Source organism: Lissotriton vulgaris, chromosome 1_1, assembly GCF_964263255.1.
Source record: "Lissotriton vulgaris chromosome 1_1, aLisVul1.2, whole genome shotgun sequence".
In the NCBI taxonomy this organism is placed as follows: Eukaryota; Metazoa; Chordata; class Amphibia; order Caudata; family Salamandridae; genus Lissotriton; species Lissotriton vulgaris.
In genome coordinates, this window is record NC_141685.1 from 1,870,607,177 (window position 1) to 1,870,751,355 (window position 144,179).

Below are 144,179 nucleotides of genomic sequence, written 5' to 3' on the forward strand. Positions count from 1 at the left end.
TGAATGTTTGCCTTTCTGAAAAATTAATATTTTTTATATATGTATATGTAAAAGTTGATGGAAGAATAAATGGTTAAATAAGTGTCTAAATGGATGTTTTTTTTAAAATAAATTGATTGGTTAACTGGCTTATTAAGTGTATCTTAGTGAATACATATATTAGTGAGAAATGTTTAAATATTTAAATATATGTATTAGTGTTTCACTTTGTTTATAAGTGGCTGCATGGGTTGGTGAGTAGCTACATGTGTAGGTATATAGGTTATTAGATGTTTTTTTTAGTATCAGTATGAGTGTTTATATGGTTTCGTGGGGGTATTACTTATCACATATATGCATGAATGACTGACTCTCTCTTTGTATGTGTTTTGAAGACAGCATATGTGCAGGACTGTATGGGTGTATGAGTGTGTATATGTGTGTGTTACTGAGTGAATGGCTGTCTCACTAGTGTCTTTATCAGTAAATACATATATTTTAATCTAGTATATGTGAAAATTGATGTATATAAGTGAGTATATGTGAGAGTAAGAGATTGTAAGAGTTCCTGTTTAAATAAGTAAGTGTTTCTATAAGTGATTGTTTAAGAGAATAAGTATGTGTAAGTTTCCTTAGAAGTAAGGTGGTAGTGTGTGTTTAGCTGTATATGCAAATAAATGGATATTCTATAGTTTACTTGCATGTGTAAGTATGTGTGAGAGTAACTTTTGGATGACTGTTGGTGTGTAACAGGATGTATAGGTGTATCACTACATATGATGAGTGAGTATATGTATGAGTGACTATATAGATCTGTTGTTGAATGAGTGGATGTGTATATAGATGGCGGAATTATTGAGTTGGTTGTTGTAACTGGTATGTGTATCTCCATTTTTTTGAAAATGTTAATTTCTATTTTTGAATATGTGTTTCATGGGTTACATTACACTGAAAGGAGGTCTGTTACTCTGTCACAAGGTTGATGTCATCAGTGATGTCATGAGTGATGTCAATGACCATGTCATGAGTGATGTAATATGTGACGTCATCAGCAGTGCAGTGCACGCGCAAGTTATAGTGAGTCCATCTAACTATAACGTGGGAATTTCAATGGTTTATGCAAGTAAAACTTCCAGCTAACTATAACTGGTGTGAAACCTATGGTTTTTTCAGTGAATTTAATAGGTTTTTTAAATGCTAATTCCTAACTATAACTGGTGTGAAACCTATGTTTTTTTCAGTGAATTTAATAGGTTTTTTAAATGCTAATTCCTAACTATAACTGGTGTGAAACCTATGGTTTTTTCAGTGAATTTCATAGGTTTTTTTAATGCTAATTCCTAACTATAACTGGTGTGAAACCTATGTTTTTTTCAGTGAATGTCATAGGTTTTTTAAAAGCAAATTCCTAACTATAAGTCTCACTTTATAAGTAAGACTGTTAGCGCTCTAGTTGTTCTTTAGAACACTCTGGTACATTCTGTCATTGGGCTACAGTTGGGCTACATCTAGCTGATATTTGGGCTATATTTGCTTTTTTTGTCTCTGGTGGCCATCTTTGGGCTACATTGGGCTACATTGGGCTACATTTGGGCTACATTTGGGCTCTAACATATATATAGCCCAATGTAGCACAATATATATTTTTTTCAAAGTTAATTTTTCGAAAAAACCACTTGAGAATAGCAAAGGCACATTGGGCTACCAATCCCTACTATTTTTCCCAATTTCTTTTTTTTTTTTTGCTATGGAGCGCTCCCGGTGCGCGCCCCGGGGAGCGCCCCGAAAAGTGTACTTTTATAAAGCTCCCCGGGGCGCGCTCCGGGGAGCGTCCCGTAAGCGCCAAAATCGCGAACGAAAACATGATTGTGACGTATCGCGTAGCCGCGTCCGCGTGAAACGCACGGCGTAAGCGCACCCGGAAGCACTCGAGCGAATACGATCGCGCAACGTAGACGTCCGACGCGCTTACGCGACGCGCCCCGGGCGCGCAGCGTAAGCGCGTCGGGTCATGTGACCAGAAAATAACACTTTTCATTGGTTCATAACAGTTTTGGTTTCATAATGATGAAGCCCCTGCTCATGTGACCAGAAAATAACACTTTTCATTGGTTCAATAATTTTTTTTTTCTAAATTTTGAGAAACCTACCCATTTCTCTCACTATTGATTTGCACTTGGAGAGAGCAAGAGGTGTTTTGTGAATTCTCTACTCATTAATTTTCCTGATCTACAGCAATGGCTGCAAGGGAGTCATCCAGCAGTGATTCAGATGGATTTGTGCAAGAGGACTCTCCTCACCAGAAAACAAAGAACCACTTTATTTGGAAATTTTATGACATCCCTGAAGGACAAAAAAAAGTTCATGCAAGTAAAGTAACTTGTAAAATATGTGGCAATATTTTATCCAGAGGCAATCCTCTAAATAAATATAGCTTTGGAAATGCCAATTTATTTAGGCATGTCAAAAGAAGACACCCCAAAAATTATTCCAGGGAGAGTGTCAGGGAGCTGGCAGAGAATGCACGAAGAGATGGCGGCAGCACCTCCACTGGTGGAGCAACACCTTCAGGAAGAACACGTGCAAGAATGGTCCCTAACGTTCAGCCGGTCTTTGCAGGCATAAAATTTGTATGCGTGGACTGTGACGAACTACTTTGTTATGGAGAGCAGAGCGTTGAACTCATTGCAGTGAAGAGACAGGAACACCGATGCTCTCCCCGTCCCTAAATTTTCTCATTTTTTTGCTCCTGTTGAGCAGTTTTTGAATCCCTGTTTTTGTTTTTCCCCTGAAAAAAATCCAAAAAAAATATAAAATCGTTTTAAAAAGTATAAAAAAAATATAAAACATCAAAAACAAAAAAAAAAACTTTTCAGAACTACCTCCAATTTATAAAAAAAATCTATTTTTTTTTTTAAAAGTGTCATTCTTTTTTCTCCATGGTCCGCTCCCCGGTGCGCGTACCGGGCGCTCCCCCTGCGCAAATCAAAAAAAAAATTGTTTTTTTGCCCTGTGGGGCCCTTTTATGACCCCCACAACAAACCTAGGGGGTCAGGGGGGGTGTACCCTGCCCCCTTTTGCTCATTTCCCCCTTTGATTTTTTCCACCTCAATCCTACCGAGGTACAAGATGGCGGCCGCTGCGGACTGTTTCGAATGTTTACAGACACCCGAGAGCCAATCAGCTTTCCGCGCGCAAGTCGCGTGGCGCGCTTTGAGCGTTCCCCGGTGCGCGTACCAGGGCGCGGCTCTAGATATGTATATTTTTTTTAACCTAAATTACTAAAAATCCACTGGAGCACATATCTTAAGACATAGCACAGGCACATCGGGCTACCAGTCCCTACAATTTTGCCAACTTTGGTGGAAATCCATTCAGCTGTTCGGGCTAAAAGTGAAATCGACCGCCCTATGAAAATTAACATGGGGAAAATGCATTTTGGGACCCCCCTTTTATCTCGGCTCCCGCTTGACGCATCCCCCTCAAACTTTCAGGGAAGAACCGGAGCGCTGCGAGGCCATTTTGAGGAAATTTTCAGGCAGATTCGTCAACCGGCGCCAAAGTTATTCCAAATAGAATTTTGAGATTTAACATTGAAAAAAATCCTAACTATAACTACCTACTGGCGACCGCCAGTAGGTAATATATATATATATATATATATATATATATATATATACACACACACATATATATATACTAGCAGCCCGTCCCGACGTTGTCCGAGAGCAACAGGCTTCCCCGACCCCCGCCCGCGCCGACATTGTCAAGTAGCTCGGGCCCCTGCCCGGCCCGTCCCCCGCCTGCCCCGACCCCCGCCTGCCCCGACATGGGTCCCCTTACCTCAGCCGCCGCTCCTCCCTCCTGTCCACTGCTGATATACTGTTTTAAATATGTCTGTTCTTCTTTGCAGATGTGTACAGCTGACCAATCCGTTCTACAGAGTGTACATTGGCTGGGAAAGCTTACATCATAGCTAATCTTTTTGGCCTAGAGGTGTGTTAATGATTGCTGTTTCACCATAAAAACACTGGATCATTCTGCTTTCTCCTGCAGCCCGGACCACTGCCCAGCCCGTCCCCCGCCTGCCCCGACATGGGTCCCCTTACCTCAGCCGCCGCTCCTCCCGCCTGTCCGCTGCTCGCACCGCCGCTGACCTGTCCGCTGCTCCTCACGTCAGCGCTCCTCCCCCACGCCATGTCCGCCGCTCCCTTACCTCAGCCGCCGCTCCTCCAGCCTGTCCGCTGCTCGCACCGCCGCTGGCCTGTCCGCTGCTCCTCACGTCACTGCTCCTCCCCCGCGCCATGTCTGCTGCTCCTTGTCGCGCTCCTGGACGCCGCTCCTCCCCACGCTCCTGGCGTGAGCACGCACGTCGTGGCCGGCGCTACTTCGGAGGGACTACTTTTTTGTTTACTGTACATTTTTTAAATAACGTTTTTTTTAAAAATGTATATAGCCTATAACCATCTACACACCCTGACGATTCCAACGGTGTATCGGGTGTGTGGATTGGCGCTGTGGTTCCCGAGTTTACCCACCTCAAAGGCTGAAAGTTCTTCCTTTATTATAGTAGTATAGATATGTATATATATATATATATATATATATATATATATATATATATATATATATATATTTATATATATATATGTGTGTGTGTGTGTGTCTAACTTAGAAATATTAAGAATTAGATTAAAAAATAATAAATAAATTATCAAATAAATAAAAAATAAACAATTTAAACACAAAAAACACAATTACAAAAACAGAGCATTTGTTTTAAATAATTGTAAATGTAAAGGAAATAATATAAGATTTTAAAAAAATAGTAGAAATAGAAATAAAAAATAGATGTAACCAATAAAAGTATTGTCTTCTGGTAATATTTATTAGATATACTATTCCCACTCCAGTCTATGTGACAGCAAGGGAAGCATTTGGTCTTCGGAGGGGTCAAACTTATTATTTCCATTCCAGTCGAAGGAACAGTATGAAAGCATTAGATTTTGGAGATGTTACATTTACTATTCCCATTCTAGTCAGCATAGCAGTAGGGAAAGTGATGGACTTTGGAGGGGTTACATTTACTATTCCTACTCCAATCAGCACAACAGCAGGGAAATTGTTGGACTTTGGGGAGTATGAAATAAGTATTCCCACTCCAAACAGTACAACAGTAGGGAAAGCGATGGACTGTGAGTGGGTTAGATTTACTATTCCCACTCCAGTCTATGCAATAGCAGGGAAAACATTGAACTTTGTAGGGGTTACATTTACCATTCCCACTCCAGTCTAGGTAACAGTAGGGAAAGTGTTCGATTTTGGAGGGGTTGCTTTTACTATTTACACTTCAGTTAGCATGACCGTAGTGAAACTGTTGAACTTCAGAGGGTTTATTTTTACTATTCCCACTAGAAACAGTTTAATAATAGTGAAAGTGTTGGACTCGGGAATAGTAAAATGTACTATTCTACTCCAGTCTATGCAAAAGTAGTGAAAGCATTGGACATCGTAGGGATTAGATATACTTTTTTGACTCCAGTCTAAGAAGCAATCAGGAAAGTACTTCACTTTCAAACACATTACATATGTGAATAACCTATTTAAATTAGAAAAACGGTTAATGTATTAATATGAACATTAATAATTATCATTAAAATATATATTATTTTTTAATAAAAAACAATTAAACAATTTATATAGTTAACAAGCAATTAAATAATTAATTGTCAATACAAATCATTATTTACTATTTTAAAAATAATGATTTACTATCTTCCAAAAATAATAATGATAATAGTAGCACATACAATTAATATATGAACTAAAACACAATAAAATAATATTAATGTTTTCACAACCATATTACAGAAAACATTATTAAAACAGCAATATTTTTAAAAACAATATTACTTACCTAACAAATAATATTCTTGACAACTATATTTTTTTCGCATTATGAAATTAGTGTGCTGCGAAATTTTATTTCTGATACTTTTATCTCTTGATATTTGCAAATGAATATTTTGTCCTTACACCTCTAAATCCCAATAACCCTCAAAGTTAACGCTATTACATGTGTATGTGGATGCTGTAGTCTCTATGAAGACCTTAGAAATGTGGTTGCTGTAGCCTTCTTGTTCTATTAGTTGAAGCTGTTTCATAGGGTTAAACCATAAACGTTGCAAGATAATTTGTCTACTGTATGCCATGATACAGGACTTAAAGAGGGACAGATCCCTGTGCTACAGATAATTAAAAATTCCAAGAAGGTTCCTGAAAAATCTTGTATGACCCTATAGACTTATCATGTGTACTAGTTGTCTGTATTTTCAACGTTTTGCACTTCGTAGGCTTACCCAGAAATCTTCAAAATAATAGTTTAAGACCTATCTGCTTGTAGGACTGTGTAATTGGCAGAAATCACTGTTAGCATGAGTTGAAGCCATTTTGTTATGGCATCCATTTTAATGAACCATGTGTTAGCCATGTGCTCCTTACGTCTTCACTGTTGCCTGCTTTACTATTCTGCCTGAGTCATCAACTATAGTTAACTCCTTCAGTACTGAGCCAGAGCATTGCGCATGCTCAGAAAGGCTTGTAACTGTTAGAATGTGACTGTCTTAAGTGTAACTGTCAGACTATTATCAACTGATGTAAGCAGTTCCGTTACCCCTTCCACTTTGTTGACTAAGTATTTCCTACTTGTCCATATTTGTGAATAGCTATTCTTGTGTATACTTGTACTGCCTCTTTTTGAGTCTCCATGCTTACTCTGCAACAAAAGGTGAATTTAAGCACCATGGCTTCTGTATTCCATGTGCTGCCTCATACATTGCCTGAGGGTTCTGTATTGATGTAGTCCCACTCACTAGTGATAATAAAATATTTGTTTGATATTACAGCTTCCTTGCCAATCTCTATTTTGTTAGTCCACGGACTTGAGGACAAAGAAGGGAGAACCCCTGCACTGGTGGGCCTCTAAAAAGGCTCACTCCCACAGGACGTTGAGGTCACAGAGCAAAGTGTAGCAGTTAGAACCTCTATTTAACAGAACAGCCATGATGACCGACATTGGAATAGTCTTAATAAATAGTGTAGGACAAACAGATTTGCGTTCCTAGACAGGTATAAACTACTGGGGTCTAGGTTGTTCATTTTGTGGTTCATTGACCATAAATATGAAACAACTGAAGTTAGCTGATGTTTATTTAGTTTTTTTAATAATTGTGGATTGTATGGCTTTTGAGCTTTGCCATGTGCCCATTCTACAAGAAACAAAAGGGGTTGGTGATAAACGGAGCATCTGAACCAATCAAACACTCACACCCAGTCAACAGATCTATGTTGAATCCATCACCGTTCTTTAGCCCACTCTGCCACAGCAGTTCAGACATGGAGATATGCAGATCAGTCTGACCCTGTGCTTCATGGGAACATTCCAGCCCGAACTGCCAAGCCATGCTTTCCCTGGACTGGAAACAAGCTTCCTAGGACCGGTTTCTGGCATTACAGCCGTCTTCAGCCAGGCTTGCTTGAATCCAGTGGCAAAGTGAGCAAGGGACTCACGTCTGAGCATACCCTGCCAACTTATGGCGAACAAAGCGGTACAAAAGGGGGTGGTGATGGACGGAGCATCTGAACCAATCAAATACTCACACCCAGTCAACAGATCTGGGTTTAATCCATCACCGTTCTTTAGCCCTCTTTGCCACTCCAGTTCAGACATAGCCATATGCAAATCAGTCTGACCCTGTGCCTCATGGGAACAGTCCAGTCTGAACTGCTAAGCCATGCCTTCCCTGGACCTGAAACAAGCTTCCTAGGACCGGTTTCTGGCTTTACAGCCGTCTTCAGCCAGGCTTTACAGCCGTCTTCAGCCAGGCTTGCTTGAATCCAGTGGCAAAGTGAGCAAGGGATTCACGTCTGAGCATACCCTGCCAACTTATAGCGAACAAAGTGGTACAAAAGGGGGTGGTGATGGACAGAGCATCTGAACCAATCTAACACTCACACCCAGTCAACAGATCTGGGTTTAATCCATCACCATTCTTTAGTCCACTCTGCCACCCCAGTTCAGACATGGCCATATGCAAATCAGTCTAACCCTGTGCCTCATGGGAACAATCCAGCCTGAACTGCCAAGCCATGCCTTCCCTGGACCAGAAACAAGCTTCCTAGGACCGGTTTCTGGCATTACAGCCGTCTTCAGTCAGGCTTGCTTGAATCCAGTGGCAAATTGAGCAAGGGACTCACGTCGGAACATACCCTGCCAACTTATGGCGAACATAGCGGTACAAAAGGGGGTGGTGATGGACAGAGCATCTGAACCAATCAAACAATCACACCCAGTCAATAGATCTGGGTTTAATCCATCACCATTCTTTAGCCCACTCCGCCTCCCCAGTTCAGACATGGCCAAATGCAAATCAGTCTGACCCCGTGCCTCATGGGAACAGTCCAGCCCGAACTGCCAAGCCATGCCTTCCCTGGACCGAAAACAAGCTTCCTAGGACCGGTTTCTGGCATTACAGCCGTCTTCAACCAGGCTTGCGTGAATCCAGTGGCAAAGTGAGCAAGGGACTCACGTCTGAGCATACCCTGCCAACTTATGACGAACAAAGCGATACAAAAGGGGGTGGCTTGGCAGTTCACGCTGGACTGTCCCCGTGAGGCACAGGGTCAGACTAATTTGCATATGGCCATGTCTGAACTGGGGTGGCAGAGTGGGCTAAAGAACGGTGATGGATTAAACCCAGATCTGTTGACTGGGTGTGAGTGTTTGATTGGTTCAGATGCTCCGTCCATCACCACCCCCTTTTGTACCGCTTTGTTCGCACAAAACAAAGTGGGATGAGCTGCGCCAACAAAGGCCAGGGCTCTCCAATGGTGTGTGAAGTGACTGTGGCTAGGGTTCATTGTTATGTGATATGCTGTATTGCGCTATGCACTCACAGCCATCTCTGATACGTCAGGGACAGAAATTTCTGGCTTGATTATGGGTATTATTAATAATACTGTACCTGGTGCATGGCCTCTCGTTTCATTCTAATAGTTTTTCGAAGGGCCCTTCATATAGTGAATATTGCATGGTTGGCTGAGTACTCCTACCACATATTATTTATTTATTTTTTTTTTTTTTTTAATGTGATTTTCTATAGCGCGATCATTACCCGAAGGTGTAAGAGCGCTTTACAAAAGAACCAGTTGCGATACATAAGGACTTAGGATTACATGACTCACATAAAAGGTACAAACAGGAAAAAAAAATTGCAAATGTACAAGTTGTAAAGTCACACAGGGAAGAGATACAAATAGAAAAAATTGCAAATGTACAAGTTGTAAAGTCACTCAAGGAAGAGATACAAACGGATAAACTCTAAGAATCACATAGGAATAGTAGTGAGTACAAAGGTCGACTACATTTACTAGTGGTTAGAGTTATCTCTATATACATATATATACAAATAGTAGATTTTCTCAGGATTCCATTTTACCAGCGATTCGGATTGGACAAGTATATATCACATATTTACAGAGTGACAATAGAAATAAAAATTAAAAAATACAATAAAATTAAAATAAAAAGGGGTAGAGAGCGGAAAATGGAGGAGAAGAGTTGGAGGCTGAGATAGGTGAGAGGAGAGGGGGGACCTGAGGGGGAGAAATGAATAAGGCAGTCCAGCGTAAGAGAAATGTCCGAAGGTCAGCAGGATGGAATCCAAGGGACCAAAGGAAAGGACAAGAATCAACAAAATGGCGGACCCGGATCGTGGGCATCGATGGAAACCATCTCAACTTGGCAAGATGCACCCAGGGCAAGAGCGACAACAGGAGAGGGTCCCAAAATGGCGGGGCGCACACAAGTTCCAGTCCAAAAGTTACGAGGGCCAAGTCCAAAGAAAACCAGGGAGCCAACCCAAAGGAGGAAGAACAAGAGGGAAAAAGAAGCCAGACAGTCAAAAGGAGGAGCATCTTCAGTATTTGCACCTCCTTTCACCACTGCTGCACACACATGATCCCTGGTCTAAATGCTCCCACGCTTTTGTACTGGGCACCACAGTCCACGCGTGTCATTAGCTGGAGGAGTGTTAAAACAAATCCCCAGGTCTCCACCCACCTTTCATGCTCGACAAAAAGCCATTGTCTGTCTTGGCTCTCCCAGGGGGGGCGTTAGCAGCTTCGTCATATGTAGGGGGTGAGCGCTGTAATTGAAATCCTCTCTCAGTCGTGTAACCTGTCCCGCCCGTCCGCTGTGGCCACGGGCCCCCATGATCCACACACTGCGGTCAGGCCACACAGTCGGATGGAGGCTGCAGATCCAGCGATCACTGGCTGCACCAGCTGTGGGCGCCCGCCGGGGAAGATGAAACGGGGGCCCGTTCCTGATGTCGCGGCCCCCGCATTGTTACCTCATAACGTGGGTCGGTTTCACCACGGCCCTCCCACTTCTACCTCCGTTTCACCTCGGGTGCCATCTTGAGGTGTCGCCAGGGGTGGATATTGCCGATATCACGGCAGAGCAGCCGCTGGAAGTATTGGCGGCCCCAGCGGCAGATGCTCCAGATCATCCGATTTTGGCATTTGGCCTTACAGATAATTTAGTGGGGCTTGGAGGGCCGCGTTAGGATGTTGTGCGCGGCGTTTCCACTGAGCTGAAGCTTCGGGCAGCCATGTTGGAATTGGATCCTCCCTCCAGCTCCGTACAGAGTGGACCTGTAATGTTCTTCTAGCTAACAGCATGGCTATGCTGCTGATTATATTCATTTGAGATTAAGTCGATAATTTCAACAAAGCACGTGTTGGCTACTTTGACTCCTTGAAGACCTACACTTGTAATAAATGACATATGGAGTCCAAACTTGAAGGAGAATAAGAACTGTGGATTGCATTATTACTTCAAATCGTCTACTCATTATAAATGGAGTGTGCCAATTGGGAATCTGTTTTGTTGATGGATGAGGGCAGGGAGGGGCTGGTGAGGAAGCCAAGGCGTTCCACTTTTCGGGATGGGTCAAGGCTCATTCACAGAAGAATGACAGAAGATGTGGGAGCATGACACAGATGGCTCCCTGTAAGGCGTGGTCTCTGTTTTGGGAGGGTTTACAATGAATTCATGCGAACGTACCCCATTTCCTACTGTCAACCTTGACATAGCAAAACTTCAGAAGCGCTGCTGAGACACGAGTTATTAGCCAGCATGGTGTCTGCTTTATGGCGGGCAGGACTCCCAGGCTGGAATTCCAGATTGCACGAGAGGCATTCCTCAGTAAATGTTAAATTCTTATCTCAAAGGAGTGGTCGATATTTTTTATTACCTCCTGCCCAGACGCACAGCATGACAACCCTGCCCTGAGAGGATGGGCCTCGGCAAGCTATCGATAGCTTTGTATCGCCATCACAAGCCTTAGCTGACGCTCCCTGTGATCGCCGCTATACATTGAGCGAATATGTAAACTGCGAGACCTCACTAGAACTCATATCTTTACAACATTTCACCTGGCAATCCCAGCGTGGGTATAATCGTGGTGTTACACAAAGCAGACACGGGCGGGCTTAAAGAAGAGATGTGAACGGTGTAGAAGCGAGGTCACTCTTTGAAAGGATTTTGCATCAAGGTCAAAATGTCAGCGATGGGCCCGTGGCAAATATTTCCCTATGGAAAAGTTCAGAGTCTCAAAATATTAATTAACACAAAGGGTACAGTCGGTATTGTTTGGAATGTAAAACGTCTCCATATATGTACCAAATGCGTATTATCACAGCAGCAATAAGACAGCAATGGTGGTTTTGCTCTACGCACGGGTAGCTTTCACTGGTGCAGCAGGTGCAGTGGCACCGAGACTCGGAGGCCTGAGGGAGCCACTGTCCACGAATCATAGCTGTTCGTGACTGTTCAAGAAGCGGGGGTGCATTTTCTTCCTCGCACTAGGGCGCACGGCACTCTGGCTAAGCCACTGACTGCACGTGAAGGGCTTGCACTGCTCGGGGGTCTATGGTGCAGACATTAAAAGCCTCACCCCACTGCCATCTTCTTTTTTTGCTACTTTAGGCTCGGGTGTGTCTGTGTCGAGCGCCCTTTGTCATCCATCCAAAAGAAAACGAGGACAAACCCTGGAATGTGTCCAAAAGCAATCTTGCCTCGGGACACCTCCTCTCTCTCTCGGCGCTTTCCACAATGCTCTACCTTCCTTTCCCAGATCACTTAAATTAGTCGTCCCTGCTCTTCTGAAGGCTCAGCACAGCTCCCTGCAGCGCCCGGAGCAGCATGTCTGGTGGCAAATACGTGGAATCCGAGGTAGGGCGCCCGCTCGCGCTCGCTGCGTGTGGTGGGTCGTGGCAGTGGCATCACTGGGGTCTGAGCCAGTGCAGCCCAGGTATGTGCTGGCTGGCACACGCTGCACCTATCACTCACTGCCAGTGTGCTCTGGGAGGAGCAGGGCGTGCACGGACGCAACCCCCGGTGGCTCGGTTCCCTCGCTGGCTCTGCTGGGGGAATGCCGCTTTCCAAGGGTTCCGGGTCCGTATTCCTGTGTTGTTTTAGCAGCGCTCGTCTGAATGGGGGAAAGTGCCAATTTAGAAGCCCCTCACCCCCTCACACACTCTAGGGTTTCCCACGTGGCACACATGCCCGGTGTGTCCACCTTCACGTATCACCTTTCTGCAGTCACCCTAGTGGGGAAGCTTGTTTTGCGTGGAGGGTGAGTGTACCAGAGTACGTGGGTGTGCGGGGTGTGTGCGCTTGCCTGAGTGTGTGTGCATGGTACGGGGCGCTGTCTGTGGGGATGTTAAGCGAATGTGTGAGCTAGGTGTTTGGCTGTGGGCGCACGTGTATGCCATACTTATCTTTTTCTACAGTACTGACAGTATGCTTCTACGTGTGGGTGGGCTTAGGGGCTTTGCGAGTGTGTAAATAATGTGGGTTCGTGTATTTGTTTGTAGATCTGGGTGTACTTGTGATCGTGCGACTGACAGATTCGGTGGGTTAGGTTCTCATATGGGGTACAGGGGGAAGGTTCTCATATGGGGGTGCTCTGCGAATGGTGTGCTCTTTGGGTGATCTGGGCTTGCTTGTCTCTTTTGCTCCCAGTGTGAGGTGCTTTTAAACCGGGCCATGCTCTGTTGGGAGGTGCTCAAGGGGCAGCGGTGATGAAGTCTCCACGGCACGGGGTTTCCCTCTGAGCTAGTGGCGGCACTGGCGGGAGGGACCGGGCTCCACTATGGAGAAGTGTGGAGCGGTGCTTTGTCGGTGATGTTCTTGTAGGGCTCGAGGCGCTTCTTCGTGGGTGAGGTCGTTTGTGGAGAAGTTGCTCCTGGCAACGGGGTCATCCGTGGGGAAAATGAGTGAGAGTAAGAGGTGCTGGGGCGGGGTTCTCTTTGAAGGAAGTATCCTTGTAAACGGGGCCTTCTTAGGGTCGATGGGCTGGTTGTGGGGGTTGGTCCTCTCGACAAGAGGTGCTTGTGGGGTGTGGTCCTCTGAGGTGAAGGTTCGGCCACGGCCATCATTGCGTGAGGTGCTGGGGTGGGGTTCTCTTTGCAGAAAGAGCCCCTGTAAATGTGGCCTTCTGAGGGTCGAGGGGCTGGTTGTGGGGGTTGGGCCTATAAGCAAGAGGTGCGTGGAAGGGGTTCTGTTTGGAGAAAGCACCCTGGGTGCCCCGGGCTTTCTGCGTGTTAGGGATGGTTAAGGTTATTTGTATATATGTATATGGAGATAACTCTAACCACTAGTTAGATTGCTACCTCATGTATTTTGGTTGCTCACTATTGTCACTTTTGATTCATGTAACTTAACGTTTGCTTTTGTAATTTGTTCACTTGTAATTTTCTCCTCATGTATCATTACTGTTCCTATTGTGAAGCGCTCTGACACCTTCGGGTAAAGTCCGCGCTCTATATAAAATCGCATAAATAAAATAAATAAACAAAACTAGTATATGTAGTAGACCCTTGTACTCACTACCATTCCTATGTGATTCTGAGAGTTTATCCATTTGTTTCTCTTCCTTGTGTGACTTTACAACTTGTACATTTGCAATTTTTTCTATTTGTATCTTTTATGCAACTCATGTAATCCTAAATCCTTATGTATCCAAACTGGTTCTTTTGTAAAGCGCTCTGAAACCTTTGGGTAATGTTCCCGCTATATAAAATCGCATTAAATAAATAAATAAATGATTTTATTTTTTTTTTTAAAGTAGAGGTGCTTGTGCGGAGCCGGCCCCTCCCCTGTGAGCGCGTTGCTGCTGGAGCAGGGGTCTTCTGTGCGTGAGCTGCTCGTGGGGTGGGCGTCCTCGATGGGAAAGGCGGAGGAGGGAATCCCCTGGAATGCGGAGTCTCCCTGCTCTGAGCAGTGAGAGCTCCGCTATCCGCTGACCCCTGGTGGTGCGAGCCTGTGCTCTGGTACCGAGGGGTGTGGTGTGTCTTCATTTTGTCGTTTAAAAGGCAGCCCACTGCGCTCCCTCCCAAACGGACTGCCCTGCCTCCTGCGCTCTGCTGCTTGCATTGTGGTGAGACGCCTCTCCTAAAGCTGCTTTTCTTCCCTTCTTCCCGGCCGCGCGCCACGCAGGGGCTCCTGTACTCGTCGCCCATCAGGGAGCAGGGGAACATCTACAAGCCCAACAACAAAGTCATGGCAGACGAGTGCATGCACGAGAAGCCGTGCCGCGACGCCCACACCAAGGAGATCGACCTGGTGGACAGGGACCCCAAGCACCTCAACGACGACGTGGTGAAGGTAAGGGATGCACTGCGGCGCGGGGGCGTCGGGGGAGGGGGGCTCCACCTGTACAGAGAGAAGCAAGGTAAGGGGGGCTGGGGGGCTGCGGGGGGGGGGGGGGGGACACACCTTTGTGCACAGTAGAGCATCCCGAGTCAAGGGCAGTTCGATCGACAAACTCTGCGCTCACAGTTTTACAATATTTGTGGGTGAGCTTTTCGCGCCAGCCTTCCACTTTACATCAACCACACACGGCCGCGCATTTAACAAACGGTCCCTGTAACTCTATGTGCAGCATAGTGGCACGAGTCTAGACTTCTCACAGCTGGGTTTGACTAAGCTTCCGAGGTACCTTTGCGAAGCCACCAGGGCTGGGCGGGAGTCAGTCACCTGTGCCTGGCACACGAGGGGCGCGTCTTTCTCCCACCGGTGCAGGGGCACCCAGGGAAATACCACGCTCGCTAGGTTAGTCCACTGGGGACAACGCCCTGCTGGCAGTGCACTGTATAAAATGTCAGAATTTTACAGGAAAAGCTGCACCGAAGCAGCCCCAAACATGGCAAGTATCGCTTGCAGTCCTATAAACATAGGACGTGTGTGCGCGCGCGCGACTGTCAACGCAGCAATGGAAAAAGTTAGGCAAGGCCAGCCGCATGCAGGTCTGTGAGTGCGAAGTGCCCCCAGTGGATACTTGGTTTGGTTATGTTTAAACGATCAGTTTTTATTTCCATTTTGAATTGTTTGGCCGTTTACTTCTTTTAAAAATATGAACCTTGCTTAAAAAAAGTGAAAAGTTATTTGTGTCTGCAGTAATTTCTTCGTACAGAATGGGAAGCGCAGTCATTTCTATTCGTGTCCAGTGTTTTATGGTCCAAACTCCAGGAGTTTTAAGTAGTTTCGCAAACAGTTAAACGCGTTTGCTTTTTTCCATCCCCTTCCCCACAACCGACAGACCTTTCAAACAAACTTCACCCGTAGGACTCCGAGGAGTCTAGTTTTTCCATCTCTTGGGGCTGGAGACGGCTGCCGTCACAGACGTCAGTCTCGAAGCCTAGTCTCCAGACTCAAGGAGAACTGTTCTTTTAACTAGAAAGGTGCCAACATGGTCGGAGACCATTATAAATGCGAGAAGTAGGTGTGTTTGCGCAGCGTGCTGACTCCGGCTGCGGAGGCTGCTTTTAGGACTGGCATGACTGTTACCATCTCTTTCCAATGGACAAGGCGTGAGCTCTGGCTTCGCACGGGCAGTGCGCATATCATTCCGCCTCCCACAGATTGTTTGATTTACAGTACACGAGGGAATGTTTCACACCTCAAAGTACCGTGAATCATCCCCCCATTAATCCGTTTTTCATTTATGCTTGTGCTTGGTACAGAGAGAACAAACTTTTTTTTACTTTGCTTGGTTCACTGCGTAGTCCTTTTTTTTTAACGTTTTCGCCAGGACTCAACATGCACGCCGGAGATGTTTCCTCACTGTGTATGCTGAGCGAGTGTGGGGCCTGCTGTCAGTAGCGGAGCCCTAGTCAAGGATCGGAATGAGCCCACTGTAATTATCAGGGCTCGGTGTCCCCCCGAGGCCTCTTGGCACCGGCACCACTGCACCTGCTACGCAATGAAAGCCACTTCCCTGCCTTCTGCAGGGGTTCTCGGGGCCTCCTTCGCAGTGTGCACCCTGCACAGAAGGGGCCCCAGATGTCCGTTTGCCCAGGGCTTCAGAGCAGCCAGCCCTCCTCATATTCTCCTAATCTGCGCGAGACGACAGACCCGTCCACTTCAAAAACACATTAATCTCGGTGTGAAACAAAATCACAATCGAGCAGACAAGACACGTGGAATCTGCTCGCTTAGCAGCTCTGTACAATGTTCAATTGTTGGAGCACAACCACGCTGGATGCTTCACAAATGCTCCTCGCCTTTGTGCGAGGCACAGGGCACGAACAGATCTGTTGCAAGCAACGCTGGCTTTCTGTAACCTTTCAATGGAACGAGAACAGAGCTCGAGCTGTGTCTCGTGGGCAGTGGTTACTTACCGGGGAGTCTAGCGCACAGAAGCTACTTGAGAGGGGGCCACGTGTGTTAGGAGTCAAAGAAAAGAAAAGAAGTGAATTCTTTCTGACCTTCAGATCGCCAGATGTTTGACACGCATGCTTCGAGTACAAATAACGAGCCGTCGGAATCCCAGTCCGCGGAGCAGTGACTTGTTACTGCAGGCAACGGCTTCCATTACCGAGCGCCCAGCCACGCCCGCAGTGGAAAGTCGTTTGAGTGAATACAGCACAGACGAACGGACGGATGGATGGACAGACAGAAAGACAGGCAGGCATAGATGTATTAGAATCATAACTCTTACTGCTCTGCTTTTTGTTGTTTAATGTGCATTATTTTGACCACTTTATTTAAAAAATCTTTTATTGGCATACAAAAACCATACAAAATATATATATATATATAGGTGGAGCGTACAATGGCGGTTTTTTTTAAATGCGCTCAACTATATTTCTGTTTTCTACAATATTTGGGTGACTTCCAGAGCCACACCCTTGCACCAAGGCATCAAGGGGGTGCTGTTTGCTCTAAGCACACGTGATTCCCGGTAGGCATGTGACAGTCAAACGATGGAATGTGCTACACCCACTGCACATACCAGACACCCCCTTACTGGTTTTTAATATCATATATTAAATGGATGTTGCTTTCTGCTATTATAACATGCAAAGGAACTACAGAAGAAAGTACTGTGTGTCATAGTACAATTTTGATTGCAACAATAATTTGCATCCATGAAAAGACACCTGAAGAGTTGATGCCAAGCCCCCTCCTTCAGATGCATACCCTGATCATTTGGGTCCGGGAAGTAAAAACACGCTTTCCTGCTCCCTAACACTTTCATGAACCAAAGAGTTGGTAAATAAAGGAGAAAAGAAAGAAAAGAACCTACAACTCGAGCACTAAACAACTCAGAATAAATCATTTGTTGAAAAAGCAGGCCACCCCTCTGCCCATTGGAAAGTTTGAACTGGTCAAATAGCAGAACCTGCTCATGTCTTCCACTTCTAAATAGTAAACACATTTGTTATGGGAGTTTTAATTTCTCCCCATTGTGGTAAAATGCATTACAGAATAGTAGGACGTATGGGGCAAGGCAAAAAATGTTGCCTTCTAGTTGTCTTATACCTCGCGATGGCAGGCCGTGCTGCCTAATCATTGACCAACTCTGTGAAACCTTCCTGTCATTCTCAGAATGCACAATAACAAGCATTCAATCACTACAGATGACGTGGAAGATCTTCATGACCATTCAATGGTTTCTTTCTTTTCCTCCTTCCAACCCTTACAGAATGGGCGGGTGAGTAGCAAGCAGAAGAAATGAAAACTTTACTCCTCCTGGTGGAGCCCATTCTAGCATCATACTTTAAGGATTTCTTCCATACACTTTCTCCAACACCCACAGCCAAGGGGATGATGCCAGAATGTCTGGCGCAGGCTGCAGCCATCTCTTTTCTGAAGCTACCAAAGGTGGATAAAGGCTCAAGCTCTAGCCAATCATAGGCTTCATTTTCTATCCTCTTCATCACAGCATACATCATGAAAGTGAGCCACAGTACAACACAGGCTACTTCACAACTGCCAATCAGGATTGAAGCTTTTATCAGGATGATGGGGACAGCCAAAATCATAGCAGCCCTATCCATTGTCTCTGGTTCAGTCCACCAAGCAGCACTGATTCACCTGCAACGTCCCACAACATATGATGCAGTAGACCACAGCATCCTACTTACAAGAATATAAGAGCGGACTGTAAGCCTAGACACCGCCCTCAACTGGATACAATTGTTATGACTGGCACTAGTGTCTGTGGTGCCTTGTGGTCTTCCACCTTTATGGAGAATTTAGTTTCTGTGATGCATTAAGTATAATGATAGAAGGTCATTTGACACACCACTGCCATGCCTGTAAAAAAAAATATGGAAATATAGGGTTGGTGTGTGAAGAAAATGAGGTGGGCAAACCAATATATTCTCCAATGAGCTACCTAACCTCGTGCTGGGCCAAAAATAGATAACTGTTTGTCATAATCCTAGTGGATTGCAGAAAATTTAGTGGTGTTCCCACCAGGTCCTGAAGAAAGCACTGCACCTGCCGGCATCACTTTTGAAAAATGTCGGCCTCCTGCTTCACAAGGATATGTTTTGAATTTGTGGAATGGCCATTACTTCCCATTGATGTCAAACCACGTGGGACATCATTAGATTTTCAGAGAGTAAATCCCTTGGTTTAGTTTTTGAGGGGCCTGCTCTCTGACACAGTTTGTAAAAGTTCATGCCATTGTCATATAATTAATAAAAGTAGATGGTCTGTACAATATAACAATGGATAGTACCTTGATTGAGATATAAAGTATTGAGAGACACCCTCTTTTGCCTACTCACATACTATCTTGAAGTATACGCTCTGTGCTGTGAATGTACTAATGGGAATATAGTGCATTAAGTCCACCAGTGGGAAAGAATCCAGTGAGATAACCCGGAGTCTTTCTTATCACCATTAGTCATCAAGATATGCTTACTAGGGGTGGGCGAAGAATACTGTTCCGCCTGTGGAGTTCGTGGAGATTTGCCCACTCCGCACTCAGCGCAGAGTTCCGAAAAACTCTGTGAAGTGACGCGGAGCAGAGTTTTTCTCTCAAGCGGCTCACCAACATTAAGTTGGCGAGCGCTTGATAGAAAAATCATGCAATATACCTCCTCCTTGTGAGATTTCTCAACGCGGGTGGTCAATGCAGGTCACGCCCGCTGGTGTTGAGAAATCTGTTGCTGGAGTAGAATGTCTCTTTGAGCGGCAGAAAGCAGCAGTTCCCTCTGGCATGATAAATAGTGCAGATTGCACTGATTTTACAGCAAATGACAAAATTCCCAGCGCTAAAAATCAGTGCGCACATCGTGACTTAACAGGCTCTGCCAGTGCCGGAACTCCGCGGAGCGTGGCAGAGTTCTTTTGGCACTTCGCAGAGTTCTGCAGAGTCAAACTACACCAAGGCCTAATATTTACTTCCATTGGCTGACACAATGAAAACAACCTACACCTTTAGATGCAAGCATATAACAGTAAAATCCACAAATGAAATAATAATCAATTTAACAACACTGAATGTTTAAGCCACATCAAACTCTGTTTGAGAAGACACCTTCTATACCTCAGTGTGACTAAAACCTAAATGTGTTTATTGAGCAGAAATAAAACAATGGATTTTGAATCCCATTGTTCTCCTTTTTGATAATCACAACTGGTTAGGTCAAGGAACAATTCCAATTCTTTCTAATGTGAAAACCATAAGCGAAATTCTTGAACCCTACCCACATTACCATCATTTTAGAAGGAGCCAACACCTCTCAATCAGTACTCTGAAAAGTTCTACCACTCCATCAAACAGGGCATCTAGTTTAGGTAACAAGCGCAATCATTGTCTTGCCCAGCTCCTGTAACATGTTGTAACACAGGTGTTTCCAAAATACTGATTGGCAAGCCTCAACAAATGCAAAATCAGGCAGCAAGATGGGATCTCAAATGTAATAATCTAAACCACACTAAACCAATGTTAAAAGTAACTGAGTGGGTCTCAGTAGGTGCAAGAGTCAAACTTAAAGTGGTATGCACCATACATAAATCTTTCTGAAATGAGAACGAAGAATACATGCACAACCGACAATAAACTGTGAGGCGACTTGAAACAACTTTCCAGGCAGTGTAGAGACCATGAGTCTGTTAAAGTTCAATAGACTAACATAAAAAGGCATTTCCTTCCTTGGGAGTACAGGACATAAACCTATGAGTACTCTTTTCCGCCTTTAACAGTGACGCTGAACAAATTACCCTTCAGAGCTGGTCAGACAACCATCTGACACAGCGATGAATAACAACAAGTTACAGTTGTGTTCTCTCCGTTGATCTGTGTACCCTTCAACCATCTGATGCTTCTTCCACTTTCCACCACCAAAAATCTAATTTCGGAACTTCTAACTGCTCGTAAGTTTACCTCTAGTAGCACAACTGTAACTCAATAAGTAACTTAATAAGTAACCCCATTATATGACTCCCATACAGCTAAGATCCACTTATTCGCACTCACTATTTTATTATTCACCTGCAGCTGTGGCATTCCAAAGTACCTTAAAATAAATCTGACTATTAGCATGATATAAACAAGGAAACAAATAAAATAACTACAGTACTGGGGTCCAGGAGGGTTAGGGAGACTTTGTTAGGCTCAACAAGGTTTCCCAGAGTTCTAGAACAGGGATCTCCAGCCTCTCCTCTACTGAGAGCTATTTATGTTCAATGAAACGCATTGATAGATAATAATATTATTAACGCTGCATAATTTCCTTTTTTGATATGTATAATAATTCAACCAAGCAAAAACCTTCTAATTTAATAAGATGGGCTGCACACAGGTGAGCTACTCAGAGGTAGTTGGAAAGCTACAATAGCTCCCAAGCTACTGGTTGGAGACCCCTGCCTAGAAATATGGTACTACAGAGGTATACTCTTTACCGTTAGCCACACATTGACAGGCCTCCATTAGGGAAGCCCCCATAGCCCTGATTCTCACCAAGTTCCCACAGGGTGGGCCGTATCCTCTTTTACACAAACAGAATAATTACCTTTTATTACACTGCCCCTAGTGAGGAGTAGGGTGCTGCCTTTGATATTTCAGATTTGGTGGCAACTTCCAGTAGATGGTGTAAGTTGTTGAATGCCAGGCAAGGGTAGATAATTTAGTCTAAGTATCACTCAGTTTTTGGTTGAGAAACTTCCTTCTGGCAAATATTTTTGCATGGGATTCTAAATGCTCAATGAGGACATCAAAATATTAAGATATCAACAGAAATAGTACACTTAATTACTCACACCGGAGGAAAGAACCCCAGAATGTCATGAACGCCAGATATAAGAATTGTACCTTTACTACTACTGGTGGTTCTACTAAGACTCACACAACGTTTCTCTCCTACAGCACTGCATGGGCCTTGCAACTTGGCTTTAATATAATAATCTTGCAGTGAAACTCAGACTCACGGTTCAACGTTTGCTTTCAACACCTGAAGGGCATTATTTCACGCAATGCTTTTCCCAACAAGTAAAGAAAAAGTGAATTACGGGGATGTTTTTTACCTCTGGGTTTTAATTGACACCATAGACCCCTTAAGCTTCACTCTTATTGTCTATTTGATTTCGCTCAGAACCGCTGGTGAAAAACATCCTCATAATACACTCTTAATCATCTATAGTTGTATGTACTATTTTATGAAACAATCTGAAATTGTTTTGGTTCATGAAAAATATCAGCAATATTTTACAGATACATACAATTGTCACAACTAGACAATTGCAAAGGAGTTATCTAATTGAGGATTTTTGACTTTTGATTATGGAATTGAAATTCCTCCAAAACCCCCTTCCAAATATTTATTCTTACTTTTTTATATTATGCATATCAGTAGTTTCTCTAACCTTTCTGGGCTTCTTTTATTCTGTTCCATCGCAGATTGGTTGAGTTTTTAAGATGGGCGTCAAGCATTCAGACACCATACATTGTGATTTGCTTCTGTACCCACAAACCTTCACTAATGTGCACCCTACAGACATTTAATATATACACCCGTATACACCTTAATAAAGTAAATTCATGTGAATAGAAAGTACTTTAAATTGATATTTATTTTGCATTTGATTAACATCTTCAGTGGAAATGTCGTACAGACGACACATCATAACGTGGTGCAAAGCAATTTATACAGCAATTTTGACACAGCGAATTATCAGTGTAGATGGGGTCTACAGGGCATACAGCAGTTACTCATTAGTCCAGGTAGTAATCACAGTATCAGCAGTCCATGTAACATTGACTTTGAGGCAAATCTCTATATGTAAGAAGTTGTTCCTGGAGACTCCTTTGAAGGCGCTCAGTAAGGGGAAGGATAATAGGTTTAGAGGAGAGTGTTCTGTCCGGAAAGAGCATGAAGGTTAATAAATCTGCAAATGGTGACAACAGAAGGCACATGGAGCTGGGATTGGTATGGTAATATTGAGTTACCAAGAGCTTGGTGGCCTGGGACAGGTCAGGTGGTCTGAGTAATATTCGGCAGTCAAGGCTATTTACACATGTCAGTGTTAGTGTGAGAAATCTGTTCAGGTAATTGTGTTGCTCACTGTGGGACCCAGCATGCCTGATCCTCGTGTTTGGAGGTGCAGGAAACTCATCTGGTTGTGTGGGGACATTTAAAAAACTCATTTAATTATTGTGATAGCCCAGGAGTGTGCATTGAAGTAATTTGCCTAGTGAGATCATGAGTATCAATGGAGGTCCTGGTGGATAGAGAGCAGCGGTGATGCACAATGTGTGGATGGGCCTAATGGTTAAAGAGATTAAGGTGGAGAGTGGCATTTAACTGTTGAAAATAACTCACAGGTTTTGGCCTTTTGGAGAAAGAATAATGGAGTTCTGAAAAAGCGCAAAGGAAATATCCACATTTTCAGACACCCCCACACACACAACCACCCTTGCGCTCACAATAGGCATCTCATGCCAATGCCTTCTAAACTAACTGAAATGCTGAGGAAAGATGTCCTAAATCTTCAACTAGTCAATATCTATGCAACCCAGTTGATATGCAGTCTGATAGGCTAGAGCATATCAGACACGTTGTAATTGCCTCTGCCCTACACTAGCTCCCAATGTAGAGGATATCTAAGGCCAAAAGTGTGTGCCCAATGCACAAGGAACTTTGTGCACCTTCGTACCTCGCCAAGTACTTCCATCCCTCCCACCCCATCCCCTGTCGTCAGAACTCAAACACACTATGAAATTCACTGTCTGCCTAACCATATACAAATAATTTCATGCAAGGTACCAGATGGCACAAGGTTCGACACTTAGCAATACTTTATCAGCACACCTCAGACTCACACAACACCTACTGAAATTCTGGGGCTGACAGAAGACTAACATCCCATTTTTCTTTTCTAACCTCAGGCTAAGGTCACCTTTACTATCTGCGAACCAACAGGTATTTCCAGTCTACATCCAACAATAGATTAAAGCTGATCAGGTTGCACCTGAAGTCCCCTATGAGCCCCACCTACCAAGTCAGGTTGAGCACCATCATCATCTTTCTGTGGTTTCCTATGTCTCATGCTAAGCTGCCCCACTATAACAAGCTCTGATAGTACATTGTCTGGTACCTCAGGGACCCAACTCCGCAGAGAGCACACGTTCACTATATAACATCTGAAGTAAGGCTTGGCGACGAATAACATAACATAACATGTGTATTTGTAAAGCGCACGTATCACCTAAGCTAGGGTCTCAAGGGGCTGAATAACAGATGTTTATTGTTACCCAATTCAATGGTACTCATTTTATCGACCTCACATGGATGAAAGGCTGAGTGGACCTACCGCGATTTGAACCTGTGACCATGAGGTCGAACACAGGCCCCTACTGTGGATGCATTTGTCCACTAAGCCACCACACTTAGGCCCTCATTAGGATGGTGGGCGGACTTTGCCTGCCCGCCATCCTCCCGGAGATTGGGACCGGGGTCCCGTGGGAGGTATTAGGATGCACCCGCCACAGTGGCGGGCGCATCCTGCATTTTTAACATTGTGGCGGGCGGTGCTCTCAGCACCGCCCGCCACAATGCTAAAAATGCATGTATTCTTTTGCATACACAAAGCGGCAGGCACCGCGTGGTGCCTGACGCTTTGTGTATGCAAATGCTGGGGGGGTACCACAGGTACCCCCCGTGTGCACCCCCCACCTCGCCTTCACATCGGGGGCCTGCAGGGGGCCTCCGAAGTGAAGACCACCTGCCTTTCCGTGGCGGCATTGATGCCATGGAAAGACATCAGATTGGGCCCATACTAATATGGCTGGCAGTGTCAAACATTGATTGAAATAGGGGCTGGGCACACCTAAAGTTTTTAAATGAGACAACAACTTTCTCTATTTAAATCAATGCGTGCTACTGAGGTGAGCACAAAGTCCAAGTTGTGCTATTCAAATAACAGTAATCATACAAGCGAAACCGCTTGCCCTCATGAGCACTGTTGCACGTCCAGCTGGAGTGCTTATGTTTAATTAATACACTCTAATCTTAAACCTATAATGTATCACATTTCATTTTTGTGTCAACATATACTCTATAAACATAAGTTTCGTTCTTTGCCTTTTTACTTGGTTCAAGAGAAACATAAAATGTAACCATTTCCAAATTACATACAGCGATTGTTTTACATTCACAATTCATGTATATGCTTTTCTTTTTACACTTCTTTATAATGCCCTATGCATTTCGGGCCCCTCGGCCCTTCTTCGGGGGCAGTATCTGTGGAAATCAAAAATTACATGTTGTTTGTTTTGGTTCCAATATCGTGAGGGAAACACAGTCAATTATATTTAAGCAAGTTTCATTCCTATTTACAGTGTGTGGAGTCATGCCATTATGTCATAAGAAGAAGCACTGAGTATCCAAAATAAACGGGTGATGAGAGAAAGCAAAAGATGTAGTGTGACTAGAAGCAATTAGAGTGCTGGAAATGAAGTCTGCTCTAAATAGTGAAACTAAGAGACAGGGGGGTGCCACCAGGTTTCATCATGCTTGCGACAACTAATGAGTTCCCTCCGCATTTTTTCAGTAAAGCGTTCAGTCTGCTTGAACGAGCCAGTAACCCACTTTCTAAACTGCAAGTAACCACGTGAAGGTCAGTGAAACGCGCTGTGAGGTATTTTCAACATGAGGTGTGGGACTCTGGTAGCACCCCCCTGTCTCTTAGTTTCACTATTTAGAGCAGACTTCATTTCCAGCACTCTAATTGCTTCTAGTCACACTACATCTTTTGCTTTCTCTCATCACCCGTTTATTTTGGATACTCAGTGCTTCTTCTTATGACATAATGGCATGACTCCACACACTGTAAATAGGAATGAAACTTGCTTAAATATAATTGACTGTGTTTCCCTCACGATATTGGAACCAAAACAAACAACATGTAATTTTTGATTTCCACAGATACTGCCCCCGAAGAAGGGCCGAGGGGCCCGAAATGCATAGGGCATTATAAAGAAGTGTAAAAAGAAAAGCATATACATGAATTGTGAATGTAAAACAATCGCTGTATGTAATTTGGAAATGGTTACATTTTATGTTTCTCTTGAACCAAGTAAAAAGGCAAAGAACGAAACTTATGTTTATAGAGTATATGTTGACACAAAAATGAAATGTGATACATTATAGGTTTAAGATTAGAGTGTATTAATTAAACATAAGCACTCCAGCTGGACGTGCAACAGTGCTCATGAGGGCAAGCGGTTTCGCTTGTATGATTACTGGCAGTGTCAAACAGACACCGCCACCATATTAAACCTTAACCGCCCCGGTCGCAAGGCGACCAGGGCGGAAAAGTGGCGGACGGTCTTTCCGTCCGCCGCGGACCCCCAAGCCATCCTAATGTGGCGGGGTGTCATTTCAGTGAGGATGGTGGGCGGATTGCCCCCGCGAGGCCAGCGGTGGCTACCGCCAGCCTGGCGGGGGTAATCCGCCCGCCATCCTAACAGGCCCCTTAGTATCTCAAGCAACCACTACAATTGCGTTGCTAGTCACCTGGAAGTGGAAGGGTCCTTAAGAATAGTACATATTTACTGCCCTGTGAGGTAGTGGTGGGAGATACAGTGGATGCAATATATTTTTAGATCAATAATGACGACCTTGAAATAGTTACATAAAATCGCTCAGAGACATTGAATAAAGTGACAGGTGAGCGTATGAGAGTTGAGTATAGAAGTAGGCAGTGAAGGGGTCGTCTTCCTAAGCAGGGAAAGGGGATGTTGAACATGAGTTTAGAGAGGTGGGTTCAGTGAAACCCAAGGCTGTGGGCAAAGGTGCACTAGCGGGCAAATTCTTAACCTCAAACCAGTTACCCTTTAGAACTTAGTCGGGAACAACATAATTAATGACTGTCATAATATGTTTTATCCTCACTTTAATAACATATGTGGGTAGATGAGTTTCATGTGCCAAGAGTGTCAGGTTGAAGAGAGTTATCTCAGGAATGTTACATTATCGCTGGGCAGCACCGTAACAAGCAGGTGTAGAATGTTAATGTAAATATTCAAATACCAGCCTGTGACTGCGCAGCACAGAAGATGGAAACTGCTAGCAATGTCTGGTATTTGTGTGCTACAATTCTTCAGGAGTTCTCATGCAAAAACTAAATATTTGTCATTGTTACAGCATAAATATGAAACCAGAGCAATACGAGGCTTTATATGGCGTTTCTATATGTATTCGTTTTGCTCGAGTTTCCATCAGGATTTCATATTATTTCTCTTCGGTTCTGAGATATCTTTCCTTCTCCTTTGTTGTATATGTGGATTTGCCATTTTGATGAACTGTACCAGCTCACTTATAGTGTGCCATCACTACAAGGCCACGTGAAAACTCTGAAAGTTGAAGATCTTGGAGTTATATTAGATGGGATGTGAGATGTTTTCAAAGAAATAACATTTCTCATGTACCCTGCCTACTATCAGAATCAGGATTATTTCCTGGGTGTTGTACGTTTTTGGAGGACTTTTTTTTTGTTAAAAAAAGTCTTACACTTCAACGAGGGCACCCTCACTAGACCCTTCTCAAAGTCAGAAATCTATGTACCACACTGATATCGGTTTATTATGGTGTAAAGTCCATTGTAGGGGTTTTAAAACAATCTTTAAACGAATATTTAGATATACATGGGCAAGTTGTGGGTCCAATATGGTCAACTTTGCTTTTCACCCTTTCATGGGGCACACATCAAGTAGTACATTTTATACGTCATTCCTATAGCTTATTTACAGTGTCATTTGGAACAGGTCATTACAGTGCAGTTAGACTCCTCACTCTGCCATAGATGTCACTGGTTTCTGCTTCTACTACTTAATCCTAAATTGATGCTTGAGTGATCACCAGGTCGTGAATCACTTTTTTATATAGCAAGATGTGTTGTGTAACCCAACATATGGAATCCTAGTTTCTTTACTTCAGGAGCGGCCACTGGTCAGCACCCACCACCATTGCTAAATTAACAGTATTTCAACCCCTTTTTAGGTCGAGCCTGTGCAGCGCATGCGCTGCTCTGCGAGGCATGCTGTATTTTAGTACGGAAGTTAAGCTCCATCCACTCTCCGCCCATATTTTGCACTGGCTTGTGTCATTGTTTTTTGTTAATGCTGGCTTCTGATTCATTATTAGGCTTGTTAGTCCCTCCTTAGTACTGCCTTGTCTTCATTTGTAACTTCCCATGAGGGCAGGCAATTTACTTATTTTGCTACACGGTATGTCTCTTTTAGTCTGTAAGCACTATTTTCTTTAATGAGTTTCTCCTTCTGCAGGCACGAAATACTTCCTGCAACATTCAGAGCGCCATGCATGCTTTCACTTTCCAAGCAGCCTGGGAAAATGGCTGTCACTTCATTGAAATTAAATAGGGTTCACATTTACAAGAGTTTGAGCTCTTGGCATTGTAAATGACAATGCCTTTTATTTATGTACTAGCAGCCCGTCCCGACATTGTCCGGGTATGAATTGCTGCCGGCCAGTAGTATATTGTTTTGTAGGATTTCGTTTTGATAGCATTTCTTATCTGTGACAGGCCTGTGAAACACTCTGATTCATAGTGCACTGCTGATGCACTTAAGAGTGCGCGTTCAGTAGTGTGTGAACTCGAGTTTCCCTACTTTATTTTTCCTTGCAATATTATATAGCGCTAACTCGACAACATGGCATGAGTACAATTTACATTACAGAAGAACACATTCATTTGTGGTAGGCACGGGGAGACAAAGTGATTTGCCTGGAATCACAGGATGTTGAGCTGATGCTGAGATTCGAACGTAGCTCCCCAGCTCTAAAGTTTGCAATTCTAGAATTTGTGGCGGGAGGTGTGTCTAAAAGTGTATGTCGGTGCTGGCCATCAATGAGAGAGACCAGTGCATTTTTCAAACCGGTGGTGAAAAAATATGATATGCTTATTTTAAAAAAACTGCATTAAATGCATGCAATACACACTCCCTTCCAGTATGTGTTTTATGATAATCTTCATGTGATTTCAGCTATCCTCATTGGATATGCAGATGATTGCAGATGCAGCTAAGCGTCCTGTGTTTGTGTCTGTCTAGAGGGTATTCACAAGTTGGAGCTGTCACCTAAACCCAGACGTGTATTGGAGACATGCTAGAAGGCACACAAAGTGCTAAGTGCAGAGAAATGCTCGCTTTCTAAAAGTTAATAGTAAGTAATAGTGCCTACAAGGGATTTCATTCATTGATCTTATTCAGATTTGAATTATAGCTAGGGATTTGGGTGTTGAACTCATGGTAGTAATTCAACCTAGAGTAAATCCAGTAATCAATAACATTATTCAAATAGAAATGTTTAAAGTTTAAAGAACACGGGTATGTCTTTCTTCAAAACAGATACAAATGTAATGTAGTCATAAATCAATAGGGTACATTCAGGAAACAATAAAACACCATGATGGAGGAAATATAAAAGAACCTAAAAATCATGAGTGTGTACATCTGTTCCAAATAAGTCAATCAAGAGAAAATTAATTTAAAACAGTAGATAACAATTCCTCAGTGTCAATTAATGATGAAATAGACGTAATAGTCGACCTTTCGGTCTGTAGTGGCAGAATCGTCCGTAAGACCATCTTCAGGACAAATAGGTAATTGTTAAAAAGAGTCCCCTGTATAAATATATTCGAATATGTGGTTCAGTATAGAACTTGCAGGTCAAATAAAGGGGGCCTTGTAACTAGGCTCCTAAACATGCGAAAAAATCATTCTTTCATGTTTGTTCATTTAGTATAGACTGCGCAATAGGCAAACAGTATTCCTAACACACAACGTTTAAATGAATTGGTTGTGATTTAATTAGTATCTGTGGTTGTGATGAACACAAACACACAGTCGTAGATAAAAACAATGTATCCAGACATGCAATGTTATCTGGAGAGTTATCTGCGTTTTTTATGCAGATACTTTAAGCTGTAATTTTACACAGCATTGCATCCAGTCAATACTCCGAGCAAGCGAGTCGGTTAAACAAACAAACAACGTCACCCCCTTCCAAATTTCCAAATCGCATCCGATCGCTTTTAAAAAGTGGCATTCCTAAACTAGTAATGCTAAATCGGACTTTACCTATAAAGAGGATTTTTCATTACCAATCCAAGGATATTAAACATAAAGTATCTACTCCTCTGCAATCAGGAATTACAACTTAAAAGTATATTAAGGAATTCCCAATGCTGGCCTCTGAGAGGGGTAGGCCTCACAGTGGTGAAAAACAAAATAGGCTGTTTGTCACTACCAGGAAATACAAAACATAAAGGTAAATGTCTTACCTTTTACTTACATAGCACCCTGCCCTTTGGGTTACTTAGGGCCTGCCTTAGGGGTGACATATATGTAATAAAAGGGGAGTTTAAGGCTTGGCAAGTAGTTTTGAATGCCACGTTGAAGTAGCAGTAAATTGCAAACACGGATACTGTAGTGGCAGGCCCGAGACAGGGTTGATAAGCTTTTTATGTGGGTGGCACAATGAGTGCTGCAGGCCCACTAGTAGCATTTGAAGTACAGGGTTGAGTATATGGTATACCACTTTATAAGGGACTTATGGGTAAATCAAATATGCCAAACAGGTGTGAGCCAATTATACCATGATTAGAGAAGAGAACACATGCACTTTTTTACTGGTCAGCGGTGGTAAAGTGCCCAGAGTCCTAAAGTCAACAAAAAGAAGGTCAGAAAAATAGGAAGATGATGGCAAAACGTTTGGGGTAACTCTGCAAAAAGGGCCAATTCCAACAGTGGTACTTTATACAGGTGTCGTCATGTGGGAAAATACATTTTTGTTGTCTACGCTCTAATGGAAAGCTTCCAATTGCATGTGTCATCACCAACATGTTAGCTTCAGAAACAAAATGTTAGGTTGAACTAAACAACAACATTTTCGAGGAAAAAAATATTATTTCTTAATTTTTAAGAGCTGGGCAAATGTAATTTTGTACAGATGATCTTATGCAATGTCACATGGGGAGTCAGGGCTGAATAGACAAGTTATTCAGTGGCGTTTCTGTTCAGAAACATGGAACCCGGCCATCTATTACACAAGCCATTGTTGCTATATGCAGGATGAACCACATTAACTAACTCCCTGCAGGAAACGGGAATCTGATGAGGGTCACAGTTTTTTTTAAGAGGCTAGTTAAATGAAAGTGTATTTTATAACTCTCCCCTTTAACACATGCCATTTTAGATATATTAACCAGAAAGGCGATATCATACCAGGTGTTGCGTATTTGAAGGTACTAGTTCATTTTATTTCAAAGATGTGTTGGGCCATTCCATTCTGGGTGTTGCATTGGAAGATCAGCACTGATTGCTTAATGAAACTAGCAAGGGAAGAGAAGTTACAGGATCCAATCCACAAAACAGCTAGAAGTCACCACATATATGCCACATGTGCGTGTTATGTCGAGGTGTTAGGCTATTTAGTGACATTTTGTCGAGACCATTGAGAAATCAACCAAATTTAAGCAAATTATAACCTGAGTGTGTAGGTGTATGATGATATGAGAGACAGGCAATTAACACCTGTTTCCCTAAATGTAAATGTGCACAGTGAATGCAATTGTGTGCATATTCTTCACATTTACAAGTAATTTTCTTTTTTCCCTATCAAAGTAGATTATACTGGCACTCATCCTACATTTATCATAAAAAGGCTTGAACGGATAGGTCCTCTTTACTCCTGTATGTCTACCACTCATGCTTGATGAGCATAGGTGCAAAGGTTTTTCTGAACACTTTTAAAGTTAATACCTTATGAGTTTTCATCAAACATGCATTGCATGAACGTGGTTCTCCCCAGACAGTCTCTGGCCTGAGCACGGCTTTACACAGCCATGTTGAACTCACAAGTTTGTAATCTAGGCGCCGAGTGCCTTTGGCACATTACGTTTTCGCAGATTACACATCCCTTCTGCAGTAGCGGTCGGTGGTGGGAGTAGCTGCCGGGCAGTGACGTGGGGAGGGGGATGGGCAGGTTGGGGGGTAGTAATCTATAGATTACGGAGGATTACAGGTAAGTAAACATTTAAATAAATAAAACAAATGTTACGTGCACGGCATCGCATTTGGGGATGCAGTGCGTGCAACGAAATTAGTTTTATTTATTTATATGTTTACTTACCTGTAATCCTCTGTAAGCCATTGCTTACTACCCCCCCCGCCCCCCCTGATTGATCAGTACCAGAGGATGCTGAAAGAGTAATAGAGGAAAGTAAATGCAGGTTCAGATCAAGAGGATATAAAGAAAGAGTACTAAATAAGTGCAAAAGAAAAATCGATTTGAAAACTAGAACCCAAACACTAATAGAGCAGAACAAAGAAACAGAAATTAGTGTGTCTCCAAGATTCATAACGACATTCAGCAAAGAGAGTGGAAATATTGCTCGTATCATGAAAAAATATTGGCACCTTCTGTCAGGGGACCCTGACATTGGAACCACCCTAGGTGAAGCGCCGCTGATAACCTATAAAAAGAACACATCCCTGAAGGACTTACTGGTCAGAAGTTATTTTCAAGAAAAACAGAAACCAAACTGGTTACAGAAACAGCGTACAGGCTTTCAGCCATGTAATTCATGCAAGGCGTGCAAAATCAGCAAAAGCATGAAAACAATTGAGGAACCAGATGGAAAAATAATGAAGATTGACCAACAGATTACATGTTCTTCCAAAAACGTGATATACATTGTTGAATGTAAATGTGGGATGAAGTATGTGGGATGCACAACCTGCATGCTAAAAAAACGGATATTGGAACACATCCGAGCGGTGAAAAATTCAAATATGCAATATGCCACAGCGAAACACATGAGTTTGTGTCAAAATGGAGACTGGAGACAAATGCAGTTCTATGGAGTGAAAATGTTTGATAAATTGGAAAGAGGCGGAGACACAGTCCGCAAACTCCGTCAAATCGAATCAAAAATTATAATCAAGCTCAGAACAAAGCACCCAAGAGGGATGAATTTTGGAGAGGATCTGCATGTTCATCTGGAGTAAAGTGTTCTAGAAATGAAATGGGTACTACACCCTGAAATTCGAAAAACGAAAAAACTAAGAATAAACTATGAACTAAAGACTAAGGGTACTATACCCGATGAATGTTTTTGTTCAAATAAGCCACAGTATACTACTTGTCACATCAGTGTAACAATTGAAAATGCACACTAAGTCTTTCTTTTGTTTTTAAATTTTCGTTTCACTATGTATAACTACAAATCCCATAATGCCTCATAATGGGTTAACTATAGGAGAATAAAAAGCAACACTGTGGAGGGACTAACCGACCGTGAGCAAGGCCAGTTGTGGCTGAAACGCGTTAGTGGGGTGAAGTCGAATAAACAAGGCTGAAAAGTATCCTGGTTGTGCCGCCTCTTTTGTGTACAGAGATTTTCCAGGGTCAGGATCCGGCCCCTGGGCAGAGCACACACTGCTGAGCGCTCTCAAATGGCTTTAGGATCCCTTTGGGTGTCGATATATATATATGTATATATCTTTTGTTTTTAAATAAAGCGGTTTCACTTACATATGATATACTTACATTTTCATTGTAAATGTATATGTGGTAAAGGCGTGGTTAAGACTTGCGTGGTAAAGGCAATCCGTGGTAACAGCATTGAGTGGCAGTGACTGCATGGTAATGGTAATGCGTGGTAATGACAGCATAGAAAAGTTGTTTTCTCTGGGAGACTATTTTGCACTCAATGTGATTCATCTCTAGGTGTACCTGAAGTTATGAAGTCGAGTTATCTTGAATTTTGCATGTTTATATTTCATTTTTGAGAGTTTTACAAAGTGCAGAGTTCGCAAAGTTTTATTTTAATGTCGGCGCAATAATGCTTAATTTGTAAAAAAAAAAAATTTAAGTGGCTAGGTCCAAAGTTGGTCTCATAAAGTTTTTCCCAGAGGCCAGTCTCCAGCGCCCTTATATGCTGGTGTTGATGAATACCAGGGCTGTTTAAACTTGATTTCTCCTCGTCCCCTGTTAACCACTGCTATCCAGTCCCTGCTCCTTTATCTCACTCTTGCAGATCCTTTTTAAAACCTTATTTCTACCTTTGTCACTACTTTGCTACATTCTCTTCCTCCTTCTGTGCTATTCTCTCTAGTTCTGGGTCAAAGTCTCATACTGAAAAATAAGTCTCTGTCCCCCAAAATAATTACTGGTGGGCCGACATGCAACCTCCGGCTCAAATTAAGCACTCGCAGGAAACCTTTTTTGCTTCAAGGAAGAGCATCTTAGGCCACAGAGTGGACTGATGCCTCTGATGGCAAGTCATGTCCCCGTTTTTGTGCCCCCAACTCAGGACAAAACTTTTGTAAAAGAGCAATCGCATAAAATTGCGTTGCCTGCACTTCTGACGTGGACCTCTTCTATTCATAGATGATAGGAGCATCCTTCATCCAATTCACATCTAAACAACACTGCATTAAACTTTCATAATTTGGTTTTTTTTTTTTTTTTTTACATCTTCTGCACCTGTGAGCAAACATAATGCTATGTCTGTGGTGCTGATCGACACCATTTGTTATTAATTATTTGTTTCCAGCAATCTCATGTCAGACTTTACTGTGGTGGAGCTGTTCTCTTGTGGTAGATGTGAGTGAGGGAAGAAAGAGAGAGGCTAACATAGTACTGCTTTGCATTCTTTCCTCCTCAGTCACACTAGGGACATCTGGAATAGTTACATCCAACATGCTGAATCGTCCATTAAGTACTGCTCGGAAGCTTCCATCTGGCAGCAGCCCAAGGGTGACATCAGACCAAAATCTCCAACTACATTCATGCACCTGCACTATTGCAGTTCCAGAATACCGAATGCTGAGTTGGAACTCGAATGCGTGAATACAAAGGCCAATGTGTTTCTCGGACACAGAATTGCCAACGACAGAAGCCAACTTCCTTCATTTTGTTTTGGGTAGAAAAGAGAGGTGAAAATCACAGTATTATGACAGTTGCATGAGATAACCTTTGATCACCACGAACTTCAAAAATTGAGTTTTTGGTAATCGTCTTCCAATCATAATGGTCAAATGCTAGTATTTAAATGTGTTTTCATTTGTTCTGCAAAATTTTACTTAGCCACTCTTGCTTCCTTTTTTGTTATTAGTCCTTTGGATGTAAACCATGTTTCGTGTTAACGTATGTGAGGCATCCTTTTATAAAATGAACACACATTTTCTTAGATATAACTAGAATCGTGTGGTAAAATGCTTTATAGAGCAGTTCAATGGTCCACTTACTTCCACACTAGCAATGCTTGCTTAAAGATGTCTCACTTCCAGGGTGAGCCATATTTTCCCCTTTATTCAAGGGTGCTGAGGAAGCATGGCCTCACCCCCCCCCCCGACCCCCCGACCCCAAAAAAAACAGTAATCCTCATATAAACCAGACCATTGTACATGTGGCTTTGTGTGTTTTCCATATTCTCAATTGGTATATACTATTTTCGGTCCAGAAGCCTAGGATATGATATCGGCATAGCATCTTGAATGTTCCTGGTTCTTGCATAGACAGGGCTAAGCTTTAAGATTTGGGGACCTCTTGTCATTTTGTTCCACAAACCAAAATGTATTTCCCAAAGTACTACTTTTCTTGTAGACCATCCATGACTTGTTACACATTAGGAAAGAAAATACAGATCACAGAGAATAATAGGAATGTAATACGAATGCTTTTAGCATCTTTTCCCATTGTCCTCTTCCTCTATATGTTGGAATGATGACTTATCTGGTAACTATTTACTGCAGCACTGAATTTGGCCTACAGTCAAATTCTTTAGCTAAAGCTCTCTTTACAGGGCTCAGACAACAATTCTACTAGGTGACGTCTATTTGGACCTCTTGTTGTGAATATGGCTTTCTGCATGAACATCATTATCAATCCTTAAGATTGAACATCATTATCAAGCTTCAAGATTGCCTGTTAGGCAGGTTTCATTGATCCTGTATCACTCTAGATCGCTAGTACCAGTTCTTTACCCGAAGACATAAAATTCACCCTAATGCTTTGGGTCGCCCGTGGTCACTCACACACAGAGTGCCCTGTATGCCTCTCTTCCATGCTTACTCTGTGCCCTGTTGGGATGTTAGGCTCCTCGGGCCTTGCAATATCCTGTTTTCTGAATCCATTTCAAGAGAAGGACAGCAGTACTCACTCCTTTTAGTATTGAACTGGGCCAGTGATTTAGTGTGTAGTAGCTATTACTTGGGTTCAAATGAAGATACGCAATCTGCTATATTTAAAAACTATATAACAGATATAATAGGTCCACGAAACAAAATATTTGTATATAAATGGGTGTTTAATCTCCAGGTCGAATAGGCAGTTATTTTCCATGCTGTGTTTTGCAAGACTTTCCAGCGCGAATACAGGCGCGAGACACGAAGCGGTTGACAACATAGAATACTTCAAAAATGAACTTTTAATCCACTTGGAACCGCCGTGTACCAAATATTTCACTGTATATTTATTCACCAGTCACTTTGCGCCACCCACGCTGTCTCACATTGTAACATGCGTCGCTATTTTGGTTTTCACTGTCACACCTAGAGCACCACGTACAATTTGGGTTGTTTCTCAGTTTTGTTTTGATTTATATACTGCAGTGCTGCTATAACTACAAATTATATCTCTGTTTCACTTTTAAATATTTGTACATAACATGATGCTTCTAGCAAATGTCAGAATCATATAGAGCCTCCTTGTTTCCTTCCGGATAATGTTTTTTGCATATCTTTGCTAACTGTCTTCAATCAATACCAGTTGGGATACTATTTTTCTTACATTATTACACCCCAATCCCAACACGGTTGACCGGTACCCCACTCCTGTTTTATCTACAACAAGTCTTTTGCAAGAAACATTGCACACGATGTGGAGGTGGGTAGATGGCCAGTGGTGACTGGATGGTCATGTTTGTCAGGGAAAACATTTATCAGCCACTAGACATGCTGTCAAAAAGTACAAATTTCCTGGTAATGGCAATTAAACATCACCAGACTCTACAGCACACACTATTTAATATTTTGACATTCTGGGGTGTGGGTATTCAGAAGCCTACTAAAGATCAGATATTCCTAAAGGGGCATAGTGCACACTCAGTTTTCAAGTGGAAAGGGTCCTACAAGGCCAGGTCATTTCCAAAGTGGCAGGCCATCATGTCTGTTTTACCTTTCATGCATGTGTCCTATGAGCCAACAATTATGGCTACAAGAAGTCTATCTGTAATTCTTTAAGAGATCCATCCTTATCTCTTCCTTGGGGAAAACGGATCAATTTTACAAATGTGGTTTTCGTTATAGAAGCAGGAAGAGACTCTCTTTTTTCTGTGTCGTACACATCCTCACAATGGATTTAGATATCCAAGCTTTCATATTTAAAAAAGGCCCACAACATTGAAAATGTGTAAATTAGTATAGAGCAAAAACTCCCATCAGTAGGTCATGTCATTGCACTAGAATTCCTACCACTGGATATTCATCACATGGGCATTTTAGATTGCAAATATTGTTTTAATTCTCAGCTACGTTCCTTTCTCTCGTTTTCCAGCCATTAGTGCAATCGTCACTAGATACTGCTTTAACAATTTTCATTGTTTGCATACAGCTCGCTGACTTTTTACAGGTAAAGGTAACCCAGGGCTCGAGTCTAGGGTAGACGTGGGTAGATGCTGTCTACTTACTATTTTTAGCAGGTAGACACCGTCTAACCTGTTGCAAAGCTGGGTTCTTTCAGCGGAGTGTCACTTTGCTTTCCTACTTCTCCCGATAGGTTTAACTTGTCCTGGTGTAATTGTCTGTCACCGGGACCCTTTCAGCAGCGCCTTCACGTTGTCTGCTTTTGATCCGAGCAGCATTGTGCAGGCAGAGAAGGTGCTCATAAGATTCTAGCAAAAGGCCTCTTCAGATTCTAGCAAAAGGCCTCTTTTTGTTGGTGCATTTTGGCTCGGAGCTATCGGGAGCCTTACATCTGGATGCAATAGAGTGGATACAAAGCCTCATAGCTTATCACTTCGCAGGCCCTTGAGAGAGAAATGTTTTATTACTTTAATAAGTCCCTGTATATAAGTGATATGCATACACTGTCAGAATGTTGGATCTGTTGGTCGCACCAGTATTTACACAAATAATTTAAATGCCACTATTTAGTTTTATTTCATACCTAGCACTTTAGCACTACAGTAGTGCTAAAAACTATAGACTGTAAGCGTTAACCAACAGGCCTCCTCAAGTGTATGTTCATCAGGTTTGAAAATAGGATACCACACACGTGAGATGTGTGGAACTTGGTACCACACAGATGTTCAATGAAATGAAAGCTGAATCCTTCATCCCTCTATGTAAACATACAACTGCATAAAACAAACAACCTAATATAAGTTATTTTAAGAACATATGCAGTCCATGTACTTATTCTACAGAACACACTTTGTTGGAGCAAGGATTACTGCTGGAAAGCCCCTGAAGCAAAGTGCACATTTTTTGTTACAAACAAACAGGGCTTGAGGCAAATGGAAGCTGCAATTGATGGCTTATGATTGATTTATGTTGTGGTTGATGGAGGAGGTACTTTTCATCACCTGATGATCGGGAAGGGGAGTGGGTCAGAGAATGTCACACGGCAGAGATTGATGCCGACAGCTGTGACTGGAGCAGGAGCCTTGACCTTCGGGGCAGGCACATCTGCTCTTTCTTCTTACCCCAGGTTGTACTGGCCCCAGGACCTCCATGTGAGAGTTTTTCACTCTCATCTGTGAAACAGTCCAGTCCACCGACATTACTGCTTCTTTCTAAGCGTAGTATCACAAAGAGCAGGTCGTAGAACACTGGAAAAATATAATGAGGGACACAACACGTAAGAAACTGGTTTGTTGGTTGACTATGGTGTAAGCCCTGGTCAAGCAGCAACCACAATCCTTGTCAGGGTAAGGTACAAACAAACTCCAAAGAAACCTGTGCTCAACTCCTTAGTAGCTTGGCACAGAGCAGTCAGGCTTAACTTAGTGGCAACGTGTAAAAGTTTGTGTTTATGCAACACTTCAAACAGTAGAACTGTAAAAGCACCCCACAAAAGAAGCCCACAACAGATTTAGAAATATAGAGTACGTTTTAATGAATAAAACCTAAGCACAAAGTGCTAATAGTGATATCTGGTTGAGCTGGACCGGGACAAAATCACAAATTCAAGTCAACCACGATGGAGTGCGGGGCAGTACAGGGACACAATTAGGCCAGCTGAACTGAGCACCTTAAATCCTGGTTGTGGGAGGATCTATGGATCCATGTCAAAGATGCTTCACGCAGCCGAAGTGATGCATCAGTTCAGAGATGTGGTGAGGCTGCAGTTCGCAGTCCTGTTGCCTCATTGAGGATCCCATCAACGAGGCTTGTGATGCAAAGCCCGGCACAGGGGATGCAGTGTGCAGCTGGTGATGCGTTGGTTTCGAGGAGCTGTGAAGCTGCAATGCGGAGTCCAGTGTCATCGTTGAGGCTGAAATCGGTGAGAGATGTGAGGACCTGGGCTATTGATGTGCTGCGCTATCGGGCCATGCATTGGTTCTGAGGACTGCTGTGGGTGATGTCGTCTTTACGATAGGTCCGATCAATGCAGCAGCAACAATGTGTTGGTTATGCTGTGGGATGTGCTGATCGACTGAGGAGATGCATCAGTTCTGCTCAGGCATGCATCGCTCAGCAGAGCGGATGCATCGGTTTCAGGGTCAAGCACCTTAGGCCCACTTCCAAGGGTCCATGACTGAGGTGGCATTACTTTGCAGGGTAGGCTCACAGATGGTAGAGTCCAGGTGCAGGGTGGTAGGAAGCCTGTTCTTTCCCCGGAAGCTTCAGATCAGGAGGCCACCTAACTAGCCGTTGGAGTCACTCTGGCTTATGGGTTCAAGAGATGCAGGCCTAGAAAGAAGCAGCTGACTTTTTCAGACACCTTCTCATCAGGTTATGATGGCGATGGCCCTAGTATACCTGAAGGAGGTCCATCAGATTTTATATTGAGGGGAGGCAGACAAGTACAGCCACAATATCAACAGCAAGTCCAGCATCAGGGTAGACAGGGAGAAGCAATACAATACCATCAACAATCTCCTTTTTTAGGGAGAGGGCAGAACAGAGGCCAAAGGAGATATCAGGGAGGACACCAAAGGAATTACCAACAAATGGACCCAGTACCTCCTCAGCCATACATGAGGACTAGAAACCAACAATACTGGTGCCAGTGATGGCTAACTGAGGCCCTCCGACAGATGCTATTCCAATAATTAACTTGTCTGAACATTTACTAAACAAGGATGAAGTAGACGTGCTGAGTACAGGGTTCTCCTTTGTCCCTAGTACCACCTGCAATACATTTCTACTAAATCAGGATATATTCTCCTTTTTCAGAAAAATCAGATTACATTTTTTTTTGCGTCCAACAGTAGGGAGGTAATGGAAATAAATTAGTCAGGGTGCAAACCCAAATCCATATTCACAAATTTGTAAGTGAGATTTTATCGTAAGCCAACAGCAAAAAACACTATTCTACGTCACAACAGCTATCACCCCAACAGCCAGAAATCTCTATCCCCTTTGGGGAATTCCTTAGAATAAGGAGAAACTGTTCCAGTATAGCAGATTATGACACACATGGGGAGCAATTTAGCAAAAGATTGGGTGAAAGAGGCTACCCCAAACGGCTAATACGGACTTCTTTCAAAAGAGCGAGATTCTATAATTTTGAGGCTCTCTTGGAGGGTACAAAACACAAACAGAAAGACCGGCTAGTATGCGTCATTAATCATTCACCCCTTAATTTTAAGGACAAAAAGATTATTGATAAATACTGGAACATACTTAACACAAATGATGAGAATGACACCCTTGAAAAACCGATAATAGCGTACCGTAGAAACGCTAATATCAGAGACAAGCTGGTGCATACAAGAGAACCAAAACTCAAAGCAATGCAAGATAGAGCAATCACAGGGTTACCTACTATTCAAGGGAATCATGGGTGTGGCACCTGTGTAGCATGTGATACTGCCATAGTCACAGAGACATAGGAGTACAATGGACGTTCGGGAACTCTAAAGTACCATACCAACTGTAGAAGCCTTAACATTGTATATCTATCTTATGCCCTTGTAGCAACGGATATGTGGGAGAGACAGGGCAGGAATTTAGGCACAGGTACTCCGAGCACAGGTCATCTATATGGACAGGAAAGCTGACATCTCCTATGGTACGTCATTGCCAGGAACATGGACACTCTGAAACAGATTTACGATGGCTTATCCAGGAAAAAGTCAGGTCCAAGCCAGGCAAAGATTTTACAGAAACACGCAAGCACAGGGAGACATTCTGGATGTTTACCCTTAACACAGTGGCAGAGGGTCTGAACGAAGAGATTATATGGAACATAACTCAATAACCAAGTTATGCCCTGCTACTTCGTGATCTCCTGCGTGTACATTTGCCTTAACTGTACTGATCATCATCTGTCGTACTGTGTAATCATCTGGTTACATTTGGGTAACATAGAGATATAAGCTCTTAGTATGAGTTCATCTACATCTACGTATTAATAGGAGATTGCAGTGCACACTGGTAGTACTTCTGGCTAGAAGTTATACATAGTATGCAATAAGAATACTCAAATAGAAGTGAGAACCTACCTTATTTTCTCATTATTAAAATGGGGGAAATTAAATTCAATAATAAGATTGAATGCTGAGCGAGCTTACCATCCTTAATATTAGACATACTAACATTACTTATCAGCGTTTGCAGTGGAAAAACGCAATAAAGTGCAGATATCGGCAAATGTCTTATTACTTACCGGTAATCTTCATTACCCCGATTAGGGTCCTCCCGGTCCCAGTCCTAACAACGTGAGGCAGTCCTGCCTCCACCCAGCCAATCACAACGCCAGTATTCAAAAGTTACATAAGCCCCTCCCACCTACCGCCATGCCTGTTATCAACAAGACTCTGACACAAACACAGCGGGAGGGCGGGAGGGTACAGGACTGGGACGGGGAGGACCCTAATCGGGGTAATGAAGATTACCGGTAAGTAATAAGACATTACCCCCTCATGGGTCCTCCCCGTCCCAGTCCTAACAACGTGAGGAACTCACAAGCAGAGAACCAACAAAAAACGCAGGACACTAGGGATCCATGCAGAGTACAAATCAGTAAAGATCAATGAACAGCAACGTCCAAGACGCCAACAGAAAAACAGCCAGCAGAGGCATGTAAAACAACAAGCCAAGAAGGTAGCACAAATATGAGACGGGACAGCGGGTGGCCGCCCAACAAATTCCCTGATAGAAAACTCCTGCCGCCCCAGCCCAGGAAGCAGGCACAGAACGTGTCTAACGACCCAGCACCAGAGACGGAGGAGGCAGACCCAAAGGACCGAAAAGGCAGGCAGACCGCCAAACGCACCCACTGACCAACCTCAGAACCGGAAAACCATATCCCCCAAGCCACACCTCCACAGGAGACAAAGAGGGCAGGAGAAAATGGAAAAACACCAGGGAACGAAGGTGGGAAAAACCGGAGAGTCCAGCGAACCACCAAGGAAGGGGGAACAAGGGACCCCCCCCAGCAGGTAAAACAGGAAGAATCCCCTCCAGCTGCCAAAGGAAACGGGAAGAACCCACAGGCAGAAAGACCGGAACAAGCCACAAACCAACCCAATCCGGCAGGAACTCCCAACAGGGAAAAGAAACGAGCAGAGCACCCAAAGCACCCAACCGACGAGCAGAGGTGATGGCCAGCAAAAAAGCCACAGTAGCTGAAAACCAGAACAAGACAGCTACCAGCAAGAGCTCAAAAGGGGGCAACATCAGACCCCCCTAAACAGCAGGCAAAAACCCAAGAAGGCACGAGTACAGGAGAGACCGGCCGACGAAGCCGAAAGCCTAGAAGAAACTGACTCACCAAAGGGGTAAAAACCACCAAGGAGGCTCCAGGACCCCAACAAGCACGAACCGCCGCCCACTGAGAAGACAAAGCGGAAGGGGCAAGGCCCTGTAAAAAAAATAGTCCCGAGAAAATCCAACACAGAGGTAGGATCCCCCAGCACAGGAACGACCCAATGGGAAGAACACAAAGAGAAAAAAGAACCCCAAAGACGACCACAGCACCCAAGGGCTGAAGGCCGACGAGACCACGGGATGCCACGAGCCACCACAGAGGAACAGCCTAAAGACGCCAACCACAGCCGCACAAGAGCCAGGCCGCCAGAAGCAAGCGACATCAGGGCAAAAACCAGCTGTGGACCAAAAAGCGGAGCCGGAGTCAATGAAGTCCGGCCAAACCCGACCCCCGCCAGCAGCAGCAGGAGCAGAAATCAAAGACAGAGAGGCCAACGATACAGACACCTACGCACACACCCTTACATCCCCAGACTATGCAGGAGGAGAAATAGGAGGGAAGGCACACAGAAAGCCCGAAGGCCAAGGAAATGTGCAGGGGCCATGCAAATCCACAGCAAATCGAACCAAACAAAGAAAATGCGCCGCCGAAGCGAGCACAGAGGGCACAAAACAGAGGACAGGAGGAAACGGCCCAAGCAGCGTCTACGAACGAAAACGCAGACAGTCCCGAACACAAACTCAAAGCCCACAGAGGAGACACGGCCCCGAGAGAGCTGCGGGAGCCCGAACCACCAGAGGCACAAGACACACCAATGAGCCATAGTGTCGTGGGAACACCACATGGAAGCCAGCAGGAACAGAGACATGCAACTGGTCCCCCCAAGAAGGCCCAAGCAGCAAATAGCCACGGGAAGGCCAGCACGAATCAAAAACCTCGGCAGCCACCAAGGACCCCAACGTGGCGCCCAACCCCAAGGACAGGCGTCCAAGGACAACAAGAGGAGAGAAGGGAGCTGAAAACGCACCCCAAACACCGGGACGGGAGAGCAAAGCCACCAGGCCAAAGTAGGAACCAGAACAGGGGAGAGAGGAACCAGAACCGCGTAACCTGCACGGAAAAGGACCCAAGGAGCCAATCAGAAGAAACACCAAGGACAGGAGGAACAGGCAAACCCAAGGAACCACAGCCGTGGAGGCAGCCACCACCTCCTGGAACCGCAACCAACCCCAAAGGGCAGAAGGGCGACCCAGCAGGACCCACAAAAGAGCCAACAGGGAAGAGAACCGAGTCGGAGGGTGAAAACAACCCCCTGCAAAGTGACGAACAGGCCCCGAGAAACCGAAGGCCCCGAACAGGAACCAGAAGAAAAATGGCCAGAACCACAACGAACCCCAGTAACTGGAGCAAGGCCACAACGCCACCATCGCCAGAACAGGCACAAGGAGGGTGGAAGCAGAAACTGGACAAAAGCCACATAGGGAAAAGCCAACAGCACCCCCCAGGCGGTCACCCACCCAGGTATGGACCAGACCTGACCCTGCATAACATAGAACAACAGGTGCAAGCAGAGCGGAACCGCCAACCAGCAAAAAACCTGCACAGCAGGAGCCAGCACTGCGGAAAAAACCTGGGGAACAGGAGAGAGGCCGAAAGGCAACACCCGAAACAGAGAAAGGAGCCCATCCACAGCAAACCGCAGGAACCGCGGACCAGCCAGACGGATGGAACCTGAAAAACAGACAACACCCAAATCCAGGGAAGCCCAAACAAATAAAAAATAAAAAACACCCACCAGGAAGAGGGGAATGACAGACCGCAAGGTGAACAACCGACCAGCGGCACCAAACAGTATAAAGCCCCGGGACACAGAACCGTGCAGAAAGGAACCAACGGGCGCCAGGACCAAGAACAAAGAGGAAGAGGAACCTTGGCCCCGCACCGCCACCGGAACCAGCACAACAGCGCCCAGAGACAAACAGGCCAGAAACAGAAACAGGAACCGGGAGCATCAGCGTTCCGACCGACGTCGGTGCAGAAAAAAAACAGGCATGGCGGTAGGTGGGAAGGGCTTATGTAACTTTTGAATACTGGTGTTGTGATTGGCTGGGTGGAGGCAGGACTGCCTCACGTTGTTAGGACTGGGACGGGGAGGACCCATGAGGGGGTAATGAGGATATTCACAATAGGACATCTACGTTCTAATATGGCGCCTATAGTCAGATAGAACTTTAGTTTAGTCTTTCAGGTACGACACTAACGCACCACATAATGCATCATAGAGAGGCAATCCCAGTACCAAGTTTAGTCGCATGTCTTCCTTTCTTTTTATGGACCTTTGTTGTTGCGTTTGCTGTTTGGGCTCTTGCAGCAGTATCTTCTTGTTCCACTCTTTTTACCCTTCTTGTGTGTGACAGTCTCACTCTTCTTGATATCCTCATTGCCGTTCCATTTCTGCTTTCTTGTTCCACCACTTGTCTTCGGTGATTTTTTTTGTTGTTGATGTTGTGTCACCTTTGCTACCAGTTCCATTTTGTTGCCATCCGAATTTGGCTCTCTGCGCAGCCTCCGGTCAGCGTGTGCTGGGTCGTCCACAGCCGTCATGGCAAATCTGATCTCTTTCAATTCTTTGTGGTGGTCTTCGGTCCCTGTGAAACGTTTTCCTTTGTTTGTTAGCCCCCTCAGTGGGGTGCTTGTGGCAGCATCATCTTCTTCCAGTCTTTCAGTTGCCATGAGACCCATCATTTGCGTTGTGATGTTGCTCAACAGGCACGGCGCTGTTTCTTCTATGAACTTTCCTCGCTCCATTTCCTTTGCGTCTGCTGTCGCTCTAGCCTCCGCTCTTGCTAGGGCCAGGATGTTTTCTAGTGACATTGGCACTTTTAGTATTTTTGCACGGAACCCCGTGTCACGGCAGCCTTCTATGATTCGCAGTCTTCTTGCTTGGGTGTTGTCAAATTTGTCAAATTCACAATGTGCTACAAGTTTCCTCAGTCTGGTCGCAAAGTCATCTGGTGTTTCGTCTATTTGTTGAGACGCAGTTGCGAAAGCGTATCGTTCAAGATCAATATTTCGTTGCTGGCCAAATTTCGCTGTTAAACATTTCTTTAGTTTTTTATAAGTGGTTGTTTCCTTTGTTGGTAACGTCACTAGGAGGTCCTCAATGTCATCGCCTGCACAATCTAGTAATAGACCCAGTTTCTTTGCCTCTGTCACATCAGTCTCTTCCATGTATCTCTCCAGACGCCTGATCCAATTCTCCCACCTTATTCCTACTTGTGGCTCCGACAAGTTGAATGGTGGTGGTTTTCTGTATTGTGCACTTTGTCTTTCTGGCTTGGGGTCTGTCATTTCTTCTTTTCTGTCTTCTGTGCTCTTCCTGGCACTCTTCTATTTTCCGTGCTCTTTCGGCACTCTTCTATTCTCTGTGCTCTTTCTGGCACTCTTCTGTTTTCTTCTATTGTCTTTTTCTTTTGTCCTCTTTTCTTTATTCTCTTCTGTCTTCTGTGCTCTTCCTGGCACTCTTCTATTCTCTGCGCTCTTTCTGGCACTCTTCTCTTTTATTCTATTGTCTTTTTCTTTTGTCCTCTTTTCTTTATTGCCTGTGCTTGTTTCTTTTCCTGGTGCTCAACTCAGCACTTTTTCTTTTTAGTCAGCACTTTGCCGTCTTTATTTCCTCTTATGTGTCTTTATTTTCTTTTCTTTCCTTTTATTTGTTGTCCTTTTCCTCTTATGTACTGTTTTTGTCTTTGCTTGTGCTTTATTGGCACTAAATTCCCTTAGTTCTATTCTCTTATTCGTCCTTGTCACCCTTTGTTCTTTCTTTGTTTTACTTTATTTGGCCTCTTCTGGGCTTTCTTAGTCCTTTTTCCTTATATTATCTTTTTCTCTTTGTGATCTTTTGTCCCTTTTTCTTCCTTTGTTTGACTTTATTTGGCCTCTTCTGGGCTTCCTTGGTCCTTGTTTCTTTTATTCTCTTCTTTTTCCTGGTATGCACTTGTATTATTTCTTTGTCTCTTTGTTTTATTTCTTTGTCTTCTCCTTTACTTATTTCTGCGACACCACGTGTCCTTGGTGCTGTTTCTGTACCTCTTTTGTCCTTTTGGGTCACTTCTGTGACTTATTTCCCTTTAAATTTACTTTAAATCACTCTTTTTGTCACTTCTTTTTCACTTTTCTTTTGTCACCACTTGTTGTTCTTGTCTTCTTTCTTTTCCACTTCTTTTGTCTCTTTATGTTTTTATGCCCCTTTTTGCCTTTACTTGTGCTTATGTATTCCTTTATCTTTGGTTTCCTTGTGTCTTTTCTTTCTTGTTTCTTCTTCCTTTTATTTGCCCCTTTTTCCTTTACATATTCTTCTTATGTCCACTGTTGCCACTTATTTGCCTTTATTTGTCCTTATGTGTGCCTTTTTCTCTTTAATCGGCACTTTCTTATCCTTTTCCCCTTTGCCTGACTCCAAAATGGCCGCCGCGCTGTTCCTCGTTCCTTATTGGTCACTTTGCCTGACTCCAAGATGGCCGCCGATACTCTCGCGGGATTTCGTAGCCAATCGGGACGCTGCCTGATTTCAAAATGGCCGCCTCTCTATTCTTCGCTCTTATTGGCTTTCGCGCCTGATTTCAAAATGGACGAGACTCTCGCGAGAGCTCGCGCCAATTCTTCAAACTTCGCGCCTGTAAACAGCTTCTTACCGGCACTCGTCTATTTTGTTTGCAGCGATCGGGGTGGGCTCCCACGTCGCTGTTCTTCTCTTTTGGGTCAATTTTTTTCTTCAGTTGTCCTTTGTGGGCAGGATGCGATCCAGGGTGGGCTCCTCTTTTAAATTGCCATTATTTCTTCTCGTCGATCGTCGATGGCCACACACGATGAGATCGTCGCCGCCTTCGTCGCCAGATGTCGTGTCGGTCAACACAGGAAACCACACAGGACGAGGTCTTGGTAAACAGGTACTCCTTTATTTATTTCTGTTACATCATGTCCAGAGCGCGACCTCTTCCCCCGAAGTCCAACAGCCGGGTGTTCCCTCTCCCCACCCCTTGACCGGATGTGGTGTCCGGTGTCCCCTCGCCCATGCGCTGTCCCAGGGTCCTAGTGCCCTTGTCCTGGACAGGACACCTTTTAATGATTGAGCTTTACCTGACCAATATTTGCATCTTTGCCACTACTGAGGAATGGTCGAGGTACACCTACAAAGAGCCCCTGAAGACACCCATTGAGGAAAATTGCTGCATTCACCTATTGAGAAGGCCTTTAGACCGGCTTCAGTGACCGGCGATCACCTGCAGCACAACAGAGACCACCGATAAAATCTGTGGCTCACAGTTTCTGTTTATTGAACTGTAATAGCAGGTAAGGACCTGGAACAAAAAAGCTACATAACAGTACAACTGTTGCAGCTCAGTATCACTTGAGTGTCATTGAATAACCTATTACTGCCATCTAGTCATGGCATGGTAAGCTGATGATCAGTGTGGCAGTATGAGGCTTGCGGGGTTATTAGTGAATTGGAGAGGATCTTCTTTCTCTAGTCCTGCATATTTAGTAGTTGGGTTCTTGGTGAACCCTCATACTGCCACTGGCGTCATCCCACTTTAATGAAGAGATCAAAAGTGAGGCCTTACCATCTTATGTATAGTATGTAAAACTTAAAAATATCCAAAGGCTTTCAAAACAATGGTGTCACCTGGACAAATGTCGGTGCACAATGACTTGGCTTCATTTTGTCACTTCTCTCCGTGATTGGCCCATAAGGACTCAAATCCATTGTTTGTCAAAGTCCACCTGCTTTATTGCTTAAAACAGCTACAGCTGAACAGAAGTGTAAAGATTTGTGAATGTTACTACTGAACAATTCATAGTTAATGACCAGGGCACAGCAGGAAATGGGGAAGGAAGTTAGTCATCTAATTCCTTTGAGGAACATACCTTCATTGTCTTGAATCTAAAAACAGAAAGGCGACAAAGTAATGGTTCCTGAATTCTGCCTTTTCGAACAATACCTTTATTTCTGCCTTATACAAGACTCCATGATTAATGCTGGCTTTTTTCCAAAAGCCCCTGTGAGAATGTGAATTGTTCGTATGTCATCAGTTGCACTGGCTCAGTGCAGAGCTGCACACCTGTTGTTTTGAGAAGTCTAAACTTTATACATAAAACTCAGAAATTCAAATGTCTGAAAAAGAGGGAGGCAATTTCTGCTCACTGTTTCCATTTTGTCCTGTTTGTAGTTTTATGCTTTAACTTGGAAAAATTCAAATTTACATTTATTAACTTTAGACACCTCAAATGCAAACAAAAAACATGTCAAGGTGCTGGGCTCTGCGTCGAGCCAGGGCAGCTCTTCATGATACAACCCCCCAGGGGTGTATCACCATGGGCTCCCATGCCTCAGCCAGAGCCGAATTCCTGTCTTTATGCTTCTGCATTGCAATAAATCAATTCATTTAACCCGATATTTCTTTGAATTAGAGATTAGGGGCTAGATGTAGGTAATTTAAATTTACCCATTCGAAAATACCGAATTTTACCGATTCGGTATTTTCGAATCAGTAAATGCTATGTGGGTAATTAATCGATAAAAAAAAATACCTAATTGTTAAGATTCATTACCGAATCGTAATTACCGATTTGGTATTTGCCATTCATTCCTATGGGCCTGGAGGCCCATAGGAATGAATGTCAATTACCGAATCGGGAAAATTGGGAAAAAGTCAAGGGTGACAGGGTGTCACTTTGACACCCTGTTGCACCCCTGATTAGTGCTTGTGTGCACATGTGGCACACATACTGTCACATGGCACAGGTTTAAATGCACATATTTGCATTTACATAGTAATTTGTTATTTACCACCAACTAATGGTGGTAAATAACGAATCCTTTAGGCCCAGAAGCACTGTTTGAAGTGCTTTCTACATTTCATTTACCGATTCGGTAAATACGGAATCGGTCAATAATGATTCGGTAAATACCGAATCAGTAAATATCGATTTATTTACCGAATCTGTAAATATGCCCCCTACATAGGAAAAGTCTATTACCGGTCGGTAACGTGCGATTTCGGCCATTACCGACCGGTAATAGGCCACCTACCTCTGGACCTAATTTTCTTATAGTACAGATCATAAACAGTGAACAAGGTTTGCCCCCTTTTTTCTGAGCTTTGGTGACTAGGAGAAGCACTACCACCGATAAATATTGGTTTAAATGAATTGACCGCATAAAAACAGGCGCCTGCTCTGCGCTGACCCGCCATAGCCATCATCAGACGACCCCATGGCTCTATTTCTGACTGTCAGAAGTGTTTGTTAAACATTTCAAAAGCATTAGACTCTGCCCTCTCGCTGTGCTGTCCGCTCATGCAGGACAATTGATTGTCTTCCTTGTTTGCTGAAAACAATGTAACAGCTAACTCAGGAAGTGCGCCTCCGCAGAGCAGGGTTTGGTCTGGTGTGAGAGCTCTGGATCAAACGCATGGGATGTAAACAGAGCGACAGTAATTGGGCTGCTGCTGAAAGCCGGTTTCCTCTTCCCACGTCCCTACTTTGAACAACAGTTTGAAGTTTCTTTTGCGCGGCGAACACTACACTTCTATTAGAAGAAACACCCTTAGAACGAGTGTAAATAAGCAAGATAATAATGAAAATAATATAATAAATCCTTCGCAGTGTCTATTTGAACTAGCTATAAAATGCACTTGGAATACGAGAAAGCATGTTGCCTATCGGTGAAAATTAAATATGGCTTCCATTACCAATGGTTCATGTTCACCCATTTCCAACTTCACATGGAGCCCAGCCCAGATATAATGTCCTATACCCCTCAGCCACTAGTGGCATGATAAAATCCAACAGCAAGGTCGCCTGAATTTATTGGATGCAATACTTATCGCCGATTATGAGTTTTTCTCTTTGAAATGGTACTTAACATGAACATTTGGTACTTACCGTAGCAAAAGCTGAATGTTTCTGTAGTTATTTGGCATTTTTGTTTCTTTAAATTTCCGTAGGTTTGACCTCCTGAAATTTAACAGCGATTTTTTTGACTACACCCATCATGCAGAGTTTGGTAATAGATGTGTATTTGGTATGATTCTTTCCCTTTGTAGCAGGCAACATTGTGCATGGGATTTCTCTAATGAAATTACCCTTGAGTCCCCAATCTGACAATATCATGCAATATCCTTCTACTAATGCTTAGTCCTGTACTGCTATCAATATAAACAACATAAAAAAACAATAAAAGCAGTTAATCAATAATCCAATACCCACATCTTGTGCTACAACTATCTTCATTAACTTGATGACCTGCGATTACATTCCTGTTAGCACCATTTTCAAAAATTCCTTTGTAAACTCACTGCCAAAGTGTGTCCCCTATAATGCTCACAAAATACTTCTAGATCCACAGCCTTTGTTGTTCTAGAGTTGAGTTCTCCATAATTAACATATTATATTTTCGCCATCATTCTGTTATTGTAGGGGTGATCACTTCAAAACTAATCAAATATGCAAACTTCCCGAAAGTACGCCATTCCGCCACATTGCTTAATAATGCACCACTGGAGGTAGAAGTGTGCCACAAGCGTGGGGGTATAACACAAATGACCAAAACAGTGGTGGCTGTTTCTCGCCCCATATGTGTTTTTCATGCTCCTTTTTTTACAGCAGAGTGCATCCTCATGTCTAAAATTGATGCAAGGAAGCCTTTTACACTAAAATATAATGCTAAGCGACAGAGTTGCATGTCATGTTATTGTATGCAATTTGTTCAATTTCCTGAAATTTCATGTAATTATACGAAAACAAATTAATTGAATGTTGCACTCCACTTGTTATTTTCCTCAATTTATATCAATATTCGTTGAATTGTGCAAGCTTTAAATGCACCCTGAATGTCATTTGAAGAGTGGCCCACAAAATCGAAATGGCTAGAATGCAAACACTTAGGGCCAGATGTAGGTATCCAAATACCGGTCGGAAACGGCCGAAAATACCCATTTTCAGCCGTTTCCGACCGGTATTTGGATATTGAGATGTAGGGGCATGTTAAATTACAGAATCGGTAATTTTACCGAATTTGTAATTTTTCCGATTCAGTAAAATACCGAATTGGTAAATTTACCGATTCTGTAATTCAACATGTAGGTAGCACTGTAATCAGTGCTACAAGGGTTTAAGAATTTATTATTTACCACCAACTAGAAGTTGGTGGTAAATAATGAAAACCCTTCAAAAAGCATTTTTTTTGCTTTAAAAACGGCAACATGTGCACCCATGCATAATTGAGGGGAGCAACAGGGTTTCAAAGTGACACCCTGTCCCCCTTGCAAATTCGGTAATTTTACTGAATCGGTATTTACCGATTCGGTAATTGGCATTGATTCCTATGGGCCTCAAGGTGCATAGGAATCAATGGCAATTACCGAATCGGTAAATACCGATTCGGTAATTACCGAATTTCATCCCATTTACCTACTCTTAAATACTGGATCGGTATGATTCGGTATTTAAGAGTAGGTAAATCAAGATTACCTACATCTGGCCCTAAAACACTAACCACTCTAACATGGTTAAATAACCTGACCCCTCTGAGTTTCTGACCCACTGCAGGCTGACCCTTTGTTACTTTGTGGGTGTAGACACTCTGTTCCTCGCTCCTGTGGTAATAACGTAAGACATTGATGGCCAGCTTGTAGTGCCCTGTGATGGCATGTGCAGCTCCACAAATGTCAAGTTATTCATCTGGTCATCAAAGTACCTGTACAATCAAGACGAACTGGCTCGTAGTCAAAAGCCTTTGGTTAGTTTGTGTTTGGGAAACCTAGTTGGTGGCATTCTTCATCATCCGGTCCCACCCAAAGTGCCCCCACAATGTGGCATATCCCTTTTTATACTTACAGAGGACCCACAGGATAAATTCCCTCTCTTGCCTTGCAGTGATAGGGTAAGAAATTAAATTTCTGCCCGGAGTGTGGTGAACCAGGATGGTACTCTTGTATGCTAGACAAGCCCAAACTGCTTGTGATAATAGCAGTCATTTTCCTGACTGATGATTTCTTTGTTCTATCTGTAGCTAATTAAACATTCTCCTTTGGTGCTACAGTCAATACCAGGCTTGAATGTGCCCATGTCAGTGCAAGATTGAAGGAGATATTTCCTCACATCAGAAAGGTTTGCTGCAGGAGCAAATGAAAGCCAATATTTAATAGCAAATGCTGCTCAGTGGAGATGTTGCATCTTTAATGAGAGCGAGCAGTGATTTTGGATTGCTATTAATGGCAACCTGACATTTACCTCTCAAGTTGATGCCCTCACTAAAAAAATATAATTCTTAACATTGAGTGCTCTAGCTGTAACTGTTAGTCCTAGCACATAATTATTGTCTCACAGTTAAACAAAAATGATTTCAAGTCCTTGTACATAACACACAGGTCTTTCTTTTCTTGCAGAACACTGACCACTATTCTCTGTCAGACTGTCACACTTACAGCTGACAATTCTGCAAACAAACCACGGGTGTAAATTTCCGAACAGGGTCAGACCTTGTCTCGGTGGTGCCAGTTGAATATTACTGCTGTAATCTTAACATTGAATTGAAGTTCACTGAACCTTTTCCAAACAAGTGAACACTTGGTTATTGCATATATAGTTTTACTTAATCTTGTTTATAGAAAGATATGTATAGGAAAGAGATTTCTCATTGCAAAAATCTTCTTCTTAGACATTAGATCAGCAGCTGCCAGTCTTGCATTAAAAATAATGGCAATACTATTGAAGAAATCTTCCTAATCTATGTCTACTTAACACACCCGGCAGCTGGTAATTCAGCTGTAGCACCCAAATTTCAACTCTGTACTCAGCTGTCAGATTTCTCCCAATCTAAAATAGAAAATGTTCATAAACTTTTCCTTGACCTCATCATTTACTTCACTTGAATTCTTCGCCGAAATTGTCTCACTGAATAGGGATACTTTAACCTATTTTGCTCTTGTCTCTGACGCCATCATTCTCTCACTCCTAGATTCATAGCTATGAAAATAAATAGAATAAAACCTCTTTGGTCTGCTACTGTAACTTTCCATGCCACTTTGCGCAAAACCTCCTTTGCTAAAGGTGCTATGGCCAATGCATAGAAAGGCAATTTGCGCACCTGTTTTGGAAAAGGCAAATAAATATCCTAACATCATGGCCAATAATTGATCAATTTCGCTCTTACCTCTTTGAGCCAAAATAACAGAAAGCATAGTGAATCAGAAGCTTTCTCCATTTGTTAAAAACCATAACATCTGTAACCCTCAACAATGAGGGTTTTTCCCTTAGTTTAGTATGTGAGCCAATATTTTACTTATTATGTGACCATCAGGAACCTTCCCTGTCGCTCTTCTTTCTTCCTGAAGGTTCCCAGATTTAGGAGAATTCCCCTAGGTGGCCATCCCTTTTCTGTCATCCATGCCAGTGATGTAATGCGCTCTCTCTTAGCCTCCAGGTTACTAGATCTCTTGCTAAATTTAGCAAAATGCTCAAAACACATCTTTTGTCATTCTAGTGCAGCTTCCTTTTTTAGGTCTCGCCTACGCGCGCACATGCGTTGCATAGGCAAAAAGACCTATAGCTATCGCTTCGGCTTCTCAGCCACAAACATGCACGTGTTCCATTGCCTTCAATGGCAACGCGTGCACGTCGGGTGATTCACTTGCGGGAGCGAGTGCCGCTATATGGTAGCTCCCGCAAGTGATTCATGCAGGCCCCCCTCCTCCCCCAGGCGCGCGCGCTTGTTACATTTTGTCTGCTATTTCCTGCCGTGTCTAAGCCACCGGTTCCCACCCCGTCGCACCTGAGGTCAACTACCCTCTGCCTGCTGCCTGGCTCCTCCTTACCTCTCCTAACTGGAAACGCACAGTGCCATCTCTCACCCGCACAGTTTTGGCACTGTCCGGAAGTTCCTGTGACCGAAGAATGCGGTCTGTTTGCAGCAGCCACAGCCGCCGCTCCACAGCTCCAGCCGACCCTCCCTCCGGGCCGGGCAGCTGCTCCAGCCAGGCACAGCAACAAGGCAGACATATTCCGTAGAGGGCACAGGAAGCACGTAGCTCTCTTCCCCAACCCCATGGTGACCCTGAGCAGTGGGCTGGCCCGCCTCCAACACGCCTGTCTGGGCCTTTGAGTCAAACTTTATTGGAGGGAGGGTGCACACCGTGTTGTATGTGAAAAAATAAGGAAATGTTGAAAATGTCCATACAGTGGAAGCACTTCTATCCCCTTTTGAAAGCATCTAAGAGATTGGCGTGTTTACCAAATGAGGAAATGTTTTCGAGAGCGGAGACTGCCTACTTCCATGAAAGATGACACAGTGTGGCTGGCATCTGGAGGACTAGAAAGTTGAAACTTGATAGCTTGTCAGGTTAATGTTTCAACCCTATATGTACACAACTTGAAAACAATGATATACAGTGACTGTATTTGGCATACAGAGACAGGAGTACTGTTAGTCTACTAATATGAGTGACTGCTGTTTGCCTTATTACATGTGCATATCCTTCTAAAAAGAAGTGCACTTCAATGCCAGGACTGGTGAGTCAAAACTTTACTTTGCCAATGTTTTTTTCTTACAATACTTTTCACTTTTTTATTTTTGTTCTTTTTATGTGTTTGAGCAATGTCTTCATGTTACAGTAGTTTAAAGCCAATTGTATTTGTCCTTTGTGCAAAAGAAAATCATACTGTGATGTGCATTAAAACTAACCTGGGTTTCTATACCTAGTTTATGTACTGGTGACTAGTAGAAAGTACCCGTTCTGTTAAAGTTATAAGCAATTGTTACTTTTATTTTTCCATCATCCAATAAAAAAAAACAACCATTGCACCATCTTTTCAAGGGGAGATCTAGTGGTTTGACAATGCTTGTTGTTTCATCCTATTAGTGCCATGACACCCTCTTCCTGGGTATTTGCACGCTCTATATATTTCTCAGTCTTCAATCAATCATGCAATTAATCAATCTCAGAGTTAACATCCTCTCTTAAATGTAGGAAAATACAATTCTATGATTCAAGTATTAAGATGAGATGATGATGATGATGATGATGCACTGGCCTTTCTCCCACAGGCTAATAATTTCAAAAGAAATTAGCTCATTCCCCTTTATGAAGGATTTTTTTATTTCAGAGAACACATCTAGAGAAAATGAACCGTTTGAAATCCAGATGTGGAAAAGGTCATAGTAAATGTTTCCAGGTCTTCGATTAGGCAGTGCATGCACTGTCTCTTGACCTGCGGTATTCACTGTGTGGGCTTACAGCCCGCCTCCAGCTTCTGGTTGGCTTTTGTCAGTGTCCTTTAAAAAATGTGCTTCTAATTGGATAATGGTTCCTGCGTGTCCCAACATTCTTCTCAATTGTTGACTCCCATGGATCACAACCAGGACTTGTCCTCTTCCACTTGTGCTATTCTATGTCCTGTCTTTGGACCTTTTGTTTAACATTGACACCGACCTTCCCACTTAGAGCTGCTGTTGATTCACAGCTGCTGTGCTTCAGTGTATGCCAGACGATTATTAATTGCGTAATACTTTCATGCTTTAGTTGCATTTCGTTACAGCAACTGCTTCCAAGGTATTCTAGCTTTTAAAGTAAATACCTACTGTTTTTATTTTTAACTTTGGAAGTATCTGATGTGAATTCTTCATGGAGCGATTCACTTCTGGCTAAGCCAATGCCGCTTACGATAGTGTACATTTTCTGCTGCTTGTCCTTTTTTTAATTGGTTCCATGGACCCAGCTCATGTTACTGTTAACCTTCCGGTGCACACTTAATGGCCACCTTATCTTTCTGTATTGTATGCTCCGACCAGACTTCGGTGTCATAGCCCTTTACACCCCAGCTCAAAGCCATCCAGAGTGGACAACAAATGACGCCAACACACAGGCCCTTGTAGAAACATAGAGTGTAAGAGTAAGACTGCAACTTATTTTTCACCTACTACCTCTCGTTTTTAAAGTGGAATTGCCAGATGATGTCGAAATATTTAAGAAGTCCCCCAAGGCTTTGTTTGGAAATCCTGGTCAGGACGGGTTTGAGCGGCGTCCTCTTGCATATGAATGTGTAACCAGCTCTTCCCAGTTACCCTTTACCCCTCCATTGTGAGAAGTTTCAGGGTATCGATAGCTATAGCAGGCAGTTGATGTTTTGCCATCAGTTTAAGCCCTTGCAGTGTAACTTCGCTTGTGAAACAGTAACATTTCACAGACTGCCTTCCGAGTGTGTAAGCTTGAATGGAGCGGCATAGCATAGATAAAAGGAACAGCAGTAACTGTGACAAAAGGGAGTCATTCAACAACATGAACTCTTCCTCGATATTTCTTGACAGGCAACACCCAATATTTTGCATATTGATCCTTTCATAATGCAACGTACGAGCAAAGAAGAAGCTCTGCAAAATGCAGCTTCAGGATAATGCTGATCTGTAGGATACGGCGCTGCATAAAGGATGTAGGGAATATTGGCCGTGAGTTGCCTTTGTAATGCTTTTTTCACTTGTCTACCTTTTGCCGTTTCTTACACACACTCACCCAGCACTATTTTCATGCAGAAAAACGATTCACTCTTTCTTTCCCACCAATGTGTAATAATTGTATAGCCCTTGAATCCCTGGCAGCACAGCACCCATGTTATTCCGATCCGATGGCTCTAAAGGGCAAATGTGTTCTTTTTGAGTGCCTATTGGATACTGTTATCATGGAAACCAATTGCCGTGCACTCGCATCTGTTTTGAAAGCTGATATCTACGCCTAGCTGTACATTTCTGTATTGTTGCTCACACTTGCAAATTTGTGTTTTGTTGCCTGTAAACATGCTATGAATTGCCCTGAATCACCGGCTCAAAAACATCACATAAAGACTGGAAGCATGATGGCAACCTCCCAAATCATTTAAAGTACTTATCAAGCTACATTTGCTGCAAATTTTGTATGTCTGGCGTGTAAGCAAAAATAAACAGTCCCAGTAAGAGAACCTGTGCTGGAAGGTTGGCTTTATCACTTTTTATGACAACCAACTACAACTTATGTTTCTGAGGACAAAAGCTTACAACATGCATCATTACGAAATGGCGTCTTTCTTTTCAAAATACATTCTGGCCCTACAGCTTCTCAGCAAAATGTAAACTACCCACCCACTCGCACACTACGTCTCACTGTCACAAAAGGTTAGGGTCTACCTTGCCATGCTGCCATTGTGTAACAAGCAAGCTTCACTACATTTCTCTTACACATTGGTGCTTTTCCTTGTGACATTAGCCTTTTGTCAGCCAGACTATGTAAGCTCAGCTTTTTATCCTTTTCTTGTCGATCAACTGATGACTCTTCAGTTGGATGCAGCGACGGCTCGTGGAGGGAGTTACGGTGGGGCAGGAGGGTGGGGAGGGGGAGGGGCAGGGTGGAGGTTGCTATTTAATTAATAAAACGAATTTCGTAGCTCGCACTGCATTGCATTTTGCGATGCAAGGCGCACTACGAAATTCGTTTTATTAATTAAATTGTTTACTTACCTGCAATTATCCATATGCCGGTTTTTAGCAACCTCCGCCCTGCCCCTCCCCCTCCCCACCCTCCTGCCCCACCGTAACTCCCTCCACGAGCCGTCGCTGGTTGGATGGTAACATTCACTGCTACTCTACAGCATAGCTTCAAGACATTTGCAAAGCCAATAGCTCTGGCTAAACACATAAAGTCCCGAAAGTGAGACCTATTGGCTATGACAATGCTTGTTTCAATTTGAGCTATCATCCTCCTGTGATAAATGCGAGCTTCCGGAGACTCCAGACTCCTTTCATCGTATCCAACTTCTGCTGGCATGTCTACAAAGGAGGTGAATTGTTTCCATTAAATCTCTTCCTGGACTTTTAATTGCACTTCTGAGCTAGAGTCAGCAGCAGTGTGTGGCAGGCAAACTGTTAAACATTCCACGTGACCTGCATTCGAGTCGTGCGTGATAGCGTCCAAGTTAAACCTCTGTTGGAATCAGATACATCTTCTTATAAGATGAAAGATTAAAATTCATTCTTGCCAGACCGTGACCTACAAATAGACTCGTATTAATTAATTGGAGTTGTCTTGCAGCTGAAATTAAAAAGTTCGTATCTCTTACTCGCTTTAATAAAAAAAGGAATTTCGACGCTGCAATGTACTAACAAGTTCATGTACACAAGATACAGTATCTGAGGCATTATTACTTTTTGAAAGACCTTCTTATCCTATGCCTAATTCAAGTCTGGGATCAAAGTTACTTTTTTGGATACAGATCAGAAGCAGCTAACCTGGGACCTGTTAATCGGAGGCTGCACACTACGAACCTCATGTTACTGTTTCTGCTTTGCTTTAGCTAGAACAAAATCATAAAAATAACAGAATCCACCTCTCTCAAATTAAGTGAATCCTCCACCGGTGCAGATCAAAAGTAAAAGGCCACATTTCTGGGAAAAAAGGGCCAATAAGCTAGGTCTATTGCTGAATGTTTTGTACTAGCATATGTATAAAATAAATACTGTCATAAACAAACATCAATAACTTACATATGACATGGATCACAAACTGTGAGTCAAATCAGCCGTTATCCTCTTGCAAACAGACACACTTTAAGCTGTTATTCATTTATATCATTAGGTGAATTCTGTTTTAGCAGGTGTAGCTTTCGTTTTTGGGCCAGCAGTGGGGAGCACGTTTTTAATGACTCAAGGGCACATCTTGCTCACCCAATGTTCAGTTAAGGTAACACGTCTGCCAACCTCAGTAGTAGAAGGTTGCCCAATGGCACTGTCAGTAACCATATTTTTCTGTCTACAAAAGAGGTGTTGTTTCCGGTGCTATTTTAGCATCTATTATTGACGCAGTGACAAAGCCCCATGAGGGCTCCCTGGGGGTCTCAGACCTAAGTTCCGACTGCCAGAAAAAGTGTCATCCTGCTGATGGTCTACATATAGACAATAGTTAAGTGGTACATTGACAGGGCCTGTTTTCCCTCAACCAGGGGCTTGGGGACGTTTAACCTCATACACAAGAGGAGGCCTTGAAGCTCCAAGCAGCTAAATGGTGTGAGAGTGTCCAATCTGAAGATTTGTGAGAAGTCATCGACGCCACGTCACAATGTATGTGAGGCAAAGGGGGAAATGCCCCTTAAGTAGGTGCCGCACCGACATTCCCAGAGAGGGCAGCATTATAGCTGCCCTCAGCACATTTTAGTACCTCGAGGAGCCTGCTAAAAACGCTGGTATCGCCGCCATAGTACAATGTAAAGTTTTTATGGCATGCGCCCAGAAACCTAAGAATCAGGTGTCTTGGTGTTTGCTTAGTATACAGCTCCAGGTGATCGCCATCTGATCATTTTGTAAGTTTAAGCCCTTGAATTGTAGTGGCTGCATTTAAAGGAGCTCAGTGATGGGGATAGTTAGTAGGCACATTTTCAGGAGTGAGAGTGTAGCACTGAAGGTTGGGAGAAGATGAATATTACCTCCGTTTTCACTTCCTAACTCTGAATTTAGATGCATTGCTATCAATTTAGGCAAAACATGGCTATGTAATTGACAACGTGTTGCAATGGAGGGGATCAAAACTTCGTCTTTCTAGTGTAACCAGCAATCCCAGCCCGAAATCTTCACATGCCTCGTGTCTTATCTAAAGCAATCCCATATTTGAGAGTATGGCTCCAATACAGAGTTAGTGGGGTTAGATTAGTCCCATGAGAATGACCTTTCATTTGTTTGAAAATGTTCTTTTCTCAGAGGATACACTCCTGTATCTGGCACCTTTTAGACTGTTTAATAAAGTGTAGTGATGTAGTGTTTTTTTCTAGGAATTTTTCAAATTAATGGAAAGATTTGCTTCATGGAGGATATGTTGATGTTGTGCTTTGGCTCTGGTTTCGGTGTGCCCATACATGAGAAGATCGCAGCTGCTAGCAATGGTGGAGCTACAACGCCAGAATGAGAGTCCTCAAATAGAAATGGCACCCAAAAGCAGTGTGGCGAGATGATCCTTCGTCATCATGCTGCTAGTCAATCTGACTCAGTGCACCACTTCTGCCCAGGGAGGAGGTGGGTATGACGGAATCAAGCCTAGGTGAAGCCCTTGACAGGTGCCGCAGCATCATTGCCAGTGTTGCACTTGTTGCCTCAATGAGCATTGGAGGGTCTTGCTGCTGAAGCACCTGTGACCGCTCAGTTACTGAACATTGGTATTTGCCCAAAATCACATGTTTCTACTCAAGTCAGATCCATCATTGATGGATCACTCTTGCCTGCATTCATTTTCAGCCATTATTTTCATTCCTTCAGGCTTCAGTAGAACACTGTCATGCACCTCAAACTGGATGGAGTACCACACTGCACTCTTTTGTAAGAAGATGTAGATTTGTGTCAGCTTCATTCTAGCACCAAGTACCTATAAATCGTATACAATATATCCCATGCTAGCAAAACACACATGTTAAATGTGAGTGAAGGCAATTGCCACTTTGAGCCAACTATGTTAATCTAGCAACGAGCTGTGGAACACACTGCACCTGGAAATATGGAAATGCATCTAAGGTTTGGTTGTTTGAGGATGGTTCTGGAGCTAATGGCTTCTGCTGAGAGGAAACAAACAGAATAAAGCAAACAAAGTTAAATTGATAGCATATCCAGAGGGAGCGTGGAGAAATGGGCATAATGCTTTTTTTTGGTGGGGAGGGGGGGGTCGATATAGAGTGAATTATTTCCGGAGGTATCAGAGCGCTTTACATGAGCACCAGTTGCGTTACAGAGAGACACGTTCATTTTGTTAGGCAAGGGGAGGTGAATTGATTTGCCCAGTATCACATGATACTGAGTGTCCCTGCCAAGAATCAAACCCGGTTCCCCAGCCCCGAGGTTGGCCATTCTAGCAGTAAGGCCACATCCTCTCTCCTAATAATTGCATTGAGGGGCTGCCAACTCTTCTGTTTCTATGTGGAATCCAGGTCAGTATGACTTTTGTGGAAAGGGAGCTTATTTGCCACTCTGATTGAAGCACCTAGAAGGCCACAGTACTTTATGAGACATGTTCAGTTTCTTTCTGTGTCAACTAATTTTTTTCTCCATGGTATGTGCAGCTTGAGTACATTTCTGTTCCAACAGACACGGAGCACTGAGGAACCGCGTTGCTAAAAGGTAAACGTCTTGTGTTCTCACTGTGCTTTAAACCGTGTCTGCTTTTATTCCAGGTGTAGTTTTAACTTTAAATGCTCCACAAGGCCTGTGTCCTAATTTGGCAATGTTCTGCTATGTCTGGATCTAAAGGAGTGTGAAGTAAAACAACGAGCCCTAGTGCTATATCTAGCACTGGAGCTGGCATGCTTCTTAGCCAAGATGTTTTATTATTATTAATTCACACAGACCTACGTCTTAGACACGACCACCCACCTCTTTTTAATCAATGTAGTGCATGTCTTAGAAATCCAAATTAATTTGCTATTTTTCATATCCTCTTATGATTAGCTATTTGATATCTGAATGAAATGAATTTTGTGAGGCAGAAGCATACTAAGAATCTGGATAATTTGCCAACTATAATTTGGGGATTTTTCACTATTTTGCTTCATAACTAGAAGGGACTGAGGTTGAAAGGAAGGGTGCATTGATGATTGCCTGGTGGGCGGTCAGCACAAGTTAATAGCAAAATCTGTCTTGGATTTCAAAATGAGCTGTGGTTCATTACTGTAAAATGTACATTTGAGAGGACAACCCATGCATTTCCATGGTGATTTTCAAATATGAAGAATGCAACATTTGATCACCAGGGGATGAAATGAGTGTGAAATGGACAATCAGATGCAGCCGGTAGCATCATATCTCCAGATAATGTTTCTAAATTTAACTGGTAGAGGTGGGTCATTGCTGTGGAGATTGAAGAAGAATCGGCGCAGGGAAGAGTCTGAAGATTTGCCACACACAACAGAGGTTGGCCGAGCATTGCAAAACTTGCTTATAATACAATGACTTTTATTTAATTCAAAACACAGCTCTTTTGTGCCCAGCCTTATAAATCATTTAATTTCATTTGCGTTTGGCTAGCGTTTATGTTGTACATACGTCTCTAAAACCATGCAAAGCTCTGCCAGATTTTCGAGAAATGAAAACTGCATGCGGAATCCCAGTTGATCAGTTTGCTGGACATTCTATTTCTTTAAACAATTGAACGAGGGATTCAAAACTGCTATCACTAACAACCTGCCAGGCACATATGCCAGAAGTTGCTTGTGTCGTTTTTAGGCCCTTTTGGTACAGGGGAGAAATGTGCCCCTGCCTCATAGAACTGGAGATTTGTCTTGACAGCATCCATTTCTTTAGAGTGGGGCCACAATTGTTCAGCATCACTTTTAACTATTGCCATGGGTCTTCAAGGTCCCCGCACGCCTGCTTTTCTCATTGGTCCGATTAGCTCTGCGTGAATTCAGGATATCATTAAAAGTGATGAAGCTAAATTAAGATTTTCGGAATTGAATACATTGATTGATAATATTGACAATATTTGCCATGTTCAGTAGTTTGAGACCCTTAATCTAAAGTATTTCTGGAATGTACTTGTTCGAGTGGGCGACCCTTGTACCGATTTAACTGGCAACAAGATGCCAGAAGTTACATCTTTCCTTCGGGGCCTACTGCATGGAATGCCAGACATTCGAATCTCCCATTTGCCTCAAATAATAATGACTTTTTGCAAATGAAAAGATCTTGTATAGATGGTTTGTAGGATGTATATATTACAAATTAAACAGTTTATTTAAATTAGATACTCCTATCTCCTCCTCCACTGTTTATCTTCTAGATGGCTATATGGGGTTTATACACTTCTGATAAATAAATGAACATTTGATTTCAAGTATTTTCTCACACCGGAATTACATTTCCCGTGACTTGAGTATACCCCAGTATCTCTTTGCTTAAATATGTTATTACTTGGGTAGCAATTGAGAAGGATCAGCCAGTGTTTGGGGTGACTAATAGGTCACCATCCTTCAAGGCCTTATCCTCTTCTTACCAGACAATGAATATGGCAAATAATAATTTTTATAAATGAAAGTATTTGTGCTCCAGCATCACTTTATAAAAGGCCTTTGATTAGGTTTGTGATTTGAAAACATGGGTGGGTATGCGCATCAATAACATAAAACTGTCTCGCTCTGAAAAAACCCATTAATGAAGCCAATAGGTCTAGGTTTAATGTGCTAATGCATGCAGCAGTACATAAGATCGAGACACTTGTAAGGTAGCCAGAAGGATTGAAATGCACACAAAGTGAAGCTGGACTTACCTAACTGTTTTTTTGTTAGTACTAAGTCATAAAAAGAAAGACAGATACAATACGTTCTCTCAATTACATTTTTGGTAGCAAAATTAGTTATTTTTAAGACATACATATTTTTAAAATGTAAAATGATTTGCTAGTTTGAAAGTCCTTTACAATAGTACATGGTAAAAACATGTGGAAACAATATTACAAAGATTTAAATCAGTAGGTGAGGATTTGATGTCACAAAGCTGGAAAACATATGTAATGACTTCAGAAAGATAGCATCTTACAGGGTGGCACACGTTTTCATAAAGTCTTCGATTGTTTCAGGATTCGCATCAGAATTTGTCCCGGATCTTTGGTTTGTAAATTCAATTTTCCCTGTGGTTTGTGTCAAAATATAGTGGTATGTAAAAAGCGAAATTCAGTGCCTAATATGTTCGCCCCATTAAGAACAAAAGACAATGATATTACCGCAACGTTAAAAATAGTACATTATTATCATTTTCTTCTTGAAACCAGCCAGGTTGGGGAGAGGCGGGACTAGGCTTGCCTGGGAGAGGGAGGAGTGGTTCCTGCTCCACTTAAGTGCGCATGACTGTTTGGCTGGCAGTCTCGGGTCGTCCAAACCGTCATGCGCCCTTTGCATGTGCTCCACCCAGGCTCTATCACAGCCTGGGTGGAGAACATGTCCAGACTCCCAGACCCCGTCTGAGCACTGAATGACAGCGCTCAGACCAATCACAAAGCTGCCTTAGCAGCCCTGTTATTGGGAGGCTGGGTGCTTCCTGTTTCTGCGTTGGAGGAGGAGAGCCAGTGGCAGGCGATCAGTGACAATAAGGTCATTTTTTTCTTTTTCAAGACCCTCTTCCGCCCTTCCACCATTCCCAACCAGCCGCCACTGCCTGTACTTGACAAATCACAACTATGTTTTAAGACTACAGGTGGGCCTGCATATTTTCTTTAACAGTGGTTTTTGTCGCACCTTAGTGTTTTAAAACAGTATATTGCTTTCCGAAACTCCAAGCATATACAACAAATGTACTGCAATTAGTTAGATGTGCTGTGCAAACGAGCAAGTAAAAGACCCCTCCCGATCTAGATGTAGGTGTTTTTTTTTTTTACAGAAGTTATTTAATATGTTGTAATTCAACTCTTCCAACAACTGCTGGAGCAAAGATACAAAACGAATACCTCAAGCTAGTTGTCATTGTTAGAGCCCTCAACGTACTCACTCTGTATGTTAAAGCGAACATGATGCGGCAATGTGGCTGCTTGAGGTATCCGGTGAAAGTCCAGGTGTCCATCTACAAATGGTTTCTGCTGGATCTTGCGCAATGTTTTTATCCTGGACAAAAGTGAGCCTCCAACCAAATTCCGCCTTTCACTCAATTCTGTACAAACCATTGGGAGCGAATTGTTTGAATGTTCATCTGAGCTGCCTTGAACTTGCAAATAAACCAGAGAGAAGTTAGTCTGTAGTGGTCTCCCTACCTCCCTCTCGCTGCTTGCACTACTCTCTTATTCACTTCACACCAGGCCACTTGTAAGCTTCAGCTGTACATTCTTTCTTTACATGCATGCTCTTGGACATTCAGAGTACATTTTGTTAGTTCTGTTTGTCTATGTCGTGGCGATGGTGCTTCTCCCCACTATCCCTGTGTGAAGCAAGCTGCTACAACTCAAGACAATTAAGAAGCAGCCACTTCAAAGAACCTCCAAAGAAAGATGTTTTCTTATAACATCAAGTATCCTACAATCTGCTCATGCTTTGTAGACATAATGTGTACCCGCTTACAGCCAATAGTCATGTGACCTATCAAATAGGAAAGATGAAAGCCAGTGAAAAAATACCAGAAATGTATTTCAGCATCTCAGAGATTAGGCATAGGCAGAGACTATATGGGCAGGCCTGTAGATAAGGAATCCTCTGTTGGATAGAGGCCTCTCTCCGCCCACAAACAGTGGTTTTGGAGGGTTCTTTGTGCTCAGAGCCCTGACTCATGCAGTAAACATGCCTACCAGCTGCCAGCTCCTTAGAACACAGGCTTGTGACTGCTTCTAACTCTTAATTTAAAGTCACCCTGCCTGTTTTAATTCCTTTCTGGGATAATTTCCAAGAAAGCCTTTCGAAACGCTTAATAAGAACTGTGTTACATTACGCTCTAATGATTGAAAACATGTAACATATAATGATTGCAAGTTTCACTCATGCTGATATGCTCACAGCTCACCAGCGGGTTTTGTTGTACTTTTTGCATTTGTTTTATGTTCTGCAGTATTTGGCGGATAAAATGTGATTGTGATGCCTCCATTTGAAAACAGGCATTAGCAAAGCCAACATGTCTGGTGTTGGTTGCCCACCTTTTGGCTTTCCACGTCATAGCATTTGTAAAAATTTATAATTGGGGAAGTTACTGGTTCCTCAGTATTATTAAAATATTAGAAAATAATTAGGGGAAAGCCGAAATATTTTTGACCTCAAAAAGCACACATTGCCATAGAAGCCCCTGGCACTCGGAAGTTCTTGGTGTACATTTGTGCACCTTGCGAAAGACATTCAGTAGCTATTTCGAGCTAGACTTACAGCAAGTACTCTAAGGAGAATCAAGGGAGTGGGAAGCACACATTTGGCAATTACCTGCTAATATTGTTGCATAGGTATTATCAGCAACAACACTCTAATCTTTGAAGTGAAGGTGTATCGCGTGATACGTCTCTCACTTTGATTTTTAGTACGTACATATAGATCTGCATCCTGAGTGTCATGACTGGGTGGCAACTGCTTAGATACCTGTCTGTGTCCAAACCGCAATCCACTGCAAGCCAGCTCGGCTACCTTCTGAAATCTTCAAATCTGCTGTTAGGTGGAACGTCAGCAGAGACTGGAGCAAGTGAAATTGCTGACTTTGAACTAGAGTGAGCCGAGCAGTTTATTACGTGGCCCAGAAGCCACTGCTGTGCCATCATTGATGTTGGGAAAAAGGAGAAATGAAGATTTGCTAGTGGGTCAAAGTTTTTTTTAAATGTTCTTTTTAAGTAGAACCTGGGCAGCGCATGCGCTGCTCTGCGAGGCATGATGTATTCAGGGACATGAAGCTCCACCCAAACTCTGCCTATATTTTTAATCAGCTTGTGTCATTGTCCACTGTAAACTGTGTCTGTTCATTGGTCAATAGGCTTAGTAGTCCCTCCTTAGTACCACCTTGTCTCATTTTGTAACCTCACATTTCACCACCCCCTGTTACATGTGTTGTTACTCTTCAATCAAACAATCAATCAATCAATCAATCAATCAATCAATCAAGCCACTTATAGAGCACACTACATACCTGTGAGGGTCTCAAGGCGCTTGGGGGGGGCTGCTACTGATCGAAGAGCCAGATCTTGAGGAGTCTTCTGAAGGCCAGTAGGTCTTGGGTCTGCCGTAGTTTGGTGGGGAGGGTGTTCCTGGTGTTGGGGGCGAGGTGGGATAAGGATCCCACTCTTTAGGCTTTAATAACAATCTCCATGCACTATTTTCTCAAATAACTTTGTCCTGCCTGCAATTCATTTGCTATGCGATAGGTCTCTCATTTGCAAGAGTTTAAGCTATTGGCATTGTAAACAACACTGCCTTTTAGTTATCTGTTTTAAAAACAACACATAAATACGAGGCATTGTCATTTACATTGCCAATAGTGCAAACACTCGTAAATGCTAGACCTGTTGCATTGCGAATGCTTGTTATTAAACAGTTGCTTCATACACCATTCCACATAATACAGAGACAGGGTACAATCTGGCAGCAGTGATCAGAGGGAACAGTACAGTGCATACAAGAAAGGATTTACAGTTTATGATCCCCATTACACTAGGTCCCCTCTCCCTCACGGTCCCACCCACTCCAACCCTGCATTGTTAAATCCTGTACTCTACCCATGGGGCCCAGATCTTTTCCCATTTTTTGGGCAGCCTCGGCTTTGGTAGATGACTTTCTCCGCCTTTTGGCACCAGTCTAAATCTTGTTTCAAATCCCTCAATCCTTTGAAAATCAGCAGCCCCTCCCATGCCCTTGCAATGTTCCTTTTCGACAGCCCAGATGCAAGCATGAACCATGTTCTGGTGTTCTATGGCCAGTTTTCCGCCTCTGTCACTCCTAATATGTGCCACCATGCTTCTACCGGGACCTGGAAACCCAGCAAAGAAGCAATCACTCAGGCTACTGCAACCCAGTAGCGCTGAATCTTGTGACCGGCCCAAAGAATGTGAAAGAAGGTACCCACCCCCCTGCAGCCCCTGGCACACTGGTCTGTGTCACATTGGTCCATGTGTTGTTGAAGTATCCATGGGAGATATGATCTGTGCAGGATCTGGAGCTGGATCAATCTGGATTGGGCTCGTATGGCAATTTCCCTAGGACTCTGTATGGCCTCCACCCAGTTGTCGTCCTCCAGCAGCCTCACATCTGTCTCCCAAGCCTACCTCAGTCCCTGCAAATGCCCTGTTTGAGGTAACACGGTGGCTAGGAGACAAGAAAATATGTCATCTACCAGTAAGCAGGTCAACATACAGACTCCACAAGTACCGATCCGCTGTGCAGTTAAGGACTAAAAAGTTATAATTTTCTATCCACTGTGCACCGCCCTGGTTCTAATCAGTGCCTGTAATCAGCGTGGCTTCATCTGCCAGGCAGACGGCGACTGGCCAGGAACCGCTGTGGTTTTCCATTCACATCTGTTTCCCTCTGGATGCAGTCCTGAAACTGTTCTGCTGCATGAGCAGCCTGCACTGTGGGAGCCCGTACATTGCCCGTGTCTCTTAAGAAAAGATTTGATGCACATGTGAATGAGAATCTTTCCAAAGTTGAGGTGGTGCATGGAAAAAAGTCTTCATGAATTGTGACGTGAATGGAAACGTCTACATTTGTGGACATAATAATTCTGTGCTTGCTGTCAGAAGATGTTTCCTTTTCTGTGCCATCTGTAAGCCCAAGAGTGGCTCCTGTGTTTATGAGCATACACAAACTCTTACCACATGAATTTCACGAAGAAACATGCACAGTTTCGACTTACGCCAGGGAAAAGGAGGTTTCTGTGGGTTTCCAGAGACATATTTATGGAAACCTTACAGTCCTCAAAGTGCGGTACCAGCATGCAGGTCATTACTGATTAAAGGTTTTGGCGGCAACTTGAAAGCTGTCAAAACTGATCCCAAGAGACGTTTCCGTACAGTTCACTCCGCTGCATGCACTCCTTTTAATAAGTATAATTGCTGACCTGTGCTTGCATGATTTATATCCCAGGAGCAACCTTCACAGACGAGCCAGGCTTGCCAAAAAAGGCCAGCTTGCCATCGCCCATGTTATAATGGATCTCTCCGTTGACGAGGCCAGTCAAATGCGGGCCTTACATTATTTATTTAGGGGCTTATTTACAAGCCCCATACGCCCTGGTGCGTCACTTTTCCACAAATTAAAAGTGTCCCGTTGGCGGCGTAAGGGGCTTGTAAATCAGCCCCATCGTTTTTTTTCAATTTTTTGTTGTGTGAACTCAACCCGAAGGTATTGGAGCACTTTACATGAGCACCGGTTACGTTACAAAGGGACACATTCATTTTTATTTTGTTAGGCGCGAGGAGATCTACAGCCAGATTCATCAAGGACCCGTTTTGCGAGTCTTTAATAGCGATTCATAAGGAATCGCTATTACAGACTCGCAAAACGGGATTCATGTAGGAATCGCAAAATAAGATGCGATTCCTACACAATCCTTATTTGCGATTAGCAAATTGCTAATCACAAATAAGAAATAACTCCCCATTCATTCCTATGGGCCAAAAGGCCCATAGGAATGAATGGGGAGTTTTCCTTATTTGCGATTAGCAATTTGCTATCGCAAATAAGATAGCGATTTCAAGGGTGCCAGGGGTGTCCAAAGGACACCCTGTGGCACCCCTTAAATGCAAATTTAAACAGGTGTGGCGCACACACATGTCCAAAGGACATGTGTGTGTGTAACATGCAAAAGAAAAAAATGCACTAAAGTGCTTTTTTCTCTCTTTTCGCAATTTACCACGAAGTCAGACTTCGTGGTAAATTGCGACCAAATATTGCAAATTCGCAATTTCAAATTGGTTGATGAATTGCATTTAAGGAATCTCTATTAGAGATTCCTTAAATCCAATTCCTCGCAAATATGCGATTTCGCTAATAGCGATTTTTGCATTTGGGATGATGAATCCCAAATGCAAAAATTGCGCTCGCAAAGGGCCAGATTCTGAGAATCTGGCCCTTTGCGAGTGCAATTTCGCATGATGAATCGGGCTGTAGGTGATTTGTCCACAATCGCAGGATGCTGAGCGATGCGGAGACCTGAATGCAGGGGCAGATTTACGAGCAAATCACACAACACAATGCAGCAAGACACCCTGCTGAACTGTGTTGCATGACAGGAAGAGAGCAGGAATGGGTCAAATCTATTAAGATATGGAGCACCGTGCCTTACGCTTGATTTACTAAGCCACGCAGAGTCAGGCACGGTGGTTGCCATGGCTTAGTAAATGTCACAGAAGCCCTTTCTTTGCCTTGCACTGCCTTGAGCCGCCTTGCGTGACGCAATTACATTGCAGGTTCCCCAGTTCCAAAGTCGGCAGCTCGGGCTGTAACGCCAAACCTTCCTCTCATTAAAGATGGCCAGATAAAAATGTGCTTTGAGTCTGAACACCGAACTCTGACGTTTCAGGGCTAGTAAAAAAATATATGGAAACAACGAGAAATAAATCAGACTGGCCTTCCCTTTGATGTCGTTCCCAACATTTGGGACTTATTCTTTCCAGAGCTGAAATCTGTTTAAAATAGTGTAGTTGTTAAAATCCAGATCATTTCCACTAAAGTATGTTCCCCGTCAGCCACAAAGACAGTTTGTCGTTTAAATGCCTGTTATGACAATCCCGGGGTCATCACCTGGCCTACTATTTTCGAGCCAGTCTCAACGGCACGTGCACCAGACGAGAAATCCCGCCCTGCCATCTCTGATTGCCTAAGGATGGTTCTCTTGTCCTGGACACATGGACAAGTGGACGCATTCACATATTTGCCCGTGAACAAAACCCCACAGACAAGTTCCCGGTCCTTTCTCCATTCATTGCTGTGGCTCGCATATCGTTAGTTAAAATGTCATGTTGACAGCTAGTAGGCGTGCCTACATTCTTACGGTGTTATTCCCCTCCTAGAATTCCTACAGTACGACAAAGCTGCAAGCTCCAGAGAGAGGAAGTTACAGTACTTGTCCCCACAAGTCCTTCATTTACATTCAGTGTATCATTGCACATGAGTTCAGACATGATTATATTTAGTATTGTCAAGGCCTGATGGAAGTACTGGCTAGTGATAAACAATGTATATTTTTTACTCATTTGTTTATTTAAAAGCTTTACATAGCGTTGCATGTCGCCTCGTGGATGCCCGACGGTGCTTTACAGCCCAGAGGATACAATCATGGTATTGTGCGTTGTTGTATCTGGCTCTTTTTGCAGGGTTATCCTCAAACTTTTTGCCTTCTTCCTCCTGGTTCTCTGACTTTCTTTTTATTGGCTTTAGGACTCTAGGCACTTTACCATTGCTAGCCAGTGCTAAAGTGCATTCGCTCTCTCCCTGAAATGTGATGGTATTTAGTTTCTCCACGATTTCCCTATTTGATTTACTTGTATGTCCCTAGTACAGTGCACAATGTGTGCCCAGGGCCTGTAAATCAAATGCTACTAGTGGGCCTACAACCCTGATTGTGCCACCCACATGAGTAGCCCTGCAAACATGTCTCAGGCCTGCCACCGCAGAGTCTGTGTGCGCAGTTGTAAACTGCCATTTCGACCTGGCAAGTGAGCCTAATTGCCAGGCCCAAACTGTCCCGTTTATTACATGTAAGGCAACCCTAAAGTTGGCTCACGGTAGCCCCATGGGCAGTGTACTGTGTATTTAAAAGGTAGGACATGTGCTGTTCAGTGGTGGCTCCTCCACAATGTTGGAGGAGCAGCGCCCCACTGCCTGGCTCTGAGCCAACAAATGAAAAATAAAACAATGATCTTGTTTTATTTTATATTTGCCGACTCTGAGCAAGCGCTGTAGGGAGGCTTGCGGGCCAAGGCATGAGAGGGGGAGGAGGAGTGCTACCTGCACTACCTAAGTGCTCATTTGTGTTTGGCTGGCTGTCTTAGGCCTACCAAAACACACATGCGCACTTAGGTTTCTCCAGCCCGGCTGCATTGAGCAGCCGGGCTGGAGAAACCCCTACAGACTCCCTGGCCTGAGTGTAGCGTCTTTCTAGTCTGCTCAGGCCAATCCCTGTGCTGCACTGCAGCACAGGGATTGGATGGGAGTCAATTGGATGGGAGTCTGTCCCAGGGGCGTTTTGGTCCAGTAAGAGGAGAGGCGAAGCGACGCTAGGTGGCCGGTGGCTAAAGGCACGTTTAGAAAAAAAATATATATATAATTTCTAACACCCCCCCGGTGCAAACCTCCCTGCGCTGAATCCGTCCGCCCGCCTCCCCACTCTTTGTGTGTGGCAGCCGCCACTGGTGCGTTTTTTTTTTATGTCCTAGAAGTAAAATACTGCTAATTTCGTTTTTCACTACAGCAAGGCCTATCTCTCCCATAGCTGTCCTATGAAACTGTCTTGTAACATCTTTCAAATGTATCTGCCAATTGGGAGCTGATAAAAAATTGGACTTTGGTGTCCCTGGACTCACAATTTAAAATACATCTTTTAGTGAAGTTGTTTTTTAAACGGCAAGTCTGACAATGCCACGTTTGGTTACATTGATCTAAGGAGGCAACCCTCTGCCTCTCTGTCCTATATTACGCATCCATGATTATGGAGCATTTTTTACAGTCCCTAAAATTGGGGGTGAGCAACTCCATTCCAGGACAGCACCTTATACGCATTTAGAAAATGTAAACATTTCATTATCTTTTTCTTTTGAATGCTGCTTTCCAGTGGCTCAAGAATACTGTTGTAACTCCTACCAGCTGCCTGTGCAGGACTTATTCATTGGAGGTGGTATCCATCTGAAGTGAGTGTCAGGCTGGCACAGACTGACAGAGACCACAGATGGGCAGCAGTTGCTTGCCATACTCTGAAATGGCAGGTGATTCTCATCCCACAGCTGGGCATTCCTACAGGGCATTCTCTTGCAGCAGTCTTCGGTTTGGAACCTAAAAATAGAATGAAGGAGGAATGCACCACACCTGAAACAAACAGTGGCGGCTGGTGACTTTTGAAATTGGTAGGGCGTAAAAGTTGCGGATGAGACGCGTTGCGAGTGAGCGAAGCGAGCGTGAACGTCATAAGAGGGTGGTTGAGATTATCCTGAGAAAAAAGAGGGCAAATGGTGCATTTTAAAGACCATTTGACAAAGCAAAACGGTTTATAAAGCAATTGTGAAAGTGTAGACATACATACTATAGTTGACATCACCCGACAGGGCACAGGCCAATTGCTAAAACCGTAGTTAAACACTGCTCCATGCATTCCGTCAGTCCCTCTTGAAAACTCGTTATTTTTAGAGCTGATGTAAGGCTACAATATTTTTCAATTTTTTATTCATCATCTCAAACTACCTTTCAGCTGGGATATGCAAGTATCCAGTCTCTGAAAAATTAAAAGCTGGACAGACTAGAACAGAGACATTGCCAGGCATTCATTCTTTGCAAGGAAACTGATATTTTTGGACAACAAGGAGATAAACGTTAGCCTGTTAACCTCATTGTGTGGCCATACCCTAGGGAGTACATGAAAAAGCCTCCAAACCCAAAAATAACTGGAAAGTAACACTAGTCTACAACCAAGTTTAAAAAAAACATGCAACACAATTGTGATTATTCAGTCTTCCTATGCACAGACACAGTACATTAAGAGCGGTTGGAATTGTTTTCACACTAGGACACGACTGTAGGGCACTTCAATAATTAATAACAAATAGTAAATGTTACACCATGTAGCATGCGCTTTCATTGTGTGGCTTCTAGGTGTCGATGACAGGTGCTGCCATGCTGCATCTGTTCTGAAACCAGATCAGCAGTGGGACGCACCCACCCCCAGACTGCACAGATGTGCACCCTCATTGCGTGAGTCAGGCACAGACCAGCATAGCAGGGAGCACCAGCCCTCTCAGAAGTATAGGTTTTGCAGGAACACCACAGCTGTGTTGTTTTACACGGAGATTATTCCAGCTGCAAGCAAGGAAAGTCTTCAGGTGGAATAACCGGGAAAAACATGCAAAATTGTCACTTAAGTCCGATTTCCGAATATTATGCCCCAAAAACTCATAATTCATATTATTTTCCTGCACTCAGAATTAACGTGAACTCTGATAACAAGAATTATGAGGCAGGCAAATAGCAAAAAAATTGTTACGGGCCACTCATAATGAGGACCTACAAAACACACAGACCATAGCGTATAGTACCCTTTTCAAACCATTATTCATCGTGTGAGGAAGGGGCGGTATACTCTGGAAACATTCCTGCCCCCATAATGACTACAGTGTTTAACCTTTGATTACTTGTTTGTGCCGTTTTACACGGTCATGGTGGTATCTCTGTCTCTGGCCCAACTGCTACTGCTGCCTTTCGGCCTGCAGGGTCAGCTCAGCACCACCATCCTCGTGCGCGCGGTAACTCAGCCAATCCTGGCGCAGCATAACATCGCCACTGTGCCAGGATTGACTAAAGAGCAGGGCTAATACTGCCCATAATGAGACCCGGCTCCCCCGGGTCTCTGCCTGTGTGACGGCTAGGGGAGGAGGAGGAGGGAAGGGGCTATTGCGTTTGTGCGCATGCGTGGGCAAGTCATAAAAATGACTTGTCCTAAATGCGCACACTGATGCTGCCCTCCCTGCCATGCTGCGCTGATAATAAATCAGTGAATCACACGCTGCCAGCCTGCAACTCACTGCAGCAGGCCCGCCCCCCACACCTTCCGCAATTGCGATAGCTAATCTTGTTGTGCGCTCTGCGCTGCGCTCATAATTTTACTTTTCAATTTGCAGGCAGTGTAAGTGACAGCAGTGACGGTCGTCCATGTGGGTAGTGGGGCAACGCCCCAACGCCCCCAATGGACGAACCGCCACTGGAAACAAAACTTTGATGTGTGTGCCTGATTTTCATCCTCGCTCTCTACCTAAAGAGATCCAGGATGTGTCTTGCTGTGACAGTCTGTAGTCGTCAGAGGAGGTGAGCTGCGATCTATGCATAGAGAGCGTTGCCATAGTCCTTTTGGCTGGAGATGAGGGCCTGGGTAGTGGTGTGTCTTGAGCTTTGGGTAGCCATTTGAATGTCTTACGAAACATGTGGGGGATGAATAAGCAGAAGGAGGAGACAGATTTGACCTGAGTTGTCATGGTTAGCTTGCTGCCCAGAATGATGCCTAGGTTCTTAGCGTTGTCAGTAGGGGTATGAGTAGGTCTGAGTTCTGAGAGCCACCAGGATGGGTCCCAAAAGGAGCATTTATTACTGAAAATCAGTTCCTATTTCTTGTCTATGTTGAGCTTCAGGAAGTTGTCCTTCATCCAGTTAGTGAAGTCTGTAATGCAGTTGTGGAAGTTGGCCATGCTGTTGGTGGTGTCTTCGGAGAAGGAGAGGATGAGTTGTGTGTTATCGCCATAGGATATGATGTAGAGTCCCTGGGTTTTGGCAATGCTTGCCAGAGGTGTCATATAAGTGTTAAAGAGGGCGAGCGAGGATCCTTGGGGTACTCCACAGAAGATTTATTTGGGGGATCGGGGGAGAAGGGGGGAATGCAGACATTTTACGTTATTTCGATGAGGAAAGAGGCATTTGAGAGAGGCTGCTTGGATGCCTATGGTGTGCAACCTTGTGATGAGTATGCGGTGGGAGAGTGTATCAAATTTTGGCGAGAGTTCTAGAAGGATCAGAGCTGCAGTCTGCCCTCAGTTGAGCAGGACTCGAGTAGATGGTTCCATTTCAGATGTTAGGAGAGTTGTTGGTTGATGGCTTTTTCTAATACTTTGGCCGGGAATGGGAGCAGGGAGATCGGTTGGTAGTTGGTGAATTTGCTTGTGTTCTTCGATCATGTCTTCAGCAGGGCATTGACATCTGCATGTTTCCAGTCCTCTGGGAAGGAGGTCATGCCAATTGAGGTGTAGAACAAGGTGGTGAGTATGTGACTGATTTTGGCTTCTCCTAGGTGGTGAGGCCCTGGGTCAGTTGGGGCCCCTGAGTAGACTGAGTTCCTGATGGGGGCAGTGTCTTGTGGGGCAAGCTGGCTCATTCGGTTATTCAGATGTCTGAAGTGGTAGTGGGGTCAGTGTGTCGCTTGAAGAAGTCGGTAGCCTTGGGCTGGGGTTTGAAGTTTCTGTAGATGTTGGTGATCTTGTCATGAAAGAAGTTTGCAAGGTTGCCACATAGCTCCTGTGAATGGGTAATGTTGTTTGTAGCAGCTGAGGGGTTGGAGAATTCTTTGATGGTGTTTAGGAGTTCTTTGCTGTTATTGGAGCTTGATTCGATGCATGAGGCTGAGGCCTTTCTCCTCAATTCTCTCAAATGTCTGTGATAGAGGTTGAGTTTTTTTTAAGGCAGTCCTTACTGGTGCACCATCTTCTTTTCTGTTGTTTACAGTGTCGTTTAGCAGTTCTGAAAGTCTTCAGTGTACCAGCTAGCTGCTTTGGTGGACCTTCTGTTGATGTTGTTGTAGATGAGTCAATGATGTTGGTACAGTTAGTGATTCAATTGCTAAAGTTTCTGCCACTATGGTCTTGATTGCTGAAGGAGATGGGGTGGGTGGTATTGAAGGTGTTGATCCATGTGTCTTTTGAGACTTTGCTCTAGCTGCGATTGGGGGCATTGGGCAGACGGAGGGCGGAGGTCCATGAGATGGCATTGGGTGAGTCCGATGTTGTTTCTACTGTCAAGAAGGTTGCTAGTGTTGATGTAATTGTGATCATCGAGATGGAAGTTGAGGTCACCTAGGAAAATGTAGTTTTTGGAGTCAATGGCGAGTGAGAAGATGAAGTCGGCGATGAAGTGGCAGAAGGCTGGACATGGTCCTGAAGGATGGTAGGTGAGGGTGCCCCGGATGGTGGTTTTGCTGCCTGTTTGGAGTCAGTAGTTGAGGTGTTCCATGACTGGGGTGATGTCATCATTTGTGGTGATGCATTGGATAGATTCCTCGTGTATGATGGCAATTTCTCCGTCAGGCTTGTTGTTGCAGTTGCGGTGGGTGATCATGTGTCCTTCAGGTATTGCAGTGGTTAATGTAAGCGTATATGGTTTTGGGGATTAGTGATTCACATTAGGCTTTAGTGTTATGCTATTAAATTAACAATAGGGTAAAGAGGTGCAGGAAGGCACGAGAGTGTTTGAGGACTCAATTGAGCAATGTGGCATGAATGAAGGTTTTAACATCGAGGATGGATGTGGGGGAGGTGATGGCGTTCCATAAAAACTCGGAAAGTTTAATAGTTTATGTTATATAGATAGGTGCTCTGTCTGGTTATAATCATGGGGTTTAAAGCATAAGGGTCAGTTACGGACACCTTTTGCATTTTTGATTTTATTTAGTGAATTTACTTATTTATTGAATGTATTGTGAAGAAAGGATGTAGTATCCTAAATATGTAAAACTAAGAGAGGCTTTTTAAAATCTACACAGCTACCCCTGAAGAAGAGCTAACAAACAGCCCAAAATGCATTGGGACTCATTAAGAACTTAAAGCTGGTTTAACATGAATTAACATAACCCACATGACGTGGTAAAAGGCCTGGATTGGTATAACTGCCTCATTTGAAAAAATTGGGAGTAAGGACAGCCCGGTTGCGAAAAGTAAATGAAAGCATGCTTAATGATGACAAACATGGAATAAACATGAACTTTGGAATAGAAAAAAGCTCGTAAGAATTTTTCAATGAAGCTGTGCGATTCGAAAAGCATCACAATGGTGTTGCTATTCGCTTTTCAACATTGCAGTGGTGATGTCAGGCACTGAAGTGGGGTTGAGCCACTTCTCAGTGAGGACGTTGAGTGTGAGGGTGGAGATGAGCTTCCAAATCTCAGTTGTGTGTTTGCATAGTGAGCATGTGTTGAGAAGGGTGCATGCAAGTTGGTGTTATTGTTCAGGGGGTGACTGTAGGGTGTTCAGGGTGGGGCTCATTTGTGGGCTGGTGTATGTGCTGTGGCATTGGGTGCAGGTGAAAGGTTCCATAATGGAGCTTGGATCAGCACACAGTGGCAATATTTGTGTCAGCTTCTGGGGTTAAGAGTGTTGAGCTCTGTGAGGGCAGGATTGCCAGGGGTCGTGGACCTGGGAGTGGTCAAGGCCCAGACTGGCATAGAAGGACTTGCATTTAATGCACCTTTGGCACAACAGTGGCACGACCCTTGTGTGGTCATCTTGCGTGGTTGCAATATGGCCTGTAGGACGGTGTCACCTGGTCAAATGGTGGCAACTGGATCAGGCTTGAACAAGCTGAAACTGGAGGCCACTGGCAAGTGGCAGGCTAGGTGCCCAGGTCCAACTAGTGTGGTGGCACTGCAGCCTGCATTAAGTAGGTCCTGGGTTGGGTGTTGCTTCTATCAGCGGGTAGAATGGGGATGTGCCCAGGTGCCTTATTTGGCTGATATAATATGTTGATAAGCATCACATTACTTGTAAAGTGAAATTGCAGCATAAGTGGGATTTGGGTTAAAAAAAACTCTGGGCTCCGAGTAGGAACTTAACACTTAGACCCAAATTTACTGTGCTTTCATGCAACACATCACAGAATCCAAATTTGCTGCACTGCGTTGCATGAAGGAGAAAACTCAGCAAAGCAACATATCTGTAAATACTTCCCTGCAGCTGGTGTTGTCAGCTGTGTTAATGCTTAAAACTGTGGTATTGCAAAATGCACACATTTGTGCCATGGCACAATAGAGAGAATCCATTGTCTTGCACAGGGTTTGTACTGAGGCACACCCTTAGAGTATAGCTTCCTATGTTCAGCCAGATTCAAAAAGGCCACTCACAATGAATATGTTCTGTGTACTACAGTTCACAAGTCGTTGGAATTAAATGCATTCTCCTTTGTTTGTGCCTGCTTCCACTAGGTACTACGTCTTTGAGGCAAAGTCCAGTCAGCCTATCTTAGATGATCGGGCTGTACATCAAATCCTGCTGCTTTGTTTACACTGAAGAAATGTCTCCTTGACAAAAAAGGTGCAAAGAGAATTGCACTGTGGGCAGTGACGCCTTTCCGGCTCAAAATACCCTTTGGTGTGGATAATTAATCCAGCTGCTGCTTTGGATTGCTTTGTGTCAGTTTGAATTGCATTAGCACAGGTGAAAAACCTTGGAAAGTATGAGCTTTAGTTTGTATCTTCATGTAGATGTATCACACATCATAAGTCATTTTATGCCTTTTTGTACAAGTTTGTGAACATAATATTTCATGTAGAGCTACCCTGTAGCATTACCAGTCAACAGACCTTATTTTAGGCTCCAATAAGAGTATCTGGTTTGTTTCACTGTGCATGTGTATAGTACCTAGCGTATGAAAAAGTTGTTAATAAGAGTAATTTGCAAACATAAGATTACATGTAGTACCAATATGCAATATCAGCATGATGTGGATTTTTCTCAGGCAGGGCTCCATGTAGCTTTGTGGTATCCACATGTGGTCCTCCCAGGCTCCCAATTAACCTTCAGAAACCATTTGAGAGTGCTTGGCTACATTGAGTATGCGGTCAAGAGGACTGGGCATCCAACCTTTAGGCTCCCCTAATTGGTCCTTATACACCACTTCAGCTGGTGTTTGTACACCATAAGAGATCTGTTTTTCATCTGGTTAAAGGTCTCCTGGTCTTCAGCATGTGGGAGGATATATTGCTATACTGGTGCAAATGAGACGGAGTGGGAGACAGAATCTGTTTATGGACTCTTAAATGGTAGATGGAAACAAAATAGCCATGTTAATCAAACAGGTAACACTAAAGTTGGTAATTTAAAAAAGAAATAGACTCATTTCATGTACAGAGATAATGTCCAATTCCCTGCTTTTCTTACCCCGGAAACCGAAACCTATGGTTAGATTTGGCTTTACGGCATTTGTGCAATGCCAAACCTGTTGTTTCAGTTTAAAGTAGGTGCAAATAATTGAGATGGCCTGGCATCACCTAATGGCATATTCAGGGCTTCCATCGGCTATTATCAGGGCTGCCTCAGTACAGTTGACATACTGTGGCTACCGATTGTAGTTAATTGCAGTGTGATTTGATAGAAAAAGTGTAAAAAGAATATATCCCCAGGAGGAGAAATTAGAAACATGGCTCAGAGGGCTGGTTCTGATATTGTGTATTTATTTTTTGAAGTCAGTCTGCAAAGGAAAGGCAATCATTTGTAATCCTGCAAATTTGCATGTCCCTACAGCCATGTGTCATTATTGGTCACTGGACTTCACACTCCAACAACAGTCAACCGTTCGCAACAAACCATTCCGGATCATGTTCTTGTACCATTGTTTCCTAGATTTACTGCTTCCCCTTCTCACGGGGCACATCCTGAGGATGCTACTCCTGCAAGCATGGAGACCTATTGCTTCTGTCTCCACAATATAACTGTTAGTTATTGAGGTTTGTTTCCTCATACCTTCTCTTTCATGAGATTCTTGGGTCCCAAGACTTGAATCCTAGTGACACACTCTTCTACACTCTTCCTTCAGACTCTTCAGGTCTGTATGAGGACAGTGATGCTAAAGAGGAGGTAAATACCCAGATCCACTGGGGGTGTGATATCTTGAGTGGAATGCATATAGGGAAAAGGCGCCTCAATTATCTTGTCTGCAGATTATTTAGGAGCAAAGCGAGTATATGTCTTTGAATGAAGTGGGTGGGTGAACATTTATAGAGAGAAGGATTAGTGTGAGGGTTTGTGAGGGCAAGATTTGTTAACCAGTGTCAGGAAATGTTGTACGTCTGTTATGGATTGAGAGTCAGCGGCTGTTGTGTGAATGAAGAGGAAATGGAGACACAAGTATGGTTGGAGATTATCCTAGTAGCAAAGTTGACAGCTTAGTCTAGAGTGAAGAATGAGTACTGAGCGAACATGAGTTTGAGGCCGATGTAACATTCATCTTGCTCAGGGCCAAAACATTAATCAGGATTTAGGCAAAATAGATTTTTTTCTAGGGTCAAAGCCACAGGATATTTAGCAGATAGTAGTGTGTGGGTAAGATCTTTGGTGTAAAGACTTAGGTGGGTGTCTCCGTGAACTCTTACAAAGAGGGACTCTAAGGTAGGATAAAGAAGTGAAGATTGTAGAGGGCCTGTGGTGATGTGAATATTTGCTGTTTTGGCTGGAGTTGCTCTGCATCAGGCACATCAGGACCATCCAGTGATAGATCAGTAGATTAGGTCAGTAAATTATATGATTCTGAAGATTAGACATAAGAATGGGGAAGAGTAGAAATAAAATGTATAATTGGCAGATCTATGTGCAGGTAGAATCTCTGGTCTGTAGTGTACAATGATAAGAGCAGTAGTCTAAGAACGGAAATTTGAGGAAATCCCCACAGAAAGGGAAAAGGGGAAAAATTGATGGAAAACAAGCTGAAAAGTATGTGGATATGAAAGGTATATCTGCATGTGAAGGCTATACCGTCGATAACCTTATGAATCTGTTGTGCAAATGTATAAATTCTCACTCTCTGGATACTCTACAATTAATTCTGTTTGAGAAACAAGTGATAGATCTGCAAACAACAATCAAATCCTTTTCTTGTCCCCATAACAAACTCTGACTGATATTGGATCTTCATCAGTAAAATCATTAAATGTAGCTATATATTTCAAGATCTGGCGCAATATTTTAGCAGTATTGCTCTCTGCTCATCGCACAGCCTACAATTAAAGGCTCAAGCTGAAGGACAGGGCAAGGAAAATGGGAAATTAACATAAATCAGCAGCCAAAAACATAAGGGATATAAGCCAATGAGCACCCTCCCACCTAATCTCGAACGTCACATTGTGGCACACACACACACACACACACCCACACACACACACACACTCTCCATACTGGTTTTCCATATGAGCTTCATACTTTAATTAACCATACAACCCACTCAGAAACTGTGGTTGTACCAGTATTATTGTGATTTATGGCGCCAATCTCAGAGCTCCATAATGGATGTCAATAATGGTTACCCTGTTCATTGAAATGTTCAATGGTGGCGTGTCGATCCCATTGCTCAGAATGTAGACCATATCACCTCTCACAGGACCTCATCTGAAAAACTCTCAGTACATAACATTGACTAAGGATGGCAAATTAAACAAAGGGAGTAAAAGTACCAACACTGTTATGTGCTTAATAGGCAATGGCGGCTCCTCTGCAATGGCGGTGAAGTGTAGCCGCACTGCCTGGCTCAGAGCCAGCAAATGTAAAATAAAGCAATGTTTTTGCATTGTTTTATTTTTACATTTGCCGGCTCTTAGCCAGCGGTGTTGGGAGGGGCGGGCCAAGGCATGGGAGGGGGAGGAGGAGTGCCAGTGCACTCTGCTCCTTAAGTGCTCATGTGTGTTTGGCCGGCCGTCTCAGGCTGACCAGAACACATATGCGCACTTAGGTTTTCTCCAGCCCAGCTGCATTGAGCAGCCAGGCTGGAAAAATCTCTTAGACTCCCTGGTCTCTGGTTGGAGCAGGGTGTCTTTCCTGCCTGCACAGACCAATCAGAATTTGACAGGAAGTCTGTCCCATGTGCTGCTGGGACCAGCAGGCAGGAAGAGGACAGGGCGGCGCGACGCTGGCGGCAGCTGGCCGCAAAAGATAAGTAATTTTTTTTTAAAACATTGTATTCCCCCTGCGTGACGCCTGTCTCACGACCCCACATTCCTCATCACCCTTTGCTTATGGCAGCCGCCGCTGTAAATAGCAATATGGACTGTGCAGCCTGTCAATAATGAAATATATTATCTCAAAATTTGCCCCATGAGGCAGGTGAGTACCAATAACCAGATGTATTGACTGCTGTCAATAATGGCACAATGTCAAACACTACGTGCAGTATCTTCCACTGCAGGACCAGCGTCTATGGAGCCCTCAGTGTTGTGTACAATAATGGTGAACTAGAGAGGTAGTCCTGTCTGGTCACACCATGATCATGCTTTGAATGGATGTGAAAGAAGCTGTGAAGTTATGTCTTTCACAAAGATTTGCCATTTTCTTAAACTTGTCAAGATTTGCTAAGTTTGAAGGTTGCGAAGATTTAAAGACAGGGATGCAGCATTAGCCTGTGTGATAGCGAAGGGACAGCAACTGCTTGTTTAACACCCACGCACCATGATTGTGTGTTGTGTATTTAAAATGTGTCTGTGTTTTGACATTTAATATTTGCCTGTCTTGATTGCACAAATGCGTTTTTTCTAATCGCTTGAAAAGTGTGTTTGTTTTGTGCCAATGCAGTAGAGGAACGATGAAAGTTTTATAGCTTATTTGTAGTCGAACTTTTTCTTTTCAAGTTCTGTTATTTTTCTTTTAGAAATGTTATGACAATTGAAACATAAGCGGTGTATTTTACAGACATTTACCATACCCCACATCATCCGGTGTTTCTAGCTATGTGCCAAAAAGTTAACACGAAAGAAGTTTATCATTTAAGTATCACCTCTCTAAGGTTAGCTGCCTGGGTAGACTCTGAAGGTAGGAAGGGAGGATGTGTAAATGTTTTTGGTGCACGGCGTATTTCCCCTGTTTCAGCACCTTCTGAGAATCTATCAGTTGCTAGCTACATACAAATGTATTTAATGAGGCAATCTGGGAAATCAGAGTGCAATTTTGTTTAATTTGTAATTGAGAATTACATTTTTCCTACCCCGGGATTATCTATTTATGATGAGAATGGTGAAGCATTTCGAAGTAGAAACCTACCGAAGCCTTCACAGTTATGATAAAACTTCTTAGAACAGTGAGGTATGAACATCTCTACTGTAGATGACAGAGGTGTGCTCAGTCCTGGCTGCGAGCTTGTGCAAGATGTCTCCCTATTCCCTTGCTTTAAGAGTTTAACAGTGCAGCAGCATTTGCTCGCTAGTGCTTCCGGACAACCACATCTCTCAATGGAGCGAAAGGGCAACTCTCCCCTCTCCCACTCTCATGGTCACAAGCAAGCCAACTTTATTGGTCCATGAGGTGCGAGTAGGAAGGACATCCTCCCTCGGGAAATCTGTGGCCGCTTTCCCACCTTGTACTGCTCTGTGGTGAGCCCGGCAACTAGAGCCAAATTTCGGGGGAGGGTGGTGGAGGGGGGCTAATTCTACCAACCATAGACAGAGTGGCTGTAAGAAGGGGTGAACACACAACAAAAGCCTCATTTACAAGTAAATGGTCTTTTAAAGACCTGTTAAGTGCTCGGGTGCGGCTGCAATTAGATGCTTGCCAGCCCGCAAAGCTTATTTGGTAACACTATACACAATTTTCTCAATTTACATTGAGGATCTGCTTGGGTGAGAGCATTGGGGAGAAATTCATGTTTGTGCTGCCACCCTCTGTGGATCCATGTCTAAAATCCTCTGTTTTTGCACTTTTTCTGTAGATTGACTTTGAAGATGTGATTGCTGAACCAGAAGGAACGCACAGTTTCGATGGCATCTGGAAGGCAAGCTTCACCACCTTCACTGTGACAAAATACTGGTTCTACCGCCTGCTGTCTACTATCCTGGGCATTCCACTGGCACTCATCTGGGGAATTTACTTCGCCATTTTATCATTCCTGCACATCTGGGCAGTGGTACCCTGCATCAAGAGCTACCTAATCGAAATTCAGTGCATCAGTAGGGTCTTCTCTATCTGCATCCACACCTTTTGCGACCCATTATATGAGGCATGTGGCAAAATGTTCAGCAGCGTGCGGATCACGCTCCATAAAGAAATATAAGAGACTTTGAAAAAGGAGCCTGTGGTCTGATCCAATTTTTACCCTTATTTCTGCTAGTATTCAGCATAGAGTTGTCTGCAAGGCAATTAATTTTTTTTGTTTTGAACACTGCACTGAACAAAGAGCAGCTCACTTGGTTTCCAGCCCCACAAGTATCCTTATCGGATTATCTTATCTTTCCCTGTTTGGCAGCCTGCAGTTCTTCTAGAACCTAACCTCGCTTCCATCTGCACAGACCATCGCTTCACTGGCTCAGAATGATGAACTGTGTCAAAAGTTATCCCTCCATTCCTTTACAATGAGAAAAATTGACTTGGCTGCAAAGGAGATCGGTGGTAAATTCCCACCCCTACAGCAATGCTGACTGTTTTATTGCGGTTAAAGCCTATTAACACAATTGTTGCTGAATGAACATGGTAACTTGGAAGGTTTTAATGAAAATGTTCGCTTTCTATTGTATCAAAGCGGTCAACAGCAGTCCTTAGATGTTGTTTGTATACCCAGTGGTGGTAAACCTGTTACTGAGCTCTAATCACATGTAGCGCTGAGACATTACCTGTACTTAGGAGCTAACACCTTCTCAGATATCACTTGCCTCGGTGTTCAACACTCTACAACACTTCCTTGCTGTTGCTTTCACACCCATTTCCAAGTCCTGGTGTTTTCTGGACTTTGAAGCAGTTGCAAGTGCATTGTGAATCTGACATCTACCCTGAAATTTATAACAATGTTATTTTCTGGACTCGGTGTAAGATCATTTTAGCAAACAATCGTTCTTAACATTTTAGAGCCAAGTGCAGCTGACACACTAGAGAGACCCCCTCTCAGAAACATAAGCTTAAGCCAATGTGCTGTCTTGTCTGTTTCTTCCATGATGGTTGTTTCGCTGAGCCCAAAAAGCCCAGCACACAACATTGCTTTGTGGCAGCCAGAACTGTGATCAGACCTTTTGATAAGAGAGATCTCCTAACAGTAGAAGGTCATCTTGAAATACAAAGTTTAAACTCTTGGGCTCCCATTCAGCGGGCCTGGTAAATGATGTGATATATATTGCAACTGATAAAAAAAACACAATCTCGTCGAAATTTATTGGTGCGATAAATACCTCGTGATTACAAGTTTTCAGTGAATAACGTATAGTTGTGGTGCTTACTACATCAACATCTGCAAGTTTCGGTAAATACGAGACCTTTTCATTGTGCCCAGAGCAAAAATAAGGTATTAGTAATAAAAAGCGGGTTGTTTATTGGGCCCCACACACTGTAAGTTTTCTTACATGTGTTTTGTCTTGCCAGTCACATTTAACAGTGTACCTCTTGATATTAAACAGCTCACATCTGAAAAGGAACCGGCGTTCGGGTTCCATGTCGATGCATTGAGCAGAATATATTTTTCAGAGGAACGCTGAAACTACTTTTATAAATAGACAGAAATCAAAACTGAGTTGCTTCTCTATACCATCCAAATGTTACACAGCATAACTCTGCCTTCCTGCATGACACACTTTCAGCTAAATAGCAATGTTCTGTCAATGAGTTGTTTGTGTGTGGACACTAACTGGGTGTTCTGAACTTCATGCATCCTCCAGGTCGACAGAAGCACCCATTCTTCCAGGTCGTGCCTCCGATAGGCATGTAGGACAATGTTCTCGTATTAAAGCTTTACCTGCACTAATAGTTTATATAGCAAAGTATTTTAGCTAAATGATTCTACTTTCTGCATAATTCATTTTCCATTTCTGATAAATGGAACCATGAGTGTTCTTCTTCCTGGCAAGCCAGGTACACACAGCTTCATTCCAAAAGCTAATATTGTGCATGTATGTTGAGCATTTTCCCCATGTCTTTTATACTTTGCATCAATTTTAGATTAAATGTGCATTTTTGGTGGCACGAAGCAACTTAGGCACATAGGAGAAGAAACGATTGTGAAACTGATTACAGATTCTGTTTTTGCATTTACAATGAACACTGGCATGAATGAAGATTTACTTTTTTTACGGTGTACATAAAATAAATTGTACTATTTTCAATATTTTTCAGTATTAAAACACATCTTACCAAGGTTACAGGCATAAATATTATTTTCTATAAATGTAGGAAAAACAATCACCATAAAATTAGCTTAGTTGATTTGTCATATTAAACTGTGTATCCTAAAAGCTGCCTTTTTACATAGTCTTATTAGTCCCAATGTTTACTTTAATGTTGGCCCAAGTTACTTACATAGGTATGTGCTTTTTGATTTATCAACACTATTTCTTTTGCATGCACAGTAAAGGCTACCATTCTGCACAATAAAAAAGGATTTAACATTAATTTCATTCTAAAATATTTTTTGAAGAGACAAATGAGAAAGCAAGCAAGATCACATATGCGTGGGATTTGTCGCTTATAAGAGTCCACTTCGGACTGCATCCAATTGCAACATAATTTGAATATATGATTAAATGCAGCAATCTTTTGAACTCTTACTTTTTTCTGTAGCTTGTGAAAATCACATACAAACACAAAAACATCAGCATCAGCATCTTACATTTATAAACAATCATATGAGTGATTTTGATAATGCATCCGCAATATTGGCTGAGCGGCAATTTCTGATGATGGAATATTACGAGGAACTATCTGTGGCCTTGCAGATAGAATCACGGCGATGGTTAGTACAAGAGAGGACATGGAGAAGAGGCAAGGTCATAAAGATGGGGGTGAGCGGTAGAGATAACAGGCTTGTGGAACATGCACCAAGGTACAAAGTGACTAAGAGCAGACAGAGGTACAGCTAGAGAAAGCGCAGCCGAGCGGAGGGGCTTAAAGGGGAAATACAAAGATGGGGAGCATATGGGCGGAACACATAGAGACAGAGCAGATAGGGCGAGAACAGAGATAAAAAGCAGATGAAAAAGGAGGACGGGTAATGGATTGTGGAGTGGAGAGAGAGGAGCCTGAATAGGGAGGCGGTCAGAATCAACAGAAATAGGGGGTATGTAGCCGGGCTCGAGTCGGGGTAACGCGCAGGTGGATGGCGTCACCCTACTTATTTTATCAGGAGCTCGATTGCTGGAGCAAATGGACCCACACAATCCCTCTTTGGCCTCTCTGGGGCGAGATCGGAGCTCATTCAGAACGCTGCTCACGCGCTGGCTTCTCTGATGCAATCGCATCTAAGGGGTGAGCGAGGGGAGGCAATGAGTTTGATGGTGCAAGCCACCTTTCGTGACGTCACTTCCTGTTGTGACGTCAGCATCCACCCACTTCTTTTTTTTGGACTTGTGCCCTGGTGTGAAGGAAGGAGCACCAAAAGCATCTTGAGAGAAATGCGGAATTCAGAAGACGACTGGGAGAAGTATATGGATAGGGACCATAAATTGGGAGCAAAAAGGAAAACCAGTGGAACATAATGCAGTAGCAGAGGGCTCAGGGAGTATAAAGTATCATAGGAAGTTGGTTTTTTGGCACTATGACTACCTTTCACACAGTTCTGGATTACCAAATAGGCAAAGAAGGCACCGGCCTAGGGATCCCACTCCTTTTAGGGGCAACAAATCAAATTAATAGTGATTTGATCTAGAAAGAAATTACAATCAAGCTTTCCTAAATATTGTTTCCAAAAGATAGAAAAAAATTTATCAACTCAAAAGAAACTAAAACCTTACATTAAAGAGACCATTGAGAAAATGCTGTATTAATGTAATGTACCCATTAACAACTTAAAGTACATAAGCCAGAGACATCAGATTCACATAACAGTTTCTCTTGAAAGCTCATATTCTGGCAGCTGTCAGTTTGTAAAAAAATCAAGTGCGTTCGGCATTAGGAGATAATTTGAGAAGGGGGGTGACATTTCGACTGCCTAGGGGCCTCCACAAGGTTTAATCCAGCACTGCTTTCACAAAGCCTTAATGAGGTGATGGATTTTCAACATAATCATGCTTTAAGTTAGCCACATTAAAGATTACCCTTTAACTGATGAAAAATACTTTCTTAAAACTTTCTAGCAGACTTCAATGCTCTAGGAAAAGAACATTGAGGGGCATATTATCAAGGAGGTTTATCTCCGCTTTTTTGGCTTTAAAAGCCAAGAAAGCGGAGATAAAATTACCTCCCTATTACGTAGCTGTCGCTAACACCAGTTAGCGACAGCTAGTAGGAGATAGCGACCATCTTGGGCCCGCTTTGCATGTCAGTGATATTTATCACTAATGACATGCAAAGTAAGCCAAGATGTTAGCGACTGGAAACAGTCGCTAACATCACTATCTCCTATTACCAACTTTTGGAGATATTTGCGCTAAGCGCGAATATCTCCAAAAGATAACACCTGCCCCTGAGCAGTTCTTAGCCATGTTATCCAATGGTAGGTAGATAACATGGCTAAGAGCATTAGCTCGGTAATGCATGAATATCGCTGACTTTTCAGCGATATTCATGCATTGCGGCCGATTTTTATCGCATTTGCGATAAAACTTGGTAATCCCAAGGTTTATCTGCGATAAAAATTGCCGCAGGTCGGCGATACATTTTTGTCTCTAACCAAGCAATAGCGATAATTATCGCTATTGCTTGGTAATATGCCCCTCAATTCTTTCGAAATAACCCTAAGAATGTAGGTCTCATCAGTGCACTAATGAATCCAATGCTTACATATCAGAAAGGGTATTGTGGCTTCCAAGTCCAAGTCCAAGTACCGTCCACCTCTTTGGCTAGGAGTACGACTCTGTACATTAGCACCTCCAGGCTGCCTGTAGAACCTTTAAATGCTTTTGGTTTTGGCTAATAGCCAATGATCACTATGAATCATGCGTACACAGGCTTCAGAAACTGTGTTAACATCCCTGTGAAAGTCAAGTAGAAGTCCACGTTTATGTTTCACCGGAGCTGATATGGCACTAGTCCCAAAAGGTAATATCCACCATAAACGTAAGTGTATGGCTGAAAGTAGACTGTCGTGAAATCCACAGAGGGATTACAGCAGATGTAAGTGTATTTATTATTCTGGATTTCTCCATCACAAGTGTGGAGAAACCCAGAGTAGCTTATCCCACTCAAGGTGGGTAGTGGGCGTTACAAGGAACGGATTGTCTTGCAAATTTGTCAACATCCATAATAATATACATTTGTGGGCATTCCCAAACTCTTTGATCCCTTCCCACCCTGGAATTGGTCAGAAATATACCAAAGATGGAAAGGATCGCAGATTAGCCCCAGTGCTTTCTGGGGTGTCAGGGAAGAACTTTTCCTCAAGGGAAAAATGTTTATTTCATGACATAGTAGTGTGCAGAGCTATCTGTTGTTAAGTACTCCGAACAGGAGAGGTAGGAGACTTTAAGAAAAGTCACATCACATTCACAGAAGCACACCTGGATCTTGAGCCTGTGACAGCTGGCCAGATGTACTTCTGGGAGTGCTTGTGACATAGAAAAAGCTCCTAAAAGTACATTCAGACAGAGATGCAAATCGCTGCTCATTCTTTTCTGAGCTTTATTCATGAATAGGGCCCAATTTACTTATTTATTTTAGTTTTCGACAGAAAATTTGCATAGTTTCTTAGTAAACGGATAATCTAATAATAACAGGTTGCTTGCATTTTTATGACTCTCCTTAACCAAACACTACTTATGATCAAGCAATGTCCTAACCTAGACACTGAGATCATATCATCAGAACGATGATAGATCAGTTGAAGACCAGAGGAAAGGCACCGATGGACTGTTTAAAACAAAAAGCAAAAAACTTAATAAAAAAAACATAAAAAGGTATTTATATTCATTACAAGATGAAGGCAAGAGAAGCTGAATATGGTAAATATCGCAAGTTGTGGCGAATCAGGAGTAACTCAAAGAGTTGCAAATGTATGTGTGGAAGATTCAATCACTCACTAATTCAAGAATCCCACATTCGATTTAGGTTAAATAGTATATAATGCCTTCTTTTCTAAAGGTGTTGTATGAACCTTCCTCTTACACCAAGACTGTCTTGATGTATTTTTCTCTGTTTGTCTGTGCTTTACATTCACACTGATCACTAGGTCTTTACAAAGTTAAACAGCCTTGTTTTAAGATAGTAGGAGTGGCCTAGTTTTCAAGCTGCTATGCTATCTGGAATACTCCTATACTCATCTGGAGCTCAACTTGGCTGCATAATCTCCATAAGACGTCTGGTTGGAAAAGCTTCTTCTGAATCAACTGTTGCTATTGATGCAGCAGTATCTTCTTAGTGATACTTTCCAATTCTGAGCCTAAGGTTTTCCCTTTTCTTATGAAAATATGTTTTTAATATATCGTTATTGCATTATAACTCTATAAAGACACATTTCCATTTGAAAACTGCTTTAAAATATAAAAACTGTCAGGATGACATTTTCATCTTGGTTCTGCCAGGACGGAGGAAGTTTCAGGAGGTCTTTTGACCAAACTTTAAAATTTAGATAAAGGTGATGCTGCGTAACATGGGCTGGACCAGGTTACGTGTTGATAGTAAGAAGAAGCATACCTTACCTTCCACTTCGTCATCCTGCTACTTACCTTATGTAAGAGATTGGGGACCTTATTTACAAGAAAGTAACACAGCGTGGTGCCGCACACCATTTAGATGCACTGCGCTGTCTTACTTTCAAAGCAAAGGGATGCGTCATAGTTACAACAATATGACGTGTCCCTGAGCTCTCCCCTGCACTGGCACACAATTGGATGCCATGCGCCAACACAAGCACCCTTGCATCACAGCGCAAAGGTGCCTGCGTAGCGGGAATGATTGTTTACATGAGAGGTGTTTTCCTATTTCTATGCGTGTTGCAGAATGCAGCACGCATAGAAAGAGGAACAAATGAGGAGAAATAAAAGTATTTCTCCTCGTTGTGCCTCCTTATGCCTCCTGTGGGGGAGTCATAGGATTCTGGCGCATTCCCAGGTTTACAAAACATAGTAAATCTGGGAATGCAGTTGAATCCATGGGTGTTGTGTGGGAACATCGACAGCAACACCCATGGAACGCACCTTTCAAGAAAAGTGCTGCGTGAAAAGGGGCCACATTTACAAGGACATGAAAAGGCATGCAGGGTGGCTTCATGTGGCCTTGTTATTATGGAGCACCACACTGTGCCTCCGGTGCTTAAAAAAAATGACGCTCTGGTGGCACAATGGGGCTCGTAAATACGTCAAATCTGAGCATACCCTGCCACACCTATGGCGGCCAAAAGCGGTACAAAAGGGGGTGGTGATGGACGGAGCATCTGAATCAATCAAACACTCACACCCAATCAAAAGATCTGGGTTTAATCTAGGGCCAGCAAAGTAGCCCTTGGAGTCACTCTAGGGTGCTGAGTTCAAGAGATGCAGGTCCAGTCCTTCTCAGCCAGGCAATTGGTCAGCAGGTCGATAAGGCAGTAGAAGAGCAGGGCAGTAGTCCAACAGAGTGGCAGTCCTGCTGCAGCACAACAGTCTTTCTTCCTGGCAGGGTATCCACAGGTCTAGAATTGTGCTGAAGAGCTGTTGTCTTAGGTCCAATATTTAGACTTGGTGCCCTTCCTCTGGAACGGGAAGAAGCTTGTAGATATTACCTTTAAAGCCACCAAACTTCCTGCCTTCACTGCCCTGGCACCAGAAAACTACATGGGGAATGCAACTCATTGTGAGGAGGATGGATACAGCCGATTCAAGTGTCAGTAGGGCTGTGCCCAGCTCCTCCCTCCCACCATGCCAAGTGATGACCCATCCAGACACACCTAAGCTATCTATTGTGTGTGACTGTCTAGGAGGAATACATAAAGCCCAACTACCAATTACACCCAGTCATGTTACCCAGAGACAGGCTACAGGTACCAAATGGCTAAGGAAGGAAAATTTCAACTTTCTAAAACTGCCATTTTCAAAACTGTAATTTAAAAATCCCCTGCAACATAAGTTAGGATTTTTACATTACAATTCACAGACAACAAACCCAAACTGGGTACCTGCTCCCATTTGGAAAATACAGCCTATGAAATGTAATCAGGTAATTCCAATGTTATCCTATGGTAGAGTTAGACCTTGTAGTAGTGAAACACGAATTTGAGAGTATTTCACTATCAGGACATATAAAATTTAAAACTGCATGCCCCATGTTTTAAAAACACTCCACCCTACCATCTGGGCAGTCTAGAACCTACTCTAGTTGCGGCAGACATGTATAAAAAAAAGAAGGTTTGGTCATGGCAAAAGGTTTATTTTGCCAGGTTGAAATGGCAGTTTAGAAACTGCACACACAGTCTGCAATGGCAGACCTGAGACATGTTTAAGGTTCTACTTAAGTGTATGCTGCAGACCCACAAGTAGCATTTAATTCACAGGCCCTGGACACTAGGAACTTACAAGTAAACCAAATATGCCAATTGGCATAGGTCAATTCTACCATATTTTAAGAAGCAAGAACAAGCACTTTAGCACTGGTTAGCAGTGATAAAGTACACAGATTCCTACGGCCAACAAAAACAAGTTGAGCAAAAAATATGGAGGAGTTAGGTAAAAACTCTGTGGGTGACCCTGCAGAAAGGAGAAAATCCAAGATAAATGGTGTGATGTTTATTGCACCAGGTAACTCCCTGGTGTGATAACGATTACCCCCAATATTACATTTTGGCAGCTCAAACATGCTGGAATTTAACAAGGGGATGTGGCCTTTCCTGGGACATACACATTTTGGTTGGGGTAAACACCAGTATCACATTATCCTCCAAAAAGTCAAAATAAGAGGTAATTGTTACCTCCAATAAATTCTAAACACCTCAGTATGATATTTCATCCACTGCAGTAATTTTCACATCCAACAGAGGCCACTCGTAATCAGGTCAATAGACTGCAGACAAGGAACAGATTGATGTGTATCCTGTCTTGATACCTAAGATTCACTGATACGAAGGGCAGACTAACACCATGGTTGTCACACCTATGGTAGAAAAAAGGTTTGAATTGGCAACCCAATGACCACTGTCTTATCAGGGGTCATGAAAATCCTAATTTCTTGATGGTACATGCTGTTAGGACTAGAACTTCTACGGAGGACATGGGAGTTGGTCTAGCCCTCACAAGGCAAAGAAAAAATATAGATGAAGCAAGGAAGATATTTGTGATTGGAGAAACATATTGCCAACTCTCAAGTGCTTTTAAGCCTCTATGGCAGACATCACTGGGAGAAAATGGAACACCTTTGTAAACGTCTATCAGGTCTACGGATCACTGACAGAATATCGAGGAGCCCAAAATATCGACCTGCCAAAATATCGTGGAGAAAATATAGAATGCCAGAATATCGAATTCCTATCTTCAAACAGGTAAGTACAAAAATATCGCCTCCAAAATATTGTTGTAAAAAATATCAAATTTTTTAAATGTCTTAAAAGTAATTTCAAATTAATATAATAATAAATATAATTAATTTAAACATACTTAAAATTCTTAATTAAACTTAAAATTAATAAATAATTAATGTAACTTAAAAAATAAATAATTTTAATACAAACATATATATATATATCCCGTGTCAGTCCACTTTGAAAACTAACACAGGTCCAATACCGAGGCCAGTCCTCGGCGGCACCGCATTCTCCCAGATCGTTTTACCGATTCCAACCAAAACGGTTCATGTCGGAGAGTGAAGGCGCTCTTGTGGTGGTGCTGGGCTCGAACTTTTTCAGAGGTATGCCGCACACCATCGACATGCCGATCCTGCTCCCAGGTCCATGTTGTTAATTAAATCCATTTCCTCTGATGGGATTTTATGGGTAAAACCCTTCCTTGAATGACGAATTGCCTTGTGGGACCTGTGGTGCAGATCGATGTCGTATCTTTCCCTCCAGTGGGCGGTGTATTTTCATGCTGTTGTAGGTTTGTAATGATCCCTAGCTAAAGTTCTCCCGTGTCAGTCCACTTTGAAAACTAACACAGGTCCAATACCGAGGCCAGTCCTCGGCGGCACCGCATTCTCCTAGATCGTTTTACCGATTCCAACCAAGACGGTTCATGTCGGAGAGTGATGGCGCTCTTGTGGTGGTGCTGGGCTCGTCGGCAGAACCAAACCGATAATATATTTACTTGTCTCCCCTTCTGGAAAGTGATTTTGAGCCGCACACAAGAACTTATAATTTGCCGGTTTTAATTAAGGATTCAAAGAGCATGTGGCAATGTCCTGACGCGTTTCGTTCAGCCGTGGAACTTTCTCAAAGGGTAATCAACTCTTATCCCGCATTTTTTATCCCGCATACCATTAGCCCGCATACTATAATCCCGCAATTGCTTTCAGCCCGCATACCATTATACCGCATTTTTTTATAACGCATGTGCTTTTATCACGCATGCCTTTACAACGAATTACGTTGTAAAGGAATGTATGGTAAATGTATTTGCATTTTAAACCACGACGATGAGAGAGGTAAGTGGGTTTGGGTTAATTTTTAAGGGTGGGGTTGTGCTGGGGTAGTGATTGTGTAGTGTAGTGTTGTGTTAGTGTAGTGTTGAGTTGTGGTGGTTGTTTAGTGTAGGGTCGTGCTGGGGAAAGTGTAATAGGGGTTGGGGTAGTGTTTTAGGGGGTAGGGTAGTGTTGTAGTGTTTGCGTAGTGTAGGGTCATGCTGGGGGTAGTGTTTTAGGGTTTAGGGTAGTGTTGTAGTGTTTGCATAGTGTAAGGTCACGCTGGGGGTAGTGTTTTAGGGTTTAGGGTAGTGTTGCAGTGTTTGAGTAGTGTTGGGTCCTGCTGGGGGTAGTGTGTTAGGGTTTAGGGTAGTGTTGTAGTGTTTGCGTAGTGTAGGGTCAGGCTTGGGGTAGTGTTTTAGGGTTTAGGGTAGTGTTGTAGTGTTTGCGTAGTGTAGGGCCATGCTGGGGGTAGTGTTTTAGGGTTTAGGGTAGTGTTGTAGTGTTTGCGTAATGTAGGGTCATGCTGGGGGTAGTGTTTTGGGGTTTAGGGTAGTGTTGTAGTGTTTGCTTAGTGTAGGGTCATCCTATGGGTAGTGTTTTAGGGTTTAGGGCTAGTGTTGTAGTGTTTGCGTAGTGTAGGGTCATGCTGGGGGTAGTGTTTTAGGGTTTAGAGTTGTGTTGTAGTGTTTGCGTAATGTAGGGTCATGCTGGGGGTAGTGTTTTAGGGTTTAGGGTAGTGTTGTAGTGTTTGCGTAGTGTAGGGTCATGCTGGGGGTAGTGTTTTAGGGTTTAGAGTTGTGTTGTAGTGTTTGCGTAGTGTAGGGTCATGCTGGGGGTAGTGTTTTAGGGTTTAGGGTAGTGTTGTAGTTTTTGCATAGTGTAGGGTCATGCTGGGGGTAGTGTATTAAGGTACTGTTGTAGTGTTTGTGTAGGGAAGTAAAGTGCTTAATGGTAGTGTTGGGGGGTCGCGCTGGGTAGTGTAAATGTAGTAAAAGGAGTGTAGTGTAGGGTAGTGTAGGGTAGTGTTTGGTAGTATATGGTAGGGTAGTGTACTTTCACTTACCTTTAAAACTTTTACAATGAGTATACCTTTAACATGCATGCTTTTACGTTGTAAAGGCATGCGTGCTAAAGGCATATTCGTTCTAAAAGTTTTAGTTCTTTTAGTTTGCGGCCTTATAGTATATGCGGGATGAAAAATGCGGGATGATGGTATGCGGGATGATTGTATGCGGAATTTCGACATATATTCTTCTCAAAGGTATGCCGCACACCATCAACATGCCGATCCTGCTCCCAGGTCCATGTTGTTAATTGAAACCATTTCCTCTGATGGGATTTTATGGGGAAAACACTTCCTTGAATGACGAATTGCCTTGTGGGACCTGTGGTGTATATATATACATACATATTTTTAACAAAACATATACAATATTTTCAGCGTAGGATACCGGGAGGGATAAATTTACTATTACAACTCCAGTGAGTGCAACAGTAGAGAAAACATTGGATAGCGTAGGGGTAAAAATTACTATTCCCACTCCAGAGAGTGCAACAGTAGGGAAAGCATTGGATAGCGTAGAGGTAAAAATTACTATTCCCACTCCAGAGAGTGCAAGAGTAGGGAAAGCATTGGATAGCGTAGGGGTAAAAATTACTGTTCCCACTCCATTGAGTGCAACAGTAGGGAAAGCGTTGGATAGCGGGAGATTAAAAATTACTATTCCCACTCCAGTGAGTGCAACAGTAGGGAAAGCATTGGATAGAGTAGAGGTAAAAATTACTATTCCCACTCCAGAGAGTGCAACAGTAGGGAAAGCGTTGGATAGCGTAGGCATAAAATTTACTATTCCAACTCCAGTGAGTGCAACAGTAGGGAAAGCATTGGATAGCGTAGAGGTAAAAATTACTATTCCAACTCCAGAGAATGCAACAGTAGAGAAAACGTTGGATAGCGTAGGGGTAAAAATTACTATTCCCACGCCAGAGAGTGCAACAGTAGGGAAAGCGTTGGATAGCGTAGGGGTAAAAATTACTATTTCCACTCCAGTGAGTGCAACAGTAGGGAAAGCGTTGGATAGCGGGAGGGTAAAAATTACTATTCCCACTCCAATGAGTGCAACAGTAGGGAAAGCATTGGATAGCAGGAGAGTAAAAATTACTATTCCCACTCCAGAGAGTGCAACAGTAGTGAAAGCGTTGGATAGCGTAGGGGTAAAAATTACTATTCCCACTCAAGTGAGTTCAACAGTAGGGAAAGCGTTGGATAGCGGGAGGGTAAACATTGCTATTCCCACTCCAGAGAGTGCAACAGTAGGAAAAGCGTTGGATAGTGTAGAGGTACACATTACTATTCCCACTCCAGAGAGTGCAACAGTAGGGAAATCGTTGGATAGCGTAGGGGTAAAAATTACAATTCCCACTCCAGTGAGTGCAACAGTAGGGAAAGTAAATACTTCATATATGAATTAAATTAAATTAAATATTAATACCAATTACAAATAATATAAAAGAATTAACAATGTTATATAATATATTAATTAATCAATTAAAAATACAAATGAAATGTAATTATTAAAAAAAATTACCTACTAATACAAATTATTTACCAATTAATACTAAATGAATTAACAATTAATAAAAAATTAAATATTACAACAAAAATAAGCAATAAATAAAATTTAAAATGTAATTATTTATAATTCAATTACTTCCCACACTATTCCCCTATAAACGCACAACCCACTACTGAAAAGAAATTAATAAAATGAACATAATTATCAATTAATTAAAACTATTGACCAATTATATTTTAATTAATTACCAATTAATAATTAATCAACAGTTAATTCAAAATAAATACCAATAAATAAATTAACATATTTCATTAATTATATTTAATTACTTCCCACCCTATTCCCCTATAAACCCACAACCCGCTGCAGAAAATACATTAATTTAATTAACATAAATATCAATTAATCAATTGATTAAAATTAATTACCAATTATATTTTAATTAATTACCAATTAATAATTAAATACCAATTAATGCAACATAAATACTAATAAATAAGTTATCATATTTAATTAATTATATTTAAATTACTTCCCACCCTATTCCCCTATAAATCCACAACCCGCTACAGAATTATATCACGCAAAAATTAAATACAATTAAATTAATTAATTAAAATGAATTATAAAATAAATATAAACTTTTCACACATATAGTAACATAAAAAACACTTTAAAAAATGTATATTAACTTACCTCAAATTCGATATTTTTGTTGTCTATATTCTGTCCATTCGATATTTTGTCCATTATATATTTTTTTATTCGATATTAATGCTATTTTATTCAATATTTTGCTATTCTATTCGATATATTTGTAGTCTATATTCTGTCCATTCGATATTGTGTCCATTCTATACTTTTAACTCGATATTTTGGCCAATCGATATTTTTTATTCGATATTATGACTGTATACCCACGTCTGCAACAAGCATTAGCTCAAATAATGATGCAGGAAGAGAAGACACTTTCCGGCGCCAGTATTTGATGTGTTTTAGATGCAGCAGATATGGTCAATAGAAAATATAATACCACCTTGTTGTTACACAGATGTGCATTGGTGCACATCTCAGACAGACTTCGGTCCTAAAGTACAGAACCATAGCTATGCTATTTTTTATTTGATGCTTAACACATCTTGAAGCCAAAGGTTGACAGAATTCTGGCAGGAAATCTCGAACACCAGCCCCTTTTCTATTAGTGAGGCAGACTTATAGGTCTAGCATATAGTCTTTTTTCAGTTCCAACAATCATACCACAGAGACTCACAGCAGTAGGTGGAATTATTGCAGAAGTATGCCACAGCTAATTTTCATTTCAACACATGTTCAAGAGGTAGGGGGTCTCAGGCCACATTAACTTCAGCTACTAAGCAATAACTGTGTATCTCTTTACACCTGTCAGGAGAAGACTGAGGTTGTTCTATCATTAATGGAATGAAATAAACTGAGTCACTCTCCCCCATCACTTTTAATGAAATCCACACAATACCAATAAATCACCCAACAAAAATAGTCAACACAAACAAGGATCGTCTTCAATTGCTGCTAGAGGAGATGCCTTCTCTATTTCAAAACTGGCCAATTGAATTCGAACCATATACAGAACCGGAAGAAGGGGCCAGAAGTATCATTTACCAACATGTTTGAAAATGGGAATTACAAAATGTCCATTATTGGGGGAGAGGGAATAAAAAAATTCTATCTAATGAATATTAATTAGGCAGGTCTCAATTTTCAACCAATTGTGATTGGTTGCCTGTAAAGGGATAGAGACCTTGAGACACAGCAGACCTCTCTCACTGCATTTTCTTTCAAAAATGGGTAAATCTTTTGAAAGCTGCATGCCCCTATTCAAGGCACAGGTTCTGCTATTGAGAAAAAAGGTTTCCTGTTTGGGACCACATCGTGGAAGCAGACCGTGGTTCTCTGGACGAGTTCCAGGTTATTCTCTTCTCAAAGTTGTCAACATGATTCAGAAAGGGGCAGGTTTCCTAAGAACATATTATTGACCTAAGGAAGTTGATGGTCCAATATATGAGACGGGAAAATAAAAACATCCAAATAAGTCAAGGGCTGATGAAGAAGTGGTGTGATCAGAAAGTGGTCCTAACTTGGCACTAGGAGGGGCAGATGGTGTTGCTGCTGAAGCACATTTGTGTAAGAACCTTGAAGGAAATGAAGTGTGGGCAATAAAAGGTAGTGCAGACAATAAACTACATAGTGGACACAGGCACCATATGGGAGCTAATGAGGGTATACCATTTGAATCAGCTTAAGCTATACCTCCAGGGAGACTTCACAATGAACACCATAGCCATGGCGTAAAAGGTTGAAAAAGAACAGGGAGACACTTCCTGACTTGCTGCATGGTGAAGTGAAGGATACTTTTATAGATGGGCTATAGCTTACCCCTGAGCCTCAGTAAAAGAGAGAGTGTGGCGATGTGCTAGGACCATTTGCCCACTGCTAGTTGCTGACAGGATTGACACCTGTTTGTGTCTATGATATAGATACAGGGGAAAACTTGCTAGTGAAGGGACTGGCTTAACAGTTAACTGAGTGAGGTCCCAGAGTGCATCAGGGCAAGGGTTGCCAAGATGTTGGACTTGGTGGTGATTGAACATTTGTGTAGTCCTTGGGCTAACCCAATGGTGTTGGGGACCAAGCAAGAATCCTTAGACTCGCACTTTTAAAAGCACTAATGGGCCTTCAATGAGGTGTTGCTGATAGACTTTACCTGATTCTTCCCAGAGCTGATGCGCTAGAGGGCTGGCTGGGTACTGCTCATTTTTTTAGCACCCTTGATTTGACCAGTGGCTATTGGCAAATGTGATTTAGTTTCTAGTGCTTAGTAGAACAATGCATTCTCTACACTGGAAATGTCATATTAGTTGAGGGTAATGCCTTTTGGACTTAAGAATGATCCTGCAATTTTCCGGCACCTGTTGAATTGTATTCTCTCAGGCCTGAAAGAGTTCTGAGTGGGCTAGTTCGGTGATATTGCTATCTTTAGCAATTAAAAGGAAGACCACCTGTAACACCTAGAAAAAGTGTTGGTCAGCACAGATGGAGCGAACGTGACCATCAGGCAATCAAGTACCAAGTGTGATAGTCTTGTGTGGTCTACTTTAGGCATCAGATAGGCAATTGTGTGACCTGCCGTCTTCATGCCAAGATCCAGTCTTTTGTTGGATTAGAAGGTTCCTAACACCAAGACGCAAGTGACATTTTTTTAGACTTACTGGTCACAAAGGGAACTTTGTGGCTAACTATCATTTCACACTTAACAGTCCTGATATCTAAATAACAGCCCAAGAAGGTAAGTTTGACTTCGGAATATCAGAAGGCCTTTGAGGGCATCATCATGGTGCTATGCATCACACCGTACTGAAGGTACCTGACTATAGCAAGTCCTTCCTTGTACAGACTGATTCCACAGATAAAGAATTTGAAGCAGTACTGACTAAATCTGATGCCAAGGGTGTAAAGCACAAGTCAACCTTCATCAGCCGCAGATTGTTTTCTCGTAAACTGAACTGGTTGAGTTTTGAGACCAAAATTGGCAATGCCAATAGGTCTGGCTTTAAAAGAATATGGTATGGTAATGTGAAACATTACAAGCAAATAACACAGGAATGGGTATGTATTGGTGAAGAAGCAAAGTACTGTAAAATAACAGTAATGTTGGAAAAAAGATCAGGTGACAATTGCACTATCCAACCACATCTAAAAATCCTTGTAGATTAATGACTGGCCTCCTTCCAACTGTGCTGCTGCCAGAGAAAAAACCCATAAATGATCTAGTTTTCTAAGACACTCTAATATTATTACAGTGTCATGTTGGTGTCCCTGAAAATTCAAGCTCAGGCAGCTGAATAATCAAAACCAACACAGGTGTGTGGAGGGCAAGCAATTTGTTTGTGGATACGCACAAGTTCTGTGCAAATAAATCACGTACTTCTGGCTCCCAACTTATAGGAAGAGCCTCACTGGTTAGAGGCGGCAGACCCGAGAGCAGAGGACGGCCCGGGACCAGGGTTCGATTCCCGGCGCGGCAGGTTTCTGGACCAGGGTCAGCAGACTCGATAATTCTCTCGCCTCGGTGCCCACTCTGATCAGCGATCACACTCGGCAACTCTGGGCATTAGCTTGCCTCATCTTCACTAACGGCCCCACCAGACCGCCGGGGATGCCTGGTCTCACCCTGGAGATACCCATTAAGGGACCATCTCTCAGGGAAGCCAGGAAGGGTTTCGCAGCGGTCGAAGCGCCTTGGGACCCTCCGGTTAAGTAGTGCGCTATATAAATGCCTATACATACAGTCCTTCTCTTGGGGATTCTCACATACTTGTCTTTCTACAGCTGCACTGTGAAGCCAGACCCTAAAACAATGTTTTGTCATAGTGTGGCAAGAATGCCTTTCCGAGGTATTTGTTTAGTACCAAATTTGCCAGTCAGACAGATCATCAACCACTAAAGTTGCTGATCACAATGAAGAGTGGGTGTCCCAAATTGGTGACATGGTCTATCTTATTACAAGGCTTAGATTTCATAGTGGAGTACACATATGAAATTAATAATAGGAATACAGATGGGTTTTCCTACTGGTTTTGGCACTCTGAAAACCTGACTTCTAAAATGGTGGAGTAGAAATGTCCTCAGCATAGTTTACGGGCATGGTCCCCTGGCCTTAGTGACTAACTGCATGAGAATCTGCTATCCTGACCTTTATTTTAGTCATAGCATCATGCTAATCTTGACAGTGGAAGTGTATTGTCACAAGTCCAGTGGACATCATGATGCTTGTGATATGGGTGCTCTTGTTTGGAGACAGCCCTAGTGCTACCTGCTGTGAGAAGCATCATTTTACGTAAAGACTGTGTCTGGAGAGTAACTCCAGAAGGACACGTCAAAAGAGAACCACCCTAAACATGTTCACAAGTAATCTGAGACAATTGATTCACATTTCGTGTCTAGGAGTTGTAAATACATTTTGGATCCAAACCACTCACTTTTGTCAAGTTGTGAATACTTCATGACAAAGTAAGAGAGTGCTCCCCAGAGAATTTGAACATCTGTTGTCTCATCAGGGCTCAAATTTGTGTGATTAAAAAGTAATTTTTGTTTTCTTAAAGGACAAGCATCAGGCTGGGCATTGAAGTTATTGTGTCTATTGTTTGATTGTTGACTGCTAAGCTTGCCCACCCCACACATCTTTCCTGAGCAGTCTGTGATAAATGACCATCACCACCCTGAGAGTCAAATGTAGAAAATGTTGTACTTGGTCCTGCTTGCAGAGCCATAATACTGTGTTACCAGATCACTAGTAGTCAATGATCTCAACTGCTACAGTTAAAGCACAGTAGCCCATGCTTACTGCACGCCCTCCAAACCAGGATCTGACAACAAGTAAGCAAGTCCCTTTTAAAAAATGTTTAAACTATGTCCTCCACACTGCCTTTACTCTGCTCGCTAACTTTATAGTTTGCTGCTACACCTATTGTGAACTCTATAGGTTTGTATTAACCGCCACCATAGTGTTTTATACAAAACCATTTAAAAGTTTGCTGGTCGTCTGTCATTGGTGATGGATGCTTACACCAAACTTTCTTAAGTTTTTACTATTCCAAAAACAAACTCCCTAAGCAGCCATTTGTTGTCTGGAAAGGGAGTTTTTCCTGTGGTGTGGGCGTAATACGTATATGTTTTCTGTCCTTCACTGCTAGGATGTTCCTGGTGGTGAGAGATAGCTTAAAAAAAAGCCATTCAATCTCCTACTCTAAATAAGAAGGATAGTCATATGGCTTATGTCCGATGGACTGTACTCCATTAGGCTGTTCAATGAAGGTTTCAGCTGAGGGTGTTAATTTTATGTGAGTATAAACCTTGTGGTCTGCCTGACTCAAAAGTGGGTGTGCCGTCCGAGAGTTTGGTGGACAGTGTACTGTGTCATTGTTACGATGGAGTAACCTGTCTGCTGAACTCTAAATGAGATCCTTAGAATATAAAGCACAAGTCATCATTGGTTCTGAGTTTGGTTCAGGATGCAAACAGCCCTGCCTTGGTAGTAACTTCCCACTCATCAAGAACATAAAACAGTGATGTACCTAACCTTTATTGGTGAGTGTTAGAACTTGGGTTACTGGTTGACGGGGTTGAAAACCTACACATGCAGCAACCACAATCCTTGTCAGGGTGAAGTCACAAGCAAACCCCAAATTAACCTGTGCTCAACCCTTTGGTAACTTGGCACAAAGCAGTCAGGCTTAACTTAGAAGCAATGTGTAAAGTATTTATGGGGCTCATTATGTTGGCAGAAGGACCGCCACCGCTCGGCGGGTGGTGGCGGTCCTTCTGCCATCATATTAAAAACTCCCACTGCTAAATGAGGATGGCAGTGGGAATCACAATGGTTCCGCGGTGAACGGAAAGTTTGTTTGCCATGGTTCCGCAAGGCGGTCCTTTTCCGCCCGCCTTGCGGAACCCGGAACCAGGGCAATATTGTGGTGGTGCCATGCAGGCACCGCTGTAGTGATTATGGTATGCAACATTGTGGCGGTTCTATGCAGGCACCGCCAGCAGCACCGTCCGCAATGTTAAAAGGCCAGGATGCGTCCGCCAATATTGCGGGCGCATCCTAATTCCACTGGTGGGACTGCCTCACGTCTAGCAGGTGGTCCCAAAACCATTATGATGGCGGGTGGACATCAATGTTCAACCAGTAGAACAGGGGATATGCAATTTTGAAGATCTAAGTTAAAATAGTGCTAATTAGCACAAAGCGCCAACTGTGGATATCTGGCTGTGCGGAACCGGGACAAAGTCACAGGTTCAGGCCAACCGCGATGGATTGCAGGCCAGCTACAGCCACCCATTTAGGTTCACTGAAGAACAGTATCTTAAATCCATGTAGTGGAGCATGTCGTGGAGCATTGCAAGGTCCCGCATTGATGATGTGTCGCCCAGCAGAGGTGAAGTGTAAGTTCCAATGAGTTGTGAGGCTGCAATGGTCCTGCATAGTCATTGAGGAGGCAGGCAACGAGGGAAGCTTGTGATGTGGAGTCCTACATCAAGGTTCTGTCGCACACCAGCTGCTTTTGAAGAGACTGCAGGGCTTGAGATTCAAAGTACTATGTTGCCAAAGAGGCTGCAGTCGATGAGAAGTTTGCAATGTGAGGGCCAGACTCAAGGATGCATCACGCAGTGCCAGTTCCAATTTGGGCTGCAAGGTTGATGTGGAGTCTTTGTGCTGGAAGAATGCTCGCAGAAGAGACAATGTGTTGGTTCTGCTCGGAGTTATGCCGCCCAGCAGAGGTGCAGAGGTGATGCGTCGGTTCTGCTGGATTCACAGATTGGCTGGCAGAGCACCTTCAGTCTCTTGACCAGGTTCCAGGACTGGGATGGCTCCACTTGCCTGGGTAGGTCTCACAGTTGCACAGACCAGTTCCTGGTTACAAGAGACTAGACCTTGGAGTCACTCTGGTGGGCTTAGGTGCAGGTCCAGTCCTTCTCACCCAGGCAAGAGGGCATCAAGTCAGCACAGCAGGCAACAGTCCATCTGGGCAGCGGATCACTGACAGAATTTCGATTTCAGAAATATCGACCTACAAGAATATCGAGTCAACAATATCGAGGGCAAAAATATCGACATCCTATCTACAACATGGTAAGTACAAAAATATCGAAAAAATAATATTGATGTAAAAAATATCGATGTTAAAAATATCGTTATTTTTTTTATATATATATAAATGTAAAAGTAAGTATATAACACTAATAAATAAAATATACATATTTAAAAGTATCTAATAATGTTTAAAATTAATAAATAATACATATATATTAATAATACATTAATTAAATATCTACAGTAAAGATATAATATATATGTACTGAACAATAAGTATTAATAATTAATTTACTAATTTATAAATTAATGAAATATATTCTAATTTACTAATACATTTACAAACATAAAACAATAACATAAATACAATGTAAGTAATATAAAAAATAAAATAAACATGTGATATTTTAACAATTAATTATATAAAACGTTGGATAGCGTAAGGGTAAAAATCACTATTCCTACTGCAGAGAGTGGAACAGTAGGGAAAGCGTTTGATAGCGTAGGGATAAAATTACTATTCCCACTCCAGAGAGTGCAACAGTCGAGAAAACTGACCCTGAACCCAAAAAACACCCCTTTACCCACGAACTGAAAACTGACCCTGAACACTAAAAATACCCCTTTACCCAAAAACTGAAAACTGACTCTGAACCCTAAAAATACCCCTTTACCCAACAACTGAAAACTGACCCTGAACCCTAAAAATACCCCTTTACCCAAAAACTGAAAACTGACCCAGAACCCTAAAAATACCCCTTTATCCAAGAACTGAAAACTGACCCTGAACCCTAAAAATACCCCTTTACCCAAGAACTAAAAACTGACCCTGAACTCTAAAAATACCCCTTTACCCATGAACTGAAAACTGACCCTTAACCCTAAAAATACCCCTTTACCCAAGAACTGAAAACTGACCCTGAACCCTAAAAATACCCCTTTACCCATGAACTGAAAACTGACCCTGAACCCTAAAAATACCCCTTTACCCATGAACTGAAAACTGACCCTGAACCCTAAAAATACCCCTTTACCCAAAAACTGAAAACTGACCCTGAACCCTAAAAATACCCCTCTACCCAAAAACTGAAAACTGACCCTGTACACTAAAAATACCCCTTTACCCAAAAACCCAAAAATGACCCTGAACCCTAAAAATACTCCTTAACCCAAAGTTAAATAATATTATTTAATTAGCAATTAATAATTAATTAACAATAACAATAAAGTAAATATATTAGCACATAAGCTGTAATTAATATAATTTAATAATTAATATCATATTTCCCCAAATAATTAATTAACAGTAACTAAAAATTATATATATAAATAAATTACTCTAATTAATGTAATTAACTAATTAATATTATTTAATTATCAATTAATTACTAATTTAAAATATGTTCAAAATTATATTAATTAATTAACTAATTAATATTAATTAGTTGCCAATTAATTAGTTTTAAATATTTAAAAACATATATTAATTAATTAATTAATATTAAATTACTCCCCACCCTATTACCCTATAAACCCACATCCCGCTACAGAAAATATATATCAATTAATCAATTAATTATTTCCCAATTAATCAATATTAATTAGCAAATAATTATAATTAATTAATTAATCCTACTAATTATTAATCAACTTACCATAATTAAATTACTTCCCACCCTATTCCCCTATAAACCCACAACCCGCTCCGGTACTAAAACATCAAATTTCCTTATAAATTTATATATTATTATAGAAAATGTATACACATATAATAGTAATTATTTTAAATACTTAAATTAAACATATAACACATACATAATAAAAAACTATAAAATAATACAAATATCGATATTAGTGTCATCGAAATTATTAACATCGATATATATGCTATCGATATTACTAACTTCGATATTACTTACATCGATATTAAGTATATCGATATTACTTACCTTGGGTCGATATTCTGTCCTACGATATTCTTGCCTTCGATATTATGCTCCTTCGATATTTCAGACTCGATATTATGGTAGGTCGATATTTCCAACTCGATATTTTGACTGTCTACCCTGGGCAGCAGTCCAGCAGATTGGTAGTCCTTTAAGCAGCCCAGCAGTCCTTCTTTCTGGCAGAGTCTTCCACAGGTCCAGAAGCATACTGAAGAGTTGGTGCATGAGGTCCAATATTTATACGTGGTGCCTCCTTTAAAATGGAATGCATTTCTGTAGGTTTCTCTTTGAAGTGCACATGTTTCCGGCCTCCCCTGCCCTGATTTCAGAATAACTATGCAAACCTTTGTGTGAGGGCAGGACGCAGCCTATTCTGGTGTACGTAGGGATGTATTCGGCTCTGTCCTCCAATGCTGACAATGATAGTCCATCCAGGCACACCTAAACTCTCTATTGAGTGTGATTGTCTAGGGGAAATACGCAAAGATCAACCACCAACTACACCCAGTAATTTGACCCAGAGACAGGCTGCTAGCACTGAATGGCCAAGACAGAAAAATGCCAACTTTCTAAAAGTAAATAGAACCGATGATGGACAGAATGCTGAACAAATCAAACATTCACCCCCAGTCACAGATATGGGTTTAATTCATTGTTTTCTTGCTCACCACGCCACCCCAGCTTGGACCTAGCCATATGTAAATAATTCTTGACCCTGCTCTCCATGGGAACAGTTCAGCCCAAACTGCCAAGCTAGGGCTTCCTTGCACCAGAAACAAGCATCCTGGGACCCGTTTTGGGTTATCGCCCATCACCAGCCTGGCTAGTGGAATTCAGTGTCACAGTGGGCAAGGGACCCAACTCTGGGCGTACCCTTTCCACTTAGTGCCACAAAAGCAAAAAATCACAGATGATCATTGGAATGCTATCAATCAATCAATTAATACATTTGTAGAGCAAGCTACTCTCCCGCGAGGGTATCAAGGCGCTAAAGGGAGGGGGGGGGTGCTGCTACCGCTCGAATAACCAGGGCTTGAGGTGTTTCCTGAAGGTGAGATGGTCCTGGGTCAGTCGTAAGTGTGCGGGGTGGGAGTTCCATGTCTTGGCTGCCAGGTAGGAGAACGATCTTCCTCCAGTGGTGGCTCTGCTAATCCGTGGGACGGTGACGAGTGTGAGGCTGGTGGAGCGGGGCTGGCGGGTGGGGGTGTAGAACGAGAGGCGGTTGTTGAGGTATTTGGGGCTCATGTTGTGGAGCGCTTTGTGTGCGTGGGTGAGCATCCTGAACGTGATCCTCTTGTTGACGGAGAGCCAGTGCAGGTTTCTCAGGTGGGTGGATATGTAGTTGTGTCGGGGGATGTCGAGGATGACTCGTGCGGAGGCGTTCTGTATGCGCTGGAGCCGTTTCTGAAGTTTGGCTGTGGTTCCTGCGTATAGGGCGGTCCTGTAGTCCAGTCGGCTGGTGACGAGGGCCTGGGTGACCGTCTTTCTGGTTTCAGTGGGGATCCACCTGTAGATCTTTTGGAGCATGTGTAGGGTGTTGAAGCATGACGACGAGACTGCGTTGATTTGCTTGGTCATCGTGAGGGAGGAGTCCAGGATGAATCCCAGGTTGGGTGCGTAGTCCATGGGTGTCGGTGCGGTGCCCAGCATCGTGGGCCACCAGGAGTCGTCCCAAGCAGAAGGGGATTGTCCAAGGATGAGGACCTCCGTCTTGTCCGAGTTGAGCTTCAGACAACTGTGCTTCATCTATTCTGCAACATCTTTCATTCCGTCCTGGAAGTTGGCTTTGGCCTTGAGAGAATCTTTGGTGAGGGAGAGTATCAGTTGGGTGTCGTCGGCGTAGGAGATGATGTTGATGTTGTGTTTGCGTGCGATGGTGGTGAGGGGGCTCATGAAGATATTGAAGAGGGTTGGGCTGAGTGAGGAGGCCTGGGGTACGCCGCAGATGATCTTGGTGGCTTCGGAGCAAAGGGAGGAAGGCAGACTTTCTGGATTCTGTTGGAGAGGAACGATGTGATCCTGCCCAGTCCTTTCCTTGGATCCCAGTGTTGTAGAGGCGGGTTATTAGGGTGCGGTGGCAGACGGTATCAAAGGCTGCCGAGAGGTCCAGGAGGATGAGAGTGGCTGTCTCTCCATTGTCCATCAGGGTTCTGATGTCATCGGTGGCTGCGATGAGGGCTGTCTCGGTGCTGTGGTTGGTTCGGAATCCGGACTGGGATGGGTCGAGCGAGTTGTTTGCTTCGAGGAATGCAGTCAGCTGTTTATTGACAGTCTTCTCAATGACTTTAGCCGGGAAGGGGAGAAGAGAGATGGGGAAAAAGTTCTTGAGGTCTTTGAGGTCCACTGTTGGTTTCTTCAGAAGGGAGTTGATTTCTGCGTGTTTCCAGCTTTCAGGGATGTGAAGGAGCTGTTAATGATGTTCCGGAGGTAGGGTGCAATGATGGTGTCGGCTTTGTTGAAGATATGATGAGGGCATGGGTCGGAGGCGAGCTGCAGTGGATGGTGTTCATGACGCGGGTGGTGTCGTCCATGTGCTGAGGCTGGTGGTTGGGGTTGTTGGTTTGGTGGCTGGAGGTGGAGTCTGGGGTCCGAAGCTGTTGTGTATGCCTGTGATCTTGCAGTGGAAGAATGCGGCGAGGGAGTTGCAGAGGTCTTGCGACGATGTGATGTCGTTGTTGCTGGCGCTTGGGTTTTCTGATGTCCGTTTGTGGCGGAAGTTTTTTTGAAGGTTCTGCATGCTTTCTTTGCGATTTTGAGGGCGTCTGTGAACCATGAGGTTTTTCTGTTGCTAGTTTTGCCTGGGGGTTTCTTCAGTGGGGCGAGGTCGTCGGCGCAGTTGGTGATCCACTGTGCGAGATTGTCTGCTGCGTCGTTGGTGTCAGGGGTATCGACAGGTAGGTTTAGGCTCAGCTATGTGGTCAGGTGGTCTGTGCTGACTTTTCTCCAGCATCTGCGGGGGATCTGTAGCGTGTGGTGGTGGGATGTGGTCTTCTTGAAGGTGAAGTGGATGCTGCTGTGGTTGGTCCAGTGTAGTCCGATGGAGTGGCTGAAGGCAACGTGGCTGCTGGCAGAGAAGATGGGGTCGAGCGTGTGGCCGGCGTAGTGGGTGGGGGTGTTCACCAGTTGCTTGAGTCCGAGGTTGGCGAGGTTGTCGAGCAGGGTGGTGGTGTTGTTGTCATTGATTTTCTCCAGGTGGAAGTTTAGGTCCCCTAGGAGGATGTACTCTGGTGAGGCTAGGGCGTGCGGGCTGATGAAGTCGGCGATGGTTTTGCTGAATTGTGACCGTGGGCCCGGGGGTCTGTAGATGAACGTTCCTCTGAGTGTGGTCTGGGGGTTGGTGTGGATCTGGAAGTCGAGGTGTTCAGCGGCGGTGAGGGTGTCTTCGGCGTTGGTCGTGACGCTGATGGTGTTCCTGTAGATGATGGTGATTCCTCCTCCAGTGTTGTTGACGTGGTCCTTCCGGTGATTTTTTAGCCGTCTGGGATGGCTATGGCAAAGTCGGGGGCCGAGGAGGCGTTCATCCAGGTTTCCGTGAGGAAGGCGACATCTGGTGCTGTTGTATCAAGGAGTTCCCAGAGTTCGACGGCGTGTTTGTGGATGGAGCGGGTGTTGAGGAGGATGCACTTGAGCTGGTTGTTGTTGTCGTTGCTGTGTTTGGTGGGCGGGGTGCAGGTTCGGAGGCAGGTGAATTTGCATGCTTGGCAGGTGAAGGGTCCATGGGTGCGCATTGGGTTGGCTCGGTGGCAGGCGGCAGGTCGTCCTGTGTTGAAGGCGGTGAGGGTGGCGGAGTTGTACCTCAGTTAGGTGCCCTGGCGATGGCTGGGGCCAGGGGTTCTGATGCTGGGCGTGGTCCAGGCGCAGACGGGCGTAGATGGGCTTGCCTTTGGCACGGCCGCTGCATGGCAGCTGTGCGACCTCCATATGAGGGGCTGTGGGAGGGAGGAGCAGCTGGGAGGCGGGAGCGGGGCGGCGAATGGGGCAGCAGGGGGCGTGGCCGCAGGAGCTCAGCGGCGGGAAAGCGGAACAGCTAGCAGAACGGGGGAAAGGATAAAGAAGGAAAAACAGAGGAAGGGGGCACAAAGGGCACAACAGTGGCAAAAACAGTACCACGGACAAGCAATCCAAACAGGCATACCATAACCAGAGGAGACAAAGGGCTTACACAGTCACAGACGCAGGCAGCGGCAAGAACGAGGCGGCAATACTCAGCGGGGGTAGCATCACAGGAGGACCATGTGGCGGCTGGGGGGGCGACCTACCTTAATACAGGGTCAAAGGTCGCGTGGCCTCCATATGAGGGGCTGGGAGGAGCAGCTGGAAGGCCGGAGTGGGGTGGCGAATGGGACATTGGGGGCGTGGCCGCAGGGGCGCAGCGGCGGGAAAGCAGAACAGCGGGCAGAACGGGGGGAAAGGGTACAGAAGGATAAAATGGGGGAAGGGGGCACAAAGGGCACAACAGTGGCAAAAACAGTACAACAATCCAAACAGGGATAAGGTATCCACAGGAGACAAAGGGCTTACACAGTCACAGACGCAGGCAGCGGCAAGAACGAGGCAGCAGTACTCAGCAGGGGTAGCGTCACAGGAGGACTATGTGGCATCTGGGGGGGCGACCTACCTGAGGACAGGGTCCATCAAACATTCACCCCCAGTTAGAGATCTGGGTTTAATTCATATTTTGGTTTGCACAACTCAACCACCCCAGTTTGGACCTAGCCATATGAAAATCAGTCTTGACCCTGCTTCCCATGGGAACTGTGCAGCCTGAATTGTCAATTCAAGCTGGCTTGGCTGATATGGGGTGATACCCCAAAACTGGTCACAGGATGCTTGTTTCCGGCCCAGGGAGGACTTGGCCTGGCAGTTCGGGCTGGACTGTTCCTATGAGGAGCAGGGTCAAGACGGATTTGCATATAACTGGGTCCAAACTCGGGTGGCGTGGTGAGCAAAAGAACAAGGGATTCAACTTAGACCTCTTGACTGGGGGTGAATGGTTGAAAAGTTGCAGCACTCCATCCATCATCTTGTTGTGTTTTCTCTATACACCCTAAGCGGCCATGAGTATACCCAAACGTGGGTATCTTGCTTGCTGTGCCATTGGATTAAAACTAGCTTGACTGTTGGGGGGTGATACCCCGAAACTTGTCCCAGGATGCTTGTTTCCAGTCCAGAAATGGCCACGCCTGGCAGTTTTGTGCTAGACTGTTCTTATGAGGAGCAGATTCAAGTCTGATTTGCATATTGCTAGGTCCGAACTGGGGTGCCATTTTGAGCAAAAGAACAAATGATTCAAACCCGATCTCTTGACAGAGGATGAGTCGTTGAAATGTGTCAGCACTCTGTCCATCATCTTGTTGTGTTTACAACTCCCTAAAAGAGTCATTTTCAAAATTGGAATTCAACATCCCTCTTTACCATAAAAGAGGATTTTTCATTACAATTCCAAAGACACCCAACATAAACTGTGTTCCTGCTCCTATTTGGAAGTTATAGCTTATTTAATGTAATAAGGTAACCCCAATGTTATATTATGGGAGATGTAGGTCTTGCAATACTGGAAAGCTAATTGAAGAGTTTTTCACTCTCAGGACATGTAAACTGAAATGTACATGCTCTAATGGTATGTACCGTTTACAACGAAGTTTTTACAACGCACTACCATTACAACGCAGGCATTACCACGCATACCATTACAACGCATTGCACTGGGGGGCGCTCTAAGATAGGGAATACGTTTAATTTTCTATCCAACACCTTCCCTAGTGTCCACGGGAACTGGAGTTGGAATAGAAAATTATACCTACCACTATCCAGCACCTCTAAGCGCTATGCGTTGTAACGGTATTCGTTGTAAATACCGCGTTGTAAAGGTATGCGTGGTAAAAGTATGCTTTGTAACGTCATACATCCGCTCTAATTGTTCAGTACATTGCCCCCTGTCCTGTTACCTTTGGGCTCTTTAGGGTCAACACTAAGTGTGACTTACCATGTCTTAAAAGGAAGATTTGGGCCTGACTAAAGGTTTATTTTGCCTGGTCAAAATGGAAGTTTAAAACCCCACACACAGGGTTGCAGTGGCAGACCTGAGACAGGTTTAAGGGCTACTTACTTGGGTGGCACAATCAATGTTGCAGGCCCACTAGTAGTATTTTATTTAAAGGCCCTGGGTGCATGTGGTACCACTTTACTAGGGTCTCACAGGTAAATTAAATGTGCTAATTGGGTATCAGACAGTTTTACCTTGTTTGGAGGAGAAAGCACAAACACTTTATCACTGGTTAGCAGTGGTCCAAAGAGAGTCCTAAGGCCAACAAAGAAGAATTCCAACAAAAGTAGTAGGAGGAAGTCAAAACGTCTTGGAATGACCCAACCCAAACGGCCAAGTCCAACAGTGAGTTGTTATATCATTAAAATAATCAATCAAAACTGTTCAGAAACTGTGCCAACCTCACAGATTTGTTTCATAAGAGACAAAGGAAAATTCCAGTGGTATTGCCTCACTTCCTTTCAAACCAAATGCAGCCCTTCCTGTCATGTTAGACCAGCTTCTGAGAAGCTTGTTAAGAATGTGTTCCCTCAATCTAGTCTCTTCATGTTGACTGGATAATAAGATTCCTAGATGTGTGCACACCTGCAGCCGCTACCGGCCACGATATGCAAGCCTCTGGATCGCAGAACGGGAGTGCTGGACTCCATATCTGCTACCAACCATGCATGGCACTCGCTCTTGCAGCGACAGGGAGGAGCGTTGCTGTATTCACCAGATATGCCACTGGAGTGGATGCTCTGGCTCCCACCTATGGGTGAGAAGGGTGTCACCAGAGAATTGGCGAATCTTGGGCTTTATCGAGCAGGCGACTTGTTTCAGGATGGCATTGCCAAAACCTGGGATCAGGTGCGGGGAGACCATGGAGAGACCCCTATGTAGCAACGCTTTCAATTTCACAGAGCGCGAAGTGCACTCCTGGAGCTGCTCGGTCCAGACATGGCGGAGCCTCCAGACGTTCCTGAATTGACATATGTTATCAAGGCTAAGGAGCCCCGGAAGCTACTCACGAATTTGTATAGGGTGGCCAGGACGCAAGGAGAACATCAGCCTATGTTAGCAAGACTCGCGTGGCAAAAAGATCTGGATACTACGCTAGATGACGCTATATGGCGGTACTGCTGTGAGAGTACGAAGCGGATATCGCTCAATGGTCGGCACAGGTTGATCCACTTTAAGTTTCTGCAAAGGGTGTATTACACTCCGGAGAGACTCCACAGATACGGTCTACGGCAAACGGCAGAATGCGAACGATGTCACACTGCAAACGCTGACTTCATGCACTTGGTGTGCCACTGCCCGGGCATCCAGTCTTACTGGTGTGACATCTTCTCGGAAATGAGCAAAATCTTGGAGGTGAACATGACCCCGGAACCGGGATTGGCTCTCATAGGAAATTCCAAGCGACTCCCAGTCGTGATTCGCGGACTTGCGGATATGGGGATGCTAATGGCTAAGAGAGTAGTAGCACACTGTTGGATGAGAGGACCGCTCCCAACCAAAGCTAGATGGGCGCAAGACATGTTGTACTGTAGCACCCAGGTGGAGAACTATAGCGAATTGCTGCCCCCCAAGAGCCGCCCTAAAAACTTTTGGGCACTATACCGCACTTACCTCAATGGAAGTGCGCAAGAGGAATCTGACAATCCGGAGCCACACGACTCAGAAATGGCACTACGGAGCCAGACGGAGGCGCAGAGCGACGCGGGTCCTCGCTAGATGGTCGGGATGGCAACGCAGACATACTGCTTATTCTCAGGCTGCCAGGGGCATTGCAATCGGGACATACACCCTGGCTGGGACAGATTAGTCGGGAAGCAGACTTAGCGCTGGAGCACATTTGGAGGGAGTGCGGAGGCAGGATAGACAATGCATCATTATGGCACATACACCTTTAGCATACACTGTGAAGGCAAGGAGGGAGGGGCAGGAGGTGGTAGGATCAGTAGTTGAGTGGGGATTTAGTATTAGTCAAGTTGTGTTGCTAACGCATCGGTCGTTAATCCAAGCTGTAGCACAGGGGGGAGGGAGGGCGGGTGGGGACGGACAGTTGGAGTTGAGAAAAAGAGGAAAATACGAACGATAACTGCGCCCTGGTTCTTTTTGTTGATAGTGGAATACGCCGCCGGACCCCCGGGTTGTCGGCTGATGGGCTGTGTCTGCAAGTGTCAATTGTTTACTTGAAATATGTATAATGCGGCCGGCCCTTGAGGTTGTAGGCCTGGAGCTGTGTATCTGAAGTGCGTGGAAATAAAATAAAAAATAAAAAATAAGATTCCTAGATGTGAGTTTCAGACCAGAAGCTAGGGTAATCCAGATCTTACTGAATATTTTGAATGCATCAAGTCTACATAAAGGTTACACTATTTTCCCCAAGTGCAGTTATTGTCCAACACTGTAATAATAAAAAGCTATTATTTTATGGAAAATTCAAAGATCAAACATCTATCTCAACTTATTTTCGAGACAGTCCCAATCCATAAAAGTAAAATATTTCTGAAACATTATGATCTAATTCTGTAACTTAATAATAATGCTAACTGTGATCCAAAATTTGAACTGCTGAAATATTGCTACTGCCAGATGCAAATTTTCAAATTGTAGATGTGTTGAGGGGTTGTCCTCATGGCCAACGAGCTGTTTCTTTGCTGTCGATGCAATAACACAGGGAGACATTTGTAACATTTTCTCATGCCCATATATACATTATGCTCTTTCAAGTTCGGAAATAAAAAATGCTTACCCTCAGGTTATAAATATAGTGTTATCATTTTGACAACATTTCAGCGACTTTCAAAACTGCACTTGATCACATCCTTAGTAAATGTCAGAAATGCAAGTTAAAAAAAGTAGAATAATCATAGGTTTCACCAAAGTGCAGATGGATCTCCTATAACTAACATGTCTCTTACCATTAACCTCGCCTGACACCTGGGATCATTGTGTCTGCCTAACGTACTGCAGTTCAGATGTATTCTTTTCAGACATATTGATTCATGAAAGGTTGAATAAATACTTCTCTAATTGCAAGATGAATTAATTAAAATTGATAATTTTAGTTGTTACAGATCCCAGTTAAGAAGACTCATTTGATATTTTACAACATCAGGGGCCAGATTTACATAGGTTTGTATTTACCTACTAGCAAATTTTTGTGATCCGCTGTTAGGTAATCTCAAACAGCTATGTACTATAGTGTGTTTTACACTGTTTGTGATTCCCAGTAGATTTCCAATAGACCCACCTCATTAATAGTCATGAGGTAAGTCACAATTTGCGACCCATTGAGAATCACTAAAATGACAGATATGGTGGGTGTTAGCTGATCCTCATATATGTATTTGCTTTCAAATAAAGCAATGTTTTAATTTAAAATGTAACCCATTTTCCTTAAAGAAAAATGGGATGCATTTCAAGAAAAAGAAAAAGTTCTCTTATCATTTTTTAAAAGTAGGCAGAGGTCCATGAGAATGGGTTACCACCTATTTGAAGTAGGTGTAAAATGCAAATGTTTTGCTACCCCATTTCAGTCATAAAACATTCACTCATACCACTGTGATTTGCTATTAGAAAGGGACGCCCTTAACGCGCCCCTTCCTAATACCGAATCGCTAACCCATTTTATGATTTGGTAATAGGTTGCTGTATTGTAAAATAGAACAGGGGTCCTAAGGGTTTACAATAAGACAGGAGAATAATAATATAGACTACAATCAGTGCTATATTTTTTAGAACGCCCAGCCGGACGTGAGTTTATTTAAAGGATAATGTAGAATCGTGTTGACCCAGAGAGGGGCCAAGATAAACAACAAGATAGGGTACAGTCCTGTACCTATCCCAGAAAGGTTTAGAAAAAGTAAGTCAAAGTCAGAGAGATGGAAGAAAGGAAGAAGTTTTTCAGGCAAAAGACAAATTATTGAGCCAGAGGGTGACTTGTACTTTCAATAGATAATTACACCAAATTCACCCTGCAGTGTAAACAATTACAATTATGCATATTAAATCATATGTTACACTGCACAGTGCGTCGACGTTTCGATCCCTATGGGCTCATAATACACTGGGATCATCATCAGGACAATTTTAAAATTAATGCCTGTAAAGCCTGGCGCTAAGGCATGTAGTCGCCTGGAGTAAGCACTGCTTCCTATGGCCGGCGGAGGGGAAGATTCTTGCCGGTTCAGTAAACAGGAGGCTGGCTACGTTTAATGTAGCCGTTAGGAGGGTGTATTATCCTTCGTTTTGGCAAAATTATCCGTGTCGTAGGAGCGCGGTGTCTCCTTTCAGTTCTGACACTCGAGGTTGCTTGCTTCTTAATGAAAGCGGCAGCGGGGCAGGGTTTTTTGGCGGAAATGTCCGTGTCCAAGGAGAAGGATGTCTCCTTTCAGTTATTTACACACGAGGTTGCTTGCTTCTAGATGGAAGCGGCGGCGGGGTGGGTGAAGCTCGATGGACTTCTACCCCCTTCACTGGCAGTGCAGGTCTGCACTGCCAGTGAAGGGGGGTAGAAGGGGGTAGAAGTCCATCGAGCTTCACCCACCCCGCCGCCGCTTCCATCTAGAAGCAAGCAACCTCGTGTGTAAATAACTGAAAGGAGACATCCTTCTCCTTGGACACGGACATTTCCGCCAAAAAACCCCGCCCCGCTGCCGCTTTCATTAAGAAGCAAGCAACCTCGAGTGTCAGAACTGAAAGGAGACACCGCGCTCCTACGACACGGATAATTTTGCCAAAACGAAGGATAATACACCCTCCTAACGGCTACATTAAACGTAGCCAGCCTCCTGTTTACTGAACCGGCAAGAATCTTCCCCTCCGCCGGCCATAGGAAGCAGTGCTTACTCCAGGCGACTACATGCCTTAGCGCCAGGCTTTACAGGCATTAATTTTAAAATTGTCCTGATGATGATCCCAGTGTATTATGAGCCCTTAGGGATCGAAACGTCGACGCACTGTGCAGTGTAACATATGATTTAATATGCATAATTGTAATTGTTTACACTGCAGGGTGAATTTGGTGTAATTATCTATTGAAAGTACAAGTCACCCTCTGGCTCAATAATTTGTCTTTTGCCTGAAAAACTTCTTCCTTTCTTCCATCTCTCTGACTTTGACTTACTTTTTCTAAACCTTTCTGGGATAGGTACAGGACTGTACCCTATCTTGTTGTTTATCTTGGCCCCTCTCTGGGTCAACACGATTCTACATTATCCTTTAAATAAACTCACGTCCGGCTGGGCGTTCTAAAAAATATAGCACTGATTGTAGTCTATATTATTATTCTCCTGTCTTATTATAAACCCTTAGGACCCCTGTTCTCTGAAATAAGTTAAACTAACCCATGGTCCGAAGGCCTTATATTGGGTTCCCTTGTGTTCTAAAATGTATTGTAAAATAGGGTTTGGTACATGGGAAAGTGCTTTTTTGCAGTCTCAAATGGTCTATTTCTGTGAATCAGGCCGTTTGCAACCTAAAAAAAGCATTGTACATCTGGCCTCTGTGTCTGAAACCTTTTTCTATTTTTTTTGCTCTGTCATGATTGGGGTTTCTGGTGCAACTCAGAGCAGGGCGCCTGTTTTATGTTGCCTTCAGGACATAAAGAGAATTCATTTTATCTGATATTTCTCTGATGTAGTGCTTTATTTTGAGACACCCAAAGAAACAGAGTCAGCCCAATAACCCAGAGACATAGGCAAGACAATGAATAAAGAAAATACAATGGTCCTTCAGGGGGAAGAGAGAGCCTCAACTTCCTGGACAACCATACACTAGCATCACTAGATTGGTTCGACCGACAAATTTAGTGATGTTTATGTATAGTAGCCAGGGAAGTTTAGGCTCACACTTCCCCCTTAGGGACTATTTTTTTATTTATTCATTATTTTGAGACAGTACAGCTCAAAAAGAGAAAAAGGCCAACACCACCCGCTGTTTCTGAACTGTGCCATCTGCAAAGAAATCAACAATTCACATAAACATCTGGTTAAATGAATTAACTTAACTCCCTATAGGAGCTTAGAATAGGTACTAGGGGCCAGATGTAGGTAGGCATTTACCGGTCGGTAATGGCCGAATTCAGCCATTACCGACCGGTAAATGCAATTTGAGATGTAGGGCCCTGTATTTTACAGAATCGGTAAATTTACCGATCGGCAAATTTACCGATTCTGTAAAATACCGAATCGGTATTTTTACCGATTCGGTAAAATTGATATGTAGGTGGGACTCTTCTGAGTCCCACAACCCTTACCGAATCGGTATTTTACCATCAAATATTTTTGATGGTAAAATACCGATTCCGGTGTGCATGCACATGTGTGCATGCACACCTGTGCCATATGACAGGCAGACCTGCCCTTAGGGCAGGTATGCCAACCACATGGCCCCCGAACCTTTTTTGGGGGTGCTAGAGGGTGTCAAAGTGACACCCCCTGCACCCTTGTCAAAATCGGTATTTACCGATTCGGTAAATACCGACCGGTAATGCCCCATTCATTCCTATGGGCTTCAAAGCCCATAGGAATCCGGTCGGTATTTACCGAATCGGTAAATACAGATAATTACCGATTCGGTAAATGGAACATCTGGATGTTCCTACATACCCCCCCTTCTTATTTACCGATTCTTAATTACCGAATCGGTAAAATTCGGTAATTAAGGATCGGTAAATAAGTTCTACCTACATCTGGCCCTAGGCTCTGTCCTGGTCCAGAAAAGCACATCATGACAGGACCTTCGGTTCGTGAAAGCTAGAAGAGGTCACTTTTTGGCTTAACATTGAATTGCTCTTATGTGAGGTACGCTTTTGTGTTTCCAGGACATTGTATTTTTCCTTCACGCAGTTTCCTACTTTCCCCCAGCCTGAAATGTGGTGTATGATCCTTTTAGCTTTGACTCTAGACCTCTCAGTGCTACATTCCTTTTCTGTCACGGCTCACTGTTCACCCAGCAAAGCATTCCTGGCAGACAGCGCAGCACTCTGAGTTGATACAGAGCACGCATGCCAGAAGTGTCATCTTTAAAGGTTGATGACAGGAAACAAAGCCTGAATGTAAACGGCTTCAGTCCTATCATCCGACAAATGTGATACCATAATTGAGTCTGAGCAAATGGCCTGAAGGTAATATCTCAACAGTTTTGTAATCAATGCTATAAATAACATTTTTGCTTTCCGCGCGCCCATTATCAAATGTCCCAGTGACTGTGCAAAATAAAGGGTATATGTGACTGTAGGGCCTGAGTCACAAAGCCATTTGTGATCCTAGGCGAGGCTTTCGAGCGGAAATGACAGCATGTACGGCTGCTAGTCATTCGCAAAACGTGACCAGGCAGCAATAAACCCATTTAATCAGAATCATTGTGCGCCACAATTCATAATAAATCAACTGCACGGGGAACACTGACAAACTCTCGAGTCTGTGGGAAATCATGGAAACTCCACTCTGAACCTTCACCACCTTGGAGCTGGCCAGAGGTTGGCTTCTGAAAAGAGCTGGAGTTAAGCCCCTTCAGGGACTGGAGGGGGATTGAACTCCTGCGAGCGTGGTGGGGATCTATGGAGTGGTTCCTCCAGAGTCAAATGTTTTTGTAGTGTCCAAACACAAACCAGAAATAAACAGGGACAGTTTCCCAGCCCTACTCTTTGGATTGTCTATCAATAGAGAAAATCATCAATCTGCAGCCAAAGGCAGGAGCAGTGGTATCGCTAGAAATGATTTAGATGGTGTTGGGAAAGGGCAACGGATAAGACTGGTACTGCCACCCATCACGGGCAAACACGAAGAGCGGTGGCACACATGCATTTGTGTGTATTATATACATGTAAAGCATATTCCCTTGCTTCCCAGTTATTCATTTATTCAATCTCCATTTCACCGTCTCTTAATGCTTTCTCTTTATTTCTTACATTTTTAATTTCCCTTTTCTGTCATTCCTCATTTAATTATTTTCCTCTCATTTTGCTTACATCTCGATTTTTTCCCTGTGTAATTCCCTAGAGCTCCGTATTATCCTGAAACAGCTTGAGACCATGGGGCCTAAATCCCAGATGGTCCCACCTTGGTGATGTCTGTAGACAGGAGCACTTTTAGCGGGGCTTATTACGATTCTCTTCGTGAATCAGGAAGTTGTGTTTTGAGATCCTGCTCCCAGACTTTGAGACTAATGTAGAGAAGACTGGGGAGAACAACTCGTTTTAAATGTATGGCGAGCAGATGTTCGTGTATTCAAAACGATGTTGTTACTGAAATCCTAAATTTAATCAGCATCTAATATGTGGCAATATGTCTGTGCTGCAAGGTGAACCAACCCCTTTGGAACCAGCAAACAGATAATGTAACTTTTTAACGCACGTGGGCCCACATGCATCAATCTCGGCTTTTGCGACTTCTAAATTGCGATAAAAAGCGATTCGCAATTTAGAATTCGCAAAAGCCTATGCATGATTATTTTTTAAATATTTATGCAATTCGGTAGAAATCGCTATTTCTACCGAATCGCATAAAAAATGCGATTTTGAAATTGCGATTTCGCAATTCCCATTCATTCCTATGGGCCAAAAGGCCCATAGGAATGAATAGGATTTGCGAATTCGCAATTTCAAAATCGCAAATCCTGATTGCATTTCAAGGGTGGTGAGGGGGGTTCAAATGAACCCCCCCTGCACCCCTGAAATGTATTTTTCGCATCATGTTGCACACACACATGTCCTAAGGACATGTGTGTCTGTAACATGAATGCTTTTAAAATGCGTTTTCAGTGTTAATTACACTTTTTGCAAATTTACCGAGTAGTTCAACTACTCGGTAAATTTGTCCCTCTAATTGCGAATTCGCAATTTCAAAAGTATTCATGCATTGCTTTTAGGAAATCGCAAATTTGCGATTTCCTAAAAGCAATCGCATTTTTGGAAATCGCAAAAATGTTGCGGTTTCAAAAAATGCTTGATGCATTCCAAAAAGCATTTAGTATTTTTAATTTCCTTACACCTGATCTTCTTGGACAAACATCTACCTTTTGTCTCTCCAAAATCGTAGCACTCTCTCCTAAAGAGCTGATATTTCTTTGCAATATCTTTAGCCCATTCCTATTTATCCTGGTTTAGCAGCATGCTACCTCTGTTTGTGCCTGTGTAGTATCTAACTTCCCCTGAACTGCTTCCTTCAAATTAAGTTCAGCATGGCGCAGATCTTCATATAGCGCCATGTGATGCTGTCTGAGTAGTTTCTGCACGTGCAATCCGAAACGGAGTATCTCTCCCCTGAGCCTTGCTTTAATAGCATCCCAGACTATACCATACTTAGTGGAGTTACGATTAATAGCCAAAAAGTTTGTGAGCCAATTCCATATATGGTTAATACATTCTTCATTTAATAATAGTTTTCTGTCAAAGAAGAATGCATTTCTGGGCCGTACCAAGACGTGCATTGTGAGTTTCAGTAGAACCGGATTATGATCCGAAGTTATTCAGGGGAAGATCTGTATGTATGCATTATTTAGGTGAGTTTTGATTACAAAAAAGTAATCTAATATGGATAGCTTTTGATGGGGGTAGAATAATGCGTGTATCCTGGCTCTGGATGTTTTAGCACGGAGGCAAGATGGCGGCTGATCACTCAGCCGAGTTAGCGCTCGTAACCTGACCCCCATGCAAACCCCGAACGCGGAGTAGAGGAAAACAGCAGATGATCAATTAAAATACCTGGGAGTGCAGAGGGAATGCTGTGGAGCCTACTTGCTTTCCAACATCTTGGTGTGGACATCTCACTGGTGTTTCACAGGCGCGATTGCTGGAGCTAGCGCCCAGCTCTAGGAGCTTTTTGGCGTGTTTCGGTGGGACGAAAATGTAGTATTGCTCAAGACGGGATGCCGCCAAAAAACGCTGAGGGTGGGAAGGCTTGCAGTGCAGGAGGAAACGCTGTGTCCAGCAAGCCCCCGAAAAGCACCCAAAGCACCCAAAACACATGGCTGCAGAGAGCTATACTGACAGCCCGGCCAGCAACATCAATATCTGGAAGAAAGTGACACCCGCAATCTTCATGATTGCCAGGAAGAGCAAAAAGCAGAATCCCGGGCAGGGCACAATTGAGAAAATCTCTATTGCGGAAATATCTGAAGAGGTGAGCATGGGAGATGGAGGGGCTACGGGTCTTTCTATGCTGAGCACAGAGCTAGGGACAGAGAGTGACTCTGAAACTCACGACAGCCCTGTTCTGAAAAAGCTGATTTTAAAGCTTGATGTAAGGAGTAAGGCTTGGCCAGTCGTGGTCCCTTTAGGCCCCATCACTGATATTGGGCAAAGAGCAGAGTTATCGCACTCACTGGGTGACAGGTTGATACAGATAAATAATAAAGGGGGCTTAAATGACGGTGTAAATTTGTTGGAGACAGACGCTGAGGGTCCCTTCTTCTCACTATCAGATCAATCTAATTCTTCTGGTGATGAATCATTACAGATATCCGACGACCTACTCGACCCAATAAATAGGCGATGGAGCGAAACCAGTAGAATATGCCATGAGGACGAGACTACTGGGAAAGATAATATGATGTTCAGCTCTGGGACTGTGTAAAAAAAATAATAACTGCTGCACCTTCTAAATCACAGCGGGTGGATGTATATGCTGCTCCTGGACAACCCTCAAAAGAGAAATCCAGAAATTGACCCAATAATAGACAGTTGCCAGGGGGTCATGACCAAGATAACTCACCAGAACGCTCAGGGTACATCTCACTCACAGTCATATATGAAACAATGATGGTGCCTAGAGAGGAAAGCTGAGCAGAAAGTCAAAAAACCCAAGGCGCATGTAGGAATTTGCAGAATTCAATCCGGCGGGTGGCCAAATCCTGCTCAGAGATAGCGGAAAGGATATCTGAGGTAGAGAACCGAATTTCTACTCTTGAAGATGAGATGGCTGCGCAAAAACAGTCACTGAGGCGCTGTCAACACAGAGGGATGATATGTCTTGGAAGATTGAGAACATGGAAAACCTCCTCTGGCGGAATAACCTAAGAATTCTCGGTGTACCAGAGGGAGTTGAAGGCTCAGGTCCTCGAATGTTTGTTGTGGAACTTTTTACAGAGGCCTTCCTGGAATTGGCTCAATCAGCATGGGACACCGAGATATAGCAAGCTCACCGATTTCCTTTTCAAGTGAAACAGAACCAATCGAATGCAAGGCTCAGAGCTATATTGATATGTTTATCCAATTGTTTGTCTAGACAGGCTTTGTATGATTTAGCCAGGCCAGATAGTCAGAGAAAAGCAGCTGGCGTAGAGATTTTTGTTCGTCCTGATTTTTGCCCTGCTACTGTAGGAAAAGGGTGGCAGTTATGACAACTAATTAACTCTTTCCAGGATAAGGGCGCACAAGCATTTCTTTTAAGCCCAGCCAAATTGAAAATAATATATAAAGGAAAATCAACTTTCTTTATGTCTGTAATAAAGGCAAAAGAATATCTCCAAGTAATTAAGCTATAGGAAGGATGACATAAGTTTGGAAATTATAGTCAAAATTCCTATTCTTATAGATTTAGGCTGACCCGCAAGTTGGAAAAAAATTAAGGATATTCCCTTATAGTTTTTTTTTCTCTTCAGTATTTGCTTTGTTTTATACACATGAATGGAGGGTACTTTACCATTGGGGGACACATGGGATAGGGGTGGGTACGAGGCTCTCCATCACTGTAGACCCCTGGGTCTACCAGCCTCCTTCTTGGGGAAGGTAGTGGGGGAGACCTTCTTTGGTAGAGGAGGTACCAGCAGGGAGGAGGGGGGCAGTTGGTGTGGGACGGAGGGAGGCTTCCAAGGGTGGTGGGTTTAGGAGGGGTAAAACCATAAAAAAGCCAGTAGTTATTACAAGACTTATAAAAGGGAGGGAGCTGAATTTAAGAGAGAGAGGCAGTGATGTTTGCTCTATTAAACCAGGGTAAAATTGCTTTTTTGGCTATATGTACATTTAATATGCGATGACTTAACGAAAGGGGGAAACGCCAAAGAGTGGCTCGATAAATCAAGAATTTAGCCCCTGATGTAGTATGTCTTCAAGAGACGCATGTCCCATGGAGTAAACATAATGTACTAAAGGAGCTAGGGTATGAGTTTCTGGTATGTACCTCTCAAGGCACTACTACTAGAGGTGTTGTCATTCTTGCTAATAAGAACTTATTAAAAGTAACTAGAAGCTCAGCTGATAAGTATGGGCGATGGGCCATGATCAAGTGTATTGTAGCTAATGAGAAATGCACAATATGCTCGATATATGGCTCTAACTATGATGACAACCAGGTTATTGAACAGTGGAATATAGAATTAGCCATGTGGGAAACCCCTTTGATACATAGGGGGGACTTTAATATTCAATTGGAGGAAGTGACTTATGGACGGGGTGGAGAAAAATATTTTGGAAGGAAACTCAAGGTATACAAAGCTCTTCAGCAACTTCTCCATGAACATGGTTTAGTAGATATATGGTCCAAGCTAAAACGACATTATAACTTTTTAGTGATAAGCCCTGCATTACTTCAAAGATATGATTCCAAATTTACCTTATAAGCAAATTTACTGCATTGTTTGGAGCACGGAATAAAATGTTCCCTGAATATGGCGGGTGGGTATCTCACTTGCACATATAGATCAAATGTAAATATTATTCACCCCCTATCATAGTAAAGTACACTACCAGCGCCCATCTAAGCCTGCCCGGTAACAGTTACCCTACATTTCAACCATTAATGCAACATTAGAAGGATGTGAGCATGAAAATTGCATGCCAGGTTAACACCAGCAAACCATTCGCAGTAGCATGCAAATAAATGTGTAAAATGTATGGTAACACCATTATTGGAATTTAAACTTTATTTTTTCCCAATGAATCTCTAAAACATTCATCTGCGAGGGCCCCTAATGTACCATGAATGAAGAGCTCCTTGAAAAGGCCTATTTTCAGGAATTTCCGGAACTGTAGGAGTGATGATGTTAACCTGATCCGCAGAGGAAAGTTGCCCATGAGGGATGGATGGATGGGTGGATGGCATTTGCACAGGTCATGTTTTGTGGGAAAGGATGCCAAGATACCTGGCAAATGTGTCACATGACATTCCCCAAAGTGGGTCTTGAAACTTGTGCCTGGCGCAGCTTTTTATGAGTGCTTCTGGGAGTGTTTGTCAGATATATGGTCCAGGCTAAAATGACATTATAGATTTTTAGTGATAATCCCTGCATTACTTTAAAGATATGATTCCAAATGTACCTTATAAGCAAATTTACTGCATTGTTTGTAGCACGGAATAAAATGTTCCCTAAATATTGCGGGTGGGTATCTCACTTGCACACATCGATCAAATGTAATTATTATTCAGCCCCTATGATAGTAAAGTACACTACCAGCGCCCATCTAAGCCTGCCTGGTAACAGTTACCCTACATTTCAACCATTAACCTTTTCGATGCTGATGACGGAGCGGTTCTGTCATGGCCCGCTCACCGCGCCTGCGCGGTGCGGATTCCGCGCCTGCGCTGAGAGTTCCATTGAGCGGGCGGGGCCATGACGGAACCGCTCCGTCATGAGCACAGTTCAACCGATGCTGGTAACGGAGCGGTTCCGTCACCAGCATGGGCGTACCGCGGGCCGCCCCGCCCCCTTAGCGATGCGGCGGAATAGCCGCCGCAGCAAAGGTGTTAATGCAACATTAGAAGGATGTGAGCATGAAATTTGCATGCCAGGTTAACACCAGCAAACCATTCGCAGTAGCATGCAAATAAATGTGTAAAACGTATGGTAACGCCATTATTGAAGGTTAAACTTTATTTTTTCCCAATGAATCTTTAAATCATTCATCTGCGAGGGCCCCTAATGTATCATGAATGAAGAGCTCCTAGAAAAGGCCTATTTTCAGTAATTTCTGGTACTGCAGGAGTGATGATGTAAACCTGATCCGCAGAGGAAAGTTGCCCCATGAGGGATGGATGGGTGGGTGGATGGGCTGAATGGGTGGATGGATGGCATTTGCACAGGTCATGTTTTGTGAGAAAGGATGCCAAGATGCCTGGGAAATGTGTCACATGACATTCCCCAAAGTGGGTCTTGAAACTTGTGCCTGGCGCAGCTTTTTATGAGTGCTTCTGGGAGTGTTTGTCAACCAAATTGAAACGAAATCTCTGCCTGTACTCGAATGCCTTTTTTGTGACGCAAGCTTTTATTGTCAGTTTATAAGTTGGCTCTGCTTCTAAAACCAATAACTTTTTGGCCCAAAGTTCTAACAATAAAAGTTGTAATAGTTTAATTTTATATAAAGATAAATACTGTACATTTGTTGCTTCTAAGCTCTATAAATATAGGTATGTCGTAAGGGTTTGCGTGTACGTGGGTATGTACTTATGCTGCAATTTTGCCACTTGAATAATGGAGAAGAATTTCATTTCTTGACGGATCTTTGCAATCTAATTCATTGATCTAAAGGTCAACCCTATTATCGCTTATGGTATTTACTAGTATTTATTCTGCAGGCTTCCTCCATATTGAATGAATACTGACTCTTTTAGAATGAATTAATGTATTTATTTGCATAAGTTAATTAAAACCATTGCATTACAGTAAAAACTTTAAAAGAAAACATTAAAAAAGACACAGTCTGGTAAGGTAACGTTTGACTCTGTGCTTCTTCACTTGTTTGCTGTTGGCCCTTGTTCTTTGTCTGGTCCCCTGTGAAAGTATCAGCAGTCTGGCTTCTCAAGTCTGCTGGACTTACCGCCCGATTCATCAAAGAAAATAGCGCTCGCAAAGGGCCAGATTCTGAGAATCTGGCCCTTTGCGAGAGCGATTTTTGCTTTTGGGATTCAGCATCCCAAATGTAAAAATCGCTAATTGCGATCTCGCAATTTTGCGAGGAATTACATTTAAGGAATCTCTATTTGAGATTCTTTAAATGCAATTCAACATCCAATTTCATTTTGCGAATTCGCAATTTCTTGCCACAATTTACCGCGAGGTCAGACCTCGTGGTAAATTGCGAAAACTCAGAAAAATGCATTTAAATACATTTTTCTGAGTTGCATGTTACACACGCAGTTGCATGTTGCACACACACATGTCCTTTGGACATGTGTGTGTGCAACACCTGTGTAAAGTTTCATTTGAGGGGTGCTACAGGGTGTCCTTTGGACACCCCTGGCACCCTTCAAATCGCTATCTTATTTGCGATTAGCAAATTGCTAATCCCAAATAAGGAATACTCCCCATTCATTCCTATGGGCCTTTTGGCCCATAGGAATGAATGGAGAGTTATTCCTTATTTGCGATTAGCAATTTGCTAATCGCAAATAAGGATTATGTAGGAATCGCATTTCTTCATGCAATTACTACATGAATCCCGTTTTGCGAGTCCTTAATAGCGATTCGCTATGAATCGCTATAAGGGCCTCGCAAAACGGGAGTATGATGAATCAGGCTGTATGTTTGTTACCATTCTGCACGCTGATACTCTTCCTCTAATGGAGTGATGGTGCTTGTCGACTGAGTTGGGGAGTGTTCGTTTCCAGACCTGGGGTTTTGGAAATAGCCCAGTATCAGCGTTTGGACCTTACGAGGGCCGCGGTGAGGGGTAATTCCCGGGGTACATAGCACTTCTGATCAGTTGTACAAATCTTCCACAGCGGGCCAGGATGTGAGGTTCTATTTGTGCAAAACATACTGTGGAAGCCTCATGGCAGGTAGTGACTCTCTCAGGCATGGTTCTCTCGAAAGAATCCTCCTTTCTGGGCTATGTTCGGGCAACCGCACAGGAAGTATAGACATGATTCACATTTGTAGTCACACAGTCGACATGCTCCTCCAGTGTTTTGGTTGACCCAGGCCCTGCCGAAATCCGTAATTGAAGTGCCAGCAATCGCATGCACATAATCTCTCTCCTGGTTTTAGGGTTGAGGGAAACGGTAAGGTAGGGCTGAGGTTTGTTTACTAAGTATGAGTCGTTCAGTGGGGTAAGGAAAGATAAGGTTTTTAATTTGGCCTTGTCTTGTTGGAACGAGACTAGTTGGATTTGTTTATTGATTTGCGATTTCCAGGTGGCGTATGAGATGCAGGGAAGAACAAGTGCTGGTTTGTTTATTTCAATGGAGGCCAAGGCTCTTGTGAGGTCCATGTGCCATGGCAAGCCAGTTTTTTTCCGAATATGTCTCTGAGGCAGCTCTTGAAGGATTCCCTCCCAGATTTTAGAATTTGGATATAATATTTTAGAAAGTCGGCCTCAAGAGTTAATGATTGTTTGGCCAGGCCGAGCTCCAGCCTAAGTCGCGCCCTAGAAAGGTGTTTTAGGAGTGAGAAGATTTTTTTATAGGCCGCACATTGCACCTGCTCTAGAATTTCTGTACATGCTCCAGGAAACGCTTGGTGTCCTTAAGAGAGTGCTGGGAGAAGACAAGCTTGATTGACCTTTCTGATGCCCACAGCAGAGGGACTTTTTAACTTGTTGTTCAGTTTTATCAGACAGTATGTTATGGCACTCAATTTGTTGATCAGTTCCTTTTTATGGGTAGAGGGTCTTGCGGTTTCTGTAAACCAGACCCCCAAGTGACCCTTGACCCGGTCACTCCACTACCGCACTGCCCCCGTGTGCCCGGATTCTGCTGCCGCTGCCTGCTTAGCCCTCTTGCTGCCGCCTCTCCTTAGGGCCCCTGTTCCCCAGACTTGCCCTCGCTCTCCAGGATTGCCCAGGCTTGCCCCGATCTCCAGGCTTGCCCAGGCTTGCCCTCGCTCCGCTTTCCCACTCTTACTCCCCCTCTGCTCCCCGCCGCTGCACTCCTGCGGCCCGCCCCCCTCTGCTGTCTCCCGCTCCCCATTCGCTGCCACACTCCCGCCTCCCAGCTGCTCCTCCCTCCTACTTCGCCATGAATGGCGGGGACCGCGCGTATGCGCAGCGGCCACGCTCAGCAGGCGCGCCGATTGCGTGCCAAAGGCACGCCAAAGGCAAGTCCGTCTACGCCCATCGATGCCTAGACCGCGTCCAGCGCCAGAACCCCTGGACCCCGCCAGAGCCAGCCAACCCGACTGAGCTACGACGCCGGAACCCTCCACGCACTCAACACCGGCCGACATCCAGCCTGCTACCAAGCCACCCCGAAACGCACCCACGGAGCCTTCACCTGCCACGCCTGCTACTTCACGTGCACTCGGTCCTGCACCGCACCAGCCAAAACAGCCGCCAACAACAATCACCTCAAGTGCATCCTGCTCAACACCCGCACCATCCACAGGCACGCCGTCGAACTATGGGACCTCCTGGACAAAACGGCACCAGACATCGCCTTCTTGACGGAAACCTGGATGAACGCCTCCTCAGCCACCAAGATCACCATTGCCATCCCGGACGGCTACAAGGTCATCCAGAGGGACCGCGTCAACCAGACCGGAGGAGGTATCGCCATCACCCACAGAAACACTATCCGCATCACGACCAACCCCGACGACACCCTCACCACCGCAGAGCACCTGCACTTCCAGATTCACACCGGCCCCAAGACCACCCTCAGAGGATTTTTTGTGATTTGTGATTTGTGGGGGTATTTATAAAGCGCAGCGGTCGCTCTGGAAGGAGCATCATGGCGCTCATCTAAAGACCCGCGGGACCACGCTCACACTTCAGCGAGGCCATCGCAGACTTCATCAGCCCACTCGCCCTCGCCTCCCCCGACTACATCCTCCTAGGAGACCTCAACTTCCACCTGGAGAACGACCAGGACAACAACACCACTGCCCAACTAGACAACCTCGTCAACCTCGGATTCAAGCAACTGGTCAACACCCCCACCCATTACGCCGGCCACATGCTCGACCCTGTCTTCTCCTCCAGAACCACATCTCCTTCAGCCACACCACCAAGCTCCACTGGACCGACCACAGCTGTGTACACTTCAACTTCAGGAAAACAACGACCCACCACCGCCCTCAACAACCCCCCCGAAGATGCTGGAGCAAGATCACCACCGACCAACTTTCCACCTCCTTGCACCTAAACCCTCCCACCAACACCATGGACCCCAAAGAAGGAGCCCACAACCTCACCAGTGGATCACCGATTGCGTCGACACCCTTGCTCCATGAAAAACCCTCCCAGCAACCTCAACAGCAAGAAAGCCGCGTGGTTCACCAACAATCTCAAAGACTCCAAGAAATCCTGCCGTGACCTCGAGAAAGCCTGGCGCCACAGCCAGTCAACGGATAACATGACAGCCCTCAAGAACGCCACCCGCAAACACCACCAGCTGATCCGCACCACCAAAAGGTCATCCTTCAGAGAACGACTGGACAACAACACCCACAACAGCAAGGAACTCTTCAACGTCGTGAAAGAGCTCTCTAACCCCAATGCCAGCGACAACGACATCACGCCTTCTCAAGACTCCTGCAACTCTCTGGCCACCTTTTTTCACCTTGAGATTGTCAACATACACAACAGCTTTGGCGCTCAGAACACGTACCCCACCACCGAACCTACACCCCCCACCACCACCATGTGCGCCTGGACTCAGGTCAGCACGGAAGATACCACCCACACAATGAACACCATCCATTCGGGCTCCCCAGCCGATCCCTGCCCATACCACATATTCAACAAAGCCGACTCCATCATCGCACCCATACTTCGGGACATCATCCACAACTCCTTCATATCCGCCACCTTCCCAGAGAGCTGGAAGCACGCAGAGATCAGCGCCCTCCTGAAGAAACCCACCGCAGACCCCTCAGACCTCAAGAACTTCTGTCCCATCTCGCTCCTCCCCTTCCCCGCAAAAGTAATCGAGAAAACCGGATGGATGGCATTTGCACAGGTCATGTTTTGTGAGAAAGGATGCCAAGATGCCTGGGAAATGTGTCACATGACATTCCCCAAAGTGGGTCTTGAAACTTGTGCCTGGCGCAGCTTTTTATGAGTGCTTCTGGGAGTGTTTGTCAACCAAATTGAAACGAAATCTCTGCCTGTACTCGAATGCCTTTTTTGTGACGCAAGCTTTTATTGTCAGTTTATAAGTTGGCTCTGCTTCTAAAACCAATAACTTTTTGGCCCAAAGTTCTAACAATAAAAGTTGTAATAGTTTAATTTTATATAAAGATAAATACTGTACATTTGTTGCTTCTAAGCTCTATAAATATAGGTATGTCGTAAGGGTTTGCGTGTACGTGGGTATGTACTTATGCTGCAATTTTGCCACTTGAATAATGGAGAAGAATTTCATTTCTTGACGGATCTTTGCAATCTAATTCATTGATCTAAAGGTCAACCCTATTATCGCTTATGGTATTTACTAGTATTTATTCTGCAGGCTTCCTCCATATTGATTGAATACTGACTCTTTTAGAATGAATTAATGTATTTATTTGCATAAGTTAATTAAAACCATTGCATTACAGTAAAAACTTTAAAAGAAAACATTAAAAAAGACACAGTCTGGTAAGGTAACGTTTGACTCTGTGCTTCTTCACTTGTTTGCTGTTGGCCCTTGTTCTTTGTCTGGTCCCCTGTGAAAGTATCAGCAGTCTGGCTTCTCAAGTCTGCTGGACTTACCGCCCGATTCATCAAAGAAAATAGCGCTCGCAAAGGGCCAGATTCTGAGAATCTGGCCCTTTGCGAGAGCGATTTTTGCTTTTGGGATTCAGCATCCCAAATGTAAAAATCGCTAATTGCGATCTCGCAATTTTGCGAGGAATTACATTTAAGGAATCTCTATTTGAGATTCTTTAAATGCAATTCAACATCCAATTTCATTTTGCGAATTCGCAATTTCTTGCCACAATTTACCGCGAGGTCAGACCTCGTGGTAAATTGCGAAAACTCAGAAAAATGCATTTAAATACATTTTTCTGAGTTGCATGTTACACACGCAGTTGCATGTTGCACACACACATGTCCTTTGGACATGTGTGTGTGCAACACCTGTGTAAAGTTTCATTTGAGGGGTGCTACAGGGTGTCCTTTGGACACCCCTGGCACCCTTCAAATCGCTATCTTATTTGCGATTAGCAAATTGCTAATCCCAAATAAGGAATACTCCCCATTCATTCCTATGGGCCTTTTGGCCCATAGGAATGAATGGCGAGTTATTCCTTATTTGCGATTAGCAATTTGCTAATCGCAAATAAGGATTATGTAGGAATCGCATTTCTTCATGCAATTACTACATGAATCCCGTTTTGCGAGTCCTTAATAGCGATTCGCTATGAATCGCTATAAGGGCCTCGCAAAACGGGAGTATGATGAATCAGGCTGTATGTTTGTTACCATTCTGCACGCTGATACTCTTCCTCTAATGGAGTGATGGTGCTTGTCGACTGAGTTGGGGAGTGTTCGTTTCCAGACCTGGGGTTTTGGAAATAGCCCAGTATCAGCGTTTGGACCTTACGAGGGCCGCGGTGAGGGGTAATTCCCGGGGTACATAGCACTTCTGATCAGTTGTACAAATCTTCCACAGCGGGCCAGGATGTGAGGTTCTATTTGTGCAAAACATACTGTGGAAGCTTCATGGCAGGTAGTGACTCTCTCAGGCATGGTTCTCTCGAAAGAATCCTCCTTTCTGGGCTATGTTCGGGCAACCGCACAGGAAGTATAGCCATGATTCACATTTGTAGTCACACAGTCGACATGCTCCTCCAGTGTTTTGGTTGACCCAGGCCCTGCCGAAATCCGTAATTGAAGTGCCAGCAATCGCATGCACATAATCTCTCTCCTGGTTTTAGGGTTGAGGGAAACGGTAAGGTAGGGCTGAGGTTTGTTTACTAAGTATGAGTCGTTCAGTGGGGTAAGGAAAGATAAGGTTTTTAATTTGGCCTTGTCTTGTTGGAACGAGACTAGTTGGATTTGTTTATCGATTTGCGATTTCCAGGTGGCGTATGAGATGCAGGGAAGAACAAGTGCTGGTTTGTTTATTTCAATGGAGGCCAAGGCTCTTGTGAGGTGCATGTGCCATGGCAAGCCAGTTTTTTTCCGAATATGTCTCTGAGGCAGCTCTTGAAGGATTCCCTCCCAGATTTTAGAATTTGGATATAATATTTTAGAAAGTCGGCCTCAAGAGTTAATGATTGTTTGGCCTGGCCGAGCTCCAGCCTAAGTCGCGCCCTAGAAAGGTGTTTTAGGAGTGAGAAGATTTTTTTATAGGCCGCACATTGCACCTGCTCTAGAATTTCCGTACATGCTCCAGGAAACGCTTGGTGTCCTTAAGAGAGTGCTGGGAGAAGACAAGCTTGATTGACCTTTCTGATGCCCACAGCAGAGGGACTTTTTAACTTGTTGTTCAGTTTTATCAGACAGTATGTTATGGCACTCAATTTGTTGATCAGTTCCTTTTTATGGGTAGAGGGTCTTGCGGTTTCTGTAAACCAGACCCCCAAGTGACCCTTGACCCGGTCACTCCACTACCGCACTGCCCCCGTGTGCCCGGATTCTGCTGCCGCTGCCTGCTTAGCCCTCTTGCTGCCGCCTCTCCTTAGGGCCCCTGTTCCCCAGACTTGCCCTCGCTCTCCAGGATTGCCCAGGCTTGCCCCGATCTCCAGGCTTGCCCAGGCTTGCCCTCGCTCCGCTTTCCCACTCTTACTCCCCCTCTGCTCCCCGCCGCTGCACTCCTGCGGCCCGCCCCCCTCTGCTGTCTCCCGCTCCCCATTCGCTGCCACACTCCCGCCTCCCAGCTGCTCCTCCCTCCTACTTCGCCATGAATGGCGGGGACCGCGCGTATGCGCAGTGGCCACGCTCAGCAGGCGCGCCGATTGCGTGCCGAAGGCACGCCAAAGGCAAGTCCGTCTACGCCCATCGATGCCTAGACCGCGTCCAGCGCCAGAACCCCTGGACCCCGCCAGAGCCAGCCAACCCGACTGAGCTACGACGCCGGAACCCTCCACGCACTCAACACCGGCCGACATCCAGCCTGCTACCAAGCCACCCCGAAACGCACCCACGGAGCCTTCACCTGCCACGCCTGCTACTTCACGTGCACTCGGTCCTGCACCGCACCAGCCAAAACAGCCGCCAACAACAATCACCTCAAGTGCATCCTGCTCAACACCCGCACCATCCACAGGCACGCCGTCGAACTATGGGACCTCCTGGACAAAACGGCACCAGACATCGCCTTCTTGACGGAAACCTGGATGAACGCCTCCTCAGCCACCAAGATCACCATTGCCATCCCGGACGGCTACAAGGTCATCCAGAGGGACCGCGTCAACCAGACCGGAGGAGGTATCGCCATCACCCACAGAAACACTATCGGCATCACGACCAACCCCGATGACACCCTCACCACCGCAGAGCACCTGCACTTCCAGATTCACACCGGCCCCAAGACCACCCTCAGAGGATTTTTTGTGATTTGTGGTTTGTGGGGGTATTTATAAAGCGCAGCGGTCGCTCTGGAAGGAGCATCATGGCGCTCATCTAAAGACCCGCGGGACCACGCTCACACTTCAGCGAGGCCATCGCAGACTTCATCAGCCCACTCGCCCTCGCCTCCCCCGACTACATCCTCCTAGGAGACCTCAACTTCCACCTGGAGAACGACCAGGACAACAACACCACTGCCCAACTAGACAACCTCGTCAACCTCGGATTCAAGCAACTGGTCAACACCCCCACCCATTACGCCGGCCACATGCTCGACCCTGTCTTCTCCTCCAGAACCACATCTCCTTCAGCCACACCACCAAGCTCCACTGGACCGACCACAGCTGTGTACACTTCAACTTCAGGAAAACAACGACCCACCACCGCCCTCAACAAACCCCCCGAAGATGCTGGAGCAAGATCACCACCGACCAACTTTCCACCTCCTTGCACCTAAACCCTCCCACCAACACCATGGACCCCAAAGAAGGAGCCCACAACCTCACCAGTGGATCACCGATTGCGTCGACACCCTTGCTCCATGAAAAACCCTCCCAGCAACCTCAACAGCAAGAAAGCCGCGTGGTTCACCAACAATCTCAAAGACTCCAAGAAATCCTGCCGTGACCTCGAGAAAGACTGGCGCCACAGCCAGTCAACGGATAACATGACAGCCCTCAAGAACGCCACCCGCAAACACCACCAGCTGATCCGCACCACCAAAAGGTCATCCTTCAGAGAACGACTGGACAACAACACCCACAACAGCAAGGAACTCTTCAACGTCGTGAAAGAGCTCTCTAACCCCAATGCCAGCGACAACGACATCACGCCTTCTCAAGACTCCTGCAACTCTCTGGCCACCTTTTTTCACCTTAAGATTGTCAACATACACAACAGCTTTGGCGCTCAGAACACGTACCCCACCACCGAACCTACACCCCCCACCACCACCATGTGCGCCTGGACTCAGGTCAGCACGGAAGATACCACCCACACAATGAACACCATCCATTCGGGCTCCCCAGCCGATCCCTGCCCATACCACATATCCATCATCGCACCCATACTTCGGGACATCATCCACAACTCCTTCATATCCGCCACCTTCCCAGAGAGCTGGAAGCACGCAGAGATCAGCGCCCTCCTGAAGAAACCCACCGCAGACCCCTCAGACCTCAAGAACTTCTGTCCCATCTCGCTCCTCCCCTTCCCCGCAAAAGTCATTGAGAAAACCGTCAACAAACAGCTGACAGCCTTCCTGGAGATGAACGGCTCCCTCGACCCATCGCAGTCCGGATTCCGAGCGAACCACAGCACAGAGACCGCCCTCATCACGGCCACCGACGACATCCGGACCCTGTTGGACAACGGAGAAACCACCGCCCTCATCCTGCTCGACCTTTCGGCTGCGTTCGACACGGTCTGCCACCGCACCCTGACAACTCGCCTCCGCCACACCGCGATCCAAGGAAAGGCCCTGGAACGGATCACCTCCTTCCTCTCCGACAGAACCCAAAGAGTCCGTCTCCCACCCTTCCTCGCAGAAGCCACCAAGATCATCTGCGGCTTACCTCAAGGCTCCTCCCTCAGCTCCACCCTCTTCAACATCTACATGAGCCCCGTCGCAGCCATTGCACGCAAGCACAACCTCAACATCATCTCCTACGCCGACGATACCCAACTGATCCTCTCCCTCACCAATGACCCCACCTCCGCCAGAGCCAGCTTCCAGGACGAATGAAAGACATCGCAGACTGGATGAAGCTCAGCTGCCTGAAACTGAACTCAGACAAGACGGAAGTCCTCATCCTCCGCCCATCCATCTCCGCCTGGGACGACTCCTGGTGGCCCCCTGCTCTGGGCCCCCCAACCAAGCCCACGGACCACGCACGCAACCTGGACTTTATCCTTGACTCCTCTCTCACGATGGCCAGGCAAGTTATCGCCGTTACCTCTTCCTGCTTGAACACACTCCGCATGCTCTGTAAGATCTTCGGCTGGAACCAGGAAAACGGTCACCCAGGCCCTCGTCACCAGCCGTTTGAACTACGGGAACGCCCTCTACGCTGGGACCACCGCCAAACTACAGAAAAGACTCCAGCGCATCCAGAACGCCTCAGCACGATTCGTCTTGGACATCCCCCGACACAGCCACATCTCCGCCCACCTGAGGGACCTGGACTGGCTCCCCATCAGCAAAAGGATCACGTTCAGACTCCTCACCCACGAACACAAGACTCTCCATGACTTGGGCCCCGAATACCTCAACAACCGCCTCACGCTATACACGCCAACTTGCCAGCTCCGCTCCGCCAGCCTCGCCCTCGCCACCGTCCCACGGATCCACAGAACCACCACCGGAGGAAGATCCTTCACCTACCTAGCGGCCAAGACCTGGAACACCCTCCCCACCCACCTACGACTCACCCAGGATCATCTCTCCTTCAGGAAGCAACTCAAGACCTGGCTTTTCGAGAAGTAGCAGCTCCCCCCCTGCCCCCCCCCCCCAGCGCCTTGAGACCCTAGCGGGTGAGTAGTGCGCTTTACAAATACTCTTGATTGATTGATTGAAATACTTATATTTCTGCACTGAATTGATTGTCCTGGGGCCCATGGTACATGTAATATGTTTTTTGTGTCTTTGCCTGCCTAATATTATAATCATGGTCTTTTTCTAATCTGATAGTAAGGTAATTCAATATGCTGTAATCATGTAAGCTGGTCAGGGCTCGTTGGAGGCCCACTTTGGTGTGATCCATGATGACTATGTCATCTGCGTACTGAAGAATGTGTAGAGATAGATTGCCAAGTCAGGGGGCAGGCTGCTGTTGACTAGAGCTTTTCACAGGTCTGCCGTGTACTGCTTGAAAAGGAGGGGATCCAGCACGCAGCCTTGTTTCATATCTCCAGTTGTGCAGATTTTGGCTGAGAAAGATGTGCGGTCTGTTTTCACCTGTACCCAGGTTTCCCAAGTATAGGGACATTATGGCTGTAAGAAGTGAAGATGGAATGCCCTAATTTACTAGTTTCTTCCACAGCAGTTGTCTGTCAACCTTTTCAAAGGCTGCTATTAGGTCGACAAAGCAGAAAAAGAATGGAGGTCCGGCTGGGTGGCTTGGTGACAAAGGGCCGATAGAGCGATTATGTTGTCAGTCATTGCAGCTCCCCCTCAAAAGCCTGTTTGAAAGAAGGCGAGCAACTCATTTTCTTCTGCCCAATTTTCCAGTTTTTCCAGAAGTATACGTGCATATGCTTTGGCTTCCAGATCTAACAAAGCTATTAGACGATAGTTGCTTGGGTTTAAACGGTCTCCTTTTTTGTAGATCGGGAAAGAGTATTGAGTCCCTCCAGTTTGCAGGTGTTTTACCAAGGGTGTATGCATTGTTAAATAATGGAGTAAGTAGCGCTGCCCAGCCCTCTGTGTTAGATTGGAAGATCCCCGCAGGGAGCCCATTTGGGCCTGGTGCCCCACTGGGCTTCATTGATTTTATTAGTTTAACAATTTCCTTTGGTTGGATCTGGACTTGGTGTTCTTCTCCGTTTAGCGAGACTGTGATCGTGGTAACTGAGCGAGTCTGTGCCAGAAACTGGGTTCTCACGTGATTCTCCCACACAGGTCCCAGAATCGCGTTTGATCTTGGAGGTCCAGGAGATTTTAAGGTGTTCACATACTGCCAGATTCGAGCTAAGGATCCTTCTTTGAGCATTAAGAAGATCTTTTTCCATTCCTCCTCTTGCTGATCATGTTTCAGGGTCCAGATGGTTTTTTTTGTGGGCATTCCATGCTTCCTTAACTGCCAATAGTTTTCCGTATGTTGGATTGAGTTTGAGCAGGCAGGATTTCTTCCTTAAGTTCCTTCGCGTGGGGTTAATGCTCTGTTCCAGCAAAACTATGTTTGTGTATTTTGGGAGTTGTTGGAGTCGCTTTGGGAGACCCATATGGCCCTGAAGAAATGCTCCGAATTCTTTCGCCATCAGATCTCTGTATAATAGGAGGGGATTCCCTGGATGATCCTGTAGTCAAGAGTTTACATTGTCAAGCCATTTAGCCACCAGGAGCGAGTGGAAAACTTGCCACTTGATTCGCTTCGCCACGTACAATGGTTCATCTTCTGTGGGATAGCCTAGCTACTGGCCTGTGTCAGCTGTCTGGTGGATTAAATTCAGGTTTATTGCTAGCCGGTTGTGGTCGCTTTCTGTACGGTTTATGACATCGAAACTCTGAAGCTTATTAATTATGCCACTGGACCTGAGGATGTAGCTGATTGTGACGATTTTCTTAAACGTAGGGCGGGCGTCCGTCGGAGATCAATCTGCCGATTTTAAACCAAATGTGGTAAATAGGCTGTTGAATTGATCATATTCGCTATTCCTCTGTCCGACATTGTGACAGTGCCCCAGGAATTTATTGTTGAAGTCACCTGCTAATACTATTTCATGTGTGGAATGAGATTCATAATTGTCTTAATGGTTGAACACAGGGACCCCAAGGTGTGTGCTTTTGATGTTTTGTGGGGTTTCAGGTAGCAATTTATGATGAACAGAGATAAAGTCTTCTTGCTGCATTGGAGGCTCTTGATGGCTAGCGCTTGGACGTTCTTGTGGGCCTGCCTGGGTGAGGAGATCGAAACTGTGAGCGATTGTTTTGAAAATATTGAAAGGCCCCCTGAACTTCGCCTGAATAGACTTTTTTTTTTGTTGACGATTGCAAGATTTTATACAACCCATAGATTGTTGTGGGTATCAGTGACCAGGTTTCCTGGAGACATATGGGGCCAGATGTAGGTAAATCCCATTTACCGATTTTGAAATACCGAATTTTACCGATTCGGTATTTCAAAATCGGTAAATGGGATGTAGGTCCCAACATCTGGATAAGTTACCGATTCCTTAAAAATTCGGTATTTACCGATTCGGTAAATACCGAATCGGTATTTGCTATAGAATCCTATGGGCCTTGAAGCCCATAGGATTCAATTCAAATACCGATTCGGTATTTACCGAATCGATAAATACCGAATTCGTCAAGGGTGCAGGGGGTGTCACTTTGACACCCTCTAGCACCCCCAAAACGGGCATGTGTGCAATGTGGCACACAGACATGCCCTAAGGGTACGTCTGTCTGTCACATGGCACATGTGTACATGCACAGATGTGCATGTACACAGGAATCGGTATTTTACCATGGATTTGTATTCCATGGTAAAATACCGATTCTGTAAGCCATGTGCCAATGGAAAATTGGCTACCCACATAGCATTTTCGGTAATTTTACCGAATCGGTAAATATTACCGAATCGGTAAATGTACCGATTCGGTAATAATAACGATTCGGTAAAATTACCGAATATGTGCCCCTACATCTCCATAGCCCTTTACCGATCGGAAACGGCCAAAATCGGTATTTTCGGCCGATTCCAATCGGTAAAGGGCTACCTACATCTGGCCCATGATGTCTTTCTGTTTAAAAAGTTGTCTCCCTGTTTGGAGCAGAGTATTGAAGCCAGCCCTGCCACGTTCCAGGAGATAATGAAGAGTTGACCTATTGATACCAAGCTCCCGGCCTCAATTGACGCTCTGGTTGGCCCTAGATAGGGTTCCCTTGTGCTAGGTAGCGTTTAAGGAGTTGCTGCCCCTGGTAGCTGAGTACATGGTTGTACCCTCATAGTTCTGGGCTGCAGATTGCCAGCTAATAATCCGATTATTTTCGCCACAGAGGATCTTTAATGGGTTGGTGTCCAGTGGTGTACTAACTAGCCTCTCGTGGGCAGCGCCCCAAGCTCCCTTCAGTATACATCCTCTGGGGGCTGAGCTGTGGTCTTCAATAAGGACATGAGGATATTTCCTTGTCTGATTGTGCATGAGTTCTATACCCCATTCGTCGAAAGTGGAGGTCTCTTTAAAAATTGCGTCTCTAGTGGCTGTTGAGTACCAGTTTGTGATTGTGGATTCGGGAGCCCTTGTCCCAGGTATATGGGTGAATTCTACTGAGTGCAGTTCCGCTGAGGTTAGATGCTTGAGGGATGATATGTGTTGGAAGGGGAACATCCTTTACAACGCGGATGTTACACCGCAGTTCCCTTATGACGCAACTTTTACAACGCAAGTTGTAACAACGAATTGCGCTGGGGGGCGCTCCAGGATAGTAAATAGTTTAATTTACTATCCAACTCCTTCCCTACTATCCACGGGGACTGGAGTTGGATTAGTATATTAAACTATTCACTATCCAGCCCCCAACAACGCAAGTTGTGGTAACGACTTGCGTTGTAAAACATGCGTCGTAAAGTACTGTGATGTAAAACATCGCGTTGTAACGACATACATCCGTGTTGGAATAGTTTTAACAGGTTCCCTCTGTTCAAAATGTCGGCCGGCCTGCTGGAGACATAGTGAGGGGTGAATATTAACCTGACTGCAAGGTATTCTGCCTTTGTTTGCCCGATCCGTATAATAATGAAATGTGAGGGTTCTCCTGGGTGCCCAGCTTCCTTATGTTCCCATAACGCTGGGGTCCTGGGCAGTTGATTATGGCAGGTCCTCCGAGTGTGCAAAGTGAGCTTCTGCGGCTGTGCCCCCATTTGACATTTTTTTTCCACAGTTGGTTTCATGGGTTGATATATGCTAGAATTTCTTGTGAGGTCCCAATTCTTAGAAGTCACCCTCAGCAGGTTTTCCTGTGCCAGGTCATTGTCCCTTGTGGATTTGACCATCATATGCGTGAAGATTCCTTGAGGAGGGTCAGTTTGAATTGCGGTCGATGTTGAGCTAGCAAAAGGGGAGGGGGCAAGGTGGAAATGATGTGTCTCTCCATTATGTGCAACTGATGTTTCTACGCGAGACAGAAGGCCAGGGACCCTGGTTTGAACTGCATTTCAGCTCGGCTGGTGTTGTGCACTCTGTTCTTTTTATTTATTTTTCTGGGCAGGCCTGGTGTGTTGGTGGAGTATCTGCCAGGGATCCGAGCGTGGCCATTGTTTGTGATGGAGTCAGTAGCAAGTCACTTTGGATTCCGTGAGTTGGCGCGTCTGTATTTGTAGTTCTGTGGGTGCACTGAAGGTATTCCAATATGGAAGGCTGTTCCTTTTTCTGAGTACTGACCACTGTGTCCTTGACTTCAGAGTCGATGGAGTTTGAGCTGGTGCATAGTTGGGATCTCTTGTTGAAAATGGGAAAAGATGTAACCGGCTTCCCTTCTTGTAAGATTGTGCCTGTTCTGGTACCTGGGTCTGATGTCATCTGGAACCTTCTTTGTAGGCGCTGTTTTTTGGAAAGTTTTTCAGCTTCTTATTTGCTCTTCTAGATAAGAGAGGATCCCCTGAAACATTGTGCTGGGGGCTAAAAGAGGGCTCTTCTGTCGAGTGAGCATTAGATGCTAGGTAGGTGGTGGTCACTGATGAGTCTAATTTTGTGTAGGTGCTCGAGGTGGTCTTGGAGTGGGCATTTGCTTCCGTGCATTCGTTACGGTGGGAGGATGCCAGCTTATGAGCAGATTTCCCTGTGGGCATTGGGGGGCTGGTTGCTGCCTCCCCATTATCGCTTTGCGTGTCTGCCAGTAGACAATTCTTCTTGACATTGTCTAATAAGGCCTACAGAATTTCCGGTAGTGAGGTCGATTTGTCCATTAGTTGAGTGCAAGAGCAAGGAGGACCTACTTCCGTCTGATCAAGTTTGAGTTCTAAAATTGTTAGCCTGTTCCCTAAGACCACTAAGCTTGTTGCCATTGACTGGATGAGGTCGATCTGGAGCTCCATTTTCGGTGACTCATTATGTCTTGTTTATAAATAGAGAAATCTTCCCGGTTGCAACCTGTTGGGCTTCCAAAACTGACTTGGTCATTACGCTCTTCATCCAGGTGGAGCATCGAGTGATAATTACTAGTTGTAACTTGCGTGGTGACTGGCCTTGGTGCTTGGGATAAGGATGCTTTCATATGTGCATCTACCTGAGTTCCTAAAGATGTTAAAAACTCCTGTGATAGGGCCTCCCTAACAAATGCAGGTGTATTCTGGTGATTCTGCTCCCCTTGTGTGGCTTGTTTCACTGAAAGGGCTGGAGAGACTGGAGGACTTTGGTGGGGTACCGGCCCCGTGCTAATGGTCCTCCATGGACTTGCGCTATTATGGAGTGCGTGTTCCCTCGGCCAGTCTGTTAGACTCACAGGATTGATGGAGTGTAAGGTGGGAATTCTGGTGGGTGACTCTGGGCTCAATGAGACTGCCCTATTTGAAAGTTGGGAGCACCTGGTTAAATCCTCCATACCCTTTTCAAGG

General features: G+C 44.0%; 1 protein-coding gene across 2 annotated transcripts; it reads left to right on the plus strand.

Annotated features, from left to right (window-relative positions):
* Nucleotides 1-11,926: 11,926 nt before the first annotated feature.
* Nucleotides 11,927-87,275, plus strand: CAV1 (caveolin 1). 2 transcript variants are annotated; one of them, XM_086919374.1, is made up of 3 exons: nt 11,927-12,277; nt 14,546-14,713; nt 84,616-87,275. In XM_086919374.1, exons 1-3 carry the CDS (start codon nt 12,248-12,250, stop codon nt 84,955-84,957), a joined length of 540 nt encoding a protein of 179 aa, XP_086775500.1. In that variant the 5' UTR covers nt 11,927-12,247; the 3' UTR covers nt 84,958-87,275. The 2 variants fall into 2 exon arrangements, with proteins under 2 accessions (XP_086775500.1, XP_086775504.1); XM_086919378.1 differs by lacking the exon at nt 11,927-12,277 and adding an exon at nt 12,404-12,499.
* The last annotated feature ends 56,904 nt before the right edge of the window (nt 87,276-144,179 follow it).

Bases quoted from the DNA above. Each gene is read 5' to 3' on its own strand.
- CAV1 (XM_086919374.1), top strand. From the start codon at position 12,248: ATGTCTGGTGGCAAATACGTGGAATCCGAG. The intron at 12,278-14,545 runs GTAGGGCGCCCG...CGCGCCACGCAG, and splicing joins GCAAATACGTGGAATCCGAG to GGGCTCCTGTACTCGTCGCC. The intron at 14,714-84,615 runs GTAAGGGATGCA...CTTTTTCTGTAG, and splicing joins TCAACGACGACGTGGTGAAG to ATTGACTTTGAAGATGTGAT.